This window comes from Pipistrellus hanaki, assembly GCF_964339955.1.
Source record: "Pipistrellus hanaki genome assembly, chromosome: 3".
Taxonomy (NCBI): Eukaryota; Metazoa; Chordata; class Mammalia; order Chiroptera; family Vespertilionidae; genus Pipistrellus; species Pipistrellus hanaki.
The window spans coordinates 20,365,193-20,509,371 of NC_140505.1; the positions used below are offsets into that span (position 1 = coordinate 20,365,193).

The window sequence follows — 144,179 nt, forward strand, 5'->3', positions numbered from 1 at the left end:
TAGCAACCTGTATATTCTTTAAAAACAATTTTTTTAAAATTGAATTTTAGAGAGGGGAGAGAGAAACATTGATATGAGAGTGAAACATTGATCTGCTCCCTCTGATGCCCCCTACAGGCATGTGCCCTGACTGGGAATTGAACCAGCAACCTTTCCTTGCACAGGAAGATGCTCAACCAACTGAGCCACATCAGTCATAGCCAGCCTATATATTCTTCTTCTTTTTTTTTTTTTTTTAAATAGAATATATTTTATTGATTTTTTACAGAGGGGCAGGGAGAGAGATAGAGAGCTAGAAACGTCAATGAGAGAGAAACATCGACCAGCTGCCTCCTGCACACCCCCCACTGGGGACGTGCCCGCAACCAACGCACAAGCCCCTGACCAGAATCGAACCTGGGACCCTCCAGTCTGCAGACCGACGCTTTACCACTGAGCCAAACCAGTTTCGGCCTGTATATTCTTGATCAAAATGTAGATTCATGACTTCTCTAATTACACAAAACGTCTGGGTATTAGATCTGAAAAATCTACATTTTAAAGAATTTACTTAACATATTCAAATATTTATTAGAATTTGAGAATCTCTGTCACACAGCCCAAAACCCTGGTCTTGTTTTGTAGTCAGAGCATCAGAGATGAGTTTGCTCAACTCTGGATACCGAGGCGTCTACCAGGGGTTGAGGACTTCTGCCTCTACAAACTAGGTATCCTTGTACTACCTACTCTCTTGATAGGCACTCAGCACATCCTTTTAAAATATTGAAATATGGTTAATTCTGGGAAGAAATGAGAATTCAAGTTGACGCCTAAAATTATTCCAACTTTGGATATGAAATCCATTTGACCCTCAGATTCTTACATTTGCTATTTAGGCTACTTATTGGCCATTTTTGCTGTGGAGCATGAGGTCAGCAAACTACCACCAGAGACCAAATTTAAGCCACTGCCTGTTTTTGTAAATAACGTTTTAATGGGATAATGTCTTATGGTATCTCTCAAAAAACATACTCATTGGTTTACATATTGTCTCTGGCTGCTTTTGGCTACAACAGGGGAACTGATTAGCTATGACAGAAACCTTATCACCACAGGAGCCTAAAATATTTATCTGGCCCCTGCACTAGAGAATTGAAAGGGAAAAAGTAGAGCTTATTTCAGCTTATTTATACCTTTTAAATCTTTGCTGGCAGACTTTTTTTTTTTTTTTTTAAATAGTTAATTCAGAGACATCGATTGGTTGCCTCCTGCACGTGCCCTGACCGGGAATCAAACCCACCATGCTTCAGTGCACAGAGCCATTAGTAAAACCGAACCACACTGGCCAATGTTTTGCTGGTAGATTTGTTATTTAGCTGCAAACAATAACCAGTGAAAGTAAGCAGTGGTTTTTGAGAGATATACCATAAGACATTATCTGATACTACCTACTGGGCCTTCTTGAAAACCTGAAATGTATACTGGTTAAGGCAGTGTTTATATATATATAAAATTGATTTTTTACAGAGAGGGATAGAGAGTTAGAAACATCGATGAGAGAGAAACATCCATCAGCTGCCTCCTGCACACCCCCCACTGGGGATGTGCCCGCAACCAAGGTACATGCCCTTGACCAGAATCGAACCCGGGACCCTTCAGTCCGCAGGCTGACGCTCTATCCACTGAGCCAAACCGGTTTCGGCAAGGCAGTGTTTCTTAAAGTGTGGATCTCATACTACCTGCATCTAAACCATCTATAGTGCTTGTTTAAAATGCAGACTCCTGCCAAAACCGGTTTGGCTCAGAAGATAGAGCGTCGGCCTGGGGACTGAAAGGTCCCAGGTTCGATTCCGGTCAAGGGTATGTACCTTGGTTGCGGGCACATCCCCAGTGGGGGATGTGCAGGAGGCAGCTGGTCGATGATTCTCTCTCATCGATGTTTCTAGGTCTCTGTCCCTCTCTCTTCCTCTCTGTAAGAAATCAATAAAATATATTAAAAAAATAAAATAAAATGCAGACTCCTGAATCCCACCAAAGACCCACTGAAAGAAATTTCTGGAGGTAAGGGTGATCTTTATTCTTTTGTAATCAAAGAGTTAGTTGGTCCCTGCCTGTTATAGCATTCAACAAGAATATTTCTTTTCCAGTTTGTCTTTCCAGTAAATTCCTTCAGAGTAGGTATTATATTATTCATTACTCTTGTATCCCAAGCCACATGGTGGGCACATTTAATTGCTATAGTTCTCAAAGGGTGGTTCATGGACTCTGGGGGTGAGGTTGTAGAAACCTTTTCAGGGATCACAAATTATTTCCTTAATAACTAAGACATGATTTGCCCTCCCCTCCCCCAGTGAATATAAAAGCACTGGTGGGTAAAATTGCTGGCGCCTTAGCAGGAATGAAGGCAGTGGAAACAAATTGTACTATCAGTCATTGTCCACTGCTGTGCATTCATAATAAAAAACAGTATCAGTTTCACTTAAGAATACTCTTCATCAAACAGCAAAAATTAATCTTATTAACCCTAAGTTCACACCTTTTCATATTCTATATGACAAAATAATATGCATAAAACATTTCCACCTTCAGAAGCATGCTGGTCTCTTGAGGAAAAAGCACTTGACTGATTATTTGAATTGGTAACTGAACCAGCTACTCTTACTTTTCATGGGACATTTTTGACTTGCTATTGCAATGGTTAGGTATTTGGCAGAACTTTTCTTGAAAATATGGGAAAGGGGAAAAATTCCCTGTTCCTTCCTCTGGTTCTTTTGGCTGGCTGAATAATCAAATCAACAAGAAGTTGACAAGAGAAAATAAAATTGACTTTCATGTGCATAGGAACTCCACATACATGAGAGGGAAAATGGATATATAAAACGTGAGGTAGGTAGGGATAAAGGCACCTTGGGGCTTCAGAAGGTCATTGTAGGGTGAGCACCTGTTCGGTAATTTATAATAGTAGTTTGTCCTACCATATAAGTAGGTCCAAAAAGGTTATCTCTGACAATCTCTCATTATGGGCAAGGCTTCCCATTCAAAGTCCTCCAGATAGCGAAGGGTGTGGGGGAAGAAGTTTCTCTTGAGCCCACAGGGTCTCCTTTGCCTTTAGCTCAAAATAATCCACATACCACTTAATCTTGTGATAGCTCTTCTGAATCCCCACAAAAACAAAGTGAGCTTGTCACTGCAAGGGAAACAACTGACAGAATTTACTAGTGGTAAAATCTGACTGTTTCAAGAAAAAAGTAGAATTTTGGAAATTTTGGAGCTCTATTAGTAAATAGTTACAACCTACATAAACGTCACTTGTCAAGATCCAGTTCTGTCACTTAAATTACTCTGATTTTAGGTAAGTTACTTAGGTGCAGGCTGTGAAGAGTTTATAATTTCAGCTTTAGTATGACTTGGTAAGTCATTTTACCTCTGCAAATAGGGAAACTATAGTATGTACTTCATCAGGTTGCTCTAAGGACTCATTGGGATTATACTTGTAAAATGCTTGCTTTACACCTGGGCCTGTAACAGAGTAAGAGCTCAGTAAATGCTAATTACTGTTTTTGTTTGTTTATTAGCCAGTCGTCTGACAAGATCTAGAGAATGGGGCAAAGTCCTTGCTTCATGTTTCCTCTAGAGAACAGAAGTTATTTAGGTGTTATAAATTTGAGAAGGTATAAATAAACTTGATAGATATGTTAACCTATAGGATAATTGTTATAAAAAATTTCTTCTTTCAGTTTTTCTTAGTTTCTGACGAAATAAAACCGATGCCCAGCAGGTATGGCTCAGTGGTTGAGCGTGAACCATGAACCAATTAATCTCTGTTTCTATCCCAGTCAGGACACATGCTGGGGTTGCAGGCTCAATCCCCAGTAGGGAATATACAGGAGGCAGACAACTGATGTCTCCCTTCCTCTCATCTTAAAAAACAAAACAAAACTGGAAAACATTACCTAAACCCTTGCCCTATAATTATTACCCCAGCCGAAACCGGTTTGGCTCAGTGGTAGAGCGTGGGTCCGCAGACTGAAAGGTCTCAGGTTCGATTCCGGTCAGGGGCATGTACGTTGGTTGTGGGCACATCCCCGGTAGGGGGTGTGCAAGAGGCAGCTGGTTGATGTTTCTCTCTCATCGATGTTTCTAGCTCTCTCTTTTCCTCTCTGTAAAAAATCAATAAAATATATTTTAATTAAAAAAATAATTATTACCCTAAAGGAATTGAGGTCTTCCAGGAAAATAACTGCTCAGCTTCACGACTTTCACTTCAGTTATGTCATCTTGTTTGAACAAAAATACCTAGTCTCCAACTTCCCCTGCAGCTTTTAAATCCTGTCAAGCTCACCTCTACCTCTATTAGAGATACCTTCCACTGGCAGCTCCTAAATACAAATAAATGCAAGGGGGAGGAGGCAAAGCCCTAGAGAGAACCCTTTTTCCTTGCAAGTGCCAACTGTATCCGTTTCCCCAGCACCCAGATGTGGGTCTGGATAGACATCGCTGCTGGCGCCCTATTGCCCTATTTTTCACCAGGGGGCGTGGCACCCTGCGTCTCCCGTGGCTGCCCGCACCATCCCTGGGGCCCTTAAGCAGGGGAAGGGTTACTAGCGTATCAGTGGTCAGGCGGCCTGTTTTCCCAAGTATTCAGTGAGAGGGCCGGGCTTTCCTCCTTCCTTTAACTGAAATGCCAAGGGCCGAGGTCTTCTCCAGCAACCCGGCCTCCTAATGACCGGCCTCTTACCGCCCGCGGGCTCAAAGCAGAGGGCACAGCGCACGTACGATCCGCATGCCCAGCGGCCCAACACTTCGGCGCTCTGCCCGCAGGGAGGGGCCAACATCTCGCGCGATTCCCTCCACCTCTCGCGACACTTCCAGGCAGGACCCCTGCCGCCCTCCTCGTCCCACGCGTCGTCGTGTACGCGCCGGGGTCACAGCCGCCTCACCTTTGCTCCCCGCAGCCGGGTCCGCTCCTCGCCGCAGGGAGCGCGGTGGAGCCTCGCGTGGAGCCCGAACCTGGCGAGGCCACAGGCTCCGCCCCGCTCCGCCCCGCCCCACCCCACCGGGGCTCCCGATAAAGGCCGCCGCGCTGGGATATGTCGTGTTCCCCTCGAGGGAAGGAGAGCGTGAAAGGCGGCGGGGTTGCCGGGTGAGTACGTGACGGCGACTTGGGGTCGTCGGTGGACCGGTGGGCCGAGCGAGGGAGGCCCGGCTGCGATGGAGACCGGGGATGCAGATGCGGGGGCAGAGGAGGATGCGGTGCCCGAGGCAGGGAATGGAGGTGCTGGGAGGACCCGGTCGAGTGGGGCGGGGGTGGGGGGAGATGTGTGTGGTGATTTCGATTCCAGGGCAGTGGCCCTTGGTCTCGCCTGTGCCCCACATCGCCTCGTTTCATGGGTGGCCCCCCCCCCCCCCCCCCCCCGCTCCTCTCGGCGGGGGTCGGAGACCGGTCCCGAGCTCCAAGGTCCCGCATCTGGGCTGCAGGCGGCCAGGGTCGTGGGGGAGAAGGGACACGCCGGGTGGCTGGGGTGATCTGTGTCGGGAGAGGAGCTGGAGCGGCCGGCCGCCCGGGGAGCGTCCGCTCCGGACCCAGGTGCTGGCCGTCCCGCTGCCCGGGCGCTGCCGAGGGGAGCGGAGCCGCGCGCTCCGCCCGGGGAGCCGCTCCGCCAGGGGAGCCGCAGCGCACTCCCCCGTCCGCACTGCCGGGTGTGCTGAGGGTCCGAGTGTGGAGGGGATAGGAACGCACCGGCCACGTCCTTAAGGGCCGGAGGCTCCGGAGGTCACCTGTTACTTTCTACCTGAGACTCGGACGGTGGCAATGGGTGCGCGCGCGCGTGCGCACAGTGGCCCCAAAGCAAGGGTTTGTGTTCGCGATCAGAGTTTTGTATCCTAGTCCCTAATTCAGCACACTTCAGGGATCCATGAAAAGTGACTGGTTCTTCAGTGAGTAGTTTTATTTTCAGCATTTTAAGATTCCAGTTATCCTGTAAGTGGGTAAAAGATACGGGGCCTGGAGCTACCACCTCTAGGCGTTAGGAGGGAGCAAAATTTTTGCCTTTGGCACCAGACTTAGGTTGGAATTTGGGTTAAAGTGTTTTTGTTGCAATCAAGTTTTTGACCATGTGTTTCTTGTGGCTTCTGGGCTTGTTTTATAGCTTGCCTGAAACTGTGCGATTTTCTGAGAGAATTGGGAGACCAGTACAAAGTGGTTGCTCTGACCACAAGAAGCATTTTGTTTAAAGCTCTCTCCTCTCCACGCCTCCATCCAGCTATTAATATAAAATAAATTAATAGCTATTTTAAATTATGTACTCCCCCCTAGATTGCTGTTTTCTTATTGTTGTTTTGCAGAAATGACTGTTAATAGGAGGAATATATTTTTTCTGATAGTTTTCTTTTATCTTGTGTTTTAGAGAGAGAAATGTCATCAGTGGAATCACACCAGAAACAGTTGACTCGTCAGATCCATCCCCATCACCAAACTCATGTAGTTCCTTTGAGCTAATAGACATGGATGCTGGCAGTTTGTATGAACCAGTTTCTCCTCACTGGTTTTATTGTAAGGTAATAGATTCTAAGGAGACATGGATTCCTTTCAACTCTGAGGATTCACAGCAGCTGGAAGAAGCGTATGGCTCTGGTAGGAGAAAAATGACTTATCATAGACAAAGACTTAGTGTCATCTCTCTCAAACTATAATATTAGTCCTTACAGTGAATGCTATTAAAAGTAAATTTTAGATTTTTTCCCTAGTTATCCCTTATAGCATTTTTATACAGAAGCTCTGCATTACTACCCAGACAATTGATAATGTTTAAGAATTTGGTCTGTATCTCAGTGCCTATTGTAATTTCTGCATAGTTATCCAATCATATTTCTTAGTTCTAGGGTTATGTTTCAGTTTTTGTTTGTAAAGAGTTTATGTTTGTGTGGGGTCACATTCACATTATAACAGAATGAATTCTTTAATTTGTCACTTGTTTTTTTTCTTCTTTTATGAAACATTATGCTTGTTACTACTTTATCATCATGATAGTCATGGTCATTATTCACCTTTTGGTCTCTTGAAAAAATTTAGAAAAGCTGTCTTATATACATTAAAAAATATGTATTTATATTTTTGGATTTCAGAGAGGAAGGGAGAGGGAGAGAGAGAGATAGAAACCGCAGTGTTGAGAGAGAATTATTGGCAGCCTGGTATGTGCCCTGACCTGAAATTGAACCTCAATCTCCTAGTTCATAGGTGTACACTCAACCACTGTGCCACCCTGGCCAGGCTTAAATACATTTTTGTTGTTGTTAATCCTCACCCAAGGATATTTTTCCATTGATTTTTAGAGAAAGTGGAAGGGAGGGGGAGAGACAAACATTGATGTGAGAGAGACACATCAGCTGGTTGCCTCCCGCACATGCCCCTGAGGTATGTGCTCTTGACCGGAATTGAACCCAGGACCCTTCAGCTGGTGGACTGATGCTCTATCTACTGAGCCAAACTGGTGAGGTCTATATACATTTTTTTTTTTTTTAATAAAGGGACGCTACTATCTCCTCAGAAAAGGAACAGAACAATGTTTGGGTATTATTTTTTTCATGTTTCATTAAAACCAAGAATGGTTTTGATGGTTTGTAAAATAGTGGAAGGTTAGCAATTAAATTCCATTTTGTTTAATGTTTAATCATGTAGAAAATGTTCATGCACATGTTTCTTGACATTATTTAGAGTATAACTTAGAACTGTATTTTGGGAGATTTATTTTTATAAATGTACTTCTTTTCCTCTTCTTAATTCTTGCTAGGAAAAGATTGTAATGGGAAAGTTGTCCCCACTGATGGGGGCCGGTATGATGTCCACTTGGGGGAGAGGATGCGGTATGCTGTGTACTGGGATGAGCAAGCGTCAGAAGTGAGACGATGTACCTGGTTCTATAAGGGGGACAAAGATAATAAGTATGTCCCCTACTCGGAGAGCTTCAGCCAAGTACTAGAGGTATTCCTTTGACCCCTTTAAACTAATTCTCTTTAATTTTTTTTCTTATTTAATCTTTTCTTCCTCTATGACTTAAATTGTTTTGAAAGTTTCAGGAAAAGTTTGGTTCTATCTGCACCCATTTTATAGTCTTTCTTTGTGCAAATTAGTTTCAGGATCAAGTAGTTTTTATTTCCAGGTTTTAAAATGTACTATAGAAATTGTTATGCCCTTAAATGAAAAAGTGTTTTCCCGAATGGTGATTATTGGTAGTATTTAAACTATGACCACATGATTGTCTTTTTGCCGTTTATTTTTCTTGCTCTGAAAACTGCCTGAAATTTGCTTAAAGTAGGACATTATTATTATTGAAATAAATATATAAAAATGTGAACAATGATTATCTCTAGTCTAGATGGTAGAATTAGGATTGATTTTTTTCTTTGTCATGTCATTAATGTTGCATTTAAAAAGAATTTTAAAATAAATTTGATAAATCCAGAGAAAGAGAAATATGTGTAATATATTCCTTATTTTGTGTGAAATACACATGCATTAATATTATTGAAAGAAATATATCAGAATGTGAAAAATATTTGTCTCCAGTCTAGATGATGGAAGGAGTGATTTTTTTATTTGTTTCATACTGTTGTCTGTTGTCAATTTTTAAAAATAATTGTTTAGTAGTATCCTCTTGAATAAGGTTAGTTTTAATAGGAAAGCAATAAGAGAAACGTAATGAAATGTATTTTCTTTTAAGGAAACTTACATACTTGCTGTAACTCAGGATGAATGGAAAAAGAAACTGGAGTCTCCCAACAGAGAAATCATTGTATTACACAATCCAAAGGTAAAGCAAATTGAAAGCCTTTCTCTCCTATTGGTATTAAAGTAAATTGCATTACTAAGGAGAACTTCGTTGGTTTCTTTTCCTTAGGAATTCTATTTTGGATGATCTTTGTGAATTTTATATTATGTGAATAATTATGAAACTTAAAACTTATAGCCACTACTATTATTTACTTGTTCAGTTTATACAAAAAATTTTCTTTGGGAAAATTATGCCTCTGTAGATTCAGACTATCCCTAATACATTATGTGGCATGTCTTTTCCATATGTAGGATATTGTTGGAAATCTGTTAGCTTGATGTTTGTTTTCTCTTTTTTTAGCTTTATTGAGATAGAATTGACAAAATTATATATATTTTTTAGTTTTTTAATCCTTATCCAAGGATATTTTCATTGATTTGAGAGAGAGGAAATGAGAGAGAGAGAGAGAGGAGAGAAACATCGATGTGCAATAGGAATATCCATTGGCTGCCTCCCTTACATGCCCTGATTGGGGATTGAACCCACAATCTAAGTTCTTGTCCTGCCTGGGAACTGAACCCATAACTTTTTGGTGTACAGAATGATGCTCAACCAACTGAGCGACCCAACCAGACATAAGATATTTAAATTGTACATTAGCCAAATATATCTTCAGGGTTCTCATTTCCAACTGTAGTAATTGCATATCAAAACTCCATTTGAGATTTGATTATGTATTATGTTTTGAAAAACATGTTCCTGCCCCTCACTGTATAAATAGAGATGTCTTTTTTTTTTTTTTTTTTTTTTTAATATATTTTATTGATTTTTTACAGAGAGGAAGGGAGAGGGATAGAGAGCTAGAAACGTCGATGAGAGAGAAACATTGACCAGCTGCCTCTTGCACACCCCCCACCGGGGATGTGCCCGCAACCAATGTACATGCTCTTGACCGGAATTGAACCTGGGACCTTTCAGTCCAAAGACCGATGCTCTACCACTGAGCCAAACCGGTTTTGGCTAGAGATGTCTTTATATCTATTCATTGTGAATGTTTTATTTTATTTATTAAACTACTTTAGAACCAGAAAAGATTCAGTGGTATGTGCTTAAAATCGCTTAAACAGTTTTGGCATCTTTTCTGTTTAAGCTTATGGTGCATTATCAGCCAGTTGCAGGGTCTGATGAATGGGGTTCAACACCTACTGAGCAGGGTCGACCAAGAACAGTGAAGAGAGGGGTTGAGAACATCTCTGTTGACATTCATTGTGGTAATGTTAAATTTTTTTTTTCTTATCTTCTGATATACTGATTTATTTATGGCTTAAATTCTGACCTTTTTCTATGGATTTGGAGTACCTCAAGGCTTAAAAATGATCTTTAATTATATGAGCTTATTTGGAGTTAATATCACCTATTAAGAATTTGATAGAGAAATCTATTTTAAAGTTGCTAAGTATGAATGGTAGGATGGATAAAATTTTGCATACTAATCAGGAATCCATTAAATACAGATGAACTGACTTAGTCCTAATTCTAAGAAATATGATTCTACCCTTTTGATTAGAAATTTAGTACTTGAAATTCCTGTTGTTGAAGACTTTCAACTAAGCAAAAGTATTTTCCAGTACAACCTTGATAGTTATCCATTGCTATCTAGGGTCATTTATGTTTAGTTTTATAATCTATTTAACTGGATTATAGCTACAAAATTCTTTTTATCTTGCAGAGATGATAGCTTGTCTCTTGCACAAAGTCTTCGATTTACTATAATTAAAAAAGATGCGTTTATAATTTTAGGCTTCAAATACATGCCAGACATTATTGTTACACATTGATAAAAATTGAATATTAGGTAAAATTATTAATGTTAAGATTTGCCTGAATTCAATAACTGTGCTGTGGTTATATAAGAGGATATTCTTAGGAAGTACACATTAAAATATTAAAGCGTTAAGAGGTATGATGTGTACAATATGTTCCTAACTGGTTCAGAAAAGTAAATGTGTACGTACTAGTATGCATAATAAAGCATATTGGTAAATGTTAGAGTGTTGAATCTGGGTAAAAAGTACATGTGAGTTTCTGTACTATTCTTTCAAGTTTTCTGTAAAAAGATTGCAGTTATTTCAAAGTAAAAAGTTTTAAAAACGTAAAAATTTTTTCACAGGCTTTCTATTTTATTTTAATCTACACAAAATCTTGGTAATTTATTTCCCTTTTAGCCCTGGGGTCAGTACATAGATGGCTTCTCTTCACCCTTGGGGTTGACAGTTTTCTTCAGGTTGCTGCTAATGATATGACAAAGCTCAGCATAGAAGGCCCTTAGGTCCAGCACCATGGCCCTGAGCTCCCTGTAGGCCGCCTCATCTTGTTCCTGCATCAAGGCCTGGTAATCCATTACATGGGTCTCCTTAGAAGCCTTGGACACAGCATCCCCACGTTCTGAGAAGTACTTGGAAATGGTTGTTTGGAAGGCTTCTACTTTGGTCTTGACTGCATTCACCCTCTCCAGCACCTTCTCCTGGATTGCTACTCCAAAGTCATTTCCATGCTCAATCCTGGGGATCAGGTGCTGGATCCACGTGATCTCCAGAATACATTTAAAAAAAAAAAAAAAATATATATATATATATATATATATATATATATATATGTATATATATATATATATATATATATATATATATATATATATATATATATATATTTTTTTTTTATTGATTTTACACAGAGAGGAATTGAGAGGGACAGAGAGAAACGTCGATGAGAGAGAAACACCGACTAGCTACCTCCTGCACACAACCCCACTGAGGATGTGCCCGCAACCAAGGTACATGCCCTTGACCGGAATCGAACCTGGGACCTTTCAGTCCGCAGGCCAACGCTCTATCCACTGAGCCAAACCGGTCCTGGCCAGAATACATTTTTCTTTGAGAGTCCAGACTTCTGGCTTAACCAGCCAAGCAGGGCCAGGAGCTTCTCTTTCCCAGGGAGAAAGCCGCACTTAGGGACTTCTTTCTTCTCCTGCTTATCTGTTTCCATCTCATCATCTTTGGGTGGAGGGTCTGGAATAGGGATGTCCAGTGAGGCTCGGAGAGAGGTCAGGTCAGCCACATTAAGGGAGTCCTCTTAAAAGAGCTGATTCAGGTGTATGATCTTCGGTGGCAAGAATCTGTAGAGGAATTCCTCAGCCTCCTGGAAAAGATTTTGTCTGAAGACATCCACGTTTGCGGGCTTCCCCGCTCAGGCGCACCACACAAGGCTTGGCCATGCTGCTCCAGTTGCTAGATCTCGGGTCTCTCTCACAGACTTATTTTAAGATAAATTACAAACAAAGTAAAATCTCTGTGCTTTTATTAAGTAGTTATATGCAGGATTATTTTGTGTCCTTTAAATTATCTGCTCATATTTCAACTTGCTTATTTTTATAACCTATTCATTGTGAATGTTTGATTTTAGAATATGAGACTAGTTCTGTAAAATAATTTTTCTTTTTAATTTCATTTAAAGGGGAACCTTTACAAATAGACCATTTGGTTTTTGTAGTCCATGGGATTGGACCAGCTTGTGACCTCCGCTTTCGAAGCATTGTACAATGTGGTAGGTTTGCAAAACGTGTAAGATTAGGTCACTTAAGGGGAATGTTAGTGCTCCTGTGAGCTGAAATAAAATTTTTGTCTTTAATCTGTTATCTCAGCTGCATAAAAACATTCGGTGCGCTGAAGACAGGTGATAGTAAAGCTTCCCATCTGAGACATAAAATATTAGTGAATTCCGTAGGCTAATAGTTTATACTCTTAACTAATAATTCTTGAATGAATAAACCCTTAATCCTTTAAAATTCTTTAATGATATGATAATCCTTTGTCTATTCCAAATTTAAAGAAACTGTAAAGATGATATAGTTTAAATGAATAATAGAAACTTCAGTCATTTTTATAATTCATACTGTGATAAACCTCTTGATATTCTAATTGGACTACTTAGATCATTAGCATAACTTGCTTTTGAAAGGTAGTGTTCTCTAAAACTTGATAATATTTAAAATCTAATTGTCCCAACTTGCGAGTCTTATCATATTGGCTGATGCTTCTAAGCATAACCCCTCTTAGAAGGTTAAGATTGATATAATATGAATTTCAAACAGCTGTGTATTTTTAAAAATTTTTAAATATTGGGTAGTGGTTATTTGTAAGAACTAGAAAGTTAGAATCAGAATCTGACCGCAAGTCATGTGATATTTTTCTTCTTAAAATTGAAATAGTTTCCATGACATATCAGAAATTTTGAAGCTATCTTTCTTTGATGAAATGTATACATTTATTAAAGGAATAGCTTTTCTTTTTTCTTTCTTTTTTAAAAAAAATATATTTTATTGATTTTTCAGAGAGGAAGGGAGAGGGATAGATAGCTAGAAGCATCGATGAGAGAGAATCATCGACAGCTGCCTCCTGCACATCCCCCACTGGGAATGTGCTCGCAATCAATGTACATGCCCTTGACCAGAATCTAACCCGCAGACTGAAGCTCTATCCACTGAGCCAAACCGGTTTCGGCAGGAATAGCTTTTCTTATATGCATTCATAATTTTTCTGATACCACTTTGCTATTTTTGACTCAAGTAAATGCATGTTCTAAGCAAATGTAGATAGAGATTCTATTTATGTGATCTATTGCAAATTCATTACTTCTCTCTTGATGGATAAGTTAATTTTCTTTTCAGTTAATGATTTTCGAAGTGTTTCCTTGAACCTGCTACAAACGCATTTTAAGAAAGCCCAAGAAAATCAGCAGATTGGGAGGATAGAATTTCTTCCAGTCAACTGGCACAGCCCTTTGCATTCTACTGGTGTGGATGTGTAAGTAATACCAACCGTGATTGTAATGTGTTCTCTGATCATTAAAATGCGTAGGGACATTTCTGTAAGAACTGGTTGTATATTTAAAATTTTGTTCAACAAAAAGATTTTTGTACTTCTGCCTTTTTCTTTTTTCTTTTTAGAGATACATTATTAAATGCTGACTAATCCACTCGGCTGGTATGGCTCTGTGGTTGAGTGTCAACTCATGGACCAGGAGGTCATTGTTAAATTTCTGGTCAGGACACATGCCTGGATTGTGGGCTCAATTCCTAGCAGGAGGCCTGCAGGAGGCAGTCAATCCATGATTTTCTCTCATCATTGATGTTTCTATCTCTATCTCCCTCTCCCTTTTTTCTAAAATCAATTCTAGAGATATTTAAAAAATACTAATGCTAACTAATACCTTGGTTTAACTAGTCTGGGTTAGGAGTAAAGGGTTGTGTGTATTTTCTTCTAGTATGTTATACTGGCTCATTAGCATTTACCATTACAGCTTTTTAAATTTCTTTTTTTTTTTTTTAAATATATTTTATTGATTTTCCACAGAGAGGAAGGAAGAGGGATAGAGAGCTAGAAACGTCGATGAGTGAGAAACATCGACCAGTTGCCTCCTGCACACCCCCCGCTGGGGATGTGCCCGCAACCAATGTACATGCCCTTGACCGGAATCGAACCTGGGACCCTTCAGTCCGCAGACCGATGCTCTATCCACTGAGCCAAACCTGTTTCGGCTGCTTTTTAAATTTCTTTATCATTAAAGCCAAACATTGCTTTCTTCCTATAGAGCAGTGGTTCTAAACCTTTCTAATGCTGCGACCCTTTGATCCAGTTCCTCATGTTGTGGTGACCCGCAACCATAAAGTTATTTTTGTTGCTACTTCATAACTGTAATTTTGCTGTTATGAATCATAATGTAAATATCTGTATTTTTTTATGGTCTTAGGCGAACCTGCTAGTGGTTCTCAACCTGTGGGTCGCTACTATAAAGCCTCAGACCATCGGAAAACACAGATATTTTCATTACGATGAAAAACTACTTTTTCATGATGGCTTTCTTAAGTTATAAGCCCAATAGTTTTGTTTGTAAATTTTATGGTAATGTCAGATAAGGTTGCCTTATATTAAGGATATTCACCTATGGGCTCTCCAGAAAGTAGTATGTTCATCATATACTTCTAAGATAGATCTAGGAGATGCTTCTCTAGAAGATAAAGAAAATAGTCAGCATTATTTCCATGCTGGTCTTGGAAATGACTTCCCTGATTCTATGTCTCTCAGTTCTTAATGACCTAGGATTTGAGCATATTTCATGTGTCAAATGCTCCACTATAGTGTTTATTTTAATAGGTGTGGCATTCACATATTTAAGCTGATGCTCAGAGGTGACAGGTCATTTAGCCCTCTGTAAACTTTTGTTTTTCTCTAAACAAAAGAAACCGTTGAATCTTTGAGGAATTTCTCTGGGAATTTTGAGAAAGTTTTAACTGGAAGTTGATTTAGACAATGTCAGCATCGTTTTCCTTTGTGAGACATGAGTTCTGTTTGCCTTTGGCTTCTTTCAACTTTAAAAAAATTCTACATTGAGAGCTGATCCAATTTGTCATTTGGCTTGTGATCAAACACCTTTAATGCAGAGGATTCTGGGAAAACCCTCTTGTATCTTTTGTATTTTTAACATTAAAAAATATTATATGGAGAGAGAAACATAGATGTGAGAGCAAAACATTGTCAGCTGCCTCCTGCAGCCCGCTACTGAGGATGGAGCCAGACTCTCGGGCATGTGCCCTGACTGGCAGTGGAACTGGCAGGCTTGTGGTGCATGGGGTGATGCCCAACCACTGAGCTACACCAGCCAGAGCTCTTTGTCTTAAAAAATCCTTTTTATTACAGAGGATTCTTTACACAAAAGTAGCATATACAGTTAGTTTTCCTGTACTGATTATGATTACCCACCCCCAACAAATCTCAACACATGGCCAGTTTGGCCCTATCCCTGTCAACATGTCCTTGCCAACTGCCCATCCTTCCATTATATTGTTTTTGAGTCAAATCACAGGTAAATCATTTCTTATGTAAATGCTTCAGTTTGTATGTTTTAAAGGACTTTTAATAAAATATAACCACAGTACTATTCACACCTAAAAATTCTTAATATCAGCAATTTCCCAATTTTATAATAAATCTTATGATTTATATATACTCATATATAATATATACATACATGCAAAATCAATGTTTTTCTTTCTCTAATAAACAAATGCACACAATACATACATACATACACAATTTAAACTAGAATCCAAGGATGCCTTTTAAGTCTCTCTTAATTTCTTGATTATTTTTCTATCTGTTATTTTCTTGCAATTTATGTATTGAAGAAACTGAATTGTTTGTCTCTGAATTTTGTTGATCACGTCCCTTTGGCTTCATTAAACCTTTCTTCTCTGTCCTCTGTTTTTTATAAGTTGATAATTGCCTCTTGTATCTTTAAGTAGCTAAGTCTAAACTTAGAAGGCTAAGCTAGATAACTTAGAGGAAGTTATGAAATGTATTTTGGTTTTCTTTTTTCTTTTTTTCTTTTTAATTTTTTTAAAATATATATTTTATTGATATTTTACAGAGAGGAAGGGGTAGAGAATAGAGAGCTAGAAACGTGGATGAGAGAGAAACATCGACCAGCTGCCTCTTGCACACCCCCTACCGGGGATGTGCCCGCAACCAACGTACATGCCGCTAACCGGAATCGAACCTGGGACCTTTCAGTCCGCAGACTGAGCCAAACCGGTTTCGGTTCTTTTTTCTTTTAATGTATTTTATTAATTTCAGAAATAAGAAGGGAGAGGGAGAGAAACATTAATGCTGAGGGAGAATCATTGATCAGCTGCTTCCTGCATGACCCTACGTAGATGGAGCCTGCGACCTGAGCATGTGCCTTGACCAGGAATCGAACCTTGACCTCCTGGTTCATGGGTTGACACTCAACCACTGAGCACAGCGGCCAGATGTATTTTGGTTTTCTACTTAAAATATCTTTCCTTTTTTTTCAGAGATCTACAGCGAATAACCCTGCCCAGCATTAATCGCTTAAGGCACTTCACCAATGACACAATTCTGGATGTCTTCTTCTACAATAGCCCCACCTACTGTCAGACTATTGTGGACACTGTTGCTTCTGAAATGAACAGAATATATAAACTTTTTCTGCAGAGAAACCCTGATTTCAAAGGGGGTGTATCCATTGCTGGTCATAGTTTAGGTAACAAATGAATTCTCTGTAACCAGAGAGGTTGATCACAGTTTTAGGACATCTATTTTTGAAGAACAATGTCTTTTATCAGTATCAGATGCAGAGGTCTAGAACTGGTCTGTGATGAAGAATTTGGAAAGGGTTGGAAGGGTGGTGGTGGAGTGGAAAGAAGACTCCCTGCTTCATAGATTTTGCCACATGGGTAATTGACTTATTTTTTTTGTATAAAAGACAACTATTTAGAAATTGTCCCTTTCTTCTATTTTACTTATAGGTTCGCTTATATTGTTTGATATCCTAACAAATCAGAAAGATTCTTTGGGGGATATTGACAGTAAAAAGGTAATTTAGATGTTCAGATAGATTCTCTGTGCTTAGTAAGGATTTTTAGATTTATTTTTTGTTTTTCACTTAGTTTAGTCTCATTTCATAACTTCAAATTTACATGTATTTTAATAGACTTGTAATTATCTCTGTTATTCTTTGATGATAGCAATACACTTCTAGAAATGTTTGCCAGAATCTAAAATATCTATACATATCTTATTTTCCATTATAAGTATGTACTACTAATCTATTATTAGAATTATAAAATTGAGCTGAAATGGAGTTTGCATATGATAAAATGAAGAATGAATTAGATACAAATTGATATAATTTATAGTGATTGTTTGAAAGCAGTGTGAGGACTTAATGTTTAAACTTCTTTTAGTAAAATAAAGTCCTCCGAACACTATCTCTAATGCTGAGTTAGTACTTAGCAAAATGTCTTATATTTTTTTCTCTTTTTGATGCAAGTGTTCTGTGAGTTTTCCCAGGGCAGGGCTTTGCCTTAGATTGTCTTATGTCTTAGACTGTATTCCTAATAAGAACTCAGTAAATGTTTTGTTAATGATAGTGAACAATGCTCTGATATTCACTCATTCATTTATTTTAAAGCACATTAAGTTTCAAATGAAATTGCAAAAATTTAGAGATCAGTACCTCTTAATTTATATTTTGTATAAATCACAACTTAAAGTTAAGATACATCTCTATGGTAATGTTAGATATATATTTATTGTAAAATGGTATTAATAAAGGAAAATATAAGGAATGTAGAGAATAATGAGCATTACAATTTAATTTTTAGGATTCGCCCAATATGGATCAAGGAGACACACTGACAATAGAGGAAGATCTGAAGAAACTTCAACTCTCTGAATACTTGAGTATCTTTGAGAAGGAGAAAGTAGATAAAAAAGCTCTGGTAAAAAATAACCTTTTATAACTTCATGCCATACCATTTTTAATATTTTTTATTGCTTCATCATACTGCTTAGTAAGAGCTTGCCCTTTGGAAACATTTTAGTCATAAATACTTTGTTATCATTAGTAATGTTCTTCAGTATTATTTATGTGTCTTAAAATCATATCAAGTGATCTTTGCTTTGTGGAAGTTTAAAGTTCAGGAAAGTCATATTGATATGCATATAGCAATAAAGCAAAGACTAAAAAACAGCACACCTCAGAAAACATGAGAGCAAGAAGAAATGACCAGTAACTAACTAGTCCAACTCTTATTTTCAGTTATACTTTCAAGAGCAGTATTATAGATATTGGCTTGTTTATTTGTAGGGTTGTTGGTTTTTTTCATTAATGTTGTTTTTACTCTGGTTTTGATATATTAATTCAGTGGCTATTTAGTGATTGCTTACTATGATCAGGCATACTATACGAATTACTAAAGATAGAGTGGTGAATAAGATAGAAACGGTCCCTAACCTCATGGTGTTTATAGTTTATGGCTAAAGACACCTATTAAGTAATCGAAAACATAATTAAATTATAATTGTGGCCGGGACCGGTTTGGCTCAGTGGATAGAGTGTCGGCCTGCGGACTGAGAGGTCCCGGGTTCGATTCCGGGCAAGGACATGTACCTTGGTTGCGGGCACATCCCCGGTGGAGAGTGTGCAAGAGGCAGCTGATCGATGATTCTCTCTCATTGATGTTTCTAACTCTCTATGCCTCTCTCTTCCTCTCTGTGAAAAATCAATAAAATATATTTTAAAAAAATTATAATTGTGATAAGTTCTAAGTAGGAAAAGTACACAGTGGTATAAGAATGCATAGTAGGATGAACTAACTTAGTTTGGGAGGGTGAAGGAAGACTTCTCTAGTCAAGTGAGTAGCACATCAGCTGAGATCTTGATGGTTATTCTGTTTCATGCTTTCTGCTTAATGTTCTTACTGCTTGTGTCCAGGAGTAGGAGTGTAGTCTGTCTCAGGATGTGACATCCAAGTGAGCATGGAAATCAAGGAGGGTTTTTCTGACATGAAGTCAGATACCTACTTTTGTTGATTTTTAAAAAAATAATACATTGTTACCTGTATTATTGATTGTAGCATTGATACTGTAGTATTGTATTTTATATTCTACTTTAGGCTCCTTTATGAATAAAATACTATTTCCTTTTCTAAGTTATTAGTGATGTACTACTAGGGAGCCCTAGTAATATAAAGCAAAGAACAGCAGAGTATTTAAGCCTTATCCTTCTAAACAGGGGTCTTCAAACTACGGCCCGCGGGCCACATGCGGCCCGCAGAGGAGTCTGATCCGGCCCGCCAGGTTTTTTGGGCAGTGAGCGCAGCCGAGGTGTTACAGTAGGAATTAGTAGTTCATATAGTCCGGCCCTCCAGCTCTCTGAGGGACCGTGATCTGGCCCCCACTTTAAAAAGTTTGAGGATCCCTGTTCTAAGAGAACAGGGCATTTAATTGATTTTATTATACCTAGAAATAAAAAAGATATTTGATTTTCTCTGCCCAGGCTTTATGTACAGACAAAGATCTTCAGGAAATGGGAATTCCCTTAGGACCAAGAAAGAAGATATTAAATTACATTAGGACCAGAGAAAATTCAATGGTATGTGCTTAATATATATATAGCTTATAGCAGTAAACAATTTTTTACATCTTTGTATCCTTTTGCTTTGTGAAGTCTAGAGAGCTAAATAATTTTGTTAATTGGTTTTTGGCTCTGTTTAAGAAATTAAACACGTTTATTGATGCCTTAACAGTATTATTAGCTTTAAAAGTCATATCTCCCCTAGACTCCTGCTACAATTCCCTTTTTTCATTTCTGTTTCATAACTGCTTTATTGAAATACAATCTACATCACATACCATAAAATTCTTCCTTGAAGAGTATAGAGTTTTGCCCTGACTGGGTAGCTCAGATAGTTAGAGCATCATCCCAAAACACCAAGGTTGCGGGTTCAATCCCCCATCAGAGCACATACTAGTATAAGAATCAACCAGTGAATGAATGAATGCATAATTGGAACAACACATCGATGTTTTTCTCTCTCTAATAAATAAATAAAAATATACAAGTCAGTGGTTTTTAGTATATTCAGAGCTGTGTTACCATTACCACTGTCTAATTCCATTATTTCTCACTCCACCTCTCCCTCTCCCCTCCCCCCAAAAAGAAAGAAAACCTCATATCCCTTAAAAGTCACTCCCTATTCCTCCCTGCTATGGACCACTGATCTGCTTTCTGTCTTTATGAATTTTCTTATTCTGGGTATTTTCATATAAATGGAATCACACAATATGTGCCCTATTGCAACTGTCTTCTTTCTCTTAGCATAACATACTCAATGTTTATCCATGTTACAGCACTGCTAATACATTCTGTTTGGCCCCTAAATTCCTTTCTATATCTTAGTAGTTCACTATTTTTCAACTTTTTTAGCAGGTTGCTCAGTTCTTATTTAAGGTCCGGTATTTGCATCATTTTCTATACCCATAGAGACATTGTACTTGCTTTAATCAGAAAGGTACAGCACTTTATTGAACTCCTTCGCAATCCTCACTATTCTTTCCCACAGTGCTCTGCTGTTGTTTCCTCTCATGATGGTTGCCTAGAGTTTCAACTGCTGCCCAAATGGCTGTGTACCGTTTTCATCATTTTAGAGCAAATAGGGATGTCAGTTCATAATTCAAGCCAGCTTTTGTTTTTATCAACTTTAGTGTGTTTTCATCAGTTTTATCTTGTTTTCTGAAAGACTTGTCTTGGAATTATTGGCTGTTATTTCAGAACTTTCCCACATTTTTTTTTTAAACCAGTGAAAAACTGTATAATCCTTTGGATATTTTTACTGCATAGTTCCACAAAACTATTCTTTATTCTTTAGGGCATTAATAGACCAACTCCACAATCAGCTTCAGGGTTGAATATGTCTAATATCCCCAAAGAATCTGAGTTCTGCAGTAGTGCTGATGGTACTGGAAATGACTATCTGGATGTTGGCATCGGGCAGGTAACAGTACTAATTCTCTTTTTTCATTTCATTGCCTGACATTCATATGATAAGAACAGATGTAATTTTGTTATTGATAAATGCTCTTAGTCCTGGCTTGTGTTGCTAAGTGGTTAGAGCGTTGGCCTACAGAGGGTCTTGGGTTCAATTCCTGGTCAAGGGAATGTACCTGGGTTGCAGGTTCGCTCCCCAACCCAATCCAGTTGGGTGCAGGAGGCAACCAGTCGATGTATCTCTCTCACATCAAATGTTTCTTTTTCTCTCTCTTCCCTTTTCTCCCCCTCCCTCCCTTCCACTCTCTCTGAAAAAGCAATGGAAAAATATCCTCAGGTGAGGATTAACAAAAAGGGGGGGAAATAGAGTAAGAGAGATGCTTTTATTTTCTCCTTCCAGGTATCCGTAAAATACCCTCGACTCATCTATAAACCAGAAATATTCTTTGCCTTTGGATCTCCCATTGGAATGTTCCTTACTGTCCGAGGACTAAAAAGAATTGATCCCAACTACAGATTTCCAACATGCAAAGGTTTCTTCAATATTTATCACCCTGTAAGCATCAGACAGTTCTTGTGGTTTATCTGAATATTAGGGTTTATGGTAAAGAGCATACAATTTTCTGTTATGTTGATTTACTTTTTATGTACCCTTCTCTAGTAATGAGGTAACATAAATAGTATTAATTCGGAAGTGATGTGGCAGAAAAACTGCATTTTAAGAAATAAGCTTATAATCATTCTTGCCTGATAAACATTAGCAGTTCCTCAAACTCTATTCAGCAGAGGTATATGTAGTTATTGTTTTTCCTATGTAGTTTGATCCTGTGGCCTATAGGATTGAACCAATGGTAGTCCCAGGAGTGGAATTTGAGCCAATGCTGATCCCACATCATAAAGGCAGGAAGCGGATGCACTTAGGTAAGGCTGAGTACAGAACTTGCTAATTCGAGACCTTCTGGTCAATGCAAACTGACTGGACCTCATTCACTTTGTTTAGTTGTATTGGGCCCTTAACTCATTGTAAGCCGTGTGGTTTTCTTTATCATATGTGTTTCAGAACTGAGAGAGGGCTTGACCAGGATGAGTATGGATCTTAGGAACAACTTGCTAGGTTCACTGCGGATGGCCTGGAAGTCTTTCACCAGAACTCCAGAACCTGCCTTACAAACTTCTGAAACTACAGAAGAAGCGGAAGCAGAACCTGTGTCAAGTCCAGAGAAGCCTAGTGGTCAGTGACACTGTACACATTGATTTCCTACATCAGGCCTGATAGGAGGGGCTCCGTGGTGTGCAATTCTTACTCTCCAAGGGTCCTCTTACTGACCCTGTTTTATTGTATAGGACCCATGCTATGAGTCATGATGGGCCTTCATCTCTGCTGGCCTTTTCTGTCATCTAATAGCCACAAATTATGGAAGAACAGTATTTGTGAAGAAGAATGTCAAGAGAAGCCAAGCATTGTTAATGAAACTTTAAAACATCCCCAACTTGGGAACTGAACTATGGGGGTAATGTTAAGAGCCTACTCTCTGCAGCACCTTTTACAGGGGAAAGTCTGTGTATTCATGGACCAGTTTTATTTCCCTGGCTGGGGACTCGTAGTTTTACAGTTAACATTGCATTTTTTTATTTAGTTTTCAAATGTCTAAAGGGTTTTATCCCTGCTTGCATTTAGTTTATAGACTAAAGATAAGTGAATTCGCTACCAAAGGTGCAGGAAAGAAAAAAGGGATTAGATTAAATCAGTGTGACCTGAGAGCCTTTAAAGAAAGATGGGAGAGAGCTTTCTGACGAGAGAGTAGCTCATCTTACAGTAAACGTGGAGCCTGAGGAGAGTAAGGAAGCCTGGAGGCCTTAGAATCTTACTGTGGTTCTTCCATATCCAGATGCTAACACAGAAGAGAGCTCTGAGGCAGTTAAAGAAGAAGTCCCGCCCATCAACGTGGGAATGCTGAATGGAGGCCAGCGCATTGACTACGTGCTACAGGAGAAGCCCATTGAGAGTTTCAATGAGTATTTATTTGCTTTACAAAGCCATCTATGCTACTGGTAAGTGTATGGTATTTTTTTGTTTCATTTGTTTTGGGTTTTTGGTCTAATCTATACTAATAAAAGAGTAATATGCTAACTAGACCGGGAGACCTTCCGGTCGTCCTTCCAGACGAAGCTGGGGCTTGGCCGGCCTGCAAACTGCCCCCAAATGGCCTCAGCCCCTCGCCCAGGGCGGCTACACCCCCCAGCGAGGACCCTCACCTGATGGGGGCATGGCCAGCCTGAAAACAGCCATCAGCCCCTTGCCCAGGCCCACCCTGCCCCCAAGGGAACCCCTATCCTGATCCTGAACCCCTTTCAGGGCAGACCAGCTGGCCCCCACCCGTGCACCAGGCCTCTATCTGTACTAATAAAAGGGCAATATGCTGATTAGACCAGGAGACCTTTCAGAAGACCTTCCGGACATCCTTCTAGACAAAGCCATGGTGGTGGGGCTGAGGCAGAGGCAGTTAGGGGCAATCAGGCCAGGAGGGGAGGGCGGTTGGGGGTGATCAGGCTGGCGGGGGTGGGGGGCAGTTGGGGGCAGGCAGACCAGCAGGCAGAATGGTTAGAGGTTATCAGGCAGGCAGGCAGGTGAGCACTTAGAATCTAGCTCCCACATTGGTAGAGGGATGTTTGACTGCCACTGAGATCGGGCCTAAACCGGCAATCGGACATCCCCCGAGGGGTCCCAGATTGGAGAGGGTGCAGGCTGGGCTGAGGGACACCCCCTCACTCCTTGTGGGAATTTCGTGCATCAGGCCACTAGTTTCCTAGTCTCCAGGTAATCACTGATCTGCTTTTGTCACTATAGACTAGTTTGCACATAACTTTTATATAAATAGAATCATACTATATACTCTTTTTGTATTCACCATGTTGTTTGTATCAGTAGTTCTCTCCTTCTTTATTGCTGAGTAGTATATGAATGTACCACAATTTGTTTAGCCTTTCATGCACATGTTGATGGACATTTGGGTTGTTTCTAGTTTTGGGCTATTACTGAACTGCTATGTTCAAGATTTTGTGTGAACATATTCTTTAGCTTCTCATGGGTAAATATTAGGAGTAGAGTGATGGGTAAAATGATTTTTAAAAGAAATTGCCAAATGGCTTTTCTGCCGGCATTTTCCATTCTCATTAACAATATGAGAAGTCCAGTTGCTCCATAGCCTCAACAGCACTTGGTATGATTGATCTTATGATTTGTCTCTCAACCTTTCTAAACGGGTTGTAATGGCACCTCATTACCGTTTTAATTTGCATGTTCCTAATGCATAACAACATTGAACATATTTTCATGTGTTTGCCATTCATACATCTACTTTGGTGAACTATCTATTCAAATCTTTTCCCCATTAAAATCAGATTATCTTAGTAAGTTGCAAGAATTCTGTGTTCTAGTTACAAGTTCTTTTCAGGTATATTTTTCCTCAGGATGTGGTTTGTTTTTCATTTTATTTTAAAGGCAGAAGTTTTTTATTTTTATGAAATTCAATTTATTCATGTTTGTGCTTTTTGGCAAAGAAATCTTTGCCAAACCTAGCCTTTAGGATTTCTACTGTGTTGTCAAAGTTATATTGTTTTAGCTTTTAAAGTTAGGTCTATGATTCATTTTGACTGAGTTAATTTTACTACACTTGATCTTAGCCAAAAAGGCTGAGAAGCGATTGACTGAGTTAATTTTTAATATGGTGTGAGGTTAAGGATTAAGGTTCATTGTTTTGCAATTCTCCTAGAAACATTTGTTGATAAGTTTATTGAGAAATCGCTGAATTGCCTTGGTTATATTTTGTCCCATTGATCTATTTATCTATCGTTATGCCAGTAAAACAGTCTTGATTACTATAGATTTATAAGTCTTAAAATCAGGGATGTGGGTCCACCAATTTTATTATTTGAAGTTATTTTAGCTATTGTAGGTCCTTTGCATTTCCATAGAGGTATATTTTAGAATGAGCTTGTGTCCTGGCTGGTGTGGGTCAGTTGATTGGAGCATCATCCCGTATACCAGAAGGTGGCAGGTTCAACTCCTGGTCAGAGCACATATTCAGATTGTGGGTTTGATCCTCAGTCGGGGTATTGCTGGAAGCAACTGATCGATGTTTCTTTCTCTCTCACATCCATGTTTCTCGTCCTTCCTTCCTCTTTCTAAAAAAACAAAACAAAACAAAAAACTTAATTTCAACCAAAACGTTTTCTGGAACTTTGATTGTGATTGTACTTTGGGGAGAATCGATATCTTTATTAAGAGTTTTCTGATCCACAGACATGATATCTCAGTGTACTTTAGTTTCTTACTTTCAGCAGTGTTTTGCAGTTTGCAGTGTTTGTATCGTGTACACAATAGCTTTATATTGCATTTCTTCATCCTGTTTCTCTTCAGATTGAATAAATCCAAAAAAATTGCATTCTTCCTAACATATACTTAAGGACCTTTTTATTTCCTTTTCTGGCAGTTATATATGCCCTTTATTCTCTTTTACATTGAAATGTTGGTGGTTTATTTTATTTTATTGATTAGTCTGCAGTATGAGTTGCATATCCCCTTCTCCCAGTTTGTCTTTGACATTGCATACAGTTGTTTTTGCTTAGTAGAAAATTTCATTTTTATCTAGTCAAATTTTGTTATTTCCTTTTTGGCTTCTGGAATTTGTGTTATACCTAGATCTTTCTTACTTCCCAAAGAATTTACCACAGTTTATTCTGTTATTTTAAGATTTAATTTACATGTAAATTTTTAATTCTCTTCAAATTTATCCTAATTAGGTGTGGATTGATCCACGTCATTTTCCAGATGGCTATCTAGTTATTAGAACAGTTAATAGATTTGAGATTCTTCTAACTTTATTAAATTCCTATATGTATTATATTAATTTCCTAGGACTATCTCTGAACTTCCTGTTCTTCTCTATTGATACTCTTTTTATTTTTATGCACCAGGATCACACCATTTAAAATCTCCACTTGCTCTGGCCAGTGGGTTCAGTGGTTAGAGCATCAAGAGCATGTATTGGGTTGCAGGTTTGATCCCTGGCCTTGGTCAGAGCACATACAGGAGGCAGCCAAATGATGCCTCTCACATCGATGTTTCTCTTTCTTCTCCCTACTCTCACTCTCTTCCTTTCACTCTCTCTTCTAAAAAAAAAAAAAAAAAAGGGAAAAATATCCTCAGTGAGGGTTAACAAACCAACAAGAATGGTATGGCTCAGTGCTGAGTGTTGACCTATGAACTAGAAGGTCATGGTTCGATTCCTGGTCAGGACACATGCCTGGGCTGTGGGCTCGATCCCTGGTGGTGGATTTATTTTTATTTTTTAAAAATATATTTTATTGATTTTCACAGAGAGGAAGGGAGAGGGATAGAGTGTTAGAAACACTGATGAGAGAGAAACACTGATCAGCTGCCTCCTGCACTCCCCCCACTGGGGATGTCAAGGTACATGCCCTTGACCGGAATCGAACCCGGGACCCTTCAGTCCACAGGCCGACGCTCTATCCACTGAGCCAAACCAGTTCGGCCCTGGTGGTGGATTTACAGGAGGCAGCCAATTGATGATTCTTTAATCATAATTGATGTTTCTCTCTCTCTTTCCCTCTTCCCTTCCTCTCTGAAATAAATTTAAAAAATATTTTTTAAAAAAAGGGAATAGTTCTTTGTTATTTACTGCTAGTTTTTTTTATATTACTGGACATTATGCTAGACTTCCAAACCACTGCCAATTACATCACCTTTGAATCTTGTTGCAGTAGTAAAAAGATGAATTTGCAAGGTGTTGCATAAATTAAATGAATTAATATATGTAAACCATCTAATGTAAATGTTAGTTCCTTTTTTTACAACATAATTTTCTCTCCTTACAGGGAGTCTGAAGATACAGTATTACTGGTCCTCAAAGAAATCTACCAAACCCAGGGTATCTTCCTTGATCAGCCTTTACAGTAAAAATGAAACTTCTATGGCTGCTTAATGTAAGTTTTTAAATGTCATGTATACAGCATAATTCCTACATATTAACATGATAAAAAGAACTAAGGAGTTGGACTCTTTATAAATATACTTTTCTGTTGCCTGTCACTAAACTCTAATTTTTCCAGGAAATGTTTTAGTTATTATTAATTTTTAAAGGAACTCTGATTAACATTCATGGGAAAAGGTCTATAGCGCTGTGATTAGTGAATATGTGAATGTGCATGTGTGCGTTCGGGCTTTGCTAGTGATTTGGCCCAATAAAATTTGTTATTTTTAGGATCCAAACTCAGAATCTTAATAGTTCTGATCATCTAAGAATTACCATGGCAACAGTTACAATTTTAATTACAAACATCCCATCCTGAGATTTACTCGGTCTTCTAGATGTGTATTATATCTAACTAGAGGCCGATGCACAAATTCTTGCACAGGTGGGGTCCCTTGGCCTGGCCAGCGATTGAGGCCTATTGGGGGGCTGGCTGGCCATGAGGAGGGACTGTGAGAGGTTGGCCAGCTGGGGTGGAGTGCCACGGGAGGTTGGCTGGCCAGAGGGAGGAGCCGTGGGAGGTTGGCTGTAGGAGCGCATTGACCAGGGACCAGCTCTTGTGTTGAGTGACTGCCCCCTGGTGATCAGTGTGCATCATAGCAACTGGTCGTTCCGGGAGTTGGGTTGTTACTGTCGCTTAGGCATATATATATATATATATATATATATATATATATATATATACACATATATATGTGTGTGTGTGTGTGTGTGTGTGTGTATGTGTATGTGTGTATATGTGTATATGTATATGTATATGTATATGTATATGTATATGTATATGTATATGTATGTATTCATTTATTAGGCTCCGGCATTCTCCCTTGGTGCCTTCCAGTTGTGCCTGCATGGTGACCTCTTTTCCCCTTTCTCCCTAGATGGACATTGAGGGGTCCTTCTCCAGAATATACACCTGTTTGTTGCCGCAGTTTTCCTCTCCTCAGCTGTATCATTTCTTGCATGTTGCCTGTCACTCAACATTGGGGGCTTTGGAAGATAATCTTCCATTTTGGAAGTGAGTGGAAAAGCAAAGGAAGACACCCTATTATTTTTTACCACTGGCTTCATATAAATACTTGCCATTCTTTCTTCATAGCTGGGGGTGGTTTACGTCCTTAATTCTTTGATGACAGTATATAGGTACCAGACTTTATTGCCTATCACGTAAGATGGTAGTAAATCTGCTTTGAGTTTGACTTGTTTTGGGTTGATAGAAATTTTTCTAGGATATGTTTTAGTTTGGAAGCAGACTGTTCAGTAGGTAATTGGGGTACATTCTTCTCTTCCTAGTGTTCTCTGCATTGAAGGCTGCGTCTAAATGGATATGGAAAAGACTGTTGGGCAAATTCTGTTGAGCTATCTTTTCTTTTTAAAAAAAATATATTTTATTGATTTTTTACAGAGAGGAAGGGAGAAGGATAGAGAGCTAGAAACATCAATGAGAGAGAAACATCTACCAGCTGCCTCTTGCACACCCTCTACCGGGGATGTGCCCGCAGCCAATGTACATGCCCTTGACCGGGATCGAACCTGGGACTTTTCAGTCCGTAGGCCGATGCTCTATCCACTGAGCCAAACTGGTCTTGGCTGAGCTATCTTTTCTATGAATTTTTATATGAAGAAAGACTAAAATGTAACTTGAAAAAAGTATTTACTTTCTACAGCTAAGTGACAGGTTTATTAGGAATCACTGATGCTATGCTGTTCATTCTCCCCCCTCACCCCCCCCAGCTATTTGGATACCTCTGAGTCTAACGTGGACAATTTAGTTCACATTAGGTGCACCTTTATAAAGCAAAGATATTATATATCTAGATGAAGTCTGATTTATTATTTGGTAGTAGCTTCTGTTCTTAGTTGAGGATAAAGCTATAAAGGCTGACAAACCTGAAATTATGCAGCCTAGAATAAGTAAAATCTTAGTCTTGCATTTATGGTGAAATACAATTTGTATAAGTCACCTGCATATTAATTTGAGCGAAGATAGCATTGTGTGTCCTCTTTGAAAACTTTGCGAACATCACTGCCTGTTTGAACGACTCGTGGCACAGGCAGTGTTGGTTGAACAGGCAGGTTTGGCTATGCAGTAGCCAAGGAACAGCTACTCCAGATTCAGTGTCAGAACACGCAAAGCGAGATGTACCTCGAAGAAAATGGGTGAATGTGTCTGATTTTTTTTTCCAAGGCATCGTCTCACCAGTGTGCTGTAGGTTTTTCTTTCTCGTTGATCTGTTTGTCATTGTCTTTGCAGTGTTTTTTGTGATACACTCCTCTCAGATTTCCACAGGCCATTGAGTGGCATGGCCAGGCAAACTGTTTTTTGTTTGTTTGTTTATAATAAATGTAGCAAGGTATTGTGAAAGCACTGGTATTTAACATTCACTCAAGCCATCCCTTGGAAAGCAGTGTTTATCCCTTCCTGAAGAAAAAAGGAAGGGGGAAGTTAATTACTGTCATCTAGAGATGGTAGAGGTGAGGTCAGGGTATAGCTCAGAGCCTGGCCTCTTTGCCCTCTGCTTAAAGACTAATGATGACTAACCCACTGAGTAGTTTCAGATAATATTGAATACTTTATTTCCTTTGTATGTAAATTCTGAGTTTGAAAAAGGGTTGAGAATTAAGTAGCATTCAATACATATATTAGAGGAGAAGCTTTTGCTCTTCATTTAGCAGAATTGGTACTGTTTAGGCATAAACCAAAGAACAAGCAAGAGTGAGTATAACCAAAGATGAACGGCATAACTCTAGATACCTGGATAAACCACTGCTTGTTATAAGAAATGTTCCTATCCTGCTGGTCTGGGGCAGTAACTGTAGAAGAGCTTTATATATATGTTGTGTTTTCACCTATGTTATCATGATTATATATTATAGAGGGTAATAAGCTTGATTTTTCCCTCCTCTGGAAACAGATATTTATTTATGTAATTGTACAACTTTATAAAGAAAAGTAATGAAGGCAAATAAATTAGAGCTAGAAATTCCTAAATATGTTTAGAATCTACCAATTTCAACATCTGCTGAATAATGCTAGCTTGAGTGGTAGCAAAATTGTCTGAGTTTCCGTCTGTCCTTAGTAGATGAATCAATGTTTATCTTTAAAGTTATACTGTCAGTAAAGGTTGTTTCACAGGACTACATATGAAACCAGTCATCTCTGCACTGGTTGTAATTACACAGTTACCATATTTACATTTTAATTTACTAACATTTTAGGAAACATATCTCATTTAAAAAAACTATTCTAAAAGTTACAAAACATCTAGAGGATAATACAAATAAGCATTCTGATCATGAAGCAATGTAATAAGGTAATGGATGCCTTTCTGGTTGTAAATAACAATGAAACATTAAAAAATGATGACCAAATGGGTGTCAGATATACTCTTAAATAACATAGCAAGCTTCACTCAATTCGGAGAGCTTCTGGGTTGAACACGCGGAGGTGCAGTGCAGGGGGTGAGGGTATTGTGAAAGAAATGGCTGCCACCACAGCCAGGAGGGCATGGGAGTTCCACATTCTTCCCCATACCTTGCCTGTGCATTGTCTCCACCTGGCTGCTTTTGCATTCAGCTGTCTCTCCTTCCTTGCATGTCCACTCCCTTAATCATTAGCCCTAAAGACAGTTAGGTTCTGGTCAGCATCAGCTTTGGGTACAAAGCCTCGGGTCTTATTAACGTGACCATTTTTCTTTTCTGTATTTTTTGCAACTTCCCCAAATCTCCAGAAAGATCAGATATGCTTATTTCTTGTTCAGTTAACAGCCAGATGAAGACAATTCATAGGGCCAGGTCTTGAACAAAGTTTCTGTTGTCTTGGAACTTGGGGCTCTGGCATGCTGGCCTGTGAAGGAATTCTGGTTCTTTAACCTGGAAGCCAATAAGCTTGATTTAAATCCCTTATTTAGTTGCATATCTTTTAAATCATTTTTTATTTTTTAATTAGTTGACATATTAGTTTCAGGTGTACAACCCAGTGATTAGACATTCTATAGTTTGCTAAATGACCATCCTGATAAATCTCATATCCCTATGACACCATACATAGTTACTAGACTATTAACTATATTCCCTATGCTGTACTTTATATCCCCATGACTGTTCTGTAACTACCAATTTATACTTGTTAATCCCTTCCAACCCCCCTCTCATCTGGCAACCATTAAAATGTTCTCTACTTATGCGTCTGTTTCTGTTCTGCTTGTTTGTTTTTTAGATTCAAGTATTGATAAGTATTACCGTCATTTTATTGTTCAATTTGGTCTTTTTTCCCCTCTTCCCCCTCTCCCCCAAGAAGACCCTTTAACATTTCATGTGATACTGGTTTGGTGCTAACTTTTTTTTAGCTTTTTCTGGCCTAGAGAGTGCTTCTTTATATGATCATCACTTTGAATATTTCTTGCCAATCCTTTTTGGCCTGCGAAGTTTCTGTTGAGAAATCAGGTGACAGTCTTATGGGAGCTCCCTTGTAGGTAACTGTTTTTCTCTTTCTGCTTTTAAGATTGTTTTTAACATTTTGCTTTTTAATTATGATGTGCTTGGTGTGGGTCTTTTGGAATCCATATTATTTGGAACTCTCTGGACTTCCTGGATCTGTGTGTCTATTTCCTTCACCATGTTAGGGAAGTTTTCTGTCATTTTTTCAAATAGATTTTCAATTTCTTGCTCTCTCTTCTCCTTCTGGCCACCCCATGATGCTACTGTTGGTATGCTTGAAGTTGCCCCAGAGCTCCTCATTTTTTTGGATTATTACTTTTGCTGTTCTGATCCAGTGTTTTTGCTTCCTTATAGTCCAAATCACTGATTTGATTCTCAGCTTTATTCTATTGTTGATTCCCTCTAAATTATTATTCATTTGTTAGTATATCTTTCATTTCTGACTGGTTCTTATTTTATGGTTTCCATGTTGTTTTTTATGCTGCTGAAATTCTAAGTTCTTTGAGCATCCTTTTAATCAGTGTTTTGAACTCTGCATCTAGATTTCTTGTTTCCATTTGTTTAGTTTTTCCCCCCTGGAGTTTTGTTCATTTCTTTGTCTCATTTTGGTAGTTTTCCTGTTGTTTCTATGTATTAAGTAGAGCTGCTACATCTCTCAGGCTTTGTAAGGGCCTAATGCAGTGGTTTTTTTTATAGCCTCCTCAATCACCCAAGCTGGGCACTCCAGATGCATCCCCTGTATGGGCTGCATACTTTCCTGTTGTAGTTGAGCCTTGATTATTGTTGGCATGTCAATGGGAGGAATTTTAGTTGTGTATTATTTGCACTATTTCTTTTGTGTCATGTGCAATCTCTCGACCAAGCCTGTTTTAAAACTCTGGAAGAGTACCATTTTATACATAGTCACAACTCCAGAATTGGTATTGTTTGCATGGAAAGATCATTAGCACTGATTAGCTTTGTAATATTTTGCACTTTTTGAAATGTCTGTTTTTTATATGATTATATTTAAACTCGAGTAAATACTGAAATAAAACCATATTTACTTGTTGCCTACTGTTACCTGGTTCATTCACCATAAAGAAAATCTGTATAATAACCATTTTCTCTTCCCCTATGGTTTACTAAGCACATTTTAAAAAATAAAACTTTTGAGCAAAAAACTAACATTTAAGTTCTTTTCCCTTGCCTGGTGTTTTCATTGTCATAGGCAGTTATAGAGTTGAAAACAGGGCGGTTTAAAGGCAAATACTGAGACTGATCTTAGAAGTTTACAGAAATCAGCCACTACTGTAGTTGAATCACTTATGTCAGAAGAAGAAACCAATGCTTTACTCTGAAAATGTTCCAGCTCTTAAATGCTACACTTCAGTAGAAAAAACACACATTCACCATTTTATTTATCACATTTATAAAGGGAAAAGATACAATGGAAATACGTAATAGAAATTAATGTAAAAGACAAGGTCATATTTAACATAATTTAACATATAATCTCAACAAAGAGAAAGTTAGTTGTAGATACTAGAGCATCGTTATATCCTGTAATTGTTCCTTTTATTTCACTATAAAGAAGGGACAGAAAAAGATTTGTCCTTCAGATAATGATCTCTGTAATTTTCTTTCCTGCCTTACCCAGTTGGCAGAGTTGATGCATTTGGGAACATCTTTAGTCATGAAGGGAGAGAAAGCTCAAGAGCACAGTTAAGGACAAATGAGGTAGAAACAGTCAGTTATTAGCGCTGAAACCACACTTCTAACCATTTTCTTTTTTATTGTGTTTACTTAGTAATTTGACAAATCATTTATGTCCACATTATTAAAAATACCTCTATCTAGCTGAACTTGGATAAGATATGCAAAGCAGTGTTAAACCAGTCAGAAATGGATACTCCCCCCGTTAAGGCTTGATGGAATTGTCACCAGAGAAAGTAAGTGGAAACAAAATAATTTAGTTGGTCATGAACCACCACAGGTCCCTCGCCCAGGCCGCCCCACACTCAAAGGGAAATGAAGTTTTGAGAATTGACTCTAGCTTTTAGGATTAAGTAGGACTATGTAAAGGCTTGTGACAAGATCCTTCTAAGAAAGGCATTTATGCCCTAGCCCAGTGGTCTGCAAACTGTGGTTCTCGAGCCACACGCGGCTCTTTGGCCCCTTGAGTGTTCTAACGCCACTTCTTCATAAAAAATTCGCACAGGCCGAAAACTGATTTCTGCGCATGGGCCACAAAATTTCAATTGCACTGTACATGTGCGCCCGCACATGGTATTTTGTGGAAGAGCCACACTCAAGAGGCCAAAGAGCTATGTGTGGCTCATGAGCCGGTTCGCCAACCATGGCCTTAGCTGGTTTGGTTCAGTTGATAGAGGGTCAGCCTATGGACTGAAGGATCTCAGGTTCGATTACAGTCAAGGGCGTGTACTTTGGTTGGAGGCTCAGTCCTCAGCGTTGAAGTGTGTGTCACTCCCACATTGATGTTTCTCCCCCCCACCCCCTCTAAAAATCAATGGAAAAAATATCCTTGGTGAGGATTAACAACAACAAAAGGCATTATATAAAGAAACACTTCTGTAGGTCTTAGGATACCAATCTTATGAACCAGATTTGTACGCTGTAGGAGTATTATTGAAAGCTCTCTTATGAGAATGTGTGGCATACAGTAGTGAAAAAGAACCTTGTGACTCCTCATGGTGAACTCATGTGAGCAAGGGCAAAACTGCATAATCATATGGAACACAATGAAATGCTAATGTCCTCACTTGTATCTTTTAACAGGTCAAAAGGTAGGAAAGTCTTGTCTTCCCCTGGTCCAGAGAAGAGGGGCTGATTCACCTATTCTTCTCCATTGAGGTAGCTCCAATTTCTAAATATCAAGTAGATAAGGATTCATAGAGTCCTTTTGTGCAGTAGGAAGTACAAGTCTGCTGTGAAATGGTTTATGGCATTCTGCGTCAGTCAGAGGAGGGTAATACTGCCGGTAGCAGACATAGGCAAATGTCAGGCCAATCACAGACCCAATTAGTACATCTGAAGAGAGAGGAGATGAAGTCTTCTCTTAATCACATTAGACTCTTCAATCGTGCCAGACAGCACACAGTATAGAGAACTTGGCCCTCCAGGTTATTCTCATTGTTCGGACTGCAAAAACTCAGGTTTAGGGCTTTCTCAATTTGATCATAATAAAGTTTATAGGATTATCAGATTGTTCTCTAAGCACTAAAGCAAAACACATTTTTAGTTAAGTATAAAAAGCCTTTTTCAAGTACATTAGGTTGATTTTTTTTTAATTCAAAAGAATAACAAACGTTTACTTCATACTATTAACAATTTTCATTGTTTTCACCACTTAAAGAGTTCTAGAGGAAGGAATAAACTCTTCAGTTGTCTCTCCTCAAAAAATTAGTTTACGCTCCTTGAATTTTAGTATTATTTCTGGACAAGTTAGGGGTGACGATTAATTTAATTTTTATTTTAAGACAGTAAATAAATTTGAGGTTTGTTATAAAACATTCTAGTTTATTCTAAATTTATGATGCCTCAAAATAATGAAAAAATTAGGACATTAATTCTTGGTTATCTCCTTAAAAGGTCCAGTCTCCTTTCTCATCTTCCATACTATCTAATAAGAGAGTAATATGCAAATTGACCGCACCTCCGCTATACAAACAAGCCACGCCCACAAGCTAACCAGGAGAAAATATGCAAATAAACCTAACCAAGATGGCTGCGGCCGCAGAGAGCAGGAGGGAGGCTTGATTTCCCTGACAATGGAGGAAGCCAAGCTTTCCGCCTGCCCTTGCCAACCTAAGCCTCCACTCAAGGCTACGAAGTTTCAATGATAGAAGATACAATAAATAAATCCAAACAGAAATGGCGGCAGCCACAGAGCTGGAAAGAGCAGGAGGCTAGGGTTGCCCTTGGCGATGGAGGAAGCCAAGCTTCTAAAGCCCTGGCCTGCCTTGGCCTCCACTCCAGTCTACAAAGTTTCAATTATAGAAGATATATAAATCCCAACAGAAATGGCTGCCACCACAGAGCAAGCAGGAAGCTTGGCTCCACTCCAGGCTATAAAGTTTCAATTCTAGAAGATAAATCCCAGATACGAGGGTCTCCACTTAGGTCGCTTGGGGGGGGGGGGGTGAGGGTGTGTGTGGTGGTGGTGGAGGGAATGGCTGGCCTGCAAACCACCACATGTCCCTTGCCCAGGCAGCCACACACCCCAAGGGAACTCCCACCCTGATCCAGGACACCCTTCAGGGCAAACCAGCTGGCCCCCACCCATGCACCAGGCCTCTATCTTATCTAATAAAAGAATAATATGCAGGTTGACCATCACTCCAACACACAAGATGGCCAGCAGAGGAGGGCAGTTGGGAGGGACCAGACCTGCAAGGGAGGGCAGTTGGGGGTGACCAAGCCTGCAAGGGAGGGGAGGCAGGACCCAGGCCTGCAATGGAGAGCAATTGTGGGGACCAGGCCTGCAGGGGAGGGCAGTTAGGGGCAAACAGGCTGTCAGTGGAGCAGTTAGGCATCAATCTGGCTGGCAGGGGAGTGGTTAGGGGGTGATCAGGCTGGCAGGCAAGCAGTTGGGAGCCAGCAGTCCTGGATTGTGAGAGAAATGTCCAACTGCCCATTTAGGCCTGATCCCACCAGACATCCCTCCAGGGGTCCCAGATTGGAGAGGGTGCAGGCTGGGCTGAGGGACACCCCCACTCTGAATTTTGTGCACTGGGCCTCTAGTGTAGTTATAAATGCATTATCTTAGTATAGGCCCCAGACCTTCTCATACTCACAGGTTTATTCATTCAACAGACTCTTAGTGTCAACTCTGTGCCAGATGCTGGAGATAAAATGAATGATAGATACATGGAAGCTTCCAGGGCATGAAGACTGCTTACCTTGCCAGTGATGCTTATAGTCACAGGTGCGGGACAGTGCAATCACAGTCGCTAAAAGCAGAGGTGACAGAAAGGCACAGAACCTCCAAGATTTTCCACGGCCTTGTGGCGTGAAGCAGTGTAACTTCCCTGCCAGGTAGAAGGAAGCAAAGGCCAGCCCAGCAAATGCAACTAGAAGAGGGAAAACGTGTAAGTGTATGTCTTTTAAAGGAAGCTCCCCACTAATCTACAAGGAGGAGGCCAGGGGACATGAATATGTTTTATCCCCCCCCCCCCCTTTTTTTTGAGGGAGAGGGAAATTAAAGGAAAAATTAAACACTTTATTTTGTGTTGCAAAGTTAATATCCTAACTAGTTGTATGACTCGGGGCAGGTTACTTCTCAACGCCTTAGTTTTCTCATGTATAAATGGGAATCATAAAAATAATAGTACCCACTTCATTGGGCTAGTATAGTGTCAAATGAGGTAGTATCTAAAATGCTTTCCACTGGCTGGTGTTGCTCAGTGGTTGAGAGTCATCCCATGAATCGAAGCTCATGGTACGATTCCTGGTTGAGACACACGCCCGGACTGTGGGCTCAGTCCCCAGTGTGGGTGTCAGGAGGCAGCACTTGATGATTCTCTCTCATCATTGACATTTCTATCTACGGTATTTCTTTCCCTTCCTCTCTGAAATCAATAAAAATGTATTTTAAAAAATAAAATGCTTTTCAAAACAACTGACACAGTTGTCAAAGGTTAGTTAATATTTCTATGACTAGTACCAGATTATAGGATCTAATAAATAATACATTAGTAATAAAATGTCCAAATCTCAGGAAGGTGAACTACTTCCCCTAATCTTAAATGGTTACCCTAATATTGAGGCTCAGGCTTTTGAAATCTTGGGGTTCTTAAAGATGTGGGGGGAGGGTCTCCAATTTCCAGATACAAGAACAAGAGTAGTATGATGTTTTCGTCCTCACAAGCCTCCTACATTAAATGCAGTGATCCCCCAAACCACAGACGTGGAGTCCACATGGTAGCATACAGGAAGAGTGCCCACTGGGGAAGCTCTTGCGGCCCTCCTTCACCACATCCTCATCTCCCGTGCACGCCAGGCCGGAACGGGCCTGCCCATCGGGGAAGCAGCGGTAGAAGAAGTCAGGGCGTGGCCTGGAAGAAACGAGCAGATGTCATTTCTGGTCACAACTCCAGAACTTGTGTTTTAGTGTATCAGACGTCCATAATCCTGTTCACTGATGGATACACAGTGTCCAAGCAAAATAATGAGATTGGACTAGTATAGTCACCACTAAGAAAAGCCTTATTTCCAGGGTGAGTGTTTAATTCGGGGGGGGGGGGGGGGGGGGGGGGAAGAAGCCAAGCTAGCACAGGTGGTTTTATTTTGGCACATGGTTAGCTTTTAGGGCAAAGAGCAAGTCACAGTGCGGCTTCAGGGGGGGGCTCTAGAGGACACCGAACTGCTGTGGGTGTCAATGGAAATGCTGTTTGGGGCCGGAAAGAGCCCAGTGTCACCTGCAGGACTGAGGGGCAGGGCAGGGCAGGGAGCAAGAACAGGCTGAGAACAAAGAAGGATAAGGAGAAAGAGTGCCATCAACCATCTCTCCTGCCGAGGGAAGGCCGAGGCAGGCACCGGTGGCTCCCTCTGGGCACTTACCTCCCCACTATCAGCTTTATTGTGTTGGTAAAGACACCATTCAGAACCAGGGCAAGGCTGGCAGCTGGAAGACAAAGAAACCTATCGTTAGTGGCATCCGTCTTGAAGGAATTGCACAGTCACTGTCTCAGTGACAAGCCGTGGCCTTTCTGAGATAGAGGAATGATCGGGCTCAAGCTGACTATAAAAATGGTTCTGGCCCTGGCCAGCGTGGCTCAGTGGTGAATGCCAGCCACGTACCAAAAGGGTCTCGGTTCAACTTATCGTGGCTGTTGCAGGTTCGATCCCTGGCCTCTGTTGGGATGTGTGCCGGAGGCAACCAATGGATGTGTCTCTGTCACATTGATGTTTCTATCCCTCCTTTCCATATAAAAAATAAAATGCTTTTCAAAACAGCTGACACAGTGTCAATGTTTAGTTAATATTTCTATGACCGTACCACATTGTAGGATCTAACAAATAATACATTAGTAATAAAGTGTTCAAATCTCAGGAAGGTAAACCACCTCCCCTATTCTTGAATAGTTACCCCAATATTGAGTCTCTCTGAAAATCAATGGAAAAATATCCTCAGGTGAGGATTAACAACAACAACAGGATTCTGGCCCTCAACAATTGACCGCTCAGCTGTGGCACAGGGAGAACTGTGCCGGCTGACGTCATTTCTGAGGCACACATAACCCAGGGCGTGCAGGCCATCTGTGAGGCTGAAAGTTCTTACAGTGCTATTCCTCTGTCTCCCAGGACAGTGGTTGGCAAACTCATTAGTCAACAGAGCCAAATATCAACAGCACAACGATCGAAATTTCTTTTGAGAGCCAAATTTTTTAAACTTAAACTTCTTTTAACGCCACTTCTTCAAAATAGACTTGTCCAGGCTGTGGTATTTGTGGAAGAGCCACACTCAAGGAGCCCCAAAGGGCCGCATGTGGCTCGTGAGCCGCGGTGTGCCGACCACTGTCCCAGGGTAACAAGTGGGGTCCGGGCAGATACAAGCACCTCAGGAATGTAGAACTCGGTGGCCTCCACACTGAGGCCACAGACCTGCCTTCTCATTCGGGCACCAAGACGCCGGGTGGGAAGGGCCAGCTCTTACCCAGGCAGGCTTGTTTGCTGTCCGTGGTGTCCGCCTGCTTGAGACATTTGGCCAGGAGGATCAGAGACAGCGGGGAGAGAGAGGCAATGGCCTGGACCAGAACATGGCAAAGGTTAGCAAACAAAACCAGTGGGCACAGGAGCTCCCCCGGGAGAGGGAGGGCAGTGACAGAACTCATCATTCAGACCCAGCCGCTCCCCAGTAAAGACAAACCCGGGCCCCCAGCAGCCACAGCCTCTCGAAGAGCCCGGCGCCCTAAATCTGGCTCTTAACCATGGGGAAGCACCACCTCTGCACATCAGCGAGGGCAGTGACAGCCCCCCCACAAAGGCCGTTTGGGAGCCAGAAGGACCGCCTCGGCTTCCCGGCACCAGAGCGCAGGAAGCCGTCCCCGGGGGCGGGAGGAAGGGCTGTCCTCCACGCACAAACATCCACTTTGTGGGGAAATAGTCTGCTTCCACATACGGGTTCCGGTACAGCCACATCTCCTCGGGCTGGATGAGCCTCTGGAAGGGCGGGAGCAGCTCTGTCACCCTGAAGGGAAACAAAAAGTGCAGAGCACGTTGGTCTGCTTCCCTCCGGCTCCCCGCGACCTGGGGAGAGCCGGCAGCGCTGCGGGGACCCGCCTACCCGGTCCGTGCAAGAGGGTGCCGGGCCCTGGGGCCCGATCCGGAAGCCGCTTACAGGAAGGCCGTGAACAGTGCGATCCGCAAGCCCAGTTCGGCCCAGAAGGCCTCCGCTGCCTTCCTCATCCGAGCCATGCCGCCGCCGCTCAGTCCTGAGCGCGCTGACGTGGCAGCCGCTGCAGCGAGCACAGGAGGCCGCCTCCCCCGCCTCCTTCCCAGGCCGTTCTCAGCTGCTGGCAGCGCCCGCTGGTGGGCACTCGGGGAACTGCAGGCAGGGGAGGCGCTCCGCCTCCTTACCCGGCCAGGTCGGTGTGCTCTCAGATCACCTACTAGCAAGAAGGATGGAGGGCAAGCAGTGATGTTCTCCAGCAAGGAGCTAGCTCCCAGTGTCCTGCCACGCAGCAGGCTACCTTCCCGTCTGATAAACCAATGGATGAAAGTGATTTCAACCTCCCAGTCATGTCCGACTCCTTCGCCAACTGGCCGTTGCCTGGATATTCTCAGAGGATACCAAAGCACGGAGCAACATTCTCCAAGGACCTACCCTCCACGAACACAAAACGAAACCCCTGCATTTGCGGGCCCCAGCTTATGAGCAGCATTGCATTTTGAAGGAAGATGTACTTAGCTCTCACAGGACTTGCTGTGCTGCAGGCCTTGCTGACGGGGCTGGCACACTGGGTGGGGCAGCACCGCAGCCGGCCCCTCCCTCCCAGGAAGGCCTCTGGCCCAGTGACTAGAGCAAGAAAACTACAGGCAATGAACAAGTCCACATATTTAATTTGGAACATACAGGACAATTTATTGAAGTCAATCTCAAGCAAAATCTGAAATCAGTGGAATGTCATTAAAAACCTTTCCAAATTAATCCTCACGGAAGCAAAAACCCCCACAAAAACCCAACAAAACAAACCACATTTGAATTCCAAAGTATTTATAAAATAAAAAAGGCAACATCTCAGTAAATATAATATACAAAAATTGATTCCTACCAGCACAGACAGCAGTAAGCAGCTTAAATATTACAGGCAATCCTAAATACACGATATCGAGTCAACAGTAAGCGATCTATATACAGGTTAACCAAGCTTTGCACAATTCACACTATGCAGTAAAACATAGGCCAGCCAACAAAATCCCCAAAATATATATCCTGAAGTCTGTGTGGCAACATCAAGTCGCTATACAGTAATGCCCTAGTGGAACACCCCCAGGAAAACGGTCACTAATCCTTTAGTGTCGAGCTTCTAGCCGAGTCACAGAAACTCACAAGAGATTGACTTTAGTGAATATTGGTGCTTTGTTATTAAAGACTCAAGTCTCAAGTGATTTAGGTAAAATAACAATTCACAGGATCTACAAAGTTTATTACAGATAAAGTACAGAAATAACCAATCTACAAAGGTTGTTATCATAAAGATCACAAGGAAATGAAAACAGAATCTGTCGGTATCTGTGTTTGTGCAATATCACAAGTGGGTAAAAATGAATTTCTCATATCAATTCAAATTTGCACACACCCTTGTATATAAAAAGAACCTTATTATTAGTTAGTTGTAATCATCATTTAGCAACTTGTCTGTGGCAATAATGATTTTCTTTTTTAACAAAGAGTATGTGACGGCACAAATGAAATAGATATAAACAAATTTTATCCAGTCGACTTCCAAACTGACAGGAATACCTTACCAATACCTAATCCAGATAATCTGCATTCACACATATCAGAAGTCTGTGGTGGCCAGGGAAGGAAGTACTGGAACCTGAGGGTGCTTCTTGCCAATATGCAGATAGAATAACTAAGGACATAAGAAAACTAAGGACTGAATAAATGACTTTGGCAACTACTCATCTTTTCCCTTTTACTTACATGTGAATGACTTTCGGAGGCTACCAAAAAAACAGGTAACGCTCTTTCTCCTCCCCCTTCATACGTATGTGCCACAAGCACTTCAAATGGTCACTTAAGCAATGGACAAAAAAAAAAAAAAAAAAAAAAAAGAAAAAAAATGGTTTTTAAACACACAGGTTACACCCAGCATTTCAAGGGTGTAACATAAGTGCAAATTCCCCCCACCCCCTTCCCAGGCAGGCATACATTAGAAAGAAGAGGTGCTTGGGTTGACAAAATGATAAAGAACCTACCTGGGAAATATTCTTCGAAATGCTTCTGGCATCGCGTGTACATTAGATGTGAGAAACCTACTTGCAGAACTTCACCTTTAATTCGTGTGAAAGAGGATGAGAGACTAGGCTATTTTCACAACAGTGTATAAAACAATGCTTTCTACTTCATAAATTTAAAAATAACTGTTAAAGGAAGGAGAATCTGAAGACTTTCAAGTACTTAAAAACACCTGAATTCATGAGGCAGAGGTCTCAAAGTTAAAGTGACTACTTCGCACCTGTGGTAAACATCGTCGTCCCCTCCCTTACCCTGCGGTCCCACCCCTCTTCTCCCTGTGCCCCACCCCAGATAGAAGTTGATAGATTTCAGTATATACAAATTTCCAACTTTTCAATACTTGTAAATACATGACAAAGCTGTCTAATTATATCTATGCCCTAGCTAATCTGGAAATGGGAGGAAGTTCTCCCCTTTTTGACAAATGGCCACAGACCGATTCTGTGTGGCCCTCGGTCCATTCCCCATGATCATTCCATGTCTGCAGCAACGTGGACAACGCGGGGGTGGCCGGATACATCAGCCTTGTAAGAAGCGTTACAAGCCTGACGGACACTGCCCAGAGCAGCTCCCCAGGATCACCCATCGTACCTCGTGGACAAGCACATCACACCTAAGCTTCCCAGGTGGTGACTGTTTTCTCATCCTGCTGGGACATGGCCAGTGGCAGCACCTTGACTTTAAGGTGAACGTTGAAGGAAGCTTTGTGTTTAAAAATGAAACAAAAGACAAGCAACAAATGCTGGGTAGTCCAGAGATTACATTCTGTACAGTGGCCTTTGTATCTGTTTCCAAACTGCAGATCTGGCTGGACCCTGATGGGAACACATACCATGCCACAAACAACTCCAAAAGGAGACCCTACTTCGTGAACCAGCAAAGTTGCCCAACAGCCTGCCCCGTCTGGGAGTCCTTTCCGTGATCACCTCAGAATTGCACAACATTATTTACAAATATTTGGGACTGGCAGAAGGGAACTGGAGCAGTCTTACCTGCCCCCATTATTATTTTAGTTTTGAGATATGTTCCTGCCTTGAACATACAAGTTTCGATGATTCTAAAAGTAAGCCTATTATGTAACTTAGGCCAGACTACTTTTGAGAATTGTGATAGAATGGGAGCTTGTTAAAACAAACATAAAGTAAACCCCACCCCACCCCTCATTCTAGCCCTGATTAAACACTAAAGAAGTGACTGTGTCCTTGGGCTGCTTCAGCCTCCTCGGCTGCTCCTGGCCTCTCCTGCTTTCCCATGCTGGCCATGCATGGCCCAGCCCCTCTCCACTGCTCAGCGCCTGGAAATGTTATCAGGATTTCTTCTTTAGTTGTTACTGATCCAATTTTTGATGCTTTATGCTGATTATGAAAAATCTTATCTTCACTTCTTCCTCCCAAGAATTAACGAGGTTAAAAAAAAAAATACCACCATTATCTCAAGCTGCTTTAAGTTATTTCATTTTGGACAATATTAAAAACCACGCATGTATGCTCTGACCACATACAGATTTAAAAGTTAACAAATACCAGCCTCAGGCTGAGTGAGCAATGTGTGTTGGAATACTTCACGGGGGAAGCACAGGCAAGCACAGTGCAGGTATACGCTGCACACTTAAAGCACAACGCACTCTTTTTCTGCTTCCAGAACCTGCAACTTCACAACGGACTTAATATCAACAGTGACACGATGGCGGCGTGAGAAGAGCTCCTTAGCACTGGCATGACTAAAACCACCTTTTAGACCATGAAAGAACACTCATGCACAGACCCAGAGCTACGGTTAGCTATTTTGTTTTCTACCCTGATTTCTGAAATGACAGAACAATCCTATTAGCCACCCCGCCCCCCAAATTAAGCGGGCTCAGCAGAGCTCTGTTACAGATACACAAACAAAACGTGACACAATGAGGAACTGCATAAAAATACTTAAACCTAAGGTATTTGTGGTTTATAGACTAGACCCTGGCTTACCATATAAAAGTCATCAGATATCAAATAGCACTAAGGAGATAAGATTTCATGTTGGATATTGTTTTAACAAGAGTTACATTTTGAATATGAAAGGAAATCCTTCATGTTAGTAAGTTTAGAAAAGCAAACATCATATATATATATAGAAAATAAAGTTTTAGTATGATAAAACCGAGATTTTCTTAAATTATTTTTTAAAAGGACATCAAGCTATATAATTGTTCAAGAGCAAATGTTAGTGTTTTGGCAAGATGTAACCCATGTTACTTGTAGCAATTACAGTTGCTAACATGTATAGCATTTTCCGTTTTGCTCTTTCTTTTGGGACCATATCTAATCAAAAGAACTATTGGAGGCCCAATAAGTCACCTCAAAATTAATTGCCAGAATCAGGCAAGTGGCAGTTTAGGAGCTTAGGTAAAGGAACTGTAGTGTTGTTTTCCTGTTTTGTCCCCCCCTCCCCCCCCACAAGACAAAAATCCAGTATCATTGCACATTTACATACAAAAAAAAAAAAAAAAAAGAGGCACAAAACAGCTTTTCTTCTTTTTTCCAGAGAAGAGCTCTAAATTGGTAAGAAAAAGAAACACATAACACAACTGAAGGAGTGTGGTAGAGCATCTACCCTCCCTACCTTCATAAGGTTACTAGGTACTTCTTGAGGGAAAATAAATGTTACCAGGTACCAGCAATTCATTGTAAGCAGTCAAAATTCACAGAGCAAGTTAACGTTCATTCAAGCTAATTCTAGACTTCTACTTAGTACAGTGTTACAACAATGTCTGACATCACTAATTATTTCATACAAGGGCTACTGGAATATACATATTCCTAGGGGTTAAAAGCAAGTGAGTTCTGTGGGCAGACATCTTGGAACACTTGCATCTATGAGATGCAAGCACCACAGCCAATCCTTTTGGCTAACACTGCTTCCTTGGAGCTTTTCCTAAGCGGCTCCTAAGATGAGTGCATTTGTGTGGCTATTATACACCTGGTAGAAGTGCTTCCCTCCCTCCTTCTACCGGGACAACGTTAAGTACCAGATAACAGCAACTGCTGACACAGAAGTTTGAGATGTGCCCCCTCCCACCCCAAATAGGATTAAACAAAAAGAGCTATTAAAAAACAAACTCGTCTGTGTAGTTTCACCAGGAAACTTGAGGAGTCGGTTGATAAAGGGAATGTTTGATTAGGAGAGGGAAGCAGAGACAAAATAAAATACCCTAATTCTTTCCAAGTCAACTAGGGTGTGACAGAAAATGGTGCTTATATCATCCAACTTTTTTGGTCTGTGCCTTTCGTCCCCCTCTAGCTGCCTTTATCTGTGTGTCAAGAAATAGGAATGAGCCCGGCCAATGTGTTCAGTGGTTGAAAGTTAACCTATGAACCAGGAGGTCATGGTTAGATTCCCTGTCAGGGCACATGCCTGGGTTATGAGCTCCATCCCCAGTAGGGGGTGTGTAGGAGGCAGCTGATCAATGATTCTCTCCTATCACTTATGTTTCTATCTCTCCCTTCCTCTCTGAAATCAATAATATATATATAATATATATATATATATATATATATATATATATATATATATATATAAAAGAAATAGGAATGACCATTCTAATACTGCATTCATATCTACATAAATGCACTTCATCAAAAATACCCACTATCAATGGAAAACATTCCAAACTCAGTAAGTGCATCCATTTCTTTTTTTCTCCAAACCGAAACCAAAATCACACTATATAACTTTCTAGGTAAAGTTATCATATCACAAAACCCACCTAGTTTAAGACCACAGAGGTAAAAGCCACGGAAGCATTTTGTTTTCAAGAGGCCAGATTCAATGCTTCCATAGAAGCCTTCTCCAAGGCTATGAAAGACATTGTGAAGGGAAAGAGGTTAGCCTACTTACTACTACACAGTAAAGAGGTATATAGAGATCATCATATCCTTTGCTAGAGGGCTTTCTCCAATTCCTACCTAACACACTCACACTGATTAGACTATCTGAACTATACTTCTCAACATTTAAAAAAATGAAAATAAATAAAGGAATGATGGTGACTTTTGCTTTTTACACCCAAGGACTTTACACTTATTCCATTAACAAAACTTGCACTTTGTTCTAATTTTAAAGCAAAGACATATTTTTCCAACTGCAAGGCCTTGAAGCAAAATAAAAAGCAAGAAAGGACCAAGGGAATCGAACCTTCCACTCAAGAATCACCAAACCAACAAAATCAAACAAAATCCAGATATCACCAACTGCTTCTGCCTGCAGGACCAGGCTCCCGGTCTCTTGATAAGGCAGTACTGATGGCAAAGGCTGTGCACCCGGCAGCAGTCTCTCCTTTACTAACATCACCTATTTACGTCTGCTTTTCCTTTTTGTTCAAAGAAAAAGGAAATCACCACCCATTCATTCTTTTGCTTCTTCTCCATGATCTTGTGATTCCAATTTACACTTGATCTTGCTCCAGTATTCTGGTGCCACAGGAGCCCCGGGGTCATGTTCAGAGCAGCAGAGAAGGCCTTCCAGTGCAGAGGGGACCAGAGCTCCCTTCCCATGATCTTTACAGAAGGAACGTGGACAGAACTCACAGAAGAAAACAGCTGCACTGCTGCACTCATTGCACTGATGCCACGGGCACTCCCACTTTCCTAACAGGGTGGATAGGAGGAGAAGAGCCCAAGTTAGTGCCTGTCTTAATTACCCACAAAAACCCAGGATCCCATCTTTCCTGGAGACTGATCAATTGAATACAACTCCAAATTTCAGCCAAACTTTGGTCTGGCTAGGTGAACCATTAGGTACAAATGTGAGATACTGCCCATAGTACTCACCTATCTATATATATAAAAGCCTAAGTGACTGTTATGACCAGATAACTGGCCAGTAGCTATGACATGCACTGACCACCAGGGGACAGACGCTCAATGCAGGAGCTGCCCCTGAGTGGTTAGTGCGCTCCCACAGCCAACTTCCTGCTGCTGGCCAACCTCCTATGGTCCCTTGTGACCCCCACCCCCACGCCCCTGCTGGCTGGCCCCAATCTTCCCAGATGGCCAGCCAGGCCGAGAGACCCCCGATTTGTGCACCAGGCCTCTAGTGTAATATAAAGGAAAGCCAATCCTTGCTGGCTCATAGGTATCCCAAACTGGCAAACAGATTTTCACTAGCATAATTTCTGTTCGCTATGGTTGTTTGTCCTAGTCAGTGATTCCTATTCCACTGCTCCACTAAGGACAGTGGACTATATTCTGAGCTACACATAGTTGGCAAAAATGCAAGTCTGAGAAAGATCTCACTTACCATATGGTGGCTGAGTCAGGTTAAGGCATAGGAGGTGGTATGCTTTGGGACAGTCCTTTTTGTCACACATGACCAGCTCTCCACCATCTCCACATTGAAAACAGTAATCTTCATGCATCTGCTTTGATTCTGTTTTGATTTTTCGTCTCTTCTGCTTTAACTTAGCATTTCTTGCCCTTTCTTCAGTTGTTGCCACACATGCCGACTGCCAGGAAAAAGGATCACAGTTTAATGATCATAATGCATGAAGCTGTACAAGAGAAGGGAAAATCCTACAACACAGTCATTTAATTTCATCTGTTGTTCAATTAACTAAAAACACCAGGAAGCCGAAACCGGTTTGGCTCAGTGGATAGAGTGTCAGCCTGCGGACTGAAAGGCCCCAGGTTCGATTCTGGTCAAGGACATGTACCTTGGTTGCAGGGACATCCCCAGTAGGGGGTGTGCAAAAGGCAGCTGATTGATGTCTCTCTCAACGATGTTTCTGGCTCTCTATCCCTCTCTTCCTCTGTAAAAAAATCAATGAAATATATATATATTTTTAAATTAAAAATAAATAAAAGACTCATCCCAAAGAATACTAAAATAAGCTGGTGTGGCTCATTTGGTTGGGCTTTGTCTCATGCTCCAAAAGGTGGCCAGGTCAATTCCCGGCCAGAGCACACGCCCAGGTTATGGCTCAAGCCCCAGTGGGGGATATGCAGGAGGCAGCTGATCAATGTTTCTATCGCTCTCTCCTCCCTTCCTCTCTCTATAAAATCAATAAAAAATACTTTAAAAAATTATAAGGACAATGAGATATAACTCATATACCATTAAGGTCACCATTTAAAAAATTTAATTATCTTTTTTTAAAAATTGCTTTTAGAGAGAGAGGGAAGGGAGAGAGAGAAACATCAATTTGTTGTGCACTCATCATGTATTCATTGGTTGATTTTTTTTTTTTTTAATATATTTTTATTGACTTCAGAGAGGAAGGAAAGAGGGAGGGAGATAGAAATATCCATGATGAGAGAGAATCATGGATAGGCTGCCTCCTGCAAGTCCCCCACTAGGGATTGAGCCCAAAACCCAGGCATGTGCCCTTAACCAAAATTGAACCTGGGACCTTTCAGTTTGCAGGCCAACGCTCTATCCATGGAGCCAAACTGACTAGGGCTCATTGGTTGATTCTTGTATGTGCCCCGACTGGAGATCAAACCCACAACCTTAGCATGCTGTGATGACACTAATTGAGCTACCTGGGCAAAAGTCACCATTTTATAGTATATAATTAAGTGGTTTTTAGTATATTGTGAATTAAAAAAAAAAAAGTTTTCTAAAAGGATTTTGCTAGCTTCAAATTCTATCAGAAATACAAATACATTTTCAGAAACTAATAGATCTTACTAAGGTATTGGAAAGTCAGTCTAAACTCTGGGTAAATACCACTGAAGATCAGTGAACTAAACCAGGTACCCATTTGTCAGTATGTTCCGGGGTTGGTCATATGCTTATGAGACTGCAGTAGCCCCTCCATACTGGCTCAGGGCAAGCCCCTGCACACTGACCTTGGGCCGCACTCCAAGAAAACCACTGCAGTTCTCTGCCCCACAGTGGCACTCCGTCCTGCCATTGCCCAGGCAATCCAGGTTATAATTAAAAGTTAACTCCATTCCTAAAACAGAAGAGAAATAATTATTTATATTCAAGTAACGGGGAAGAAACTGTAGTCATAGAAACTCTCTGAATGAAAAAATGAGACACAATTCTGACATCAACTTTTCCCTCCCCCACATTCTACATTGAAGACAGTGATGGAAAAAAAGAAAAAAGGAAAAAAATAACTAGAGGAAAACATCCCGACACACCCATGTTACAGCAAAAATAAATATTCTACAAAAGCTGTCACATCCTTTTCATTGAAGTGGTAAAAAACTATGTAATAGAGACCAGGATTTGAAATCTCTGTTTAAGAAAAGTGAGTTCTAGTTTTCTTTTCTGAAGCTAATTTATACTAGTTTCTAAATGAACAATATGTCTGTGGAATTATGATGACCATACTGTTTCCAGTAATTAATACCTTGTATTCTGACTAGAAAAGAGTTCAAAATGGAAGTTTATTATGTAGATTCTACACCAAAGATCCAGTGATTCAAATTAGGAGCCCCCGCTTTCTTTTACTGGACTTGAACAATCCACCGTGAGTCTAGAACAGTGTTTCCCAAACTTCTCTCATGATGAGAATCACCTGGTGGAGTTGTTAAAACACAGATTCCTGAATCCCAACTAAGAAGTGCTAAACTAGGATTTTTGGGAACATATAGGTAAAATTGCATACCTAACTTAGTGCTCTGTATATAACATCTGTCTTAGAGCACTAGTTAAGTATACAATTTTACCTATATGTTCCCAAAAATCCTAGTTTAGCACTTCTTAGTTGGGATTCAGGAATCTGTGTTTTAACAACTCCACCAGGTGATTCTCATCATGAGAGAAGTTTGGGAAACACTGGTCTAGAAATACAACTGAAATTCCTTTTGGCTACAGCATTTTACACTCATTTTGCTACAAACTTAACAGAGGAGAAACTAAGCTTTGCTGTTAAGATGCTGGGTGGGTAAGGAAAATTGAAAACTCTGGCTTCAGAAGTGTTTTATGTCTAATTTGAAACTGAATGATCTTTCAAAATAAAACAACCTCTCTCCACCCCCCAAACAAACCAAGAAACCCACTGATGTTAACACAGGCTTTTAAAACTTTAAAAAAAGGAAACAAAAGCTTAACCATCTGGTTACGTTATATAGACAGCAATAATGTGGAGAATTAATTCAGAAAGACTGTGGACACAGAATTCTGTGATATCCTCTCTTACAGAGAGGCTCTTGCTGAGCTCCCTTTGCAGAACACAGATTTTTACTTCTTATTGGCAGATAACAATTCTAAATATAATTACTTATTTGAATAAATATCTGAGCACCAAACCTTGAAGAATGTTCTGCTTTCAGAGGATATACTTGCTTCCTAGGAAGGGGGGCATGGGGAGCGAGTTGCTTTGTTTACCTGCAGGAATATCACACAGAGCAAAAAGTCCCACTCGAACGTCTCCATTCACTGTCCACTTTTGTGTTTCACAATTTGGATTACAACTGTGATTCATAAAGCGAGAGTAATTTCCTTTTGGGCCAGCATCAATTATACGGTCCTTCAGAAAGAAAAGAAGGGAAAGGTACCTTTGACATAAAACTAAAAATAAACATCTTAGAAACATCAATGCAGTCAAGAGCCACCAGGCAGCAGCTGGTGCCTGACGAATGCAAACGTGAAAATGTGGCGCTCTCTGTACATTTAGTAAGTTATCTACTTCCTCTCATGACTTTCAAGTCAAAACAATCAAGATAAAGTGGAAACAAACAGACCGTAGAATAATGCTTAAAAGATGCTCTGGTCTTCGGTTTAGGAAAAATATTTCTAAGAGAGCTCTGAGTTCAGACAGCGCCTTGTGAAGGGAACAGGGTGCTGAGCTGTCGCCCTCCTTTCCTGTTCTGAACAAGAAGCACATCTAGAACAGGGCTTGAAGGCTCAGGGTTCAGGCCATGAAGAGCAAGTAGGAAAAATGAGAAACTTCTCTTCTGAATAAAGACTTGCAGATTTGATGGAAGGGGTATACTCAAGCATGTCAAACTTGTGGCCCGCTGGCCGAGTTTGACATGCTCGAGTGGTTTTCCTTTTTTTGTTTTTCGATTAGCAATAATCACACCTCAGATAAGTCTCACTGGCTATGATATAGCCAGTGCAAAGCTGATAGTTTTATTTGTTCTAATTTTACTTGTAGTGAAGTCTAAAATACAGAACAAACCTCCCCATTGGGCCCCTAAATTTAAATTCTGATCATCTGGATAACCCCTATAAGATGTTGTAAAGATGGCTGGAGGGGTCACTGACAGTGAAGATAGGATTTAGGAGCCAATCGACAATCTATATATATAAAAGCCCAGTGACCATTATTGCAGAATGACCAGAATGACTGGCCGCTATGAAGTGTACTGACCAGCAGGGGGGCAGACACTCAATTCAGGAGCTACCCATGGTGGTCAGTGGGCTCCCACAGCAGGAGCATGCTCAGCCAGAAGCTGGGGTCATGAATGGTAGTGCAGGCGTGGTGGCAGGAGCCTCTTCCACCTCCATGGCAGCACTAAGGAGCGGTGAGCCATGCGGTAAGGAGCAAGCAGGTGGGTGGTAAGGAGTGAGCAGTCAGGTTGTGAGGAGTGAGCGGTCAGGCAGTAAGGAGCAAGCAGGCAGGCAGTTGGGAGCAAGAGATCCCAGATTGTGAGAGGGCTCAGGGCAGGCTGAACCCCCACCCTTGCATGAATTTTATGCATCGGGCCTCTAGTCATAAATAAATGGCACTGTCTGTTTATGGAATATATATTCATGAAAGCTGTAAAAAGTTTCAAACAATACCATATGAGTTAAAATAACATTTCTTCTACATGATCTCCAGTTCTTAACTTTAATGACATTCCGACTGAGTTTTAGGAACGGCCTGGCACACAGGAAACATGGTACTGATCTTTGCTCTTCATTAAATTTAACAAGGTATTCAACCATTTACCATGGCTAGACCTCACTTTCTTGTCCTCTGTAAATCAGAAGACTAGTGAAGAAATTGAATGAGATAATGGATAGTGTGCATCAAGTAGGACTTACAACTGCATGTATTAAACCAGCAGTTCCGTTATTTTTCTTATGACAGCATTCATATCTCCTGAACCATTAAAAAATTTAAATGTGCAGAACAACTTTCAGAGTTAGAATTTTTGCTAAATCTGAACTTTAACAGTGGCTTATAACTTAGAATTAGTGCTCCTTCCCTCCTTCAGTGATAAAGCAACTGAGGGCTAGTCTTTCAGTGCCTAAGAGGAGCTGGGACCAGAATCCAGGTGTGTCAACCTTTCCTGTTCTCTCTCACTCGCAGTGCTGTCTCACATGACCTGTGCAAGGCTGCAGCAAGCATTCATTTTGTGCTGGTATAATTAGCACATTATGGTGGAGAGCACACTGGCTACTGCTGATCATTATACTTCGTCTGAAAAAATCAAATTAGAGGAAACAGTTCAACCTAAGATCATGAAAATAAAAACAAAGTAATTTTACCTTGGTGACAGTTAACATATAAAAATTGGTTACACTGTTCTCATGGGCTCGCTTGATTCGCAATCTGCATTCTTCTTCATCAATTAATTCGCCAACATATTCATTTACAAATTCACCCTACAGAGAAGCATGCAGTATATAAATGTGAAATCAGGGTATTATATTAGAAAGCGTTCCTTAACACAACATGTATGATCCAAGATAATTAACCAAAAAGAACTATAGAATATAGCTTCAATCATCAAAACAAGTAGTTGCTGTTATTCATGTGCATTCAGGCACTATTTTTCTTGTACCAGTGCTGCAAAATATAATGATCTGCTTGTCTTTTTTTGCTGACAATATTATGTTCATAGTCCAAGTGACACAATTATGGTCCATCACTGGAACGTGGGATAAGGCAACCTGGAGCCTCTGAAACTGTTCTACAACATTATAAACCATTTATTATGGTTTATATTTGTTATTCTATGAAAATGAATGAATATAGAAAAATTAGTGCTGATATTAAATATGAGAAATGTATGTGCCAAAACTTGATGTACCACTGTGAATAAATATTTCTAACTATTTTGTAAAAGAAATACTTTTTGATGTCCAAAATGACAAACCATTAACCTCAAAGAGTTGTTTACTGAACCATGAGCTGTTAATTAAATTGTGAACTAAAGACCTTATAAAGTGCTAAAAATCTGTCCTTAAAGACTGTAAAAAGAGAGGGTATAATTCAGTGTTTATACATATTTTTCAATTCCTAAGAAGCCGCCTGTCAGCAAGAAGTGCATGCTGTCACACAATGCCAGGATTTAGGTGTGAAAAGAGGGGACTCATGGTGCACTCTGTTTCACATTTGGCATATGTCCCTTAATGTACCAAAAGCCTTTCCCATGTTGCTACAGTCTTGATGATTGTGCCTTTCAGAGACCATATATTTCTAGCTGTTTTGTAAAAGATCAGTGACCTTACACTAGCAATTCTTCAAGTGCTAAAGGGCAGAACAATCTTGATTACATTTCTTTTCTCTTGATTACAGTTGGCCCTTGAACAACATGGTTTTGAACTGCGCATGTCTATCCACACATGGATTTTTTTTCAATAAATACCTGTACTATTTTCCACCTGTGGCTGGGAGCCCACAGATGGAGGCTGACTGTACGCACTGATGTATACTGTTTTATATAGGGAACTTGAATATCCTCAGATTCTGGTGCCTGGAGGGGTCCTGGAACCAATCCCTGTGCCACAATGTAAGTTTTGGGGGAATCAAAAAAGTTCAACTGTGTCGCTAACCTGTGCATATTCAAAGGTCAACTGTATATCATGAATTAAGTAAATTAAAACACATTTTAGAGTAAATACAACTACTATTAAAAAGTGTTAAAAAGAGCCGAAACCAGTTTGGCTCAATGGATAGAGCGTCGGCTTGGGGACTGAAGGGTCCCGGGTTCGATTCCAGTCAAGGGCATGTACCTTGGTTGCGGGCATATCCCCAGTAGGGTGTGTGCAAGAGGCAGCTGATCGATGACTCTCTCTCATTGATGTTTCTAACTCTGTATCTCTCTCCCTTCCTCTCTGTACAAAATCAATAAAATATATATTTTAAAAAAAAGTGTTAAAAAGATATTAAGCTACACAGTTTTCAGGATGACTCTAAACATTCCCCTGAAATCATAGGCAAAAAAATTTGTATGTGTGATATGTATGGCATTATAGTAGTATCAAAATTTGAATCACGTAATATTTTACACGCAGATGGCCTTTGACTGAGCAGCCCAATACACATATCCAAGGCATTAGCAAGTCCTATTGGCTCTAACTTCAAAATGTCAGAAATCCAACCTCTTCTCTCCTGCACAACTACAACCCTAGTGGTGTATGCCACCATCATCTCTCTCCTGGATTATAAATGGTCTCCTTTTTATCACTTTCCCCATTACCACAAATTCTCTGTACTACAGCCAAAAGTATTCTTTTGAAACCCAAGTGTGGCAGACAGACTCTGAAGGTGGCCCCCATGACCTCTGCCTCCTGGTGTTCACATGGCTCTGCGATCCCCTCAAGTGAGCAGGACCTGTGACTTGCAATAGAGCATGACAAAGGAGATGGACATATGTGATTACATGAGTCTGTTACATTATGACTTTAGCATACATCTTGCTGGCTGTAAGGAAGCAAAGAGCCATGTTGGGGAACCTCATTTGACAAGGAATTGTAGGCAGCTTCCAGAGGACAACAAAACAGTAACAACAAGTGAAGCACACAAACAAAACACCTGAAGCTCTCAGGCTTACATCTGCAAGGAACATAATTCTGCCAACAGCCATGCAGGCAGGGAAGTGGATCCTTGCTTAGCCAAGGCACATGAGTGAGAATCCAGCCCTGGGCAGCACCCTGACGGCACCCAGCTAAGCATTGCCCAGACTCCTCACCCACAGAAACTGTGAGATATGTGTTACATTTTAAGTTGCCAAGTTTGTGGTAACATGGTTATACAGCAATAGAAAACAAATACATCAAGTATCAGATCAAGTCAGTCCCTACTAAAATGCTCCAGAAATTTCCCATCCTTTGGCTGTAACGCTCATATGATCTAGCCTCTCTCCTATCCCCTCCTGCCACTCTTCTCCTTGCCTTTCTTCTCCTGGTGCTTTGTTGTTGTTGCTGGAACATACTAAGGCATTTGTACTTGTTTTACTTTAGTCTGAAATACTCTTCTCAACACGTATCTTTGTGACTTTCTCCCTCCCATTTCAGGTGAAATGTCCCCTCCTCAGGCCTTCCTTAGCCAATCAATTTAAAGTAGCAATCCCAGTCACCCGCTATCCCTTCTGACAGCTTAGTTTTCTTTGCAGCATTTAGTGGTACTCGGCATTAGATATCTGTTCATTATTTGTCTTGTTCACTACTGTTTTTCCAGGTACTGGGATAGTACCTGGCACATTGAAGAAGCTTCACAAATATGAACCAAATGAATGAGCTTCTTCACAAGCAATCTAACCTATAGAAACAGGTGCATAAAGAGAGATGACCAAGAATGTTCACTACAGAACTTTAAAAAATCTGTAAGTGTGTGTGTGTGTGTGTGTGTGTGTGTGTGTGTGTGTGTGTACATGCATGTATTGGAAAATAGGTTATATAAATTATGGTACATAATTTGGTACATTTTACTATGAAATACAGTGAGATTGTTTAACAAAAAGAATGAATTGAAAAAACAAAAATAATGAGTTGAAGCCGAGACTGGTTTGGCTCAGTGGATGGAGCATCGGCCTGCAGAATGGGGGGTCCCAGGTTCGATTCCTGTCAGGGGCATGTGCCTTGGTTGCAGGCATATCCCCAGTGGGAGGTGTGCGGGAGGCAGCTGATCGATGTTTCTCTCTCATCGATGTTTCTGGCTCTCTGTCTCTCTCTCTTCCTCTCTGTGGAAGATCAATGAGAGTGTATTTGAAAAAAAAAGAAAAGAAAAATTTAAAAAATAATGAGTTGAAATCTCTATGTACTGCTATAAAAATATATGTATGATATGTTAAGTGAGAAATATGTATGATTATATGTTTTAAAAACCCTACAAATATAGAATATATGATTGTATATTTGCATATGTGTTAATACTTACAACTACACAGAAAAAGTTCTAAAAAGCTACATATCAACCTAGTAACAATAGTCATCTTTTGTGAGGAGACCAATACTTGAAGGATGAAGGAGGAATATCTTTCTTGTATTGATTTTCTTTACTACATTATGTGGTATTTTTTAATCACAAAGGTGATTTATTATTATTTTTTATTTTTTAAAAAATATATATTTTATTAATTTTTTACAGAGAGGAAGGGAGAGGAATAGAGAGCTAGAAACACTGATGAGAGAGAGTCATCAATCAGCTGCCTCTTGCACGCCCCCTACTGGGGATGTGCCCGCAACCAACGTACATGCCCTTGACTGCAATCGAACCCAGGACCCTTCAGTCCACAGGCTGACGCTCTATCCACTGAGCCAAACCGGATTCAGCCAAAGGTGATTCTTTAAAAGGTAGAAATAATTACAGCATGGCTGGTGTGACTCAGTGGTTGAGCACTGACCTATAAACCAGGAGGTCACAGTTTGATTCCCAGTCAGCACACATGCCTGGGTTTCAGGCTTGATCCCCAGTAGGGGGCGTATAGGAAGAAGCTGATCAATATTTATTTCTCATCATTGATGTTTCTCTCTCTCCCTCTCTCTGAAATAAAGAAAAAAATATATATTTTAAAAAAAGAGTTAATTACTAATTCTCACTAGGTCCACCTCTCTCAATGAATATATCTCCAAGTTCTATATATTGGCATTTGGCAGGGGTAGGGGATAAAAAGGGGGGCAGGGCAGGAACTTGCTATAAAATGCAGAATATACTGTCCCAGACATATCTGGGTGATACTGTTTTTAAGGACCCCAGGCCCTAGCTGGTTTGGCTCAGTGGATAGGGCATTGGCTTGCAGACCAAAGGGTCCTGGGTTTGATTTCAATCAAGGGCATGTACCTTGGTTGCAGGGTCCTGGACAGGGCTCGTGCAGGAGGCAACCAATCGATGTGTTTCTCTCACATTGATGTTACTCTCTGTCCTTCCCTCTCTTTCACTCTTCTTAAAAATGAATGAAAAAACAGCCTCAGGTGATGATTAATAATAATAATAATAATAATAATGACGACGACGACGACCTTGGGAGGTTTTCAGAATCTCTAAAGTTTGAGAGCCTCTGAGCAGTAGGATATATTGGTGATTTTCTTTTTTTTTCTTCTTTGAGTTATTTGTATTTAGAAAATGTTCTGCAGTGACAATGCATTTCTATGTTAAACAAAGGGACTTTTGAAAAATTGCCTAAAGTACTAAACTTTTTCTGGTTGCTTTTGGGTATATGATCTAATTTGAGACTAGCAGCAATGTGTAGGGCAGGGAATACTATGTCTATTTTAGAGATGAGGAAACTGACACTCAGGGAGGCTGACTGACTTGGCCAGTTTCACAGCTAATGAATTAAGACATTGGAGCAAAGTCCTGGCGATTGCCTTTAGTAGGTCTTTACATCTAGGTCTACTTTGATTAACAAGTAAAAAATACTTCAGACAGAAAATGACCATTGTCCCTTTTCCTTTTCATGACTGATCATAAGACAACCAAAATTTTCGTATGTTTTATCACTACCACTTCCTATAGCTTCTTTGCTAAAGAAATGCCAAACTCTCAACTTGGGAAATTTCAGGATTCCGCCAGTGATCACCATACATTTCATTCCCGTTGAAGTTTCTCTGAGAGGCACAGGCCCTGATCTGGTTCTGATCACCAGTGCCCTGTCCCACAATACCTTCTTAATGCTCCTTTTGGTCCTGAGGCCCCAGCCTCTTCGCTCCGTTTTGATGATTTCTGCATCAGGGTAGAGCCTCTTTGTGAAGCACTGGTTCTGGCAACGATCCCCGGCGGGGCACACCTGCGGGTGACACTCGTACTGCAGCATTCTGTTCAGGCACTCGGATTCCAAGCCGCAAGGGTTCTCATCGGCTGGCTTGCAGTTACAGCGGGGAATCTCTGACAGGTCTGCAACCTGGATCTGCACCTTTCCTATGACTTTGTTAGCCTAGAAAACAAAATCACAGATGAGAAGGAGGAATTTAAACAGAGCAACCGAAACTTCCAAGCTATTCTTGGCTCTGCTACTGCCTTGCAGCATGACTAAGAAAGGCTCGTTATCGTAATAGCAATTTCCCCACAAATAAACTAAGAATAAGGACTGCTTCTTAGTTGGCAAAAATACCAAAAAACTGATGTGAATTCTCATTTATCTGTTCAGTGTATTTCTCCTTCTACTAGTTGGAAAATTCATAACTAAAAACAACTATGGACTATCTGGACGAAAGGGCAAATCTCTCTATTCTCATTTGGTGGCAGAATAACCTGGTAGAGCAGGAACAGGATTTCCCATCAAACACATCGCTCCCAGGTGCCAGAGGGCTTATCCGAGACCTCATCCCCACAGCACACAGCTCCCGCTCCCATCTGACTATGACACTGCTAACAAAAGCTCTGTTTGTTTTACAGAAGACTCTCACTACTAAGAGAATACTACACTTCATCTTGCCCGTCCAATACCAATCTCAGGGTAGAGACTCACTTTGATGTGTTTGTAAGGAGGAGGTTTTTTCGAGTTTTTTTCAATCTCTAGTGCTTCTTTACTTTCTCTTTGTGCTTTCAACTCCTGGAAACGTTTTGCAGCTTCTTCCAGAGCTGTCAATGAGACCAAACAAAGTATATAAATGCCAACAAATAATACCTGTTGGGAGAGCAGTTCTACTCTGCCTTCCCAATGCTCTGAACTGGACCGCTTTTTTCTTTTAAAAATCGTTTCTGGAAATAACTACTTACCACCAGGACAGGGTAGCACTGAAATAGGATATGACTCACTGTTGGCTGAACACTGCTCTATGCAAGCTGCAGCCTCAGAGATGAGGTTCTGCTTCCGTGATCAGAGGCTTCCACGTGAACCCCAGGGGAGCCTTTCACCTGGCACTAGCTTTAAATTCACTTTGCTCTTGCCCAGAAAGCCAACTTCCTGTACCTTGTTGCAGAACCAGTTGTAAGGCTCTCCATGGGAAGCTCTGCTACTCTTCAGTGGTAAAGGAGCTTCAGTGATTAAGGAAACAGTTCCAGAAAAATCTATGTCTAGAAAGATCACTGAAGAAACTCCACTCACTTACGCAGCAGAGCCTACCAAACTGAAAACATCATTTTTATAATTGATTAGATTCTGACATGGTTCTAATGGGGTTACCTGGTGAAAATTCTCTACTACCAGAAGTATGTCATATGCGAGGTGGAAGATGTTGAGAAATCAACTCTGGAGTCTTAGTTTTGAGTCATCATAAACATCATCCAACTTACCTTTTTTGAAGGTCTTGTTAATACTAGTCTGCCCCTCAGCAAAGCTTTTGTCTCCTTCAACATAAGGGAACACTCTGCCTTGGTGCACCCAATAGTAGTCATGAGAACCAAAGAAGAACACAGGGAAGTCCCCCAAGTTATGCTTAAGGCCCTGGATGTTCAGTGGCACAGACCTGGGATTGCAAATCTCTGCTGGCCACCATCTGAAAACAAAAACAATTTTAGGCCAAGGGGATAAAAAACAGACTATTCTTTACATGGCTGGCAGGATGGAATAAGAGATTTTGTACCGTGACATTTTCATTCAAATTCTAAGGACACAAAACACCTTGATTATCTTTAATCCTGCTCAAACCACTCAACATTTAAAATCATATTGGTTAATGAATTTGTTAATGAAATAGTGAAACTAGGCCCTAAACACCCAATCTAGCGACTTTCTTTTAAAAATATCTCATATTTGTAAAATAATATATATCATGGAAATATAAGCTATAAAGCATAATAAAATACTTAATCCACGACCCACCTTAAGAATTAGAAATTACCAATATCATTCCAAACCAAATTTTTATCCTAAAAAAGTTGTTTTTCTCCAAACTTGGCATTTTTAAATCAACATTGTCCTCCAAGATGTAAAAGTTTATTTCTAGTAGTCCAGGGGCTCATTTGAGAATAAACTGATGCTACAGTAAAGAATGACCATTCCCATTCAAATTATCATTTTCTGACTCTATTCACTCAGGATAAATACTTTTTGGTCAAATGTACCAAAAAGACTTATATCAGTGTATTTCAAAATCTAATTCATCTTGGATCACAATAAACGTGGACTTTGGGACAGAATGAAACAGAACTGTTTCATGCCATGATGACTGAAACCACAGCAATCTCTGAATGAAACCATCTGTGAGGAGCATGTGACAATTTCCAGCAATTGGGCAAGTGAGAAATTGAAAGGTGGAGCTTTTGTAGTATGTAAAACCATCAATATGAACAGTAAACATACAAAAACTTAAAATTTGTCAGTCACTTATTGTATAGGTGCCTAATAAAGCCATTTATCTAATGAACAATTGTATTATTTAGAAGATAAATGACAGCATGGCTACATTCTCAGGATTATAGGGCAGAATCTGAACACGCTTCATCTAAAAGGTACCTGCTGTCCATCTAAGAATGAATGAAAAACACAGGCAAGAGCCCGTGCTCAAATTGTTCAAACAAAACCACCGTTCTGTGTAATCAGTGTTTGGTTTCCCTTAAAGTGGACGAGGAAATGGCTATTTCTAAACCATTTAAAGGCATTTCAGTACATACATAAGGACTGCATTCATGGGGTCTGTGCCAGGGGTTGTCCCATGTCCTCATATTTCCCCCAGGAAGCTGTACACTGGAGCAACTAGATACTGAAAAGAAACAGCTTCATGTGGCCCAGCTAGGCCTGACTGGAAAAAATACATTAAGACTTAGTTCATGGATGGAAGTCTTTGCAGAACATACAAGAAGAATTTGACCTGCATATAAATCTCACTGGGCTGTGAACTGGAGAACTGCTTTGGGATTCTTTAAATGCAATGTAATTAAAACTCAAGTATTTAAGTTAAGGCAAAGATCTTTTCACACTCACAACTTCTTAAAAAAGAAAATATATAATGTACAGCATGGTGGCTATAGTTAATAATACTGTATTATATATTTGAAAGTTGCTAAGAGAGTAGATTTAAAAATTCTCATCAGGAGAAAATAATATTATAAGTATGTATGGAGATAAATGTTAACTAGACTTATTGTGGTGATCATTTCATAATACTATATACAAATCCTGAAACAATATGTTATACAACTGAAACTAATATGTCAGCAATATCTCAAAAAAAGCCCCCCATAAAATTAAATATACAGAAAATATTCTAAAATTTACTTGAAGAGCTAAATGTTTCTTATATTGTTTCAGATATTTGTTATCCAGGAATGTATCTAGTAATTGTCAAACCCATGTCTCTCCACTCCCATATATCGGGTCTAGTAATAATTAATGTCGTTTTTAAACATTCGTTTAAAATCTTGCTTGGCGTTGACTTGTATTAACATAACCTTCAAACACGTGGTATCTACAGAACGTGTGAAGTGCAATTAACAAGTTTTGCTTGAAAAAGTTTGTGTTTGGTTTGGTTTTTGTTGCAGAACTAGGGCTAAGAAGATGGCGGATGAAGAGCATATTCGGCACTGCATGCTTTACGAGTTCCAATTAGGAAGAAAAGCAACTGAGGGTGCAAAAAACATCTGTAGTGCTCTTGGTCAAGATGCAGTTAGCGCCAGAAAATGCCAGCGTTGGTTTGAGAAATTTCGCGAGGGAAATTTTTCATTAGATGACAAGAGTGGTCGAGGCCGTGTGTCCAATTTTGATCAAGAAGCTCTTCAAGCTCTTTTGGTGCAAAATCCTCAAATTACCCAACAAGAGCTTGCGACAACTTTAAATTGTTCACAAAAAACAATTTCCAATCAATTGCGTGCACTTGGCAAAGTCCAAAAGTTTGGAAAATGGGTTCCTCATGAGTTGACCGACAACAACCGTAATCAAAGAGTCACAATTTGCAGTTCGATCCTCTCTCGTCAAAACCGTTTGCCGTTTTTGGAGCAAATTGTTACCGGAGATGAAGAATGGGTGCTGTATGTTAATTTGAAAAGGCGGCCTCAATGGTTGGACAAAAACGAGGCTCCGCAGCCCACGCCAAAACCTGACTTGCATGCGAAAAAAGTGATGTTGTATGTTTGGTGGAATTTTAAAGGAATTCTTCATTATGAACTTTTACCATCTAACCAAACCATTACAAGTGCAGTGTATAGTGCCCAATTGGAAAGGTTAGCCCAAGCTTTAAGAGAAAAAGAACCCGCGCTGATTAATCGGAAGGGCGTAATTCTTCACCACGATAACGCACGACCGCATACTGCAAGAATCACTGCTGAAAAACTGCGCCAGTTGGAATGGGAAGTTCTCCCTCAACCTGCATATTCTCCTGATATTGCCCCTTCCGATTACCATTTGTTTTGTTCTTTGCAAAACTTTCTTCTTGGAAAAAAATTTAATAATGAAGAATGCCTCAAAAATGCATTGACCGAATTTTTTGCATCAAAATCACAAGAATTTTACAACAGAGGGATTAAAATGCTTCCTGAGCGTTGGGCACAAGTAGTAGAAAACAACGGCAACTATATTGTTGATTAAATTTTGTTGTATTGTTTAAATAAATTCGATTTAAAAAAGTATTAGAAAACTACATTAATTATTACTAGACCTAGAATATATATATATATATATATATATATATATATATATATATATATATCAATTACAAAAGCAGTGTTTATTTTAAAAATAAAACAATGCACAAATGTATAACAGAAAAACTGAAAATGCTTCTCCTTGTAATCTCATGCCTAGCACTATTAACATTAGATAGGTTTCTTTCCAGGTATTAAAAACATATTACATCTAGAGCTACAATTTAAAAAAATTATATAAATACATGGAAAGATAATGTACATATTGTTTAACATGTTTTCTAAATTCTATAAGTCAATTTATTTTATTTTTTTTAATATATTTTATTGATTTTATACAGAGAGGAAGGGAGAGAGATAGAGTTAGAAACATCGATGAGAGAGAGTCATCGATCAGCTGCCTCTTGCACACCCCCTACTGGGGATATGCCCGCAACCAAGGTACATGCCTTTGACCAGAATCGAACCCGGGACCCTTCAGTCCCCAAGCCGATGCTCTATCCATTGAGCCAAACCGGTCCCGGCTGTTTTCTAAATTCTAAATAGCAAGTATCTCCCTATGTTACTATACAGCCCTGCATTATTCTTTTATTGCCTTCAAGATACTTTACAATACGGGTATCATATAATTTATTTGACAAATCCCTTATGGACTGAGTATTTGGGTTATTTCGAATAGCACCACAATGAATACCTCAACAAATACATTTTTTCCTTACATAAATTTCTTGAAAGGGCAGTGATGAGTCAAGGAGCATACAGTTACAATTTTAATACTCATTTCCCTAGGCCCTCCCTAGCCGCAAAATTATTACTCTTTTATATCTTTGCCAATCTGATAAGAGGGAGGGGAAAAAAACCTCTCTGTTTTTAATGAACATTTATTTTTTAGTGAGGCTGAGCATTTTCCATTTGCTATTCTTTTGCAAGCTGGCTCTTTCTCTTCTTCGCCGTCTCCACGCACACACACCCCGCCCCCCCCAATGTAAGATATTTGTCTTTTCTTATTGAAAGTAGAAAAGCAAACACTTTATCCTGGTTTGACATGTGCTTTTTAAAACTTTATAATGTCGTTTGCCATACAGTATAAAATTGTTTATGTATTCAAATTGTCCATCTTTTTAGGACTTGGAGATTTCTTGTTATATATTAAAAAAACAGTGGGAGGGCTACTCAACCTCAATGCCACTTATCTCAGCTAAATAACAAAGTTTTTAAAGTTAAACAGATATAGAAATATATCTTATTTAGGACTTTAATTGAAAAATAGAATTCTATTGTGTTCTCTTGAACAGTATCTATTTTCTTAGTAAAACAATAAACTTATACCTCAAAATGCAGATTGCAAAGTTTTAAAAATACATCACTATTCCTATGCAGTGAAGGCTTGTATAAAAAAACAGGCTTCTTAAAAGGAGAAAGTTTTATAAAAATAATAGTAATCATGCCTACTTCTTATTCTCTTAAGAGCTAAAGGCTCTTAATGAAACAATTTCTCTCTATAAATCCTAAAAATCTCTCTCTTTGCAAACAGGTTAAATATGGACCAGATTAAGGGGCAAAGAAAGCTATTTTGGCCAGGGAAAAACTTGATTTTATTAGAATCACAGATCAATATAAAGCTAATTAGGGCATAAAGAATAACACCTTTTATTCCAAAATCTAGTAGTACATAGTTTATTAGTATAAAACAACTTTTGGAGCTTAAAAACAAAAGCCAACCAACCAATAAAACAAAACAAAAATTTCACAACTAACTTTCTCAATCTTGTAAAAACCCAGACTCAAAATATGTTTCTTGCCTGGCTGGTGTGACTCAGTAGTTGATAGTTAACTTATGAACCAGAAGGTCACGGTTTGATTCCCGGTCAGGGCACATGCCCAGGTTGTGGGCTCAATCCCCTGTAGGGAGTGTGCAGGAGGCAGACAATCAATGATTCTCTCTCATCACTGATGTTTCTTTCTATCTCTCCCTCTCCTTTCCTCTCTGACAATCAATAAAAATATTTTATTTTTTAAATATATTTTATCGATTTTTTTACAGAAGAGAGAGGGATAGAGAGTTAGAAACATCGATGAGAGAGAATCATCGATCAGCTGCCTCTTGCATACCCCTACTGGGGATTTGCCCGCAACCAAGGTACATGCCCTTGACCAGGATCAAATCTGGGACCTTTCAGTCCGCAGGCCGATGCTCTATCCATTGAGCCAAACCGGTTTCGGCAAAAAATATTTTAAAAATAAAATAAATATATGTTTCTTCTCCCTCTCTCTCTCTCTCTCTCTCTCTCTCTCTCTCTCTCTCTCTCTCTCGGCAAAAAATATTTTAAAAATAAAATAAATATATGTTTCTTCTCTCTCTCTCTCTCTCTCTCTCTCTCTCTCTCTCTCTCTCTCTCTCTCTCTCTCTCTCTCTCTCTCTCTCTCTCTTTTAAAGGAAGTAGCTCTGCTGTTCCACCTGTCTGCTAGCCAGTTTGTACACAGTTTATGAACTTAGGTCTAAATGATTGAATACTTCCTCTTTGTCCTTGGAAAAACTTGCCTGTAATTTCCCAATTTGACCCAAACAATCTGCTTGTAATGCAGTTTCTTGCCAGCTTTACAGTCATTACAATTCCAGCAGCCTTCTGGCATTTCTATGCTCAGGCATTCTGGGTGGAAGGAAGCTGGGCACGATTCACAGCAGAGCAATCTTCCACCTTGAAACAAATAAACAGTCTTAATAACTGAGAAAAGAGGAAAGAGAAAAAGAAAGAAAAAGGAGAAAATTATCATTTCAGTGCATAAACTTTGATTCAAATTGGGGGCAAATAACGAAGGATGGAGTCATATCTATGGTGATGGATTAAAATAGAAAGCAAACGAACAGATGTAGCTTCTTCCCTTTTTCAGAACTTCAATGGCCAGAAACTCAGCTTTTGAATAGGAAGAGAAACATTATTGTATTCCTTACCCCTGTAAAACGTGGGCTATTGAGCTATCAGTTTAGTAGGAAGATAAAACTCTTAAAATATGACAAAATAGGTGTATTAAATTTTTAGATTGAGTAAATTTGAGAGCAGATTTTCTAAGAAATATGTAGCAGCTTACTTTCTTTTCTCCTTGAGAGCTAAGAAAGAAAGCAATGGTCATCTTTGTATTTTAATCCAGTGCCATAGTCGACTAAAATCACTTTATAGTAAAATTAGCAAGAATGAAACTAGGCAATAGGTTGATCAGCACTTTTTACTGCCCATAAAGGGGTACAGAAACACAAAAAGATTTCACTTGCTCAAGGTGATGATTACATACATCATCATTACCTTTTTAGTGAAGATAAACAAAGTCAAACAAGCTATAGAGCAGTGGTTTGTAATTTTTTCATCACCAAGGATCCCCTTCCCTTCACTCATGAACCCATATGCTTCCAAATATTTTATCAACCAAAAATAAAACACCAAAACAAGGCCCTACATTAAAAAATAACATTTTTCTATGTTATTAACCGAAGAAATATATTAACTGCCAATCAGAGCTTCTGAATCCAATAACAAAACTAGCATTATCACTATAATATTTAAATCATAGCCAAATATAAAGAGACTCATGCAGTTGTATTTTGTGTGCTTCTATTAGATTTTCTGAAATATTTAGTTTAAAAATTTTATTTACATAAGTCTTTTCTGACTTCATATAGAGAACCACTGCTTTATAGTATAAAAAGTAAATATCAGTGTAGAATGAAGTACCACACGCGAGGAGATCCCTCCAACTTGTCTAGGAAAATCCTCTCCTTTGAAATACATAAAATGATCTCTGGATTAAGACCAAAACAGATGTGGCAAACAAAACAAAATATTACTAAATGCAAAGAAATCAAAGAGATGGAGGAGTGGAAGATTAGATATTTCTAACAGGCATTTCAACAAGTGATGGAGAAGAATGTTAACTACTGAAGATGAAATATGATAAAGACATTTACTGCAAAAACATCATCTTCCCACTGGAAAATCAGGTCTATAACCCACAAGAACACTAAGATTTAAAGTCTCATTAGCTAAAGGTTAGGAGCCTTCTATACAACTTTATCAAATCACATGCTCCAACCTTTTGAGGGTTAGCTATCAATTTTCCAGAAAATCTTATCTTACTGCAGACATTCAAACTTCTGATTAACATAAAAACAAAAAGAAAAATCCATATACAATCAGTGATGAATTAAATTACTATATTTCCTCTGCTTAAAAGCTTTTTCTTCAATCATTGGGATTTGTTCCTTTGTCTGCAAATCTCAATATGGATTAATAGTTCCAATTCCTAACCTAGAGATTAGCTGTCTGAGTGTTCTTAGCCTAGGAATTCTTCTGTAAGTTTAAACTAAAATGAGAAAGCCCATTTTACAACAGAAAGAAATAACCAATAGAGAGAACAGCCTTCGCAAATAGCTTTCAGAGGGCATGTCATTATTAGAGCTGATGGGGAAAGTCAGGATTGCCATTTTTAATGTTATGGAATAGTCCTGAATTTTAAGTCTTATTTCAGAGGAAATACAGACTGAGAATCATCAGTGAAAATCATCATGATTTTTTGACAAAAAAACAAAAACAAAAAACAGAAAAATAGGGATATAGAAAAATAAAAATATGAACAATTCACCTTGGTGCTATGCAAGAAAACTGCTATAGGATGCAAGAAAAGATGTGGTTCAAGCTAAGCAAAAAGAGGGCTCAAAATAATTTCAATTTATGTCAAGGTTAATACCAAGTACTGAAAACAAAATAAGCAACAATTGAATTAATCTCCTTTCAGTGGCACCAGCAGGAATATAAGGCATTTCCTAAACTGTCTCAGGCAGTCTAATATTATTGCATTATGAAGTTAGTCAAGCCTAGGCCCATCTTTGTTTTGGAAATAGGTGGTGTCACCAGTAAGGTGACTTCAATGGAAAACAAACAAAAAAACCCAATACCTCTCCAACCTACTTCTCCATTAGGTTCTAGTCAACTTGCTTAGCTATACTTCCTTTTAGTCGTGGGTTGCCACTTAAGAATTCTGACAAAGAACAAAGATACATCAAGCAGGCAACACAAAGGGAAAAAATGGAGGCCAATTTCCAATGTACACAGTGTATTAGGTATGAATTAACTTTTCTTTAAAGAATCTGCACTTGGCCCCCAGATCATAATGGCAATGCAAACAGGAAAAGGTGTTCACTTTCCAGGTTATTTAATTTACTTGCTGAGATAGTAACTTCCCAAATAATACATTATTGTTAAATCACTTTTCAACTTTATTATATCGATAAGTATGCTATGTGAAGCTAAACATAGAATAAGATTTTCTTCCACAGACTAAATTAACTGGGAGAATATAAATATACATGTAGTGCCTGATTCTGTGGATAACAGATTATCCATAAGCAAATTTTCAGCTCAGCTGGGCTGCCTTTCAATATTTGGGGTATCCTCTAGAAGGACAACTAGTTTTCATAGCAACTGAACAAAACATTTTAGAAACGAAATGATAGAATGTATTCTAAAATAAAACCTTTAAGTATCAGTATATTTATTTCCCTCTATTTAACAACCTATTCTTTAGTTAAAAGTTAGTAACAAATTATATTGTGTCTATTCTATTCTAACATGGATGTTAGTTCTACATCAGCAAAAGAGAAAGAGCCCTTAGAATATTCCTCTACATTAAGCAAAATCTGAGTCTTTCAATTTTAATAACCCCTACATATATGAAATGTGTGAAAATTTATTCAAGAAGAGTAAGTAAAAATTTGCAATAAATGGAATTATTTTAAGCCCTTTTTAATAAATTTGCAGCCATATGAAGACAGTTACAACCACCAAGGTAGAAAAGCAACAGATGGTGCTTGACAGGCATACATTTCCCCCCTTCATTAAAAAAAAAAAAAAAAAAAAAAAAAAAAAAAAAAAAAAGGAAATGAAAAATGAAAGCAGGAGATAAACTATTTTGGTTATTACCTTTCTCATATTTCTTTTTGGAAGCTGACGAAGAAGGAATCATAGGTAATTTCATCAACTCTGCACGATTTGATTCATTCAGTAGGTAGTGGGATTTATAGGCATATGAACTGAACATGGGGTCTGAATGATCCTGAACTATTAGCCCTATACGAAACAAACAGAAAGAGATGAACTGCAATGAAACTACCCATGATTCCATGAGGAGAAAAAATAAACCAACCCCTATTATGTAGCTGTGCTTAAAGTTGGGAAGAAAAAAGAAAGTATGAAGAAAAAGAAAGATCTGACAGAAAAAAACTATCTACAGTTATTAGAGGGAGTTTAAGCAACTCAATGCCTTATTCCCTACGTAGAAACCTATATACCCAGAAGAAAATGCCAAATTAATTTTGAAGATGTAAACTGCATTTAACATCATATGAAAAACTCTCTATGAAAAATAAAACCACATTCCTTAATATTTAGAAGTACTATATATTTAGAAGTACTGGATGACAATCCAGAGAACAAAATAACATATCACTTAATTGCTAGAAATAAGAACTATATCCATAATATAAAGGAAGAACTGAGTCTCTATTCTTCCCTATTCATGTTTTAGATATTCTCAAACAGGTTCTAGCTTTTTCTGCCAGATAATAAAGCTTTTCTCTATCAATACAATATGTGATTTTAAAGGGGACATACTTTGTTGAACTTTACTAAGGTAATACAAGCTATTTTTTCTATGCCATGATATAAAGTGATTAACAACTTTAAAGGTTTATAAAGAGCCCTTTTGATTTACCAATACAGCTATCTTATTTGAGGGAGTAAGATCCTCTCTAACCCACCTGCGACATCCACTTCTTTCCCTCCCATTTTCCTTCCCCTAACTTAGTTAAGTTCATAACATAAAGGCCACTCCTAAACCTGGGGAACTGTGAGACCAGGGAAAATTTCTCTATTTGATTATTGGTCAGATTATAATGATCTAGCACTTTATAATAAAATCATGACGACAGTTTCATAGAGATCATTTTGAGAAGAGGAAAAAGTTTTATTTTTTAAAGGGATACCATTTATTTTTTCTGTGGATCTTATCTTCATTAGTACTACTGTATATTGAGATATTCAAAAAGATCTCTGATCCAGATGACAGAATTTAACTTGAAATTGCTAATTGGTAATAAAAGGCATATAATATCAAATAAATTTCATACATTTAATAGAAAAAGTTGGTGTAAAAAACCCCCCAAAAACGTGGGTTTTAAAATAAGAAAGATCAGGTACACATGGTCCTTCTATTTAACAACTTGTAATTATTTCATCTGGGCTTCAGTGTTCTCATCCACATAAAATGAGGAAATAACTTCTTAGAGCAATTGTGTCAATTCGTTCAGATAATATCTAGTAGTTTGATTACAGATGCAAAATAAATTGCTATTATTATTAAAATCAAAAGAAAACCCAAATCTAACTTCTCCATTTAAAATTACCATTACAAAGAAAGGCACAGAAGTTATCTATTATTTTACACCAACCTCCAGATGAAGATGCTCAGAAATATTCAGGGGTGGGCAAAGTAGGTTTACAGGTGGGAGTATGCAAAACACAGTTTATTCTTGTATTATTATTTATTAATTATTGTATTACTTGTTGTATTATGTAAACCTACTTTTGCCACCCCTGTTTACGACACTAAAATGTAACTGAATATTTTCTTTTCTTTTAAAATATATTTTATTGATTTTTTACAGAGAGGAAGAGAGGGATAGAGAGTTGGAAACATCGATGAGAGAGAATCATTGATCAGCTGCCTCTTGCACAACCCCTACTGGGGATGTGCCTGCAACCAAGGTACATGCCCTTGACCGGAATCAAACTCAGGACCTTTCAGTCCACAGGAAGACGCTCTATCCACCGAGCCAAACCGGTTTCGGCCAACTGAATATTTTCTAAACACCATGGGGAGTGCGAGGGAGGAATGTTCCTCTAAACCAGGGATGGGGAACCTTTTTTCTGCAAACCATTTGGATATTTGAAATACCATTCCCAGGCCATACAAAATTATCAGCTTAAAAATTAGCCTGCTCTATTTGGTCAAACATTTAATTATCTCACCCCTCATGGCTTGGCAAAGCCAGACCAAATGATTTCTTGGGCCATACATTCCTCACTCCTGCAAACCGTAAAACATTTCTAAAAATATTTCTAGTTAGTTGTGTCCTTAAGAATTAGCTCATGGCCGGGACCAGTTTGGCTCAGTGGATAGAGCGTCGGCCTGCGGACTGAAGGGTCCCGGGTTCGATTCCGGTCAAGGGCATGTACCTTGGTTGCGGGCACAACCCCAGTGGGGTGTGTGCAGGAGGCAGCTGATCAATGATTCTCTTTCATCGATGTTTCTGGCTCTCTATCCCTCTCTCTTCCTCTCTGTGAAAAATCAATAAAATATTAAAAAAAAAAAAAAAAGAATTAGCTCATGATTAGTTAATGATTTTAAACAAGCAATAACCAAGAACTAAGAAAAATCCTCTCAGAGGAGGGAAAAACTGTATAAGATAAATAATGAATAAATAACACATATTATGTATTTCTGAAAAACTTTTAAGCCTTCTCAAAATCCCAACATTTGATTGATTTAGATAAGTTTTGGTAAAATTCTGGAAAGGAAAATGAAAGTTACCATTTACTGGATAAAGTCCCAGTTAAAATACTTGGGGAATTAAATAATCTTGCTTAAGTGGACATTTAAATATAGCAATACTTTAGAATAACTGCCAAATTGATAAGATGCAAATACAGATCCTAATATTAAAACATGGATTTTTCCCTATTTCCATTATCTTAAGCTTTTAATCAAGGCATATAAGTTAAATTTAACAAAATGGCTAGATTTTCTACATAACAAGGTTCCTTGACAATGGGTCATTTTCTACCTGTCTTAAATTGAAAGTACCTGTTTTAAAGGTTCCCCAATTACTGAATGAAATAGAGCTAAAGAAAATACTGGTTAATATACTGATAGTTCTTGATTGATTCAAAATGTACTACCAAGTACGTCAACATGAGAGTTAGTAACGTGATATTTAAAATGTTGGCTCAGTTACACATATACAAACAGAAAACCAAACTAGTAAAAGTGAGTAAAAATAAGTAACACACACTACTAGTAAAAGTGACTAAAAGTAAAATTAAGTGCTTTTACTCACTTTTACTAGAAATACAAACTAGTAAAAGTAAGAAACACATACTCCTGGTAAAAATGAGTAAAGAAAGTGCTTAGATAGAATAAAATACTAACAAGCAATAGAGACTGTATGTTCTCATTGACACTCATCTGTTTAAAGGTCTCTAAAGCTAGCCACTCAATTGGATAAGTCAGTTTTTCCATCCTATCATTATTTTCTTGGGGACGGGGTTTATTTCTTTTGACTATTTGAATTGTTTCAGTCACCTGTTATAATGAGGCACAAAATATGTCAGACCTACTTCTCCATGTACCAACCAGGTTTCAAAGAAGGATACAACTGTGTAATTGCTCTAGTGAGGAAAGAAACAATGCTTCCCTTCTAATAGCAGACAGCCCCCGTGCACACAAAACTCTGGCACTGAAAGCAGTACACACAATGGACCCCTCGGGCTGCTCCAGAAAGGATACCATTTATTTAAACTTTTACCGCCCACTTCCTCTAGTTATTATTTTAAAATTGTGAGACACAAAAGTAAGCAATTCAAGATCTATAATACTACCTAAATTCTATTTTAAAATATTTTATGGTACTTTCACCAAATTAAAAGAACTGTCTCTTACAGAAAACAAAAAACAAAAAGATAAATATTCTGTATCATATTCAATTAATGAAGTTCTATTTTATGTTTATCACAAACTCAAACTCACTGACCCCCCGGAGGGACACAATATTGTTTTTAGTTGATCCATCTCTTGATATACCTACATATCAACAGCCTGCATTTCTGCCTCTTAACTAATACCACCACATGTTGCTTTGGCTGTATCCCATTAGGCCTTCCTCAAAACATGGCCAGACCAAAACATGATAAAATACGACATAAACGATTAAAAAATAAATGTGCTCATTTTGCCTTCCAAAGTGAAGGTTGCAAGCTCTCGATTAAAGAATATGACTTGGGAAGGGCCTGCTTTGAATAGAAGAATTGTTTGCAGAAGGAAATAGATTAATCTTTTGATGCTCCAAGTAGAAATGCTAAGAACTTATGCGTAATTCTAAATTATTAAAAAATTCAGACTTTAGCTTAATTTATGGAAGAATTAATATTCTAACAATTTGAATGTCTAATGATATAAAAGGGGCTACCTACTGGAAATGTTCATCTCTCTTGGGGATATTATTGAAACTCTATTTTAATGCCAGTGAACTCAGAAAGAACTAAGAGAAATGATTGACACTCACCTCTTGCACAAACGAAACAAAAGCCTACATTTACAGCAGAGGACGAATTACTGCTCCGTTTGGAATGATTACTACAGATGAGAATGTAGGAGGACACGAATATGCTTCCGGCAGCAATGCAAGCATCTCCAGAGTGATAGGCTACTGGACATCTCAAACACCTCATCATGCGACCTGTTTAAAGTAAAAAAGGAATCTACATAATAAGGCATCAGCTGGATATATAAAGTGAAATTTTCGGAGTTGGGTTCTTTTGGGTTCCCATGTAATGCTGAATATAGTAAGATAAAAATATTTTCTCTACTTGTTTGGCTCTGTCATTCCCATGCTATATGGCTCCTACATGTAGCACCCATCTAGAAATCAAAGAAAAATTTGTCTGCTCTGATGCTGGAGAGATCTCCAATATGGCAGCTGTTTAAGGAATTCCCAAGGGTAATTTTGAACATATGGAATTTTCTTCTCATTGTCTGAATGAGAACCCAATCTCTACTTATTATGCTATCTACTGTAGCTGAGCTCATATATCTACAGACAGAAGGAGAATGCCTGATGCTCCTTATAACAATATGCTTATTACTTGCTACTGAATTTAAATACTTTGTCCCCTTCCTTAGCTCTGTTTTACCTTTACTTGCTTTGTGGATATCTTTCTCCATAGAGCAGGCAGAACAGCAGTGCTGGGGACAGCGGAATCCTTTAGATTCAAAGACGGCAGTGGGGAATTTGCGGACACAGGCTTCATGATAAAATTTCCCACAAGCACCGACAGAGCAACGCTTCACATCTGTACCAGATACCTTACATGAAAAACATTGGTGCTGTCCTGAAAAATTGGTAAGGGACAGAGATTAAATAAAAGCCGATTAAAGCATATTCCTTTGAAAATAGAAGCAGCTATTAAGATGAACATGGAAAATAAATGGTTAAATTAAAATATTTAATAAATTGTTAGAATGACTGATTTGCTATTATAATTGACTAGAGGCTTAATGCACGACATTTGTGCACTGGGGGATGGGGGTCCCCTCAGCCTGGCCTGTGACCCCTTGCAGTCTAGGACTCTTAGGGGGATGTCCGCCTGCAGCAAAGGTGGGAGAGGCTCCTGCCACTGCTGCTACACTTGCCAGCCATGAGCCCAGCTTCTGGCTGAGCAGCACTCACCCCTGTGGGAGTGCACTGACCATCAGGGGACAGCTCCTGCATTGAGCGTCTGTCCCCTGGTAGTCAGTGTGTGCCATAATGACTGGTTGTTCTGTCTTTCGGTCTATTTGAATATTTGCCTTTTATTATATAGGATCTGGAGATGTAGCATTATAAATAATTTAGATCTCCATTTACTCTACATTAAAATTATTTCCATAGAAAACCCAGACTAGAATTTTTCAACACCTGAGAGGTGAGAGTGTCAAGGTCTTTCCAACACAGAATAAGTAAAAGAAACTACAAAAGAAAAAGCAGATTCCATTTTAATCACTTAAAATGTAAATATATCAAACAGGGATAAGTTGAAAATTCACAATTACCCCCAAAAGACAGCTAGACATCTTATTCAAACTGTACAAAATCAAGGACAAAAGAGAAAATATTAAAATTACCCACACAAAAGACAAGTATTTTCAATGAAGCAGCAGTAACACAAATAGCTGACTGAAAGAAAAATAAAAACCAGAAAATAACAGGATGCTATCTTTAAAGCTGGAAGAAAATTGTTATCAAGCCAGAATTCCATACCCACTTAAAACATTCTTCAAAAAGAAGTGAAATTAATATACACTGGGAAATATTAAAATAAACAAAAATTTGGCACTTTGAAAAAGATAAAACTGATATTCCTGCCGGGCCAGTGTGCTCAAGGGTTGAGCATCTACCTGCATACAAGGAGGTGGCTGGCCAGTTTGATTCCCAGTCAGAGTACATGCCCAGATTCTGGGCGTTGAGCAGGAAGCTGCCAATTGATGTTGCTGTTTCTGTCTCATTGATATTTCTATTTCTCTGTCCCTCTTCTTCCCTCTCTCTCTAAAAATTAATAAAAACATATTTTTAAAAACCCTGATATCTCTGGCAACAATGAATAGTAATAAAAAAAACACACACACAAGAAAAAGTAGTGATACATATAACTATCAGAAAGAAGCAATGATATATCACTACATATCCTACAAATTTAAAAAAATACACGGTGATCACTACATTATTGCCAATAAATTTCACAATTTAAATAAGTAAACAGATTCCTAGAAAAACAGAACTTACCAAAATTGGCATAAAAACAAATAGAAAATATGATTAGTTATATAAACTATTAAAGAAATTGAAACTATAATTAAAAATCTTCCAACAAAAAAAAAATCTTTAAGCCCAGATGGCTCCACTGGTCAATCTGCCAAATATTTAAAGGAAGAAACAATGCCAATTAGAATGGAAAAAAAGGAACACGTAAAAGACAAACAGATGTGGAAAAATATATGCAACAAAGACGATAAAGGAATATTTTGTTACACAATGAAAATATATGCAACCTATATAAGCAAAGACTTATAAAGAACTATCAACCAAAATAGAAACAAAATAGCCTAATATAAGCAGGCAAAAGGAATAAACAATTTACAGAAAGCAGAAAGACAGCCAATAAACATGAAAAATGCTCAATTTCACTAGTAATCAGAGAAATGCTAATTAAAACCACAAGTTACATTTTAGTGTAAAAATTCATCAATAGGAAACAAACTTTAAAAGTCTGATGATTGTTGAAGGTGTAGGGAATAAAGATACTCTTATATAGTGCTGGTAGGAATTTAAGTGGGAAGGAACTACTTCAGAAGGAAACAAGGCAGAATCCATTTTTTTAAAAAGCACATTCACTTTTTGCGGCCTAGAAATTTTGCTTTTTACTCTCTACATTAGGATAGACTTGTATATGTAAAAGGATGCTGATTAAAGCACTGTTTGTAACTGCAAACAACTGAAAGCTTTTCAAACTTCCTCCAACAGAATAGTTAAAGTTAAACTATGACACAGGCATACTATAGAACAGCAATTGAATATATTTGCACTGACATAAAAAGAGCTCAAAACCAATGGGAAAATATCCTTGGGTGAAGATTAACAAAACAAAAAGATGACAGATTAATGTGAAAAATAAATTTATATTTATTTACAGATATAATGACACCTGCATTGATATTTTAAAACAGCAATATACTTGCTTAATTGTAGCATAGTATAATTAACATGACTGCTTCACGGTGGTAAGGAAATTTCTAAAAGACGTTCCAAGAATCAGTATTGGGGGGAAAATCTGCATATAAGTGGACTCATATAGTTCAAACCTGTGATGTTTAAGGGTCAACTGTGATTGTTTTTGTTTAAAAAAAAATTTTTTTTTAATCCTTACCAGAGGACATTTTCCCCATTGCTGTCTAGGGAGAGTGAAAGGGAGGCAGGTGGAGAGAGAGAGACATCAATTGGTTGCCTCCTGCACACGCCCCTATTAGGCTGGGGAACTTGCAACCAAGGTTCATGCCCTTCACAGGGAATCGAACCTGGTAACCTTTAGTCCACCGGCTGATGCTCTACTGAGAAAAACTGGCCAGAGTAGTAACTGTTTTTTGTTTTTTTAAATTGTAGTATAAGACATAAGCCCGGCTGGTGTTGCTCAACGGTTGAGCACTGACCTAGGAACTAAAAGGTCGCAGGTTCAATTCCCAGCCAGGACCTGTGCCTAGGTTGTACGCTCGATCCCCAGTAGGGGTACATGCAGGAGGCAGCTGATGGATGATGTTTCTCTTTCATTGATGTTTCTATCTCTCTATCCATCTTTCTTCCTTTAATATGTTTAATAAAACATATTTAAAAAGATAAAAGGAATAAACAATTTACAGAAAGCAGAAAGACGGCCAATAAACATGAAAAATGCCATTTTTACTTTTTAAGTATATAATGACATTAAATCTATTCACATTATTTTGCAACCATCACCACTATCCAGCTCAAGAATTTTTTCATCATCCCATACTGACTATCCACCACTCTTCTCTCCCTACCAATCCCTGGTAACAACTGTTCTATTTTCTGTCTCTATGAATTTGATTATTCCAGGTAACTCATATACTAGAAAGTGGAACAATAAAATATTTGTCCTTATGAATGGTTTATTTCACTGGGCATAGTGTCTTCAAAGTTTATTCATATTGTAGCATATATCTGTATTTATTTCTTTTTAAAGCCGAATAATATTTTATTGTTTATTTATCCATTGTTTACTATTCTACATGTTATTTATCCATTCATCCATTGATGGATATTTGAGCTGTTTCTACCGTTTAGCCATTATGAATAGCACTGCAACAAACATGGGTATAACAATATCTGTTAAGAGACCCTGCTTTCAATTATTTTGGGTATTTACCCAGAAATGGAATTACTGGGTCATATGTATTCTATGTTTAATAGAGGAACTGCCATACTGTTTTCCACAGCACTTCTGCCACTTTAAATTCCCACCAATGGTGTATAAATGTTTCAATTTCTCCGTATTCTGTTTTCTTGGTAATAGCCATTCTAATAGGCATGAAGTTGTGGTTTTGATTAGTAGTATTTGCCTGACTACTAGTGAATGATGATGAACATTTTTTCATGTGTTTACTGGCCATATGTATAACTTCTTTGGAGAAAAGTCTATTCAAGTTCTTTGCCTAATTTTGAATTGGGTTGTGTGCTTTTTGTTAAGTTATAGGATTTCTTTATGTATAATTTTGGATATTACCGTATTTTCCGGCATATAAGACGACTTTTGAAATGAGGGGGGAAAAAAATTAACTGAAAATCCAAAAGACAAAAATTGCAAAAAAATTACCTGCAGATCTTGACGGCAAAGTAAGACTTTTCTTTGAAGTGGGTGGTAATCTTATACAGCAAATACAGGCCTAACCCTGTTTTAACTGTAAAATTAGGGGTCATCTTATACGCCAGAAAATACGGTAATTCCTTGTCAGATGTTATTTGCAAATATTCTCTCCCATTTTGCAGGTTGCTTTTTCACTCAGTTGATAGTGTCATTTGATGTACACTGTGTTGTTTTTTGTAACAGACATCATTTTATTGATTTTTTAAAAATTTTCCCTTTTAGAGAGAGGGAGAGGGAAGAGAACCACTGATATGAGAAACACTGATGGGATAGCTCTTGCACACACTCCAATCAGGAATGGAACTGGAATATGTGTCCTGATGGGGAATTGAACGAGCAACCTTCTGTTGCACAAGATGACAACCAACTGAGCCAGTTTTTAATTTCCATAAAGTCCAATTTGTTTATTTTTCTCTTGTTGCCTGTGCCTTTAATGTCATCTCAGGAAATCACTGCTTAATCCAATGTCACAAACATTTCTTTTGTTTCTTTCTAAGAGTATTTTAGTTTTAGCTTTTATGTTTGAACTCTCATACATTTTCAATTATTTTTTGTATGTGGTTGTTAGTTAAGGTTCTAATCTCATTCTTTTTGCATGTGGATATCCAGTTTTCCCAGTATCATTTGCTGTAACGACTGTCCTTTCCCCATGAAATGGTCTTTGCACCCTTCTCAAAAAATCATTATTGTATATGTGAATATTTATTTCCAGACTCCCAATTCTGTTCCATTGGGTACATGTCTGTCTTTATGCCAGTATCACACTGTTTTAATTGCTGTAGCTTTTAGTAAATTTGGAAATCAGGACATGTGAATCCTCTTTGTTCCATTTAATTATTATTATTTTTTAAAACTTTTATTTTTATTTTTTTCTATATATTTTATTGAGTTTCCACAGAGAGGAAGGGAGAGGGATAGAGAGCTAGAAACGTCGATGATACAGAAACATCATCCAGCTGCCTCCTGCACACTCCCTACCGGGGATGTGTCCGCAACCAATGTACATGCTCTTGACTGGAATCAAACCTGGGACCTTACAGTCCGCAGACCAACGCTTTATCCATTGAACCAAACCGGTTTCGGCCATTTAATTATTTTTAAAGCAAATTTCTTTCTTAAATTTCTTAATAGATGTGTACCAATTTAGTTTATATCTAACCTTGGCAGAATTCAGCTGGATTCCAAAGTTAGGAGAGAAGCCTCAAAAGAATATTTTAATATGGAGGTACTGGGTCCTTCCTATCAGTAGTCAGAATCAGAGATTGCAAACTTAAGTGTTTAAAGGGACTGAAGAGGTTATATAAATAACTGGAGTTGCAGGGTTTTAGAAAAAGGGAATGACAGAGAATGTGAGGAACTAGGAGTACATGCCTAATCCATGTTCACACATTCAAAACATATTTTGAAGGTCAAATAAAACAAGGTGCCAATAATTTGACCCCAAGTCTGCCAGTTAGCCAATTGTTCAAATGTTTTACTGTAGAGTCTACATGTGATGAATAAAATGTCTTATGTAGGAAAAAATGTTATATGTTCAAAACAACTTTAATAGCTTAAGTTTTGCATGTGTATGTTTGTGAGAGAGCAAGAGCGAGAGTGAGAAAGCACGTGTGTGTTAAAATATATGATACATGAATGATCTCCATCCTACTTAATCAAGATGGTAAAAAGCAATAGTAAATAGCAAGTATCCTGGTGTCAAGCTGCCTCGTAGGCTTAACTGCCAGTTTCATCAACTGCTGTTTTCAGACTTTGGATAAGGTCCTAAACTAAACCCTCTAATTCTTAGTTTCACCCTCTGCAAAATGAAAATAATAACAATATCTATCTTACTATGAGGGTAAAATGAGATCTATATAATAAAAGCCTATGTGACCATTATGGCAGAACAACCAGTCGCCATGACGTGCACTAACCACCAGGGGACAGATGCTCAACACAGAAGCGGCCCCCTGGTGGTCAGTGTGCTCCCATAGGGGGAGTGCTGCTCAGCCGGAAGCCTGGCTCACAGCTGGTGAGGCAGTGGTGGTGGCAGGAGCCTCTCCCTCCTCCACGGTGGTGCTAAGTAACAGTGAGCCCAGCAGTAAGGAGCGAGGGGTCCCAGACTGCGAGAAGGCGCAGGATGGGCACTGGTCCTCTAGAAATAGGATAAAATGCTTAGTACTAACAACACCTGGCATTTATTTAGTCAGTGTTTAGAAAAATATTAGCATTCTAATGATTTTAGCATGCACAGATTTAATAAAGAATAAAATCAAATTAAAAAGGATAAAATTATTTATGAAAATCCAAAAAAGGGGGAAAGGAAGAAATAAAGTGTCACAGGTAAAATGAGCATATCATAAATACTTGATAACCAGTTGGCTCATAGTTCCTCACAGCAAAAAATAAAACAAAAAACTACATAGTTCCTGGATGCACTACCATGCTATTTTCAGTTGACTCTTCACTTGTCTTGTTACAGATTAAACAACTCTATCTCCAGCTTTCCATGACTTTAAATAGAATCATGGCTCCACGGGAAGAAATACAAACTTGTCTATTTCTTCTCTATCAATTATTTTGATAGGTGACAGTGTGTATTGGGATGGGGTGCTGAGAATAAATAGTGAATCCAAAACCTGCATATTTTATTTATTTTATTTTTCTTAATATTTTTAACTGACTTCAGAGAAGGAGAGAAAGGTAGAAACATCACTGAGAGAGAATCACTGATCAACTGCCTCCTGCATGCTCTCTACTGGGGATCAAGTCTGCAAACCTGGGCATGTGCCCTGACCAGGAATCCAACCGTGTGTGACCTCCAGGTTCATGAGTCAATGTTCAACCACTGAGCACACCAGGTGGGCCAAAACCCTGAAGTTTTAAAAACAATTTCCAGTAGCTCCATCTTTCCACTAAAAGTACTGTCACCATGGTTATGCTTTGCAATCAGCACTCACTCCAGTCTATTAAAGTCAAGGGACTTAAATTTGTTGAGCATACAAATCTTAAATCCATTTGAAAAATAACTTACTCTATATACTTTGTATAGCTCTTTAGATAAAATACAAGTAAATCTAGATGAATTGAGATTTTTATGATTAAAGCACAGGTAGGAGGAAATTTGGTAATAACATTGCTAACTACTCTTTTGATTTTAGAAAGCCTAAACACCAAATGATCTTCATTTGTTGAAATAACTATGGGAGAGAAGGGTAAGAGCTACATAACAGCAGTAAGAAAATTAGATATCATGAGAGGTGCTGGCTTGCATATTCCTCCATCTTTTCATATCTACCAAAACAAAGGAGCTCACCGGTTTTACATTCCATGCAGATGAACTTCCCATCGGGGAGTGATGTCACCCCCAGGCACTCCAGGTGAAAGTATTTGTAGCACTCTCCCTCACAAGGAATCAGAGAGTCACCAGAGCTTTCACAGATCTGCAACAGAGCAAAGAGCAGTGGGTCTCAAACTTAATAGCAGCCATCAGAATTCACCTGGAGGGTCTATTAAGACATAGATCACAGGGTCCCTCCCTCTCTTATAGTTTCTGATTCAGAAGTTTGGGAGTGGGGGAAGAGAATATGCATTTACAAGTATCCTGACAATGCTGATGCTGCTGGTCCTTGGCCCTCACTGGAGAAACCACTGAACTAGATAACTATTTCCAGACCCAATATGGTATAGTTTAAAAGTCATACTTAATCTTTTATGACTTCTTTTTTGGAATCTAGATACTTTTTTTTCACAGGGGAAAGCAGAACTTTTCAAAAAGGGTAAATATACATTAAAAACTTAATACCAATTTAATTTTAAGAAAATCGTTTTGAAATCAGTCACTTGCCATTTACTTCCATTTCACAACACAATCTCCCAATGGAGATTTATATCTGCATATGAATAATACATATTCCAACTCAGAAAGTGAAGAGCCCAAAATGGCTTTTAGAACTTGCTTTAAACCAGTATCATAATTTAGAAAGGCTACCTTTTCCAATAGGAGGTAAATTTATTTATTATTGGCAGAGTATGATAGCAATTCTTTCAAGCTATAGGACAGGCCACTTGCCTACCTGACACACAGTCTCCTTCTTACTCGTTCCAAAGCCTCTTCTTGACAAACTTGAGTCCACGGACTGCACATCAGAAATGTCTGCATCTGCAGTAGCTGAAGGGCTATCTACTTGCTTTCCAAAGCCTACCTACATGGAAAACATAGCACATTAAAAAAAAAAAAAAAAATTTCCTCAATGTTAGGTGCTATTAAGATCCTAGTAGGAGTTGCTCAAATAAACCTGGACATGACCTCTTTCCTTTCTTTCTAAAACACCTGGATACCATATATGGTGTTTTGAGAGAAACTCTAGTTAAAATAAAAAATAAGCTATGCTTCTGTTATGTAAGAAACTAGCAAAATTAAGATGCTCACCATTACAAAATAACCCAAATGACTTCTTTAATGTGAATATTTAAAAAATCCCCATGATCCCACAGCAGTTGAGTAAAGCAATTATATATGTTACTTGGTTTTGCAAAGCAAAAAAGGGCACTGTGCTCAGACCCTTGAACATATTTACCTGCAGGTCACTCAGGCCTCTAGAATCAGAGTCAGATGTGTCTCTGTATGCTGAACTAGTCATTTCTACATCAGTTGAGGCGCGACTCCTTTTCTTTAGAGGTTTACAGGAATCTGAAATCTCGCTGGCACCTTAATACAATACACCGAAATTAATCCTAAAATAGTGCTTAAAGGTTGTTCTGTTAACTTTTTTGTGAATATTTTCTTTTCCCAAACTCATCTGTAGTGTGAAGAAAGCAGAGCTCCCTTTGTAACAACTGAAGTCACGAGTAAAACTTCATAAGCTTCTGACTTTCCTCAGTGATTTAGTTTACAACCCCTCTATTAAAACATTTAATGCAGTGCTCCTGTTCTAAAGCTCAGTCAACACAGCCCAAGTTCCAACCTAAAAACCAATTCTACCAAAACTACAGGATAGCTGATTTGTTTGGAGCAATCCAAAGAACCATTCAATTTGGAGGGGGAAGACATAAAACCCAACACACTATGTAGCTTACAAATATGGTCGCAGAGACATCTCCAAATTGTTTTTATTAGGGATGTGACAAATCTCTGATTTGTATTCGATTCGTACACGGATAGTGCCATTTTCCCCCAATTTTGCAATTTAGTTGCGTATTGCCCCTCCCCCCCAAATAAATTCTGGATGTTCATAATTGTTCATCTGACACCTCCTTGGTGCAGTGTCATTTATTGTGACCATTAACAAGTGCTGCAGCACATCTACACGTCATGCCATGTAGGAGGCACATTGCTGAGGGCTGTAAACACACAATCAATGTTCAAGTGCAGCCAAATCACGAAGAGCTGGATGAGAGGCCTCTATGTGGAATTTGTGCGGGAAGAAATAAATATGGAAAAAAAAAGGCAGAGAATAGTGTGGAATTTTTTTTAAAACTGTGTGTAATACAAATCCAGCCAAAACAATAGTGCAAAAAGTTACAAAGCAACAATCTCTTGGGCTAATGCAGTATAGGCTATACAGAAACAGCCACGATGAAATGTGCAGATCAGGCACGGTGAATACCAAGGAACCAAGGAGACGGTTAATATTTCAACCCACAGTTTGTGTTTTGGATATTTCCCCCAAATTTTCCATACAACAAACAGACATCTAGATCAGCCCAGCAAGCTATGGTGGAAGTGTGCAGTCCAGAAGAGACCATGGAGAAACAAGTCTCCCGGGGCCATGAAGATCCGCAACAGGCTGAGTGAGAGTAGCACTTGGTACATAGCCATGTTCTGTGGTGGAGGATGTGGGCCTCTTTAGACTGCTCAGATTACTGGAACCTCGTTATACATCCCAGTCTACAAGTTTTTCACTGAATGTTTCCTTACATCTATAAATGAGGGTGCCTGCCCATGTTAACGCTGATTAAAAAACACAAGTACACAAATCTATCTCCTTCATTGCTGGTGTATGGACCCAGAACACCACCACAAAGAATTTCCTTGGCCTAAAAGATCACTGGATTAACAAGGAGTTTTAACAGAGGAACAGGAGTGCTGTACTGAGGCTTTCGAAGGGAAACACAGGTACCGCCATTTCCGATGAGTTTCTGAAAATGCTAGAAAAATGACAGACTGCCAAAGACAGCTGCCATATTGTTCTCCATGATAACAGCACTAACATTAAAAAAAAAAAAGCTTTTAATTATTGTAATGTACACAGTTTGGGCTGTTTGGCAAAACCCTGCAGATGTGCATTAATGATGCTTTATTTAAAAACAAAAACAGTCCATGTTGAAATTGATCAGTGTAAGTTAAACGGTGGTTTTTAGGCTGGACCCATGATTTAAGCTGTACCTATCCAGCTCAGACCAAAAAAAAAAAAAAAAAAAAAAAAAAAAAATCATTTGAATGTTAAAGCAATTGTTCAGTCTTGAAGAAGAAACCAGTCAGGAAAATGCCAATAATGATGATTGGCAAAATCAAAATTGGAAACAAAGAAACTGTTTATCGAGCCGCCGACAAAGAAATCTTGCATGGAGACTACAAGTCTGGAGTTTCTGGGATGAAATTGTACAGGAATCTCAGTCCACAGTTTCCTCAATCGCTGCGGAGACGGAGCTGTCACTGAATCTGACAGAGCCCTGCACTCCCCGGTCCGCCGACCCTGTGGAATGGTGGAAACACAACGCAATCAGGCCTCCTAATCTCGCAGCGATCGCGATGTCTTTTCTTGGAGCTCCGCCAAGCAGTGTTCCCTCCGAGAGGCTGTTCAGTTCTGCTGAGGATCTCCACGGAGACCATCGCTGCAGACTTCTCCCCGAGAATGCAGAGAGGCTGGTGTTTTTTATTTTTTAATAATGCAATTTGCCCAGAGTAAACTACAGGTATTAAATACAGTCTGAATGATCTCACCAAAAACGCACGAATCATGCTATGGAGTTTGTACTGTAGTCAAATTGCACACAGAAAATACAAATATAAGTTTAAGGTTTCTTAAACTTTGTGCATATCTCAAATAGATTTGCATTAAGGTCATCTAATAATGGCCATAAATATACTATGAATCATTTTAATTTACAAAAATATTTTACAGCACTGTAAAAATAAATGTGGCAAGATATTTTTTTAATCAGGTTGTCTTGTCTGATTTGTCATAGTCCATGTTTGACAAACATTAATAGGTACTATTCAGTATTCAGTCGAATACCAAAAAAAGTGGATTCGTCACATCCCTAGTATATAAACCAGTGAAACCCCAGAACCTTATGGAGAAAAGTTGGAAACAGTATCAAGTCTAAGTGGTGTTCTCCAATTTACATAAAACAAATAAGACTTTTCACATGGAGGTACAGAATAGTATCAACTCTAAAAGTCATACACACCCACACACACACACACACACACACATCCACACCGGGGAATACTTCCATTTCACACAAATTATTGACTGAAGAGCAACAACAATGATTTACAGAGACAAACAAAAATACATGAAGTACAAATAATTGTTTAAAACTTGTTTTAATCAAGGAAATGAAAATCAACATTATAAAACTCACCTTTCTGTAATCCAGTCTTCACTGTTGTCTGAGGAACCGTTTCAACCTGTTTGGACAGAAAAATCAACATTAACGAGGATTTTTTTCTCTCACTTTTAATTAACAGAGGGAAAAAAATAATACTTCCATCAAGCTAAGTAATGATGAATGGTTAATGTATCTGAAATCCGAACTCAGTCCCATCTGCTGGGTAAAAGTCTCTGTCTCAAGGTTAGGGAGGGTTTAAATCCTAGCTGCCTGTGCTGAATACCAAGTGACAACACACAGCCACATGCTCTCTAGCACAGACTTTCCCACCATTCCCTTGGTAGATGAAGAGAACAAGAATACTTTCCTCAGTGTCTGGGAGGCAGGAGAGGGGTTGTTTCTGCAACCAGCCCGATGTTGCTCTAAACCCCTCCCGCCCCAAAGACGTTAGGATAAATTTTTACTTACTATGATACTCAGGTTAATGTAACTCACGCCACTTTAAGACCCTTCCGCGCCTGCACTCACAGCTAAGTTGCTGGGAATCAGGACCCTCTCTGTAGAGAGTGCTACAGGGCTCCATACAGCTGGAAGCTCAATACTTTTGCTGCTAGTACAAACTTAATAAGTTTGTGATATTGCAAAAGCACTTTCTTGAGTGTCTTATGAACAGTGTCTTGATCCTACATTAGGAGAGCGAGATCAGAAGTTATTCTGCCAATGTATATGTAAAACACGTGGTAATTTGAGGATTGAACCATTAGAATTAAAGAAAGGATGCTGTTTGGAGGACTTCCTGTTTAAGCTATGAACTGAATTTTATGTTTCTTAAAGATGTGGTGAAATATGCATGTTGAAACACATTTTGTAAATATTTAAGGATTGTTCTAAGCTTTTAAAAAATATTTTTATTTTTTTTTACAACAGGTAAAAAAACATACAACAGAAGCACTTTTATAAGATACAATTAGTAATACAAATATAAAATCTTCTAAACAATCACTGGTATTGTTCTACTACTAACTATAACACAGTGGCATTAACAATTTGTCCCATTTTGTCCTCGTTCTGCTTATTAATTTTAAACTGACTGGACACAGACTGAATTTGGAAACCAGCTGGCAAAATCACAACTTCATTTTTGGTAATAAATACTGTAGGTTTGCAAGAGCTTAGAAAGATTTTTTGGAATATGATTTCTTAAGTACGAAAGTTAATTATGATAAATGAATGACAAATTAATATATTATTGAAAATTTTAGCAACCTCTTTCTGGGAAAATTGTTTTACATGCTTGATGATACCATAGAGCACCCACAAAATCACCTTTTAAGTTTAGAAGTTTAAAATTATGAAGAAAATAGGAAATTTCACACTCTTCTACATTAAGTGGTTTTAAAAATATAAAGCTTATTGGAACTAATATCATTCAGAATTGTCTTTAATCACAGCTATCTGGGCTGTAAAAGTTGGTATTTTTTCCAGTTTAATAAATTAAAATTCTGATTGTAAGTTTAATTGAAGGGATTATGGTTTCTAAAAATTAATTTGAAAAGGTAATTTAATATAAATATCACTACATTGATTACTGGTTTAAACCCCTTCAAAATGCCCCCCCCCCCCACACACACACACTCTTAAAACATGTTTATCTGATAACCCAATAACATGAGTGCAATTCCATTGGGAAAATAACATTCCAAAAAATCTGTGATACCAACAGAAAAACCAGATCATCTATGATCATCTGTTTCTTAAATATAATTCTTGTACTTAATTTGATTTGTTTAAAAAATAAAAATATAACCAGCAGCTTAAAAAGAAAATTAAAAAAAATTTTTTTAAAGGGAACTCACTGATGGTTCCAAATAAAAATCATGAAAACATGAAATCATTTTGCTTATAACAGAAATTTCAAAATAAATGTGAGGACTTCAAGTCTTGCACCACTGGCTTCCCATCTCCCGAAGCCTGAATGTATTCTGTGAAAATGCTTGAAGCAGAATCACAGGGATGGCTGGATTAAAGCAAGGCTGTGGAATTCACTAGGACAGAAGCATAAGATAGTCCAGAAAGAAAACCCAGGGTGGGGAAAGTTTTTCTTTCTTTAAGGTACCAAAGAAAATATTAAGCCACAACATTTACAAATACAATGCTTTAACTCTCTACATGTAGGAAGCCAACCTGCTCCTTTTTGATCTTCTTCTTTGGCACAACCTCAGTGGATTTCTCTGATTCGGAACGAGTTCTAATTGATCTTCTCTGTTGCTTCTTTTCTGAGCCTAAAAGATAATTTAAATAAACAAATAAACAAAAACACATTTAAGGATGGTTTGACATTTATGTAAGATTTGACCAAATTCCCTGCTTTTCTAAGTTGCAGAGACACAGTTTAGTCTTCTTGAAAGCAGATGAACACATTTATGTATCTATAATTGAAGAGATGAAGGGATTGAGATGAATGACAATGACTTTATTCTCAGTTAACATTAGGAAATACTGATTCAAAATTCAGTCAGTACTACATATTTTGCATTTTAACAAATGAATTCTATCTGTAAAGTGATTAACAGTGCTTAACAAGTATTGCTAATGTTATATTATTAACAACAAAAGGGGAAAAGGTAGGAAATGCACAAAAAATGCTGACCTAAACCAAATTATTAACGTGACTCTCAAGGGACTGGTTATAATAGAAATACTTAATCATGGAAAACTGGTTGAAACAAATTTTAAAGTGCTTTCATGTTAAATGGTAAAACAAGAAGCTACTGAGATTTTTAAACAGTAAAATTCTTTAAAAGTAAAAAGATGATGACTCACATTCACCCATTTTGGAAAGGATAAAACTTAGATTGAAGATCACAACTTGAAAGACTACTATGTCAAGAATGATTTCATTCTGTGACCCTGAGAAGGAACGATACCTTCAGTGCAGCTATTCTCCATCTTTTCAGTGCTTGGACCACCTAAATGGTCATTCCTAGATAATCATCTTTCACTTATCACAGGAGAAATCTGCTAAGACTTCCTATAAAATCAGGCAGAAGCTGCTTCAGTAAAGCCTTCAGATCACCTGTATATTATTTGATTTCATTGTTCTTGCCTATGTATAAGTAGATTCCCTCACCTTCGTTCAAGGCCAAAACAAAGAAGGATCCCACTACCTTTGTTTAGGGGAAGGAGTAGGTAGTTTGAAATAACATATTGTTTCTGAGCTGTGGTTATTCATTTCTGGCAGAGAATTCACAAATGAAGGCGCTAGCTCCTTCCTTTACCCTTACTGATGAAAATGTTTATCAAAACAACAGATAATCTGCTCTCATAGACACCTAAGTATACCAGAAATCCATACTTTAGTGTACTTATCAATGTCTGAGTACCTACTAGGAAGAAAATGAAAACAGAACTGCTTAAAACAAACAAAAATCTCTACTTGTTTTGAGGATGACAACATAACTGTTCCATCAAGTACAGATATTTGAGGTACTGGCTTATAGAAGATAAGGCAACACGACTTCTTAAAATTCTGAAAGCTACCCATAGAACACATAAATTCCACTACATTTAAAACCACTAAAAAGTATTATGTTTACATTCTAAGATAGAGGAGGTAACCATCTTGGAAAACAGCTTAGAAACCTAGTTTAAATGCAAATACAATTCTGCAAACCATAGAAATGCAACTGTGCCATACATTCTGTGTATCCCCTAAATTAACTAGGCAAAGGCTTAGGAATTCTCTGTAGGTAGTTAACACCAGTTGAGATAATGATATAACTAGTTTCTGAAGGAAAATGAAATCTTTTTTCTGACTTTCAACTACAGGCATACCTCAGAGATATTGTGGGTTCAGTTCCAGACCATCGCAACAAAGTGAGTCGAAATCTTTTGGCTGGTGGAGGGTCTTGCCTTCAATTTGGAAGAAATGCAACATATGTGAAGTGCAAAAAAAGAAATGAAGCACAATAAAACGAGGTATGCCTGTACTGAAGTTATTTTTATAAGAAGCAAAATGGTCATTTAAAACGACAAAATACACTTATCCATAGCTGGTAACCACATTTAAGCCAAGGTCAAAGCTTTAGTACACTCATCCTGCCCTGGATGGTTTGGCTCAGTGGGCAGAGTCAGTCCTTGGACTGAAGGGTCCCAGGTTTGATTCCACTCAATGACATGCACCTTAGTTGCAGAATTGATCCCAGTCAGGGTGCAGTGTGAGAGGCAACCAATGGATTTGTCTCTCTCACATCGATATTTCTCTCACTCTTTCCTCCTCCCTTCCATTCTCTCCAAAAATTAATGTAAAAATATATTCCAGTGAGGATTACAAAAACAAAAACAAAAACAAACCTAAAACAAAACAAAAAACACTCATCCCTATATTAAGGTCCCAACATTAATTTTACAGCCTAATTATATGTGCTTGCCTAAGGAGGAAACTGGGCTTTTTCCAGATATAAACAATGATAAAATTACACATTACCTTTCACTTATAAGAAAGTGAAGAGAAAAAGTCCATTGCAGAACTTAAATCTTACAATGAAAAGACTACATGAAAATAAAATGTTCAGTAGCTGAGAAGGGAAAAAACCAGCTCAATTAAAAATAAAAGTATAGACTGACCGGTGTTGCTCAGTGGTTGAGCACTGATCTGCAAACCAAAGGGTCTCAGGTTCAATTCCTAGTTAAGGGCACATATATACCCGTGTTGTAGGTTCTACCCCGACATGGTTGGGGTAATTGCAGGAGGCAACCCTTCGATGTGTCTCTCTCATTTTAATATTTATCTCTGTCTCTCTCCCCCTCTCCTCCTTTCTTCCCATCCAAAATCAATGGAAAAAATATCCTCAGATGAGATTTAAAAAAAAAAAGAAGAAAAAAAAAGTTCTGGCTAGTTGAGAAAGAAATGGCCTGAGGATTAAAGGATCTTGGGTTAGATTCCTGGTCAAGGGAGAGTATTTCAGTTGCAGGCTCAATCACTGTTGAGAGCAGAAGACAACCAATGCATGTGACTCTCTCACATTGATGTTTCTCTCCCCCCCTTTCACACTCTGTCTAAAAACCAATCAGAAGAAATATCCTTGATTGAGGATTTAAAAATAATATTTTAAAAATATTATTAATTTTATTTAAAAATAAATTTTATTTTAAAATAAAATTAAAAAGTATATTTAAGAGCAGTCTAATATTATATGAAGAATTTACTTTCTCTTATTAGGAGAATTTAGATGTTTAAATAAAGACCCTCCTACTCTATGTATCATATTTAAATTCAGATAATGTAAACAGTTTAATGTAAAGAAAGACAATAAAACTGATTATGGAGGGCTGAGGCCAAAAGAGTATTTTAATATTCAAAGAAGAAAACAAATATTTTCAATTATGGCTAATTAATGTAAAATCTAAGTCCATTTATTCATCCCTTCAACATAATTTCATTTTTTTTACACAGTATTTTGAAATATGTAGTGGGTAGTTAGGCATGAGCAGAGCAAGGATGATAGACCAGGTACGGTAGGTCACCAGGTTGGAAAGCCCCAGGTACCTAGCAATGGGCAAAAGTGGGAAAAACCATTATTGTAGAGTAGGACCTTGCCCCCAGAGTAACCTCTCCTCTTCCAGCAAGCATATCACTGTATGAGGTTTAGACCTTCTGACCTTCATAGCACTTGTCGTGCAGTTTGCCATCCGCGTCCCCCCCCCCCCCCCCCCCACGATGCTGGTCATAGGGTAGACTTCTTTAGAGAAGGAACTAGGGGGCCATAGGATAGCCTCACATGATTCCCATACAAGCCCTTGTGCGACCACTCCCTTAAGCATTAAACCCTCAGGACAATGAGGTTCTAATCTGCATCAAATGTTATTGGAGGCAGAGCTGAACACAGAGTCAGAGTTTTGGTTAAACTAGAGATGACATTTAGGCCTCAGTTGTGTTTCAGCTCCAGGCAGGCCCAGAAAAGCAGCAAAACCAGATTAAGCTATGCTATCTGACATCATGAACAGATGCAAGGACTAATGACCCGGGCCCTTGCGCTGAAAATCAGTGAAGACTGACCCGGAAAGGATACACCTGGAAAGCTGATAAATAGTCTATCGAGATCCTCAACTTTAGAGAGCAGATAAAAACCCAGCACCAGCCAGCACCTTTCCTCCACTTTCCTTCCCCCTGGCACCTGCTCTCCACCTTTCTTTTTGCTAAGTTCCAAGAGCTCTTCTTTTGCCTCTGTAACTCATTTCCTGAGCCCTCGAAGCCCACCTGACTCACCTCTACCTCTGTGACTTTCTAAATGAAGTTTCTCTTATAATTTGAGTTTCTTGGCTCTGAATTCTTTCTTTGCTGAACTCAAATATTGGGATTTGCTGAATCCGAGGTCTGGTAACATTCTGGTTCTATTTTGTCCCTAAGACTTCCCCCTAACCCTCTGAAAATGAAGGTCCCATGAAGCTCTTTCTCTAGGGAGAATAGTCTGGGCCACTCCATTCCCCTTCTTTTTCCCCCCACAGGCATGTGTCACCTAACTTCTAAGGGACCCCATGGGATTTGTAACTAGGAGAGCAATGGGCAGCAGCAGCTCAGGCTAAACCTATGAACCTGTCTTCAAGGCCCCCTTTTCTCTACGAGGCTCTCATTGCTTCCTCTATGCCCTTCCTTGTTTCACTGCACTAAGTACTTTTTGCTGCATTCAAATTCTTGCTTCTTCTCTACACTTTGTCTCTTGATTGAAATTTTTCCTTCAAGAAGAACTGAATTCTTGCCATCTTGCTGTTAACACTATTATTTAAATTCCTGTAGGAAAAATAACTGTTACTATAAGCTCTCTTGCCCCTAAATGATTCTTTCCTATTAAAATAATTGCATTTATAGTTTGATTTTTAAAAATAAAATTAGATTTTGATAACTAAAAGTTTCTTAGGAATATAGCTACCATGTTATAGTAGAGCAGAACTATGACCTCAAACTGAATCAATATACTCTTCATTCATACCCACCTGCAGAACCAGATGTTGCTTCAGGAGATGATATATTCTGAGTTGCCTTTTCATTTTTCTGGTTTGGTGTAGAAATTATAAGTCTGTCTTGTCCCCTGACACTTATTTCCGCCTTGTTACCAATTCCCTTCAAAATAAGGCAAATAAAAATAGGTATTGGGGACATATGTAATACTTTCAACAACAAAGATTTTAAAAAATAGTTATCATTGGTTTATAGAAATAGCTCAAGATTATACTTTGCTTGAATTTTATATGGCCTTGATTGCAGCTAATTATCTGAGTCAGTATCAGATCCATTTTATTAAAAGTCATCAGGTTGTACTCCAAAATGTACAATGAGATAATAATGTAGAAAAAAATCTATACATCTAAGTCCAGATGATAAATATCACTAAAAAATGAATGTGTATCGCCGAAACTGGTTTGGCTCAATGGATAGAGCGTCAGCTTGGGGACTGAAGGGTCCTGGGTTCAATTCTGGGCAAGGGCATGTACCTTGGTTGTGGGCATATCCCCAGTAGGGGGTGTGCAAGAGGCAGCTGATCGATGACTCTCATCGATGTTTCTAACTCTCTATCTCTCTCCCTTCCTCTCTGTACAAAATCAATAAAATATTTTTTTAAAAAAATCAATACATTAAAAAAAATGAATGTGTATCACATAATTTTCTGTAAAAAACAAAGTATTTTCTGGTCTGAACAGTCTCTCCCTTTATTCAAGTCACAGTAAGAGAACTCTAGGCATCTTAATTTGGCAAAGTACTCTACTACACAGCTGAAACTTTCAACACATCTTGAAAGACAACATCTATAGATACAGAAACATACCATTCATGGTGACCAAAATGTGCAACTAATAAGCAATTTGGAACTGGCAGGTTTAGGTATTTTTAGTTCACTGAAATAAAGGAGTGATTTATAAATATGTATATATTTTTTATAAGTTTTCATTTATAAAAGATCAGTTTTATCTCAAATTTCATTTACACAGCACTCTTTGGAGGGGGTTACAAAAATTTGAACTAAAAGATAAAAAACTAGCTCCATTAATGGAGTCAATCTGCATTCAAAAAAGACAGAGTACTCATTTGCCATTCAAAGCTATCAGCAGAACCAAGTGGGAACTGAACTGTAACTTAAGTTTTTTCAAGCAGTTTAGCCTTAATGAAATCAGTTGCACCTAAAGGCAGAAAACAAGCAGAGGACCTTACACTTTCCTGTTGAAAAGCGTATCAATAATAAAGCATATCTATATTTAATTATTTTAATGTCCATATAACAATTTTAGAAAATAGAGAATTCTTTAAAAATATATACCCATGCCTAACCGGTTTCGCTCACTGGATAGAGCATCAGCCTGCAGACTGAAAGGTCCCAGGTTCGATTCCAGTCAAAGGCATGTACCATGATTGTGGGCACATCCCCAGTAGGAGGTGTGCAGGAGGCAGCTGATCGATGTTTCTCTCTCATTGATGTTTCTACCTCTCTATCCCTCTCCCTTCCTGTCTGTAAAAAATCAATAAAATATGTTTAAAACACGCACACACACACACACACTTATGAGGTGCCACTAACTCAAATTCACAAGCCCACGATTGGTACTGATGGGAGGTAGTGAAAAGGTCTATGGAATACATATTATAAATCTTATGAGTTTTGAAGTAGTAAAACTAAAGTATAAGTGCACTAAATGGAGGCCTAGAACTGGCTGTCAGAGACATTCAGTTCCAAGAAGATATTTTCAACCCATACCCAAGCTATCACTACAGTTAAAGAACTAACGTAAGTTCTGGTATTTCTCTAAAATATATTAGCTATCTCAAGTCAACATGAGCTTAACAAAATTGCTGGTGCAACCAAACAGATTGCTTGCATCTAGCACCCAGCACCTTTCTCTATGTTCTCCTTCCCCAGGCACCTGCTCTCCACCTTTCTTTTTGCTAAGTTCTAAGGCCCTGCTTTTGCCTCTGTAACTCATCTCCTGGCCCTCGAAGCCCACCTGACTCACCTCTACCTCTGTGACTTTCCAAATGAAGTTTCTCTTATAATTTGAGTTTCTTAGCTCTGAATTCTTTCTTTGCTGAACTCAAGTATTGAGATTTGCTGAACCAATTGATCAGTGGGTACAATTATTACAAAGATTAATTCAAAGAAATGATAAAATGATTTAATAAGAAGTACACTTTTCAACTAAGAAAAATTAACTATACAAACAAAGAAAAGGCAAATTGCCCACTTTCTCCCCACAACTTTAGGGAGCTAGGCTAAATTTTGGTTAGCACAGCTAAAGATTAATCAAGTTCAGATAGGGATATTACAAGAGATGGGGGCGAAGGAGGGAAAATCATAGTCTTTTTTTTTTTGCCCCATCTGCAACAGAGTGAACTGGCTGTACATTTCAAATGCAGTGAATATTTAAATTATGATCTGGTGGTGTGTCTTTTTTAAATGCCAAGGTAAACTACTTATTAAATACCATTTCGGAGGGGGGGGGGGAATCGCACAACGATATGAAAAAAGGAGGTACCTTCGTTGAATAAACAAACTGATCGATAAATTTCCCATCTCCTGTAGCATTCTGAAGAGCAAACACTTGTTCAATTTTCACAACTGGAGACATGTTGCACTTCTGCAAATCCAAGCTCCCTTTGTGCATTGTAATAGAAGCTGGTAATGATTTCCTGGCTGCTGCTGTTTTCCAGGCTATTTTAACAGGAGGTGGTTCTTCCTCTTCCACACTCGTGTGCCGCCTCTGGCTAAGTCTCCGTGTCTCAGTACTTGATGGTGAGGAGGCCACCTCACCTGTATTGGTCTGTTCTTGCTGAGTATTCAGCACTGATCTTGGTCTCCGGGGTTTTTTAACTTCCGCTTTGGAGGCAACATTCTTTTTCGCTTGGGATAAAGCCTCCTCAGGCTGTTTATCAATATAGATAAAGGTATACTGTTCTATTCTTTCCTCTCGGGTCATTTTCAATGCTTTCTCTGCATGGGCAATGCCAATATCCCATTGAGCACGTTCTCTCTGTGGTCGGGGTTTCCGAATCTTTAAAGAGAGATATAGGCATTATCAGACACATTTCAAGCTAATAAGTGCATTTAAACCACAAGGTATTTCCCATGTGAGCCTGTCATCTTTCTAGGTACACATAAATATCTTCAGGTTCTTCAGTTAAATCAATGAAATGTTCTTAGTCTATAACTTGGATAAATTGGTATTACTATTGGATGTCGTGCATGTCTATTCCCTTTTATATATCCCCCTTTGCTGACCACTTTTCATAAAAAGTTAGCAGTAATGCCCCAGTGTGGCTCATGGTTGAGCACTGACCTATGAACTAAGAGGTCACTGATCTATAAACAATCAAGGCACATGCTCAGGTTGCAGGTTCAATCCCGAGTAGGGGACATGCAAGAGGCAACCATTAATGATTCCCTCTCATTTACTCTCTGAAACCAATTATATATATACTAGTGGCCTGGTGCACAGATTCGTGCACATGGAAAGGAAATTATTTAGAAAGTGGCCAGCAGGGTGGGACTAGGCGAGATGGGCTGGACACGCCCTGAAACCAATGCGCCATGGTCTGGCCACAACTGAGCCAGTGCTGTGACTGGAAAGGCATCTGTGGAGTGGGTTGGGTTCCTCAGTCTGGCCTACAGGGTTTGGGCCAAAATCGTTCTCCAACACCCCCCACGGGGTCCCTGGTTGCAAGAGGGCAGTTCTCGGGAGACATACCCTGAAATCGGGCTACCTTCTCTGGTTCCAGGGTGCATAACCTGAGAATCACTGCTGCCAAGGCACCTCAGCCCAGCAGTTCCTGCATTGAGCATCTGTCCTGTTTGTCACTGCATGTCATAGCTACTGGTCGATGGTTGGACAGCAGCTTAGCCTTTTATATCCTAATATATAAAAAGCCAGGTGCCACCATAACCTAAACAATTGAGCTGAGGGAGCGGGCAGCAGCAGGAGGGAGCTGTGGGCCCTGCTGGCTAGGGCACAGCGTAACTCTGGGTCTCACTAGATCAGGGGCATGGACGGCCTTCAAACCAGACCCTCACAGGAGGGGCAAGGGAGTCCCATTCCTTGCAGAATCAGCCATTGGACGGCTTTCTGTCAGCAGCCTGTCAACCAGGAATCCCATTGCCCTGCACCCTGGGCCCTGGAAGGAGGGAGGAGGGCGCCCCATTCCTTGTGGAACTGGTAGCTGGTCAGCTTGCTATCAGTCAGGAATCCCAGACCCTCCCTGGGGAGGACACATGGGGGAGACTGGGCTGGCAGGGGAGGGCAGTTGGGGGCAATCAGGCTAGAAGGGGAGCAGTCAGGGGGCAATCAGGCTGACAGGCAGAAGTAGTTAGGGGTAATCAGGCAGGCGAGTGGTAAGGAGCCAGCAGTCCTAGACTGTGAGAGGAATGTCCCTGCCACAGGGGTCAGGTCTAAACTGGCAGTCAGACATCCAAGGGATCCCAGATTGGAAAGGTTGCAGGCTGGGTTGAGAAGACCCCTCTCCTCCCCCAGCACACGAATTTCGTGCACCGGGCCTCTAGTGTGTGTGTGTGTGTGTGTGTGTGTGTGTGTGTGTGTGTGCGCGCGCGCGCGCCCGTGCGCGTGCGCGTGTGTGTATTAAAAGAATGATACTTCTACAGTTTCAGGGTCTACAAAGATCACAACAAAGCTAACCGGCACTTGAAGAGCCAGCATTTGAAGCTGTGCTGCTAGTCTGTAACATAAGGCACACAGGGGCAGAATGGAGAAAGGAGAGAGCACTGAGGAACAAATGTAAGTTGATAAGACATAGTAAAGCAGAAATGTATGAGAGAAAAAGTAAACCTGAATCAGAGTTTTCATAGGTATCTATGTCTGGGGTTGATTTAAAAAAAAAAAATCTTTGGATTGTTAAGACAGATAAGAAAACTAAACAGTCATGTGAGATGACTATAGCAATTAAGAATTATCCAGGGAGTTAATTTCTGACTGAGGTAGCCAGAAATTAGCTAATAAAACCATGAAATGTTATAGTGTACATCAAACACTGATGTATAAATCTGTAAAATGTTAAGTGGGATAAAATTAATCAAAATCCTCTGTGATCAATTTTAGCTTTTAAAGTGTAAAAATATGACAAATTTCTGAATCACAAGAGACCCACACTAAAATTAATTAGTTGAGTTTAAAAATCTTAACCAGCCCACCCAATATGGCTCAGCAGGTAAGCATCAACCCAGGAACCAAGAAGTCAGTGGTTCGATTCCTGATGAGGGCACATGCCCCGGTTGCAAGCTTGATCCTCAGTGTGTGTGTGTGTGTGTGTGTGTGTGGGGGGGGGGGGGGGGGGGGGGAATATGCAGAAGGCAGTCGACTGATGTTGTTTCTATCATTGTTATTTCTATTTCTCTATCCCTCTCCTTTCCTCTCTCTCTAAAAATCAATGAAAAATATTTAAAAACATATTTAAATATCTCAACCAGACAGAGCATCACGAGTTTTTAATCAAAATTCTAAAATATTCACCATCACATCAAACATATTTCTTGGTTCATCACCTGTGTGACCTGAGTTGAACCAGTTAAGCTTTCTGTCTCAATTTCTTCATCTCTAGAAACAAGAATAATAGTATCTACCTCATTTAAATTTTATGAAGATTAAATACAAGCATTGCCTCTCTCACAATAGATACTAAATATTTTTTAAACTTTATGTTCATAAAAATTTTGCTAAATAAGAAGAACAAGTATGGAAAGATGTTAAAATAAGAAAAATAACAAAAAACCTTTGCAAAATCCATATTTCACTAGCATCTACTAGACTTACATAGGTATATTAATTCAATTCAAAATAGAATCCAACATTATACTGAGCAGACAGATAAAGTTTTTAATAGTACTGTAACACTATACATATGACTTACAAAATTACTGACATAGTAAGTTATTAAATTGGAATACAAGGAATTAAAAAAATAAGTCATTCTAGTAATTATCTGAATTAAGTATTAAAAGTTCTACTAAATTATGAAGTCCTTTAAAAACTATATTTGATTGATAATGTTAACATGTTGTCAATTACCTTTTGTTTCTCAGAGTGATTGCTGGCTTGTTTGGTTGCCTCAGCCAGTAATTCTTCATATTGTTTATGACCTTTATACTCTCGTACCCGTTTTTCATGAACCCATGCCCTCTCTGGTTGGTTGCTAAAAAACTGGACGTGATATTCCCGGGCACCTGAAAGTAAAAATCCTTATTAACCATTTCAGAACATAAGCATGAACATATACTTTGCAAAAAACATGAACCTAAGCTGGTTCCCTAGTATTATTCCCATTAAAAGTTGTAGTTTTCCAATAGGAAATGTTGACTTGACATGACAACTTAGCATACTTCCAAGGGCAGTAGTTAAAACACATTTCAGTTCCTCAAACATCTTTCTGTAAAACTACCACACACATTTCAAGCACAACCTTTTCTCTTCTGTACATGCTAGAGGCCTGGTGCACGAAGTTCGTGCATGGGTAGGGTCCCTAGGTCTGGCCGGTGATCAGGGCCAATCTGTAGGGCGACCAGCAGGGCAATCAGGAAACCCCCGCTGGCACTCACCTTAGCTAGCCTTGTGCCTCCTGCTCGCCAGCTCTGCCCTGCTGCTGGTCACCTCCCTCTGTGGGTCAACTGGCAGGGTGATGGGGGGAGGGCCCCCTCACCCCCACTGGCACCCGCTTTGGCTGGCCTGGGGCCTGCCGGCTGGGGGCAGCTCCTATATTGAGCGTCTGCCCTCTGGTAGTCAGTGCACATCATAGCGATTGGTCACTCTGCCATTTTATCAATTTGCATATTAGGCTTTTATTACACAGGAGGATTTGTGCTATTGGAGGCAACAAAGAAGGCCCACTTTGGACCCTGGCAAGCATACATGCAGAGGGAGCCGGATGCCAGCATGGAGACTGCCCACCAACTCTCGGATGGAACACTGACACCAGAATTCTAGGTATCTAGTGGTGGCTAAGTAGGAGGGGGCCTCATGTTTACAAACAAGCCAGCTGTACGGAAAATGCCTTCACATGGACGCAGCTCATGTTTGAGGACAATTTATCTTGTCTATAACCTAGGTCAGTGATTTTCAACCCATGTGTCACAAAATTTTTTAAAGCGTGTAACTAGTCTTCCTTTAGATCATCAAATAAAAAATGACAAAAGTCCACACACACACACACACACACACACAAGTTGTAGTTTTGGGTTGCCCAAAGATGTAACCCAATAGTGACCAGTAGTTATTACAAAACTCACCCCAAATGATTTAAATTAGTATACTCACCCCAAATGATTTAAATTAGTATATCAAGGTTTAAAAGAAAGAAAACCATAAATTCTACTAATTATCAGATTTATTTTGGTTGCACAATTTATTTTTATTTGCCTCAAAACTTTTTACAAACAAATCTGAGTTAAATAAATAAATTTTCCTCCAAAAAATGTATAACATCTTTTCCTAGACTTCTAAAGCTAAGTGCTGGTCAAATTGCTTTTCTAGCTGTGTGGTATACAGACCTGGGGATAAAATAGTAGAGGCTACTGAGACTCTTCCAGGGATCCTGTGAAGTCAAACTATCTTCATAAAATACTAAGATGTTACTTATCTTTTTACTATTCTAACATTTGCATCTATATTGCAAAAGCAATGGCAGATAAGAGTGCTGGCATCTTAGCACAAATAGAGGCAATGAGTGACACCAAACTAGTATCATATTCTTCACAGCCATGTATTGGCAGTTATAAAAACAAAGCTTCTTGGAGTCCTCAAATTTTAAGAATAAAAGGGCCTCTGGGATCAAAACATTTGAGAATAGTTGCTGCAGAGTAGTGCTACTCCAAAAGTGTAATTCCTAGAATAAGCCAGTCTGTGACAAAAAAAGCACGAAAGTTAAAAGTGGGCATTTAGAACCTATGATAATTTGACATTGCTGTGGCACATAATTAGGGATCTTATACTCTGTATTTTTTGGAGGGGGAGGCCTGTCATTTCTCTAATAGTTGATTTTATTGTATTTGCTAGAAATATTGGTCCATGGTAGACTAGAAATGAAAAACAACAACAACAAAAACTAGTCCTTTACCAAATATAGTTGAAAAACACTATTCTAGAGAAAGTCTCAGGTCAACTGAGAAACAGGTACTGATCTTTTTGGGGAATCCAAGAATTTCAAATAGAGAGAAAGACAACAAGCAGATCCTGACTAGAAAAATATAGGTATTATGCCTAAATTAAACTAAGTTATCTGAAATCTATTACATCTTAGATTTGAAAAATTTTAATTTTATTAGACAATAAGCAGGAGATTATATAAGGAATTTTGAAACCAAATTAAAATTTAGCCTCTAAGAGAAAATATACACACAATTCAGATTTCTGTATCTTTTAATTTGAGAAAGAAGAGTGACGCACAGATTCTATTATAATTAATCAAAGGTTTATCAAAAGTCCAAAGGTATTGATGGACAAAAACAGAAATATAACCTAAACTAGTAGATGAGTTTGAAGGATAGGGTGATGAGTAGCAGGGCTGAAAGATCACAGGATATAATCTGTTCCCAAGATTCAGAGTTATTTATTCAAAAGCAAACAGACAACCCCAAATGACTTGATAGTTAAAAACTAAAACTAATATATAACCCAAACTAATTTTACTCTTTATTTTCAACTTTTCCACTAATTAAATAATTTACTATGGATGAAACTATATGCCTCTTTGTTAGCACTTTTCTTCCTGGTGGCTAGAAAATCATAAAATAAAAATGTAAAACCAAAAGACCTGAAAGACTAAGAAATAAGCACATCTCTTTCTTTCTTTCTTTTTAAAAAAATATATATTTTATTGGTTTTTTTACAGACAGGAAGGGAGAAGGATAGAGAGCAGGAAACATCAATGAGAGGAATATCGACCAGCTGCCTCCTGAACACCCCCTACTGGGGATGTGCCTGCAACCAATGTACATGCCCTTGACCGGAATTGAACCTGGGACCTCTCTGTCCGCAGGCCGGTGCTCTATCCACTGAGCTAAACTGGCTTTGGCAGCACATCTCTTTCTGAATAATGGACTAAATTTCCAATAGAAAAATGTTGAGGAAATGTTTTTATATAAGAAAAATAATATAAAGGTAAAACCATCTAGTTTTAAACTTAAAATATATGTTATGATCAAAAGTTATAATGGGTATAATGTGATGCCATTTAAAACTCAATAAAAATGTATTTTAATACCTATTAATTAAACTTACACTATGCATAGAGGAAAAAAAATTACTTTCAAACTCTTAAAAGTACTTATATCAATATATCTGAAGGACAAACTATGGACACCTCTCACTTCTGACCATATATATTTTTGTATTGTTATAAACAGAAAAAGCATTTCATTTTCAACTTTTAAATTTAAAACGAGACCTGAACAATGAAATACAACTTAAAATAGACATGTGATCCAAAGATATTTTAAAATTAACTTTTATTATTATTAAAATATATTTTTATTGATTTCAGAGAGGAAGGGAAAAGGAGAGATAGATGAGAGAGATAATGATGAGAGGGAATCACTGATCAGCCCACTCCTGCATGCCCCCCACTGGGGATTGAGTCCACAACCTGGGCATGCACTCTTGACCAGAATCGAACCTGGGACCCTTCAGTCTGCAGGCCGACACTCTACCCACTGAGCCAAACCAGCTAGGGTCAAACATCTTTCAACATGCTCTTGCAAAAAATTTTAAGGGTGAAAACCTTTGAGAATACACTTCCAATGCTAAGAATTTAATAATAATATGGAAACCAATGATTATCATGTAAAATCAAGGCAAATTTTAAAGTAGTTTAGATAATAAGCAACACAAAATGCTCACAGGCATCATGTGTGCTATGTAACAAAATTAAATTTTATGCTGTTCTTTTTGATTTTCACAAAAACTGTCAGATAACTACTTCATTTAAAACTGTACAGCACATGCTGGGACCGGTTTGGCTCAGTGGATAGAGCGACGGCCTGCGGACTGAAAGGTTCCGGGTTAGATTCTGGGCAAGGGCATGTACCTTGGTTGCGGCCACATCTCCAGTAGGGGGTGTGCAAGAGGCAGCTGATCGATGATTCTCTCTCATCGATGTTTCTAACTCTCTATCCCTCTCTCTTCCTCTCTGTGAAAAATCAATAAAGTATATTAAAAAAAACAACAAAAAACTGTACAGCACAGCCATACAATAGAATGTTATCTATAATAATAAAAGCATAATATGCTAATTAAACCAGACAGCCAAATGATCTTCTGGATGTCATCAGGAGTGATCATGCAGACAGACATCCTGGTTAGGAGATAGCAGTCCTGGATTGTGAGAGGGATGTCCAACTACATTTCCTGAGGGGTCCAGGATTGCAAGAGAGTGCAGGATGGGCTGAGGGTCCCCCTATATCCCCAGGGTATGAATTTCATGCACAAGGCCTCTAGTTTGGCAATAAAAAAAAATGAAGTACTAAAACACACCACAATATAGATAAGCCTCTAAAACATTATGCCAAGTGAAAGTACCCAGACACAAAAGGTCAAATAGTGTATGGTTCCATTTACCTGAAATGTCCAAAAAAGGCAAATCTGTAGCAGTAGAAAGTAATTAGTGGCTGCTTAGGGGACAAGGGAAGGAATCAGTAGTAACTATTTAGGGATACTGAATTTCTTTTTGGTTGATTAAAATGTTCTAAAATTAAATAGTTGTAGTGGCCACACAACTCTATAATTGTACTCAAATCATTGAATTGCACACTTTAAAAGGGGGAATCTTATAGTATGTAACTCATTTCTCAAGAAAGCTTATTATTTTTAAAACTACTGAAGAAAAAGAGAAATTTTGAAATATAATCAGAATAGATATTTTTTAAAACCTAAATTTCTGAGATTTCTGATTGTCACAAATAATACAAACAAAATCTTTTATTTCAACAGGAGACTGCTCAGGGGGTACCAAACCAGATTAGATTAATTCGTAAAACTAAATTTAAATATATCCTTTGAAATACAGATGAAGCTTAAATTGACATTTTATTTGCATCCTATAAAAAGGTGAAATTAGCAGGTTCTCATACAGTAATTAAATGTGAAGGTCTTTAAATAATCTCAAAAGGATGCTTTTCTAAGGGGAGAGAACTGAAGAATCACAAATCTCACATCATATAATATCTTAGCATCCTCTGGAGGCAAATATATAGACAGGCAGTTTTATTTAAGAAGGCTTGGCCCTCTTGGAAAATAATTGCTCCTTTAATCTCCCTCATAGAGTCAGTTATAGATTATTAAACCTGTAGAGATAACTAGTCCAACACCCTTTTTATATAAATGATGGTACTAGAGTAGAGGGTATACAATGAGGTTTGAGACTCTATTTACTTATCTGAAACATAAGAACAGCAATGCTTTGTACTTTATAATGCTGCTGCTAAGTGGACTGCATAAGAAAATATACAAGAGAACTGTGTAACACAGTGCCTTACACAGAAGTAGATGTTCAACAATTTTTTTTTTTTTTAATATATTTTATTGATTTTTTTTTTACCCCCTCAACAATTTTTTTCTTGCTCCTGCCCTACTGATGCTTTCAGTTATCCCAACCTTTTTTTTTTTTTTTTTTTTTTTAAATATATTTTTATTGATTTTATACAGAGAGGAAGGGAGAGAGATAGAGAGTTAGAAACATCAATGAGAGAGAGTCATCGATCAGCTGCCTCTTGCACACCCCCTACTGGGGATATGCCCGCAACCAAGGTACATGCCCTTGACCGGAATCGAACCCGGGACCCTTCAGTCCCCAAGCCGACGCTCTATCCATTGAGCCAAACCGGTCCCGGCAAGTTATCCCAACCTTTAATAGGCAGATTATAATGACAAGATGACTGCCTTTCTTATCAGGTCAGATTCCTGGATGTGCAGCACAAGAGTTATAGATATGACTGCTCCAGTCACTAATCTGACTTGCCAGACTTAAGATTCAGACATTTTTTCTCCTCAGAACAGTGAACAGGGCTCTGGCTACTAAGCAAGTCTATTCCAAATGCCATCAGTAACCTAATCTACATGTTCAGGTCAAATCCAGAAGCAGGAGTCAAGAAAAGTTAGAACACATATTTTCTTAATATTTAATACTAGAGGCCCCCTGCACAAAATCCATGCAAGGGACTCAGCCCCTGCCTTGGCCCCAGCAGCCACAGCTTCCTCCAGAAGGCCATCCGGCCTAATTAGCATATTGCACTTTTATTATTATAGATTCCTAAGGTAAAATTCTATGCTACATAATTAAATTCAAGCTATACTTCTATGTTATACTGAATTTATAAGAATAGCTCAGTAAATGTAGATTCAAAAATGGAATGGATGAAGAAAAATAATCCTGCAAAATTTATCAGGATGAAAAGCACTTATCTGGCTAAAAATGCTTATTAAAACTCACGTTAAGACATCTTATTAGTTATCCATATGCTTTCTTTTAGAATTCATATGAGAGGTCAGATTAAGGTCTTTAAAGAAAAAAAAGTGTGAAAGAAATTATAAAACAAATATTCCTTGTGTGAAAGAAATTATAAGAATTTCTTTCTTTGGAGGAGAATCCAAGATAGCTGCACAGGTAAACACCTAGCTGCAGCCGCACACAACGATTTCAATAAAATACAACTAAAATATAAAATGGACATTACCCAGAACTACAGGAAAGTCGACTGACTGGAAATTCTACGAGAAGCAAGGAGAAAACCAGAAGGAAGAGCGGAGGAGCTGTAAAAGCCTAAGGTACAGAGACACGCTGCGTGCAGAGAGGACAGAGCCGAAGAGGAAGGGCGGGGCGGCTGAGTGCCTGGCTGGCGTTCCCTAGCAGGAAGGAGATAAAACTCCGACTGTGCTGGGCCCCAGTTCCAACTGCTCTGAACCCCAGTTCTAGGCCAGACCACGGGGACCCAGGCTCATCCATAGGGAGCCGAGCTGTAAGGTGGGACCCAGGGGAGCGGCGAAAGGAGGTCCCGGATTGCGCGCAGAGAAGGGACGGTTGGCTGTGCCGCGGGATTGCCCTGGCGGGAAGGAGACAAAAGCTCCAGACTGCTCTGAATGCCACCTCCAACCCCACTTCCAACTGAACTGAACCCCAGTTCCGGGCTCATTGGGAGAGAGCTTAAGACTGTTTGGTTGCAGGCGAAAATTGAGGGCACCTTTCTCTCAGAGGTGCTTTCAGCAAGTACTGAAGGACCCTGAGACTCAGGAGCCGAGTAGGGCGGGGCTGACGGAAGCCAAGGCTGTAGGCTCCACCTTGAAACCCTGCCCCATCAGGGAAGCTGCGAAAATGCCCAGACATCGAAATAGATCACAAAGAAAGAAATGGAGGACAAAAAGCGACTGGATATAGAGTTCAAATCTACGCTTATAAGGTTTTTCAAGAATTTCCTAGAAAAGGTCAATAAAACCTATGAGGATATGAAAAGGGATCAACTAGAATTAATAAGGAATCAACAAGGAATGATAAGGGATCAACAAGAAATAAAGAATACATTGTCTGAAATAAAAAATATTATACAGAGTCCTAAAAACAGAATGGAAGATCGCAAGAATCAAGTCAAAGATTTGGAACATAAAGAGCCAGAACACACTCCTCCACAGAAGCTAGAAGGCAAGAGAATCCAGAAAATTGAAGATAATGTAAGAAACCTCTGGGACAACTTCAAGCGAACAAACATCAGAATTATGGGGGTCCCAGAAGATGAGAGAGAGCAAGATATCGAAAACATACTGAAAGAAATAGTGACAGAAAACTTCCCCCACCTGGTGAAAGAATTAGACTTACAAGTCCAGGAAGCGCACAGAACTCCAAACAAAAGGAATCCAAAGAGGACCACACCAAGACAAATCATAATTAAAAATCCAAGAGCAAAAGACAAAGAAAGAATATTAAAAGCAGCAGGAGCAAAGCAGGTAGTTACCTATAAAGGAGCACCTATACGACTGTCAGCTGATTTCTCAACAGAAATCATGCAGGCCAGACAGGAATGGCAAGAAATATTCAAGGTGATGAATAGTAAGAACCTACAGCCAAAGATAATCTACCCAGCAAAGCTATCATTCAGAATCGAGACCAGATAAAGAGCTTCACTAATAAAAAAAAAGAAGTTAAAGGAGTTCATCACCACCAAACCAGAATTATATGAATTGCTGAAGGGGGTTCTTTCGGGAGAGAAAGTAAATAAAGATAAAAATTATGAACAACAAATACGTAACTATCAACAAGTGAATCTAAAAACCAAGGAAATTAAAAAAAAAAATCTGATGAATAATATTAACGATTGAATATAATAGAATCAGAGGTATGGAAGGGGAGTGAACTGACGATTCTTGGGGAAAAGGGGAGAGGGGGATGTGGGAAGAGACTGAACATAAACTGTGCACCTATGGATGAGGACAATGGGGGGGGGGGGGAAGGGCAGAGGATGGGGTGGAAACCTGGTGGAGGAGGGGGGGGGGGAGGGAGGGAGAGGGAACATTTGTAATAATATGAACAATAAAAATTTATTTAAAAAAAATAAAAAATCCGTTCTTATGTTATACAAGCATTGTTATTCTATTTCCTGAACACATTAGATTTCAATACATATATTTATTAAAAATTATTAATGACTAAAAAAAAAAAATTTCTTTCTTCATATTTAATACTAGAGACCTGGTGCACAAAATTCATGAATGGGGGGGTCCCTCAGACCAGCCTGCACGCTCTAGCAACCTGGGACCACTGGTTTCTAATCACTTGCCTGCCTGACTGCCTCTAACCACTTGCCTGCCTGCCTCATTGCCCTAACTGTCTCTGCTTGCCTGTCTGATCACCCCTAACTACTCTGCCTGCCTGTCTGATCACCCCAACCACTCTGCCTGCCTGCCTAATCGCCCCTAACTGCTCGCCTGCCTACCTGATCACCCCTAACTGCCTCTACCTCAGCCCCGCAGTGGCAGCTTTGTCCAGAATGACGTCACGAAGGTCATTCAGCTGTCTGGTCTAATTAGCATATTACGCTTTTATTATTATAGATTCCTAAGGTAGAGCTTCTGTAACTGATATAGTCCTTTTAAGAGAAAACAAGGACTATATTAGTTATAAAGGCTCTGTCAGTTAAAATATCCGTAAGTATTTCACTGGTTAAAAACTGATGTAAATATGCATATTTTGATGTCAGATCATATCTCATTTGTGTATTCTCACATTCAAATACCACATTTAAGATTCACTTTTTTCTTTCCAACGTTTTACTTAATATCTATTTATACCCTTTCTTACCTCTTGTGTTTATTTTGGTATGAACCTCAAGCTGGGGATCGCTTGAAACCATACAAGGCCACCAAGGATAGGTTCCCACCTTTGACCAAACAAGATCGCCAACCTGGAACTTAACGCCAGTGGACACTTCTGTTGTTGGAACAGAAGATAATATTGGCTGAACCTATAGGAAAAGGTCATAAAACTTTATCAGCAGAGAAATTTTAAAGAAGAAACTACATACAAAGTGCATTTAACATGCTCTCCATGTAACTTTATCTTCAATTATACTTTTATCTGATACCTACTATTCATAACTAGCAAAAGGGGAAAAAAAGAAAAATAATAAGCCTAACTCCAAATATTAAAAATAGGATTGGTGATTTCTATTACCACATTATAAGGTATCTTGAGAATTCACATAATCTATTAAAAAGTGGTTAAAATTTTGAAAAGGAAAATAATTAACTGAAAATATCTTTCTTTTAAACTAGTTCTAAGATTTATTTCAGTTTAACTTCTAAAATAAAGAAGTATGGACTGTAATGTGTTAAATGTGTTGTAATCTAATAATTTTATTTTCACTTTATGCCATATTTGACTAGACAGTATTCAATAAAGTTACTCACCAAGGTTTCCTCTTTTAGTACCGGTTCTTCTCTTGGTTTTTCAGAAACAAGGTCAACCCTCTCATTTGGTCTCTACATGAAAAGGTATAGGGAAAAAGAATAAAATGATAAACCAAAGAATAGTGACATAAATAGAAAGAATCAAAGAAAACTAAATATAACAAAGAGAATAAAGGACACTTATTAACTGGATAATGTAAAGAGTAAAAATACAACTTATGCAGTACTTAATGCTATGTCATAACAGTCATTTTCTATTCTACACCATAGCTATACCTACCATTTTTTTATTACTTTAAAAACTGGATTTCTTAGTTTGTTTTGGTTTTATTTTTGTTTTTTAACCTATCCGAAAACAGGAAAATGAGCACTGTGAAATAGCTAAGATGTAACTTGGATTTTTTTCTGAAGAACAATTTGGCAAAATGTATGAAAAGCATTGAATTTTCAAACTCTGACCCAACAAATCCACTTCTAAAAATGTATATTGAAAAAACATATATATAAAGATATACACACTAGTGCTATTTATAAAAGTGAGCATTAGAAACAGTCTAGATGTTCAAAATGTAGAGTTTGTTAAATTAATTGTGGTATAACTAGACAGTAAAATAATATAAGTTTTAATATGACATGGGAAAATAAAAACATAATGCTACTTAAAAACAGCAAATTACAAAGCAGCTTGTATAGTATAATTCCAATCTTGGAAAAATAATATTTTTATGTGCACAGAAAAAAAGACTAGAAGGATACCACCACATGATGGAATAAGTGATTTTTTGTGTGTGTGCTTTTCTGTATTTGTAAAACTGTCTATAATAAACATCACATTGCTTTGCTAATAACATCTGTTATTTTAAAATTAATTTCTACAATCCTTGGGGAGGTAATTTAAAAGTACCAAAATTCAAAATATGTACACTCTTCAATCGCCTATATTTTAGAAACCTATTCTACAGAAATACAAAAAAATGAGAAAATCTAAGCAGAGAGATGGTAACTACTTAGGTGTATCAAGTTAGTAACCTACTTGTCTACCAACATCTTCCTACTTTTTATCTGATGCATTGTACACCAAATTGATAAGAACAGTTATCTTTGGGAAATAAGATTAGGAAAACAAGAGGAAAAGAGCTATACTTTTATATTATTTGCATTTTCTGTAAAAAAGCAAATTACTTTTGTAATATAAATTTAAAAAAAAATTTTTTCACATGTCAAAGAACAGAATTTAATTTAGATGGCTTAGAAAGAGGAATATATCCATCAAATAAGGCCTTACCTCCATTAAAAAATATAGCTAATTTTATTTTTTTATCCTCACCCAAGGATATAATTATTGATTTTTAGACAAAGAGAGAGAGAGAAAGAGAAAGACATCAATGTAAGAGAGAAATATTGACTAGTTATCTCTTGTATGTGCCCTGACTGGGGACTGGACCCACAACCTAGTTATGCACCCTGACAGGGAATCAAACCCACAACATTTTGGTGTATGGGACGATGCTCCAACCAACTGAGCCACCTGACCAGGGCAAAAAATATGGCTAATTTTAGAAGCTATTCAAAATTCTCATTCAATTAATTAAAGACATTTAAAACACTGTTGTGAAAACAAAATTTTATTAAATAAAGCTAAGTGTAAAAAAATTTTTTAATTGGTAGGAAATGATAAGCTAGACTAATATTATTTATATCCCCAATCCCAAGTATTAATTGTTCATTCAATAGTGCCCACAACTCTATAGGAATTGTTCTAGAAGTTTGGTATACAATAGTGAAACAGATTGTGATCCTTGACCTCATAGAACTCTACAGTTGTGTAGGAATGATATTAAACAAAAACTCAAGCAATATACTAATACAATGTAAATGTATGAAGAAAAATAATGGTATGAGGGTGTGTGGGGCAGTGTAAGGAGTGGATATGGGTGTGTATATCTTTAAGATACAAAGCTCAGGAAAGGCCTCAGAAAGTAAATTATAATATGAAAATCAAAGGAAGGGGAGTTAGTCTAGTAGAAAATGGGGGAAAGAAGTGGCATATGTGAGGTCCCTGAGGTTAAAAAACAAAGGTATAAATTTTAAGAAGGCCATTACAACTGACTTAACTGCCCCAAAGAGGAGAGAGGGTACAAGATGAAAGTAGAGAGGCAGGCTACATTACAAGGGCCTTGTAAGCCATGTTCAAATGTTTTATCATCAGTGTAGTGAAAAACCACTGAAGAGGATTAGGTAGAGAAATAACATACCAATTTGTTTTTAAAAAATCATGTTAGCAGTTATATGGAGAATATTTTGGAAGGGAGTAAGAGGAGAAGCAAAATGTTTAATAGGAGGTTAAGAAAAATAATGGAAATGGCCCATGTGAAAGAAGGTACTAGCTATTTGTTGAATGCACAAAATTAGCTCCATCAGATGCATCTGTGGTAGTACCATAAATATCTAATATAATAGGACACACTCAAGTAAGCAAGAAGATAAAAAAGATCTATGTTGGGAGAATTTTTTTTTTTGCCTGATCATAGTGTAATAATAAAGCAGTTTAGAAATACTGTTCATATTTGCATAGGCCAGTAGGTAGCTTCATTTCAGTCTACAGGTGTAGCTTACACCTTTACCTGAGTTTCTCATTTCCAAGCTATAGCAGGAAGACAGGGCCACTTGAGGAAGCAAAACTGTAGTCAAGGAAGTGAGTCATCCTCCCCACATTTAATTTTCATGGTGTTTGGGTGAAAGGAATCGCTATAACTCTTTTTGAGGGCAGATAGGTAAGAAGTAACTAATCTTTGCCAAACAAGAGAATCCTACTATCATAAGAACTGCTCTGAACCCCATTAGCTTTTTTCCCTTCCTGACAGAATTTCCTTCAAAACTTTTACGTTATTCAAATGTCTTATCTTTACTTGATTTTTTGTTTTGTTCCAGATCATTTGTGTTTCCTTCAGGCTGGCTTGAAATACTGTTAAAATTGCTTTTCTAGAATTGATTTTTTTTTTTTTTGGTACGCATTCACTTTAAAAGAAAACAAATGGCAAGGGAGTGAAAGAGACCCAAGATTTATTCCACCTTTGAAAAGCATATAACTAAAAGGACAAAGAAGTTAAATAAAGATACTGCAATGATAGAAAGGGAATACTCTGCACATACATTGGAGAATGTGTTAATGCATGAGGAAAATAGAACTATCTAGGAGTTATTTAGAGCTCTCTAATGAGCTCAAAAGAAAGGTAAAAGGAGCTGAAACCGGTTTAGCTCAGTGGATACAGTGTCGTCGGCCTGCGGACTGAAAGGTAACAGGTTCGATTCCGGTCCAGGGCATGTACCTTGGTCAAGGGCATGTACCTTGGTTACGGGCACATCCCCAGGGGATGTGCAAGAGGCAGCTGATCGATGATTCTCTCTCATTGATGTTTCTAACTCTCTATCCCTCTCTCTTCCTCTGTAAAAAATCAATAAAATATATTTTTTTAAAAAGAAAAAAAAAGGTAAAAGGATAAACCAAGAAATAGCACAGAACACAAAAGTAATTGAGAGGAGTTTTTAAGACAAAATGGTCAACAGAAATCAAACATATAATTCAAGCAAAAATAAGGAGTCAGAAAATGTCAACAAATAAAATCCACTTTCTTTATTCAAAGGATAGATAACCTTAAGAGAAATTAAAATCAAGTAAGGACAGAAAATATCTTTTTGATACTAAATTTGTCATATTTATAACTTTATGTCGTATTTATGACTTTATTACATAATTTTCCCATTTCAGTTGATTCTATATGGAAATATTTATATTTCAGGAAAGAATCTCAGGAATTTTCTTAAACAGGAAAAAAATGTTGAGAGCAGCTGAAACAAAATTACATTATCCTAAATATTCTTTAAAAATTTGATCTACTACTTTTATTCAAATCCAAGCAATTTATTAATATGAGTAATATGCATTAAATTTGGCTGGATTCGAAACGCATAATACAATAATTTTCAAAACATTAAGCAAAATCATATTTTCTTTAAAAAAACAAACAAACAAAAAGTCAATATTTTAAGGTTAAAATTTTTTTTTTAAATTTTTTAATTGATTTTTAGAGAGAAGAAGATAGAGGGAGAGAGAGAACCATCCGATGTGAGAAAAATCTATTGGCTGCCTCCTGTAGTCTTCCCACTGGGGATCCAGCTGCAACCCACTCATGTGCCTTGACCTAGAACTGAACCAACAACTTTTTGGTGCACAGGATGACGTCCAATCAACTGAGCCACACTGGCCAAGGCGAAAAGAAAAGTTAAAAGGCAAAATAGATTGCCTGTTTTAAAATTTTCTAAATAACTGCTTAAGTTCATAATCTTAAAATCTAAAAAATATGAACAAAAAGAACATTTTACATGTGAGCAGGTTCTAAGGATTTTTAAGACCTAATACTCTGAGATTAGCAACCCAAATATAACCCCTAACGTAGTGCTAATGGGACTGAATCAGCTATTTGACTTTTTATAAGTGAAAACGGCAAGCTAAAAGTTAATGAGACTAGCATTAGTGGATAAGCCAGAGGTGCTGGTGGAAGATCAATGTTTGAACAGGGCCTTCACTCACATGCCTGAGGCATTACACCTGCCAAGGAGGAAGAAACAAGAAACACTTCCAGATGTTTCCAATTTGGTGGGAGGAAAAACAGCTAAAGCAGCTTTAAAAAATATACAACTTCAATAGTGATCTGAGGTCTCCTGCTGCCTAGCTGTTTGGACATTTTTTTTTCCATTGTTGAGAAGATATACTTAGGTTGTTCTAAATAACAGCCATTCTTTAGAAGGCCAAACAGCTCAGAATTGGGAGGAAATACTTGTAGATCAAATACTAAGAAAAAAGAAAAAGTGAAATCTTAAAGTGAGATTTTGTTTGCTCAAAAAAGAACCTATGAATATATATCAGCTTGAGGAAAAACATACCAAACTTTTCATGCAGGCACACAGTTCTCATTATGCTTCCCTAAGGTACTGGGGGAAGGGAACTGTCCGGGGGAGTCAACACTCTTACTGGGACTTAGCTTTCACTCCTAAGCCCTTTATAATGCTAAACACCGAAGGTTTGGACCCCTAGTGAAACCAAGAGGCACAAAGGTATCAAAAACTAAAACAATTTTTAAAACTGTGTGAATGAAGCAAAAACAGATGTTCTAGTTAAGGAAATGCCATTAAAAAAGGTTACAAAATGTTAATTTGTGCACATCAGTAGCTATCATAGAGCTTAGCAAAAGCTTCATACCAACAAGCGAGAGCCTCGGGAGCTCTAGCTTTAAAGTTTTACTGTCAGAATAAAGTACAATTTTTATGGCACCCATTTTTTAAGCTTCTAACTGCCCTCCACATGTGATAAAATTTTAATTAATCAGAATTCAACTTAATTCACGTCTTTGAAAGAAAAGGTAGCAAGGAAGGGAGAAAGATAAAGGGAGAGGATGGGGGAGGGAGAAAAGAATGAGCAAGAGAGAAAAGAGGGAGGAAAAGAGAGGATAGTGAGAGAAATAAGAAAAAAACCCACACTTCCCCCCAAACACTCAACTTTCAGGCAATGGCCTTATTAATATTTAATGCAGTCAATGCCAGTTTCTACATCTACAAATTGACATTCCCTTACCTGAAGATATTATATGATCCTAAAAAATGAAATATTAATTTATGCTTCACATGGTTTACTAAAAAAGAAAATAACCATAACTCTTAAATTATATCTAACCTTTCTAATGCCGAGATATAATAGTTGACTGAAGTTTTAAGTGATATAAAGCACAGCAGATATCCAACAAAGACAGAATTGGTTTTAAAATCTCATCGTAGAGTGATTACTAGAAATATCACTGCATTGAATTTTTCCTAATTTCAATAAAGCAAAAAGTAGATATGAAAAATAGTCTGGAGGAGAAACCTAAGATGGCGGCATAGGTAAACACCTGAACTTGCTGCCTCGCACAACAACTTTAAAACTACAACTAAAAAACAAAATGGATATCATCCAGAACCACAAGAAGGCTGGCTAAGTGGAAATTCTACAACTAGAAGAGAAAAGCACAGTGAGACTCAGAGAAGCTGCAGAAGTAAAGTGCACAGGTTTGGAGGCACGCACGGAGAGGGCTGGCAACTGAGTACGTGGCTGGCTTTTTCAATCTGGAGGGAGATACAAACTCCCGACTTCTCTGAACTCGTTCTGGGCGAGATTTTGGGGACCCAAACTCCTACGGGGAGAAATTGGAGTCTCTGGCAGCTGGTGGAACTCGAAGGTAGTGCTTGCAGTGATTACCAAGGGACACTGAGACCCAGGGGCCTCTTAGGGCAGGAGTGATGGTCAGCCATTGCTGTTTGTTCCGCTCTGAGGCTCTGCTTCATCCAAGCTGTAAGCAGAGGCTTTTGCATATGAATGGCTTGGTCCTTTGAAATCTAAAATTACCTAACAAATTACAGCTGAGTCAAAAAAACCCAGAACATCCAAAAGAAGGCCCAAGGCCCCACAGCACCATGCACTGCTTCACAGCTGGGCCTCATCTGGGCACCTCCAAAACCCAAACAAAGAAGAGGAATCCGTAGATCTCTTCGAAGCTCTTGCTGGGTGGCCTCAGGCAAAGGCACCTCCTTGGAGATCCAAGAGCCAGTATACTCAGAGGTCAAAATAGGACCATCCAAATTACAAATCCTCAGACCCATAAGGGACATACTCATGGGGGTAGAATCAGTGAGCACCAAAGCCCCACTGAAGCAAGTCTTGTCTCATAAGGGTGTCTTCAGCACAGAAGTTCTCCCAGTGTAGATACAGCTGATGCTCACAGCCAATGGGCCTGGAGGTCAATTCCTCCAAGTGATACCAACAACAATCAAGGCTTAATTACAAGAATGTACACACAGCCCACAAAGGAGTGCACCAAGAGTGTCCACCTCAGGTAACTGGGGAGGCTGAGCCACTGGGCCATATAGGATACCTAGCACACAAAGCCACTCTATCAACTCAGGGAAGCAGCCAAAATGCGGAGACAAAGAAACAGGTCACAAACGAAAGAAATGGAGGAAAGCAAACAACTGGATATAGAGTTCAAAACCACAGTTATAAGATTTTTCAAGAATTTCCTAGAAAAAGCCAATAAATTTAGCTAGAATCTCGAGGATATGAAAAAGGACCACCTGGAAATTAAGCATATACTAAGTGAAATAAAAAATATTATACAGAGATCTAACAGCAGACTAGAGGATTGCAAGAATCAAGTCAACAATTTGAAATACAAAGAAGCAAAAAACACTCAGCCATAAAAGCAAAAAAAAAAAAAAAAAAAAGAATCCAAAAATATGAAGATAGCATAAGGAGCCTCTGGGACAACTTCAAGTGTACCAACATCCAAATTAAGGGGGTGTCAAGGGAAGAGAGAGAACAAGATACTGAAAACCTATTTGAAGAAATAATGACAGAAAACTTACCCCATCTGGTGAAAGAAATAGACTTATAAGTCCAGGAAGTGCAGAGAACCCCAAACAAAAGGAACCCAAGGAGGACCACACCAAGACACATCTTAATTAAAATGGCAAGCAAAAGACAAAGAGAATATTAAAAGCAGCAAGAGAAAAACAGTTAGTTACCTACAAGAGAGCACCCATATGAGTGTCAGCTGATTTCTCAACAGAAACTATGCAGTCAGGAAGAGAGTGGCAAGAAATACTCAAAGTGATGAACAGCAAGAACCTACAACCAAGATTACTCTACTCAGCAAAGCTATCATTCAGAATTGAAGGGCAGATAAAGAGCTTCACAGATAAGAAAAAGTTAAAGGAGTTCATCACCACCAAACCAATATTATATGAAATGCTAAAAGAAGAGGAAGAAGAAAAAGGTAAAGATAAAAATTATGAACAACAAATACATATTTATCAACAAGTGAATCTAAAAACCAAGTGAATAAAAAAAAATCTGATGAACAAAATAAACTGGTGAATAGAATCAGGGGCATAGAAAAGGAGTGGACTGACAATACTCGGGGGGGGGGGAGGGGGGAGGGGTGTGGCGGTGTGGGAAGAGACTGGACAAAAATCGTATACCTATGGATGATGACAGTGTGGGGGATGGTAAGGGCAGAAGGTAGGGTGGGAACTGGGTGGAGGGGAACTATGGGGGAAAAAAGAGGAACAATTATAATAATCTGAACAATAAAGATTAAGTTAAAAGAATCATATAACTTAAAACAAAACAAAAAAACAATCCAATTAAAAAATGGGCAAATGATCTGAACAAGATTTCTATCTTTTTTGTTGTTGTTATTAATCCTCACCCAAGGATATTTTCCCATTGATTTTTAGAAAGAATGAAAGGGAGAGGGAGAGACAGAGAGAAAGAAACATTGATGTGAGAGAGACATATAGATTAGTTGCTTCCCACACATGCCCTGACCAGAGTCAGAGATTGAGCCTGCAACCAACGCATGTGCCCTTAATTGGAATCAAACTTGGGACCCTTCAGTCCGCAGGCTGATGCTCTATCTACTGAACCAAACTGGCTAGGGCCGTGGTGAGCAAACTGTGGGTCGAGAGTTTTAATCAATACTTTTGGGGCTCTTTGGCCCTTTGAGTGTGGTTCTTTCACAAAATACCTCAGCCTGGGCAAGTCTATTTTGAAAAAGTGGCATTAGAAGAAATTTAAGTTTTAAAAATTTGGCTTTCAAAAGAAATTTCAATCGTTGTACTGATGATATTGGGCTCTGTTGACTAATGAGTTTGCCGACCACTGGGCTAGGGTAAATAGATCTTTATCTAAAGAGGACATACAGATGGCCAACAGACATATGAAAAGATGCTCAGTATTATTCATCATCAGGGAAATGCAAATTAAAACCATAATGAGATATCACCTCTCACCTGTCAGAATGGCTATCATCAATAAATCAATAAACCAATAAGCAACAAGTACTGGAGAGGATGAGGAAAAAGGGAACCTGGGTGCACTGTTAGTGCGATTGTACATTAGTATAGCTATTATAGAAAAGAGTATGGAGATTCCTCAAAAAATTAAAACTGGAACTGCCATACAATCCCACAATTTCACTTTCTAGCATTTATCTGAAAAAAAAAAAAAAAAAAAAAAAACTAATTTGAAAAGATATTTGCATCCCTATGTTCACTATAGCATTACTAGTAATAGCCAATATATGAAAGCAATTTAGATAAATGTCCATCAATGATGAATGAAGATCTGGTACACACACACACAATGGAATATTATTATTCAGTAACAAAAAAGAATGAAATCTTGCCATTTGTGACTACATGGATAGACCCAGAGGGTATTATGCTAAGTGGAATAAGTCAGACAGAGAAAGACATATCATATAATCTAGAATAATAAAAGCATAGTATGCTAATTAGACCGGACAGCTGAATAACCTTCTGGATGAAGCTGGGCTGAAAGGGCTGAGGCAGCCACTACGGCTGCCAGGGCTAAGCCCCTTGCACAAATTCTGTGCAGCGAGCCTCTAGTCTTACTATATGTAGACTATAAGAAACACACCAAAATAAATGTATAAATAAAACAAAGCAGAAATAGTCCCAAAGCAGAAAACAAGCTGATGTGTTGTCAAAAGGAAAGGGATGGGAGGATGTGGCTAAAAAATAATGTAAAAAAAAAAATCATGCCTGAAGGTGCCCAACCCACATGAGGGATCACAAGATTAGGTGTTATCATGGTTCTTTCCACTGTTGTGTGACACTGATTACTAAAACAAAGAGTGTGAATAAATATGAACCAAAAACGAGATTGAATCTCTAGACCTAACTACCAGTTTATAAGAAATATAGGGGACAGAACTTGTTAAACAATGCCATTGGGAAGCAATCAACAAAATCCAGAATGTGAAACCCTCTGAAGGAGAAATACCCAGTTTTTTGGTTTTTTTAAATAAATACATTGTAAGAAAAAAAGCAGTGAGGGGAACCTGTTGATTTAAGAAGTCCTAAGAAACATATCTACCAGATGCAACATATGGGCTTTGTCTAAATTCTGCTTTAAACCTATCAACTGAAAAGCAAGCATACACTTTTAGTTACCTAAGAAAGGTAACCTTTCAAAAACTGTGTTTGGAGTTTTGATATATACAAAAACAAATTCTGATTTTAATAAAAAGAGATCCTTTATTGCTTTAGGTTATTTTGTACCAAACACAATAGTAGAAAGTGCTAAATCTAGGAATCTAGTATCTACTGGCAAAAGTTGGTCTAAAAAAAACAAAATAAGCAATATAATTAAACATCTTCTCTTTGCCTTTACTCTTCATCTTTAAAAACAAGTTTATTAGAAGCAAATAAAAATAAAGGCATTAGACAAAGAAACATAAAAAGCAAGTTCTTAGTGCCACGTTTTATAATATTGTTTCACTCTAATGATGTCCATTCATTTAGTCAACAAATATTTTCTCAGCACTTATTATAATAATCTAAGCTCCTTATTAGACATTAGAAGAAGTAACCAGAAACATTTAAAGAGATAAAAACTGAAAAATAGCTCTAGGATTTCCAGTAAATATGAAACATTACAAAAATTTTCAAAAAGATGTTTCAACTTACATTTTGTTCCTCTGGTTCTAATTTGGGGATTTTGTGTGACTTGCGCTCTTCAGATCTAGATGAGTCATGCTTGTTGCTTTTTTTCCTCTTTTCCTTTCTGCTTTCATGCTTTGACTTTGTGTGCTCACTTGCCTGTACTTCATTTAAAAGGTCTCCACAGAGGGAAGACTCAAACAATTCCCTGCCATTCTGGATAGTTTTGGTTATTTTCAGTTTAATTTCAGGTGAGCCAGTCTTCTTTGGAATCACAGTTTGTGGTACCGAAGGAGGAGGTGGTAGCTGTGGAGGAGAAGGTTTTTCCAGAATTTCATGTGGTCTTGTGTTTGGAATTTCTGAATGGTAATAGTCAGCGGGGCTAAAGTTTCTAACTGCACCAAAGCCATTGGCTGATCCATTGGGATACTGATTATAAGACTGGTATTTGGTTTCATACATGCTGATTGATGGTGGATAGCCATTTGTGAGTGGAGGAAGATCTTCTGTTGTAGGTGCATACTGAAAGCCTTGCTGCAAGGTAGCTTCATATGGTGTATGGCCACCATCTTCAACAATGTCACTGCTGTTATCAAAGGCATCCTCCTGACGGATGTTGGCGGAGTCAATGAGTTGAGGTGGTTGCTGAATTGTGTTTCCCATGATCCCTTGCATGAAAGAGAAAGAGAAATCCATTGTTCTGCTCCAGCATCCTTAACTTTCCCTTTTTCTCATCGGGCCTAAAGTTTTAAAAGGGGAAATTAAAAGGTATTAATATCCTCACAAACTAAAAGCTAATCAATTGAAAAAGTAATAAACTAAAATATTCTGAACCCAATTTTCATATCCTGATATGCAAAAACACTAAATATTTTTAGAACAGGTAGCCATATAATTGTAATACAACACAGATACATTTTTTATCTTAGTCTTATATGCTTAAAAATCTCAATTACTTTCACAATAACCTTAGTACAATTTTTATTCTCTTTGCAAACATGCAAGATAGCTTTCTGTTTCCCAAGTCAGAGATCATAATTCTAATGTTAAACCTGGTATGTGCAATATAAGCAGTTCAGACACATATAAATTAGGTCCCTCAAAGCTTCCTTTAATCATTCATGTTCTGTCCAATGGTTCTTTTGCTATTACAAAAAGACTAAAATCTATTACAAGTATCTGTATATATAAAACCCTAATATTCAAATAGACCAAAAGGCAGAACAACCAAACAACCGATCACTATGACCTGCGCTGACCACCAGAGGGTGTGAGTGGAACATGGTGGGTGTTGGCCATGGCGGGATGGTGGAGCAGGTGAACAGGGGCTCCAGACCAAGGCAGGGTGCTGGTCCCTGTCATCGGGGTGAGTCTGTGGTAATTACTTAAAATTCTTTGCTTCCATGTGTGTCCTCCTGCCTGGCATTTTCACCTGCTTCCAGTGCAGGCCCTGCTTGCACCTGCTGCCAGCCCCGATCACTTGAGGGTTTCTCCACTTCCCCCTGCTTCTGAGGGACAATCGGGCCGGCAGCCACCTCTCACACCCGCTGCCGGGCACCCCCTGCAGGCGCCAGGTGTGGATCCCAATCACTCTGCACCAACAGCAGGAGAGAGCAGGGCTGGCACCATCAGGGCAGCGGTGGCAGGAGTGGGGCTGCTGGCAGAGAGGGGACCAGGGACTATGGCAGGAGGGGCCAGGCAGGGGCGTGGAAGATAGGCTGAGGCCCGCCCCTTTGCCCATGGCAGCCTCGCATCCCACAGTTCCTTTCAAGGGGCATGAATTCATGCACTGGACCCCTAGTTTTAAATATTCTATATAATAAGAGCCTAATATGCAAATGGACCGGTAAGTGGGGGGTGGAACTGGCAAATGGGCAGCAGAAGGGGACAGTAATTGGGGTGGCGGCAGGGCGATGGGGGAGTGGGGCCAGCTGCTCGCCTGCCACCAATGTCCTCCATCAACCACAGAGGGAGGCTAGATTGTCGGTAATAGTCAGCGGTAATGTTTCAAGACCAGAGAGCTCTTGGTCTGCAAGAGGGCACAGGTCAGGCTGAGAGAAACCCACCCCCACCACCACCAAGTGCATGAATTTTTGTGCACCAGGCCTCTAGTAAAAGTATAAATGCCTATTGCTCCTCTTCATCATCCCTATTCTTCTATGTCATGAAAAAACTACTGTAAACACCTTGCTGGGGAGTCTTTCAAATCTTTTATACATTTACATACAAAATTTAAAAAACAGGGTTTAGGCCCAAGGTGGTTTGGCTCACTGAATAGAGCATCGGCCTGTAGACCGAAGGGTCCAGGATTCAATTCTGGTCAATGGCACCTGCCTGGGGTTGCAGGCTCAATCCTCAGTAGGGGGCATGCAGGAGGCAACCAATCAATGATTCTCTCTCATCACTAATGTTTTTATCTCTCTCTCCCTCTCCCTTCCTCTCTGAAATCAATAAAAATACTTTTTATTTAAAAAAAAAAAGGTTTATTTTGTGACTTGATTATTCAACTTAATATAGCCTATATATCTTTCTACATCAGCATGTATAAATTTCATGCATACTTCATTATTTTTATTTTTTTAAATATATTTTATTGATTTTTTTACAGAGAGGAAGGGAGCAAGATAGAGAGCTAGAAACGTAGATGAGAGAGAAACATCAACCAGCTGCCTCTTGCACATCCCCTTGACCGGAATCGAACCTGGGACCTTTCAGTCCGCAGACCGACGCTCTACCACTGAGCCAAACCTGCCTCGGCCATTCTTTATTTTTAAAAAAATATATTTTGTTGATTTTTTACAGAGAGGAAGAGAGAGGGATAGAAAGTTAGAAACATCGATGAGAGAGAATTATCGATCAGCAGCCTCTTGCCCACCTCCTACTGGGGATGTGCCCGCAACCAAGGTACGTGCCCTTGACCGGAATAGAACCCGGGACCCTTCATTCTGCAGGCAGACGCTCTATCCACTGAGCCAAACCGGTTTTGGTGATATTTCTTTCTTTAAAGGATTGTATAGTAAACAACCATGGTATCTACCATAATGTATTTACTAACCATTTGTGTACTAACAATCATTTAACTACTCACAATTGTTTGAAATTATAAGCAGGTCTACAGGAAACTTTCTTAAAACTGTATTTTTGTGCACATATGTATTCCTATCATACAGATTTGAAATTTTGAGAGAAACTGAAAAAATATTCTGTAGTTTGCACTACAGCAATTTACATTCATACCAACAGTATGTGAAGATATCTGACTCTTGCCAGTATCTAGTTGTTTTTAATCAGTAATATAAATAGCAGAATCACCTGGGATACTTTTACAAAATGCATATGTCAAGGTCTATCTACTGATAAATATGATTCAATAAATCTGGGATGAGGCCTAGAGCATGAGTATTTTTTAATGTTTTTATTGATTATTTTCTTATAGGAAGAGAAAGGGAAAAGGAGAGAGTGAAGAAAAGGGAGAGGGAAAGAGACATCAATCAGTTGCCTCGCACAAGCACCCCAACCGGGAGTTAAACCTACAACCTAACCTTGGTATGTGCCCTGACTGGGAATTGAACCAGGGACGTTTTGATGCATGGGATGAAGCACAACCAACTGAGCCACAAAAGCCAGGGCTATGGAGCATGAGTATTTTGAAGACTACATTTCAGCCGATTCTGATGCACACTCTTTTTCGAGTCATTGCATTATAATCTTTGCATTATAGTCATTAATTATATTCTTAAAATTGATGTATCCCATCTAGAAGATGTCTAAAGATGCCTATATTATGTAAGAATGTTATAATATAGAACAGCGTTTTTCAACCGCTGTTCCGCGGCACACTAGAGATGTTGCCTGGTGTGCCCTAGGTGCAGACAAGACAAGAATTTTATAATTTTTCACTATTTTGTTTACTTAATATTTCATAATAAAGTAATTATAAAATACTTTCTTTGTGTTTATTTGATTCCTATTCAAGAGAATTACTTTATATATAGTCAATATAGGCACAGAGTTAAATTTTTTAACATTTTCTAATGGTGGTGTGCCTCGTGATTTTTTTCATGAAACAAGTGTGCCTTTGCCCAAAAAAGGTTGAAAAACACTGATATAGAAAATCATGTTAGGAAATGCTCTAAGACCACACTGCTTTTTCATAAGGTTTGATGGGCCCACATCTTGAGACAGAGGATTAACAGAGCCAGATATTATTTGGTAATTCCATAAATATTTCTTCTAGAAAGCTCTAAAGCAGAGAGGATTTCAATACTGCATGAAGTCTTATAGATACCTGGGATACTATGAAGAAGGATTCTGATGCTGTAGCTCAGTTCAACTCTGTGACTGATTAATAATGTCTACCATCTTGCCCTGCTCAGTGTGGCTCAGTTGGTTAGAGTGCTAACCTGAACACCAAAAGGTGGCAGGTTTGATTCCTGGTCAGGGCACACACCCAGGTTGCAGGTTTGATCCCCAGTCGGGTCACCAAGTTTCCTTCCCTCCCTCCTTCCCTCCTTCCCTCCCTCCCTCTCTCCCTCCCTCCCTCCTTCCCTCCTTTCCACCTTTCCTGCCTCACTCTTCCTCTTCTCTCTCACCCCCTTTCTCTCTCTAAAAAAAACAATGAAATAATAGTAATAATGTCTACCATCTTGGTTCTAGTAGGATTTACCGTAATAAGGTATGTAATTCAAAAAGCAAAAGGGGTGGGGAATCTGACAATACATGTTTAAAGGTGTATACAATTAAGGAACTGCTGTTTATTCTGTTAGCAAATGGGAAAAAAAAGTTTTTAGAAGTTCTAAAATTTCAAACAAATGTATAGGAGAGCAAACAAGAAATCAAAGTGCTCTATAGCGGAACAGGGGGTGGAGATATCAGAGAACAAGCTCATTTTTTAGCAGCTACTCTGGGATAAGCGCTTTATACATTATCTCATTTAATTTTCGTAACACCTCTGTAAAACAGATGGCATTCAGCTATAAGTTCTGAGATTAATTTCTTTTGTTCACATACTTTATTCCTTAGTCACTGCCAAAATAATAACTATTCTATAATAACCATCACCAACACTTAAATCATGCTTAGTATATGCCAGGAACCATTCTATAATATATGCTTTACACAATACTACATTTAATCCTCCCAACCTTCAGGTAGATATTAATATTAGTTGCATTATAGATGGGGCAATAGAGAACAGAGAGGTTAAATGACTTGCTTAAATGAGCAAGACTAGTTCTTAAATGACAGAACCGGGCCCCAATTAAGGCAGTCTGGTTGCAGAGTCTAATCCTAACCAGCATACAATGCTGATATTAAAAATTATTTCTTTATATATAGTTTAAAATTGAAACATTACCCTAATTTGACCTTTGGCAAAAATGTATAGTTCACAGACACAGAGGCATGCTCTAAAATTCTGTAAATACACATGGGGCAACTATACAGGTGGAATTCAAAAGTTCTTCAAACTTCCAACTTGAAGGAAGGCAAGTTAAATATTGACATTTTACAAGATGCAACCTATGTTTTTGTTTCTTACTCCTGTCATATACAAGATCAGCTTCCAGATGAAATTATACAGAGGTAAACTGAATCTCAAAATGAGGAAACAATCAGACAAATCTAAAATGTAAAAATTCTCTCAGACAACTGGCCTGAGCTCTTAAAAAACTACAGGTGGAAAGTAGTCTAGATTTTAAAAAACAAGACTTAGACAACCCAATTCAATGCACAAACTTTGATTAAATCCTGGATTTAAACACACATCCACAGATAAAATATACATATTTTGGAGAAAACTGATAATTTTAAATTTGGACAAGCTATTAAACAATGGAGCTATTAATTTTCAAGTGTATGACAATAATAGTGTTTTGTTTAAATAAGAGAATGTCCTTATTCTTAGGAGAGCCATGCTGAAATATTTAAAGAGTCATGGGATACACAACTTTCAAATGGTTTAATATTTAAAAGTACATATACATAGAAGGCATAATGTTAACAATTGGCTAATACAAGTGTGAACTGTAATATTATTTTAACTTTCTTAAAGGAATGAAAATGTGAAAAGTAAAATGTTGGGGAAGTAAATCAATAATTTGACTAAGGTAAAGTGATGAAGCCTGAATTAAATCTTTAAGACAAATAGTCCACAGTATTATATTTTCTAGAAAGTCCAAGCATTAATAGAACCACACATTTTCATATTATTCCTCCAAATAATACAATAGTGCAATCAAGAAAGCAGTTTTGATTATTTTTTAAAAGCTATTTTAGAACTATAACTAAATTCCTTTACAATGATTTTTATATTTTAGGAACCTGAGAGCCAGCCTCCAAAGCGCAGACATACTGATTGACATCACAGTTAAGACCTTATAGAATTAGGGGGGCTCTCTAGGGAGCATAGGCTCAGAATCGAACTGCCATATAAAAAAAAACAGATCCAAGGCTTGTAAGTTATATTGACTTTAGGCAACTTAATCTCCCTAAATCTGTTTCCTTATCAAGAAACTGTAGGTACTTATTTTCTGTTTACCTTGTGTTGTAAGAATTAAGTGTTAATCCATGAACAGTACTTAGGACATTACCTGGAGTATAGTTAGAGCTCAAAATCTATTTGCTAGTATCATTGAAAAGCAATGCTGGACAGAAGAGCTTGTAAAAAACTTGAACTATGACCTAAAAGTTGTTTAAAATAGTATAATAGACCAGATAAGACTTTATGGGCAAGATTCATAAAATAATAGTGAACCTATGGAACAGAAAGTAACTAAGAATTAAACTGTGTGACCATCCTATGTAATAGAAGTTTAGGTGGCGTTATGCCCTCACATGATGTAATCAAAAAATGGCCGTCCTCGTTTCGTCACAAGATGGCTGGCAGGGGAAGGCAGTTGTGGGCAATCAGGCCAACAGGGGAGAGCAGTTGGGGGTGGCTCAATCAGGTTGGCAGGGGAATGATCAGGCAAGCAGGTGAGTGGTTAGGGGCCAAAGTCCCAGATTTTGAGAGGGATGTCCACAGGGATCAGGCCTAAACTGGCAGTTGGACATCTCCCAAGGGGTCCCAGATTGGAAAGGGTGTAGACTGGGCTGATGAATTTCATGCACCGGGCCACTAGTTATAATTATAAGAGATATTTGAGAAGAACAATATTTACCAGGAAAGGAGGCATTCAGACCAAAAAGGACAGGTAGGATGTGGAATTAGGTGTTTTTAACTCACTAATTTTAAAACTACTCAGTAAAGGGCACCAAATAGTCTCACACCTATGTCCTCAATAAATCCCTGATAAAAATGGTATATTTTAATATTTTTATATTACTGAAGTAGTAGTAGTAATAATAATAGCTAACATTTGAGGACTTACTATGTGTCAATTCCATTCTAACTGCTTCACAATGATTATATTATTTTACTCCTCATACCATCCCTTTGAGGAAATACTGTTACTACCTCATTTTACAAATGAAAAGTGAAAGCCAGCATAATAAAGCAACTTGTCCATAGGTACACATCTTGTAAATGGAGGATTCAAACACAAGCACTCTATTCCACAACACGGGCTTGTTCAGTAAGCTTATTTCCTACAATCCATAGGTATGTAAAGTAAATAGCAACAAAAACACAAATAATCACACTTTATACTTCAGGTGTGCTCAAGCATTAACAATTTGATGGGAGATACCAAAATGATACTAGTCTTCCAGGTAAATGATCCCAGCACAGGCAAACAATTTATGACAAATTCTTCCTTAGACAGTTTCTAGGTTTTTTTAAAGACAAATCAATAAATGATTCAGATGAACAGCTTGAGACTATAAGTATCAATGAACTATTCATGATATGTTAAATGTATAGTTTAGGTCAGTTTAAAAAATCTCAAAATGAACAATTCTCTGATAGATCATGCATATTGCTGGATTTTATCTTATAGAATTACATGCTAGCCAAAACCGGTTTGGCTCAGTGGACAGAGCGTCAGCCTGAGGACTCAAGGGTCCCAGGTTCGATTCCAGTCAAGGACATGTACCTTGGTTTCAGGCACATCCCCAGTAGGGGGTGTGAAGAAGGCAGCTGATTGTTTCTCTCTCATTGATGTTTCTGGCTCTCTATCCCTCTCCCTTCCTCTCTGTAAAAAAATCAATAAAATATATTAAAAAAAAAAAAAAAGAAGAAGAATTACATGCTATACTGTATATACTTATTTTTCTATGATTGACACCAGTGTTTCTCAATAAGAGAAAACTCTGTATTTCACTCAAGACTCAGTGCACAAAATCATGAGCAGTTAGGGTCCCTAGACCTAGCCTGCGATCAGGGCCATGTTCTGCCCAATTGCCAGTCCCCAGTTCTGCCCTGCAGCCGCCACCAATCAATTGGAATTTGAGGGCCAGGAGGAAGGATCAAGAGGTCTGCCTTCCACCTGCTCGCCAGTCCCCACTGTGCCACTCACCCTAGTTTCCCCGTCAGCCATCCCCTGATCAATTGGAGCCTGAGGGCCAGGGGGAGGGACCAAGCAGTCTGCCTTCCTCCCACTGCCAGTCCCCAGTTCCATGCCACCCCAACCCATCGATCAGAGCCTGAGGGCTGGTGGGAGGAACCAAGAGGTCTGCCTTCCGCCTGCTCACTTGCCAATTGGCACTGCCACCAATTGACTGAAGCCTGGCCGCCCTGATCAGGGTGTTGGGGACAATCCAGCCCAGATGAGGCCAGTTCACTGGCCACAATGGGTATCACAGTGACCGGTCATTAGGTTGTTATGGTCGTGACAGCGTTACGGTCCTGGCTTTGTGTGTGTGTGTGTGTGTGTGTGTGTGTGTACACATATGTGTGTGTGTGTGTGTGTGTGTGTTGTATTTTATATATATACATCAAAATTTCTCATGTTGGTATCATTATTCAAACTTTTGGAAATCAACAATAATTCTAAGATGTTATATAAATTGCTACTTCTGTTTTCAGACCTATCTACCCCTTAAATACATTCCTAGGTTACTTAATTTATAAATGCAACCACAATACTTTCCTTATTAAAATTCCTCAATGATTCCTAGAGAATGTTGAAGAACCTTGGCTTTCAGAGCACACACTCCAAGCAAGGTCTCTCCCTACATCTCCAACCTAACGTTACTTCTATACACTAGTCATGTCAAATTTCTGAGGATTACTGCACACCCTATGATTCTATACCACTGTGCCTTCACTAATGTAATCCCTGATGCCTAATACCGTGTTTCCCAGAAAATAAGACATCCTCCGAAAATAAGACCTAGCGAACGGAAAGATAAGACATCCCCTGAAAATAAGACCTAGCGCATCTTTGGGAGCAGAAATTAATATAAGACACTGTCTTATTTTCAGGGAAACAGGGTATGTCCCTTTACACATTTTTTGGCTTGACCTTTAACCAACTTTTGAGCTCAAAAAGTCATCTGCAAGTAGTAAGTTAAGCTGTAAGCTAGTCTGAGTAACTTTCCTTTGTGTTTCTAAGTTATACTATGCAGGCCTCTTAGAATTAGTCATGAAACAACCTGTTGATGTGGTTTTCTTAAAAGCAGGAAGTAATTTTTTTCATCTATGTGTTCCAAGAACCCAACCCAGAGGAAAGGCTTAATAATCTTTTAAATTGAACTATGTAAACTTAAGGGAGTTATTACATATAAATGAAATGCTTTAAAGAGCTGTTGAGGATTTTTCAGAGGAGAATGCAAGATAATATAAATGCGATTATAGTCTATCCTTGGCAAAACCTGACTGCTTATCTCTCCACTAATGACTGAGATTCTCCTTAGTTCTCAGCTAACTTTCCCTTCAAGGATTAAAACACCAGACTGACATGAAGTCAAATAAATTTCCAGAGAGAGTCTAGTAATCCAATAAAAATCCCCAAGAGATATCATGTGATTTCCACAATTCAGAGGAAAAGGGTGGTCTTCCTTTACCCCAGAATAAACAAGGGATCCAGATGTTTCTTTTTGTGAACTGTTGCAAGGAACATTTCTCATGGTTTATGATAAATCCACAGTCTGTATGTTTCTATAGTAACAAGAAAAGAATGCACGCACACATTCTGCATTAATGAACCAGCTATTCTGGTTCTTGAAAACTTGGCATTTTTACTGTTTGAAGATTTATGTGGCAAAACATTTAAAAATAAAATTTTAAGACACATATTGTTGAAAAATTAGAGGGTTGTTTTGTTTTAAAGCAAAAAGTCTAAATTCAATATACAAAGGCAAGTTTAAGTATACATTCTTTGAGGTATTATAAGATAAAGCTATCAAATATGTTAATGTACTGATTTCTAGCTGAATGATCACTTACCAATTGAAAATCAGATCCTATCTATCTATCTATCTATCTATCTATCTATTTATCTATCTATCTATCTATTGTAGAAGGTTAATATGCAAAGTGCCCCCTTGGAAGTTAGACCGAGGTCCGGGTTCGATTCTGGTCAAAGGCATGTACCTTGATTGCGGGCACATCCCCAGTGGGGGGTGTGCAAGAAGCAGCTGATTGGTGTTTCTCTCTCATCGATGTTTCTGTAACTTTCTATCCCTCTCCCTCTCTAAAAAATCAATAAAATATATTTTAAAAAGAAGAAGAGGAAAAAGAATAGAGCTCTGCTACCATCAACAAATCAACAAATGACAAGTGCTTGAAAGGATGTGTAGAAAAGGGAACCCTAGTATACTGCTGGTGGGAATGTAGATTGGTGCAGCCATTATGGAAAATAGTATGAAGTTTCCTTAAAAAATTAAATATAGAACTGCCATCTGACCCAATGATCCCACTTCTAGGAATATATCCTAAGAAAACAGAAACACCAATCAGAAAGAATGTATGGACCCCTATGTTCACAGCAGCACAATTTACAATAGCTAAGATCTGGAAACAGCCCAAGTGCCCATCATTAGATAAGTGAATAAATAAGCTGTGGTACATTTATACCATGGAATACTATGCAACAGCAAAAAAGAAGAATCTCTTACCCGTTGAGATAGCATGGAGAAACCTGGAAAATATTATGCTAAATGTCAGTTAGAGAAAGACAAGTATCACTTGATCTCATTCATATGTGGAATCTAAGTAACAAAATAAACTGATGAATGAATGATCCAGAGACATGAAAGCATGGAACAGAGTGTGGAATCTCGGAGGGAAGGTAGGGGAGGGGTGGGTGGGAGTTGATCAAGATACCCTGTTATTTAAAACAAAACAAAAACAGAAGGCAGCAGGAAAAGAGAAACGCCAGATTTGAGATGGCTTGATTCCATAACAGAAGCCATAGGCATTGAGTCTACCAGAGCTGAGATGAGCAGAGCTGAGCTGTTCAGGATAGAACACTGTTGACATCACTCATTCATAGGGTCGCCAGGAATCGGAGCTGACTCAAAGCACAGTAACACACACACACAAACACACACACACACACACACACACACACACACACACCACACGAGATGAATATTTTTAGAGTCCAAACACACACATCTAAGAATCAGCAAACACAAACTGCTATTAAGTATGGACAGGATGCAAATTACACTAAGAAAAAAATCAATATTCTTCCAGAGCAAGCCTTTCTACATTTTAACAACAAAATTTGTTGGTGAGGGTGGAGGTTATGAAAAAAGAAAATCAATCACTGGGTTCTAAGAACCTGACCACGCCTATAGAGTACCAAAAAGGCAATGAACAACAATGTTTACCTTTTAATCACTAAATGCAGCTAGAATTGATAGTATCTAATCTACCTCTGCTATAAACCAAGAGCAATAACTGAATTGGGTACAGTGACTACACAACTCCATGTCAATCTTTAAAACAAAAAGGATAGTGCTTGGAAGTCTTTATCAAGGAAATACAAACATTACAAATGTAAGCAGTTGTTCCATTTGTCTTCAGATGATCTTATCCTTTGAAGGGACAAAAACTGTATCAGATTACAATATTTACTATTTTACCCACAAACAAAAGAAAGCCCTTTTAACTGCTTCCAAGTGCTATACAGTTGCTAGTTACAATTATCCATAAAAGTTTTAACCACAGTGGTATAGAAGCTAATTATTTCTGAATAAAATTTGAGCATTTTCTTCCCCCAAATTTGTTTAATTCCCATAGTAATACAGATGCTTGGAATTCTGAGGCTTTGAGACCATTGTGTAATGACATTAACTCTAGAGAAACTTAACAAATTTTTAGTTTCCTTATTACTTTTTTATTTATTTCAGAGAGGAAGAGAGAAGGAGAAAAAGAATCATTGATTGGCTGCCTCCTGAATGCCCCCACACTGGGGATCGAGCCCACATCCCGGGCAAGTGCCCTGACACATGCCCTGATGGGGGAATCAAACTGTGAACTCCTGGTTCACAGGTCAACACTCAACCACTGAGTAACACCGGTTGGACCTTATTTCTTTTTAAATGAATATGTGAGGAGTCAAAATTATAAGGTTTGAAAAGGTGGCTTGTCAAACTTTTGAATCATTTAAAGAGGTTTACATTCTGACTGAGGCTTTTTGAAAGATTAATGCTATGATTTAGGGGAAAACATTTTCTGAGCTATTTTCAGCATTTTTATTAATAAAATATCAATTCTCCAAATCACAAAGGGCGTAGTATGTTAAGTAAATGTTCTATATTGGTAAACCTTATCTGGGTATCTTGACTTAAAGGTACTTTCCACAGTAACCTTTTAAAAAGAACTCTAAGCTGAAACCGGTTTGGCTCAGTGGTAGAGCGTCGGTCTGCGGACTGAAAGGTCCCAGGTTCGATTCCGGTCAAGGGCATGTACACTGGTTGCGGGCACATCCCTGGTAGGGGGTGTGCAAGAGGCAGCTGGTCGATGTTTCTCTTTCATCGACGTTTCTAGCTCTCTATCTCTCTCTCTTCCTCTCTGTAAACAATCAATAAAATAAATAAATAAATAAAAAGGACTGTAAACTACTGACTAATTTCTACATTAAAGAGGAAAATCTGCTTGCTTTAAAAATAATTCAGGAGAGGATATATTCCCTCTATATTTTCACATGACTGTATTCACTTATCCACAAGACATAAAGCAATTCATGTCACTTTAATATAATCACTAATAGCATGCATCCAAATCAAAGTGCTCTCACTCCGTCTATATATAATAAACCCAAAAGGTATCAATAAAAGATATTCTTCTACGGCAGGATTTGCTATAAGACATTTGCTCATTAAGGAACTAAGCAAAAGCATAAAATTGACCATTCTCTTCAATAAAATGTGGGTTTGATGCTTAAACAATAAAAACAAAGCAGAAATAGATATTGGTGGTATTTACTCTTCTTCCTTCTGTTAAGGCTGAACTACTTAGGGCCCCTCCCCAACTTTTTTGCAAATGTTCCCAGTTTGTACTATGTTCATAGGTTCTGCCTTATCATTTCTCATCTGGATAAGAGCAACAGCTTCCAAACTGTTCTGCCTGCTTCCGAAATTGTCCACCTCCAATCTGTTCTGTAGAGCACTGACAGAACTTAAAAAGAAAAACAGGAAAAAAAGAAAGAAAAAAAAAACCCCACAAATTTAAAAACCTCCCATGGCTCTCCGTGCCTTAGGATAAAAATCCAAAAGCGGATCATCTTTCTTGATTTGGCCCCTGTGAACTTGTTCAGCCTCCTCTCCTGCTGCTTTAGCTTTCCCACCTTCCCCTCCACCAATCTAACACTTTCTCTCATCAACCACTCATCCTTTAAGAGTCTATTAAAATATCCCAAGAAACTTTTCCAGATTGCCCCCTCACACATCACACACCCTCTGAAGGCAAGTCAAGTACCCTCTTCCTGCTGGCATAGCATTCTACCTCTACTCTACCATAGCACTTAATACATTGTACAGGGCCATCTTGACCTAAAGGGAGGTATGGTACGTGTGTTGTAAATGAACATGATCCTAAAACATCTGTAAGAAATAATAGCAAAACATTTTATTACATCAATTCTGGATACCAGCTGCTGTCTGTTAATTGCCCTCTGTAGGCTGAGGCAATGATGGGCCAAGTTTCATGCCCGATCCTCCCTCTTTCTCATTCTGCTGCTGCTAACTTTTGGGAAGGAGACCAAAGTCAGGCTGTCCCCATCCCAACCTACACAGGCTTCTCTAATAAAATATTTATTGAACACCTACTATTTACCAAATATTGGACTAAGCACAAAAGTTATAGGGATGAAAATTTAGGCATGCTTCCTACAATCATACATTATTACTGAAGACAGGAAAGCAATAAAGGAAAAGTGCAGGAGATGAGGCTCAGAAATTGCTCCTGGTAAGGTTTGTTTATTCATTTCATATTGAGTGCCTGTATTATGTTTAATCCTAAGGACTAGAGATAAAAGATAAGCAAGATAGAGGCCCTGCTGACAGAAAGGGACAAGTGCCCTGGATGACAAAAGAAAACTTTCGGGTTGAGAAGCTAGGGGATATGAGAACAGAGAGAATGCAAGGGAGCTCTAACATTTCCAGCCTTAGAAAAAGTCTTAACCTGTGGAAAGGGAGAGGAGTGCCTTCCCTACATTAAACTAAAAGCAATTTCAATTCCGCTAAAAACTTTCTTGGCTTCTTAATATCACAGCTTCCAAATTATCTAGCATATTAGAAAGACCTTTCTTGATATGTTACAAAACCAATTATAAGTATTTAATGAAAGAACACAACTTAATTCAGGAAAATAAAAACAACTTACCAGGGTTTCCCCGAAAATAAGACCTACTTACAGGTTTCCTTCTGAGTGAAATATAAGGCATCCCCCCAAAAATAAGCCCCCCCCCCCCCCAGCTAAACATGAGAGATTTGGTCCACTGATTCTGAAAGAAATAGAGTCACAAGAAATTCACCAGGAAATTCAGGAATTGGATTGTTATGATGATGCTCCAGAAGATGATGACATGATTAACATTGAATAAATGAGGAAATTCTTGATACTGTAGGATTCACAGTTTGTCTGGTTTGTGTTGACAACTACCATACTACCGTACCATATACAGGTAATAAATTTCCTTTATTTTCATTTAACAATAAATGTGTACCGTATTCTTCTTCATGGAAAAAGAAGACATCCCCTGTAAATAAGACCTAGCGCATCTTTGGGAGCAAAAATTAATATAAGACACTGTCTTATTTTCGGGGAAACAGGGTAGATGCCAGAGAATATAGAAAGACTGAAGTTTATTTTGAGGATATAGGACTACTTCATCTCTGAATCCCTAGGCCAACTATAATACCTGGCACATTATCAATAAACAAATCAATCATAAACAGAATGAAGTAGAATAGTTAAGGGGCCTGAAATCTACACTAATAAAGGGGTAACATGCAAATTAACCATCACTCTGCTACACCAAGCCATGCCCACCAGCCATCAGAAGTGAGTATGCAAATTAACTCAACCAAGATGGCAGCTGGCAATAGAGCTGGAGCAAGCAGGAGGCTTGGGTTGCCCCCACAATGGAGGAAGCCAAGTTTACCACCCGCCCTGGCCAGCCCTGGACTCTGCTCAAGGCTATAAAATTTCAATTATAGAAGATAAATAAATCCCAACAAAAATGGTGGCAGCCACGAAGCTGGAGAGAGTAGGAGGCTTGGGTTGCCCCCGGCGATGGAGGAAAGAGGTGACCAGGCCAACAGAGGAGGGAAGTTGGGGGCTACTGGGCCTGCAGGGGAGGGCAATTGGGGGGGACTAGACCTGCAGAGGAGGGCAGTTAGGGGAAACCAGACCTGCAGGGGAGGGCAGTTAGGGGTGACCAGGCCTGCAGGGGAGGGCAGTTAGGGGCAATCAGGCTGGCAGGGATGCAATCAAGCACTGAACAGGCTGGCAGGCAGAAGCAGTTAGAGGCAATCAGGAAGGCAGGCAGGTGAGCAGTTGGGAGCCAGTAGTCCTAGATTGTGAGAGGGATGTCCGACTGTGCGTTTAGGCCCGATCCTACTGGGGTCTTAGATTGGAGAGGGTGCAGGCTGAGCTGAGGGACATCCCCCCAAGTCCCTGTGCAAAAATTTCATGCACCAGGTCTCTAGTATTTAAATATGAACTAATAGTCATTATGTAATGAGTATTGCTGAAATCCCATGGGCTGTTTGCTAACACTATGTATTAGAACTAATTGTACAGATTTGCTTTTTCATTCCTAAGAAAGGCCATGAATAAAGCTAGAAAATATCTAGCTTTGATTATTTATATGTCCAACACAAAACCAAACTAGCAGAAGATTGGGTAAGTTTCCTCAGAGCTCAGGAATAAGCTGCTGAGAGCTAAAAAACCAACCACATCTTCTATGATGATTTTTCATATTAAGACAATAAACTTTTTGGCCAAGCTAAAATATAAAATAAAAATAAATAAAATAAATTATATTTTATTACTAAAATATTTAAGATTTTTGATTCCTAATCTGAAATCTCTGGGTCACATGGATTTTTGGCTGATTTTCACAAAAATATCTAGGAGAGGAGAAAATTTGAAGTGGTAAAGACAGCACTATAATAAGAACCATTTTTCAAAGTCTGTTCATTTAAAACATATAGTCGTCACAGTTAAAAAAGAAAAGCCCTTATAAACTATCCAAAAGAACTATAGTAAGCCAATATTTTTCCTAATGAATAACCTCTAAGTGGAAATTTATTTTACAAAAATAAAAAGGTTTTTGTTCACATCTTAAAATATTGTTATTTTAAAATATGTGTAACAATAGATAAGTAAAAATAAAGTCTTTTCTACACTTACCATGTTGGCATTTCAAAATCAGAATTAACCCACTAATCTATTAACAGGGTAATATGTAAATTGGTCGGGATGCCGTCATGTAATGATCAATCAGTATGCTGCCTGCGCAGCAGGAACCGGTGAGCAGGGACTTGCAGCGTCAGTGGGTGGGGACTTGCGCCACCCGGGGACATGAGGCTCGTGTCCCTGACCCCAGCAATGGGTCCGGGAACATGAGACTTGTGTTCCTTCCTCCTGTGCCAGCCTGGGAACTTGAGGCTCGCATTAGTTAAAGTGACTTATGTGTGCTACACAGTAATGTTCATTGATAGATCATAAGTCAAAACAATATACTGGACAATAAGGACTTGGCAGTTCTCCTTTCAATTCCAACCAATGGCATACAAATGACTTTCAGTAAATTCCTTAATCTCTGCCTAAGAGATTAGAAAATGAAGCTACTCAAAAACTGACCATGGATACATATTCTCATATCTGTGTCATTTTGTCAATTCAATTGCATTTTAAGTGGATAGGATTTAGTTAGTACATGTGTGTATGTGCGGACAAAAGTTTATTTTCAAAATAAGAGTTCTCAGAGAAACATTTCTATATGAAATCATAACTAGTCATCTTAAATTACTCAAATCAACATTACTAAGTAAATAATTCTCTAAGTAAATAATCAAAAGCTGAGTCTCACTTTGCCTATTCCCAGATTCCAAGTGGCATGACAGAGCGACCCACCCCCCTTTTGTTTTGTTTTGTTTATAAAATAGTTTATTACTGAACACCAACCATGTACCAGACCCTGTTCTACGTCCTAGGAAATCAAAAGAAAGACATTCTGGTCTCCTGAACAAGAAAATTTCAGACAGTGTTAAGCAAATAAAACAGGGTAATATGATACAGTGACTGGGAGGCTACATTGTTATTAAAAGGATTAATGGAATAAAAACCAGGAATTGATCATATAGAAAGACTGGAGGAAAAGAAGTGAAGACATAATCATCACACATGTCTTTTATTTTCTATCAAGTTCTCTTTGTTTCAGAGGCTTTTGAGGTATGGCTATAGTAAAATGATTTAAGTAATAGTTTTGTCAAGTATTCCATGTAATTTAAAAAACTTAAAACTTTACATATGTTTTTATTGATCTGAGAGAGGTCAGATGCCTCCTGTAAACATTCCAGTTAGGGACTGAACCTGAAACCTAGGTATGTGCCCTGACTGGGAATTGAATTAGTGGCCTCTCAGTGCATGGGACAACACCTAACCAATTGAGCCACACTGGCTAGGGCTGGAGCAACACTATTTTTAATAGCGTAACGGTACTACTCCAGAATCTGCTTAACTCTGTTATTGTCACCCTAAATATTTTCTTAAATTTACACATAAAATTTTTCTACTAAAAACTTGCTAAAAAAGGATAATGGTCAAGGACATGAAAATATCCTATATTGAGGAAATGACCTGCATGAGATGAAACACATAAATCTATATATGATTCTGGTGAACCATAAACATTGTCACTAAATACAATCACACAATTTTCACGTGACCATGATTCTACTAAGTTACACACCATTTTAAGTTACTTTGTTAATCTTATTTTTTCCTGTAAAACCACATTACTATTGAACTGCCTGTATCAATATAAAACTTAATAATACACCCTTATTTTCCTTATCTATTGGCTTAACCTCAACTTTCTTTACTATATTCTTGACCGTACCCATAAAAAACAAATGTGGTGTTACCACTTGAAGAAAATTTACATTATTTTCCAATCCCTTACATCAAGGTACTGTCTCACACTGAAAACTACTACAAACTAAGTAACACATCAGTCATCTTGTTCTATTCACTATGAAATCAAGTAAACTAACAAGTTCATCCACATATTATCCTACCTCTTTCCCAAAAACACTTAAATTGTAATAAAACTAGAGGCCCGGTGCATGAATTTGTGCATGGATGGGGTTCCTCAGCCTGGTCAGTGAGTTGGGGCCAGCCAGCTGGGGAGAGGGACTACGGGAGGTTGGTAGGCTAGGGGGAGGGATCATAGGTGGTTGGCTGTGGGAGTGTACTGACCACCAAAAGGCAGCTTCTGCACTGACCATCTGCCCTCTGGTGGTCAGTGTGTCATCTTAGTGACCAGTCAACCGGTCGTTTGACTGACCCATCCTAAAGGTTGCTTACATTTTTATAGAGAGAGAGATGTTTTCTCAGTTTGGTTCTTAAAACTTTGCAAATGTTCACATTTTACTTTCTTTTCCCTTCTAGTTTTCATTCTTCATAGCAAGATATAAAAATAATGCATTATATGTAGTTTTTAAAGTACTGAGCAACTTATCATAATATCTAAAATAACATATACTAAGTTTATCTTTCCTGTAAAGACCAATTTTTTTTTTTTTTTGACTCATCAGGTTTAGCACTTTAGAGTTTTAGGTTCAACTGTATTCAACATTTCATTTTAAAATAAGCAATAAAAGTCAGAACATAAGTAATTTCATACTATAAATTCAAAATTTACATTATCACCTATTTGCTTAATCAGAAGACTAAGTGTTGATGAAGCTGCAGCTTTCATGCTGTTGTTATAACAACAGTGTAAGCAAGTTTGGACTGGAAAGTTAGCTTCATGTTTATACTTGTACCAGCATGAATTTTCTTACCAAACTGAAAAACACCCACATAACCCATGCAAACATTCTGATCATGCATTAGTTAACTTTCAACTTTTAAGTTCTATGAAATTAAGTTTGAGTCAACAGAGTTTATTTCTTCACCCATTAAATATGTAACTAAAGATTTGTTCATTTTGCATGTATTATTTTTCTTACATTAAAAAAAGTCATTTATTATCACCTATATGCCTGTTATGGTTCTAAACATCATACTCTGTTGTACCTGAGATAAACCCCACCGTTATGACACTGCCACTGAACAAAGCTCTAGGCACACTCTAGCACATCTAATTTGGATCCCTATAACTCCAGAAAATAGCCATTTTCATCTCTATTTCAGAGATAAGAATTCTGAGCCTCAGAGGTAAAAGATACAGTGGGGACAGGAATTCAGATTTCCTTGGCTCTTGGCCTACACTCCACTGACCACTGAGTTAAAAAAAAAAAAAAAAAAAGATGTTTAATTAAATGTCTTACGGCAAATAGAACAACTGTCAGGGTGAAGGTCAGTTAGAGCAAAGCAAACCTCTCTTAAAAAAACAAAACCATACTTTCCAAATGGTAACAAGTTTGCAACAATTAATTATACAGGCATAGCATGATTTATATAAACATTTTCTAAAACAAAATAGTTCTAAATAAAATTTGGTGAAAAAAATATATTTTAAACTGCATACAACACTCCCCATTGCAATGCAAACCATTGAATGGTACACTTTAAATGGGTAAATTATAAGGTATGTGATTTATTTCTTAATAAAACTTACTAAAAAAAAAAAAAAAAAAAAAAAAAAACTTCGTGGAGAACGAACTGAAAATGTGTGTCAAAAGCTTCTGAAATGTTTATTTTTAAAATATATTTTTACTGATTTCAGAGAGAAGGAGAAAGAGACAAGACACATCAATGATGAGAGAGAATCAACCACTGAGCTACACTGGCCAGGCTAAAATGTTCATATTTCTAAAGTAATTCTACTTCCAGGAATTGACTGTAATAAAATAGTCATACAGTGTTTTGTTTTGTTTTTTTATGTGTAAAGATGTCTCAAATTATAATATCCCCAAGTTCTAACCTGCCTAAATACCATAACAGAAGGGTAAACATTCTTTACAATGAGATGTTAACAATTTTTAAAACTACATTCTCAAAAAATTATTTCACAATAAATCATGTCACAAAATAATATAAATGTACAATTCCAATTTGTAAAGAAAACACATATAATGTAGAGATAAGAAAAAAACATGAAGAATATAGAATAAAGTGTTAAAAGTAGTTACTTCCAGTTGGTAAGATTTTAGGTGATTTAAATGGTTTTCAATTTCTCTACAATAAACCATCCTTTCATAACTTAAACATAATAAATGTTATTTTTAAACTATTGGCCACTTTGGAAAGTGCAAATTTTCCATTAAAACATAAAAACTAATAGGGCCATCAACATTTCATTAGGGATATTATGTATGTGTGTGCATGTATGTAGTATGTTTGCAATAACTTAACCTTAACCAACAATACCTCAGCCACTCAATAAAATTTCTTTTCTATTTTTTAAAATATGCTTTTATTTCAGATAAGAAAGGAGAGGGAGAGAGACAGAAACATCGAAGAGAAAGAAACATAGATCAGATGCCTACTGTATACCTCCTACTAGGGATTGAGCTTGCAACCCTGGCCTGTGCCCTGACCAGCAATCAAACTGGTGACCCCATGTTTGATGTAGTGCACGGAACTACGTTCAACTGAGTCATACCAGTGGGGCAAAAAATATATTCTAATGACCAATGCATAATTGTGCAGGTGATAACAATACAGAAACCCTACAATAAATTTTTGGACACAAAGTAAACTACCTAATTTAGATTTAAAAAATAGGTATATCAATTTATGTTAGCTTCCACTTTTAAGAAAAGTCAACATCTTTTCAGAGGGAAAATTAGTACAACATATCTTTAACCTTTAGTCAGAATAAAAAAATAATACCATTCTATTGCATTACAGAAAGGAATTCAAGTTTACAGTAAAGCATAGCAAGAAGTTTCTCACCACAATCAAACATGAAATACTACATCCTAATGTATCAGGATCCTGCAGAAATCATAAACACAAAGGAAGTTTAAACTGACAAAACTATAATAAACAAATAAAGGCTTTAAGTTTATGTATGTAAAAGTGCTACAAAAATGTATTTCTCAAAGTCTACACTGCAGAGTTTTATACAAATAGACTGTATTGGGGGGGAGGGGGCAAATGTCAACTTTTTCTATCAAAATCCTCAAAAGTCAACATTGAACTTTTTCAAACATTTTTAAAAAGTCTAAAAAACCCAATCAAGTAAGTTTCTTCAGTTTCAAAAGAAATTTGGTTCACCTAACCCAGTGGCCGGCAAACTGTGGCTCCACGGTTTGCCGCTGTTGACTAATGAGTTTGCTGACCACTGCTAGACTAAATGTTACAGTGTAGTTGGAAGTGTAAGGATTAGGCAATTGTGGCATATTGTGTGCAAAGAGGTAAAGGGTAGTATATGCTGGCAAACTCATATACTACCCTCTACCAACAGAGCGGCAAACTGTGGCTCAGGAGCCGCATGTGGCCCGCAAACTGCAGTTTGCCGACCACTGACCTAGCCAATATAGAGAAAAGGTAAGAATCCAGCAGAGACTCCAAGGATGAAGAATCAAACATAGATTGTCACTACTGATTACTTAATGTGGAAGCAAGAAAGTCAAACTTGTTTTTGTAAAATAAGATAGTTAAATTCGTAGACTATTATACTTCTAGAGGCCTGGTGCACGGATTCCTCAGGCTGGCCTGCAGGGATCAGGCCAAAACCGGCTCTCTGACATCTCCCAAGGGGTCCCTAATTGCGAGAGGGTGGTTCTTGGGTGACGCACCATGGAATTGTGCTGCCTCCTTTCTGGTTCCGGGTGTGTCACCCGAACTGCAGCTGCCAAGTCACCCGCAGCTTGGCAGCTTCTGTGTTGAGTGTCGGCCCCCTGGTGGTCATTGCACATCATTCTATCAGTCAAACTGTTGGACAGTGGCTTAGGCTTTTCTATATATAGACTAGAGGCCCAGTGCACGAAATGAGTGCACAGGTGGGGAGGGGAGTGCCTCAGCCAAGCCTTCACTCTTTCAGTCTGAAGGCCCTCAGGGGATGTCTCACTACATTTTAAAAAAATTATCCTGTGCTTAATTTTCTTACTAACTCCTCCTTTAAAACTCCCCTCACTCTCACATTGTTTCTTCTTTTTATTTAACTATTTTCCTGGCCTCACCCCATTTTAGCATCCTTCTTTTTCCTGCTTACTTTCCCTCCCTCCCTCTGAACCTTCCTCCTCCATTCTCTCCCTTTATTCCCTGTATCGGTTTCCTTCTTATTCCTCCCACCCTCCCCCATTCACCTTTCCCTTGTGAGCCTAAACCCTGCCTCCCTCCTTCCTTCCCTATTATTACCCTCCCTCCCCCCTGCCATGCTCACTGGTTTCTCTTTTAAAACATCCCCTGCTGGGACCTGCTTTCAGCCCCTCCTGAGCACCCTTTGATATTAAAGCTTCCATTCAGGGGTGTTAACCCGCAGCCCAGGGCCCAGCCCTGACCAGGCCTTCACCACCACCCTTCCCTCAGCCTCTCTGCCGCTGTCCTCCTCCCTTTCCCTGCCAAGGAGACCCCAACTTCTAGCCAACTATGTACATTTAATGCATCACCAACCTAACCCTAGCCAGTGTCTTTGGGGTCTTGGGGTCTAGCTTTCGAGGACGAAAGCAGTACCCTCCTTAATGTTCGACTCTGCCCCAGCTAAGCTGTGCCTCCCCTCACAACGCAAGGCGCCCAGCCTATGGAGGGTGGCTGAGGCCCACACAGTCTGGGCACTGCTGCCATAAAGCAGGAGTGCCTCCGCCCGGAAGTCCTGACTATCCACCCCACGGTCCCAACGGCCTGCGCTGGGGGCCTCCGCCCTCCTCCCACAACTGGGCGGGGCTCCCGGCTCCACACCGCCAGTGCTCCACTCCCTGGTGGTCACCACCTCCTCCTTCGCGCAACCCCGCATTTCCTTCCCTTTTCCATTCTTGATCTTTTTTTGTTCCCTTTCTGTATTTGTTTCCCTCTTGGCCTATCTGCCTGCAGGCCTGCCTTTCTCTTTCTCTCCCTCTCCTTTTTTTATCCCCTCCTATCATGTCCTATCCTACCTGCCTGAGCCTCGCAGCTGTCTGAGCAGGGGGCGGGATGCAGCCTGCCTATCAGTCCTTATGTGATGGTGTCCCAGACAATTTGCATATTCCTCTATTATTAGTATAGGCAGGCAAATTTGATATGTTCTAAGCAAAAGTCTAAAAGATTAGAGTTTGCACATTAATCCAAAGCCACATCACTAAAATCCTATTAAAAAATGCAAACCGGTTTGGCTCAATGGATAGAGCGTCGGTCTGCGGACTGAAAGGTCCCAGGTTCGATTCCAGTCACGGGCATATACATTGGTTGCAGGCACATCCCCAGTAGGGGGTGTGCAGGAGGCAGCTGGTCGATGATTCTCTCTCATTGATGTTTCTAGCTCTCTATCCCTCTATCTTCCTCTCTGTAAAAAAAATCAATATATTAAAAAAATTAAAAAATAAAAAATGCAAAAGAGCCTGGCCAGTTGTAGGCTAAGTGGTTGTGTGTTGACCTATAAAACAGGAGGTCACAGCTCAATTCAAGGTTAGATTCCTGGTCAGGGCACATGCCCAGGTTGCGGGCTCGATCCCCTGTGTGGGGCGTGTAGGAGATGGTTGATCAATGATTCTCTCCCATCATTAATGCTTCTATCTCCCTCTCCCTCTTCTTTCTTCTCTGAAATCAATTTAAAAATATATTTTTGAATGCAAAAGATGAATTCTGAATTAACAGTACTTTGCATAAAATGGCATAATTTTGTAGGATTCGAAATTTTTTGTTGTTAATCCTCGCCCAAGGATATTTTTTTCCACTGATTTTTAGAGAGAGTGGAAGGGAGGGAGGGAGGGAAGAAGAGAAGGGGAGAGAGGTTGGAAGAAGAGGGAGAGGGAGATGGAGAGGGAAGGGGATGGGGAGGGGGGCATGGAGGGGGAGGGATGTGAGACACACATAGATTGGTTGCCTCCCGGATGCACCTAGACTGGATGATCCTACAACCCAGTCTGGAATCAAACCCAAGACCCTTAATGTGGGAGGGCCCTATGCTCTAACAACTTAGCCATACCAGCCAGGGCAGGATTCAGTATTATTTTTGTTTCACATTTAATAAAGCTCAAGGTTTCAAATCACTAAATGTTTACACTAAATGCAAGAAAGTTGTTCTTTTTAAAAAATACATATTTTATTGATTTTTTTTTTTTTTTTTTTACAGAGAGGAAGGGAGGATAGAGAGAAACATCGATCAGCTGCCTCCTGCACACCCGCTACTGGGGATGTTCCCACAACCAAGGTATATGCCCTTGCTGGGGATCGAACCTGGGGCCCTTCAGTCTGCAGGCCAACACTATCCACGGAGCCAAACTGGTTAGGGCAAGAAAGCTGTTCTTAATTGTCTAGATAATCCTTTTGATAATAACACACAAAAACTGGTCATTCAGTTTCTACATCCGCTGAACTCTCAGGGCTATTAATTTTTAGGTTATTTTTCAGCATATTTTTATTCCTAACGAACAAATACCAGAAAGGCAATACCAGCTACCCTA

At 38.7% G+C, this 144,179-nt stretch overlaps 3 protein-coding genes and 1 pseudogene across 7 annotated transcripts; 1 reads left to right on the forward strand and 3 right to left on the reverse strand.

Moving 5' to 3' along the window:
- Positions 1 to 6,394: 6,394 nt before the first annotated feature.
- On the forward strand, positions 6,395 to 32,702 carry DDHD2 (DDHD domain containing 2; the record flags this gene model as incomplete). Its single annotated transcript, XM_084879745.1, is given in 18 exon segments — positions 6,395 to 6,428; positions 6,431 to 6,613; positions 7,770 to 7,960; positions 8,700 to 8,789; positions 9,901 to 10,021; positions 12,264 to 12,353; positions 13,477 to 13,612; positions 16,663 to 16,871; positions 17,137 to 17,204; positions 17,995 to 18,111; positions 19,671 to 19,766; positions 21,043 to 21,168; positions 21,562 to 21,717; positions 21,980 to 22,082; positions 22,222 to 22,392; positions 23,051 to 23,213; positions 27,060 to 27,167; positions 28,093 to 32,702. Coding segments are annotated over 17 exon segments (2,136 nt in total). The 3' UTR covers positions 27,142 to 27,167; positions 28,093 to 32,702.
- On the reverse strand, positions 10,059 to 12,184 carry LOC311618540 (proteasome activator complex subunit 2-like; annotated as a pseudogene). The gene is made up of 2 exons: positions 11,668 to 12,184; positions 10,059 to 11,355 (listed from the first exon to the last, which is right to left on the reverse strand). The product of its transcript is annotated as a proteasome activator complex subunit 2-like (transcript).
- Positions 23,556 to 40,564, reverse strand: PLPP5 (phospholipid phosphatase 5). 2 transcript variants are annotated; one of them, XM_084879758.1, is made up of 7 exons: positions 39,993 to 40,564; positions 39,734 to 39,842; positions 39,309 to 39,399; positions 38,213 to 38,276; positions 37,583 to 37,707; positions 36,553 to 36,723; positions 23,556 to 25,346 (listed from the first exon to the last, which is right to left on the reverse strand). In XM_084879758.1, exons 1-7 carry the CDS (start codon positions 40,067 to 40,069, stop codon positions 25,246 to 25,248), a joined length of 738 nt encoding a protein of 245 aa, XP_084735884.1. In that variant the 5' UTR covers positions 40,070 to 40,564; the 3' UTR covers positions 23,556 to 25,245. The 2 variants fall into 2 exon arrangements, with proteins under 2 accessions (XP_084735884.1, XP_084735883.1); XM_084879757.1 differs by lacking the exon at positions 23,556 to 25,346 and adding an exon at positions 32,208 to 34,681 and having other exon boundaries at positions 39,993 to 40,152.
- A 146-nt stretch (positions 40,565 to 40,710) lies between these two features.
- NSD3 (nuclear receptor binding SET domain protein 3) lies at positions 40,711 to 120,147 on the reverse strand. 3 transcript variants are annotated; one of them, XM_084879728.1, is made up of 23 exons: positions 119,088 to 120,147; positions 108,504 to 108,575; positions 107,896 to 108,058; positions 98,631 to 98,785; positions 95,094 to 95,609; positions 92,565 to 92,691; positions 87,756 to 87,853; positions 85,605 to 85,650; positions 82,592 to 82,722; positions 82,088 to 82,216; positions 81,328 to 81,454; positions 73,749 to 73,946; positions 73,121 to 73,294; positions 68,703 to 68,849; positions 65,273 to 65,429; positions 59,446 to 59,648; positions 58,679 to 58,791; positions 57,875 to 58,144; positions 52,533 to 52,649; positions 50,439 to 50,580; positions 48,947 to 49,053; positions 47,397 to 47,601; positions 40,711 to 46,744 (listed from the first exon to the last, which is right to left on the reverse strand). In XM_084879728.1, exons 1-23 carry the CDS (start codon positions 119,754 to 119,756, stop codon positions 46,503 to 46,505), a joined length of 4,308 nt encoding a protein of 1,435 aa, XP_084735854.1. In that variant the 5' UTR covers positions 119,757 to 120,147; the 3' UTR covers positions 40,711 to 46,502. The 3 variants fall into 3 exon arrangements, with proteins under 3 accessions (XP_084735854.1, XP_084735855.1, XP_084735856.1); XM_084879729.1 differs by lacking the exon at positions 68,703 to 68,849; XM_084879730.1 differs by lacking the exons at positions 40,711 to 46,744; positions 47,397 to 47,601; positions 48,947 to 49,053; ... (10 more) ...; positions 82,088 to 82,216; positions 82,592 to 82,722 and adding an exon at positions 82,768 to 84,709.
- Positions 120,148 to 144,179: the final 24,032 nt, after the last annotated feature.

What these genes read in the sequence shown, in the direction of transcription:
- PLPP5 (XM_084879757.1), bottom strand. Translation starts at nt 40,069, where the DNA reads ATGGCTCGGATGAGGAAGGCAGCGGAGGCCTTCTGGGCCGAACTGGGC. An exon ending in GCACTGTTCACGGCCTTCCT is followed by an intron (nt 39,843 to 39,992) that starts GTAAGCGGCTTC and finishes GTTTCCCTTCAG; the next exon opens with GGTGACAGAGCTGCTCCCGC. An exon ending in CCCCAGTGGGCACTCTTCCT is followed by an intron (nt 36,724 to 37,582) that starts GTATGCTACCAT and finishes TCCCTCTTCTAG; the next exon opens with TTGCATTTGCTGGGCTGGCC.
- NSD3 (XM_084879728.1), bottom strand. Translation starts at nt 119,756, where the DNA reads ATGGATTTCTCTTTCTCTTTCATGCAAGGGATCATGGGAAACACAATT. An exon ending in TACCAAAATAAACACAAGAG is followed by an intron (nt 98,786 to 107,895) that starts GTAAGAAAGGGT and finishes TTTTACTTTCAG; the next exon opens with GTGCCCGGGAATATCACGTC. An exon ending in TATCCACAAAGCAAGTAAAG is followed by an intron (nt 73,295 to 73,748) that starts GTAAAACAGAGC and finishes TACTTTAAACAG; the next exon opens with GTCGCATGATGAGGTGTTTG.